Source organism: Dipodomys spectabilis, unplaced genomic scaffold, assembly GCF_019054845.1.
Source record: "Dipodomys spectabilis isolate Male_0828 unplaced genomic scaffold, ASM1905484v1 ptg000230l, whole genome shotgun sequence".
NCBI classification, from domain to species: Eukaryota; Metazoa; Chordata; class Mammalia; order Rodentia; family Heteromyidae; genus Dipodomys; species Dipodomys spectabilis.
In genome coordinates this window covers 2900386-3030694 of record NW_024870907.1, presented here as the reverse complement: position 1 = coordinate 3030694, position 130309 = coordinate 2900386, and the positions used below count along the sequence as shown (strand labels likewise).

Sequence of the window (130309 nt, the reverse complement as noted above, 5' to 3'; positions counted from 1 at the left end):
TTACCTCTGTGAGTCACTGGCACTGGGCTAGAATAGTCCATTCTGCTTGAACTGCATAGTTTTCCTTAGTGAGGACATTTTTGTGATTAAAACTCTCCTGGCTTGTCTTCATCTGGATGTGGCTTTGTTCCTTCCTTTCTCTGGAGAAAAGTGCGGCGCTGGTTCTGTGTCGCCAGCTCCCTCCCACCTCTCTGCTGATCAGGGAGAATTCCATCGTCCTTGGCTTCCATTGACAGTGTGAGGAGTCTGCCTGTCCTCTGACCTCCATTCCCCAGGGACTGTCGGCTGTTTCTCAGCTGAAGCTAGTTTTGGTCCTTTGAGGATGACTTTTTTCTTAGTTATAAGTCTAATTCTTTGGTCCTGTGGGATAACCTTTTCCTCTGATGCTTTTAGCATCTTTTTTCTCTTCTGTTTCGAACGTTACTCTGAGAGGTGCAGAGGTGAGTTTGTTTGCTTGCCAGTGGGCATCCCGGGTCCGAGCCTGAGTAGCCAGCATAGCACTGTGTGCTGCCCACATGCCCGTCCTGTCCCCAGCTGTGAGAACAACGGTGAACAGAGGCACCTTGGGTCTCGCTCTGCCCTCTGGATAATGCCATCTGCCCCCATGGCTTTCCCAGCCCTGATCTCAGCTGCGTCTCACCTTCTGTCAAACCCCTCTGCTGAATCTCAAGTTTCTACTTCTATAGCTTTCATTTCTGTAAGCTTCCTTTGGTTCATTTTCAAGTCTGGATGCTCTTTACAGTTTCTTATTCCTTGCGTAAGTCTTCCAAACTTCCTTCTCTTATATATTTTTTTTTGGGGTCCTGTCGTGGGGCCTGAACTCTGGGCCTGGGCACTGTCCCTCAGCTCTTCAGCTCAAGGCTAGCGCTCTACCACTTGAACCACAGCGCCACTTCTGGCTTTTTTCTTTTTGCTTATGTGGTGCTAAGGAATTGAACCCAGGGCTTCATGCATGCAAGGCAAGCACTCTACCACTGAGCCACCTTCCCAGCCCCTATATTTCTTTGAAAAACACACAAATAGCCATTTTCAATTTGGTTATAGTCTCTGTACGGTCATTTCAAACCTGAAAGCTTTAAAGACCTATTTCTACCATCTCGTTTCTGCAGTCTCTCTCTCTCTCTCTCTTCCTCCTTCCCTCCTTCCTCATGAAGTTTGCTATTGCTGACTTCCCTTGGGGTTTGACAGAGGAGGTGACATTGAAGCTGAGCCCTTGAATTTGGGATTTATTTCCACCACTGGACTTGGGTCACTTGCAAAATTCTCAGCTTGAGATGTTATGGTTTTGTGGGGAGGGGGTTGCCTTTTGTTGTTTAAACATATAGGTAACAGACTTAAATCACATGAAGGACAACCGGTGAGACCAGATTCTCAGAGGAGATAGTTTTCTTTTTTTTCTTTTCTTTTCTTTTTTTTTTTTTTTTTTGTCGGTTGTAGAGCCTGGGCACTGTCCCTCAGCCCTTCAGCTCAAGGCAAGTGCTCTACCTCTTGAGCCACAGAGCCATTTCTGACTTTCTCTGCTTATGTGGTGCTGAGGAATTGAACCCAGGGCCTCATGCATGCAAGGCAAGCACTCTACCACTGAGCCACCTTCCCAGCCCAATAGTTTTTCTCTCAATCCCAAAATGAAGGTCAGGGTGGGTGAGTTTCCACTTTTTTCCCTTCTGTTGGGTGAAATGGACTTTTCTTTTGTGTGCTTTTCGTTTTTCTGGTGTTGAGAATGGAGCCTAGGACCTCCACATGAGCTAGATAAGCATCTGCCACAAAGCTACACCCGAAGCCCTGAGACTTACTCTTCAAATCTTTCAACTCTTCCAACTCTTGGGACATTGGCCTTCAAGGGACTTTGGTACTTTGGACTCCAGCTGTGAGCCCCCCTTGGCAAAGGCCAGGCTTGGGGTCCTGGTCCTGGTGTTCCACTCTGATCTGGAAGCAGCAGCTCAAAGTCAACGTGGTTTCCTGTCTTCCTTTCAGCGGGGAGAGACCTGGTTTTTCTTATTCCCAGGCCAACTCCATAATATGTGAAGGGGGGCGGGGAGATTTTTAAAACAACATTTTCTCCAGCATTTGAGTTATATTCGGGAGAGTGATTAAAGGTATCTACTCTGGTAGCATGCCAGAGACGGCCAGTCTCCCGAGAAACTCTCAGAACTTGTGTTGGCCTGTAGCCTAATCTTCCCTTGGACGCGTACAGCCGATGCTGTGCTTATCTGTGTGCCGTTGTGCTTGTATTCCACACAGGAGATTTCCTGGGGTGCAGGCAGGAGAAAGTGGGGTTCAGCGCTATGCCTCCCTGTGTAGCTAGGATGCAAGGCAGAGTCATAGCGAAAGCTGAATCACGGCACGATGGACGGACAGATCATCATCATAGCCCCGGCCCTCAGGCGGCGCCGTCCACGGATTCCTGTGCCAGCGTCCATGGTGCCCAGCTGCCAGGCACAAGGACAGATTTGTGCAGGACATTAGCCTGAGTCACAGGCGTGGACAAGTGACCGGCCGCAGGAGTGGAAAGGCCACCACATGAAGATGCTTCTCATCGATCGCAGTCACACCCAACCGACTGGAGACCTGCGGCTCTGAGCAGAGCGAAGCACCAGACCCAACCAAGGGGCTTGGCAAGGAAGGAACTGGATTTGTCTACCGGGACACAGACACCTCAACCCCCAACTTTCTTACAATGGAACCGCTCCAGATCCTTAAATATCCCAGAGTCGCTCCGAGCCTTGCGCGCTCCCCCTCCTACCCTCCTGCTTCTGACTCACAGGGACAAGGAACCCAGGGACGGGCCCAGCTCCTCCCCGGGCTGCCGGCACGCTGCTGGGGTTTTTCACAGCTGAGTTATTTCTGATCTTGGTTCTGGCAAGAAGAACTAGAGCAACCAGGGCTGGGAGACATTGGAAGCCACGCCAAGCCAAACAGAGTCCACACGTCTACATCCGAGCCGCCAACCTGGGGGACGTGTGTTTTCACTTACAAAAACACACCTCTGAACACCCAGGCTGGAAAATCAGAAAAACCAAGGTCAGAAAGGAAACTCTCTTCCAACATGAGGCCAGCTCCCAAGGCCAAAGCACACACTTGGTGAGCCTTGGGGGGCGGGGGGAGAAACTACAAGGCATAGAGTTCAGGCTCAGCAGGCCTGGCACCCCCTGGACCCCTGGGAAGCGCAGGCAGGGAGAGGGAGCTACTGAGTGCCGCAGGACATCTCTGGTGAGGCCTTTGGCTGCCCCGCGCAGCTGTGTGGCTGTGAGCAGGGCGGGCAACCTGCCTTCCTCTCTCTGAAGCTAAAGGCAGTCTTGGAGAGCTGGCACAAGGAGAAAGGCCATGTGCGTGCTACACACTACGGCTGCACGCACAAAGCCAGGTCCTCCTGCTTACTGAGCGGTCGTTACATGAATGCTGCTTTGTATTGTATTGACACTCGTGGTGGTGGCGGTGGCGATGATGGTGATGATGACAGTATAGAAGAACTTGATCCAGGTGCCAGTGGCTCACGCCCATCATCCTAGCTACTCAGGAGGCTGAGATCTGAGGCGGTTCAGATCCAGTTCAAAGCTAGCCCGGGCAAGAAAGTCTGTGAGACTCTTATCTCCAATGAACCATCAGAAAACCAGAAATGGCGCTATGGCTCAAGGAGTAGAGTGCTTGTCTTGAGCTGAAGAGCTCAGGGACTGCACCTGGGCCACAAGTTCAAGCCCCACAACTTACAACAAGGAAAAACAAAAAACCAAGCAGGGGCTTGCGGTCGGAAGGTGAGTGTTGTCGGTCGACTGGAGGGTCAGGCAGCCGCAGGGGTGAGCCGCCCGTCCGGTGTGATGGTCCCATGTGAGCGAGCACCCGGTTCCTGTGGACTCCATCAACGTGGTTCGAGTGAGTGGCGGAGCCCCCGCCCCATCCTCAGGCCCTTCGGGGTCACCCCGCGCCCGGTGAGGGCGCCGAGACAGAGGGGAAGACGTGGGGTACAGGTCACAGGCGCGAAGGAGGGGCCAGGCTGCCGGGGTAGAGACCCCTCAGGTCCTAGGCCTGGGACTGGCCGCGGCCTCAGGAATGGGGGTGTCCTGCTGCACCCGCAGTCCTGGAGGGAAAGTTCAAGACTGGATAAGCAGCCGTCGCCCCCCGGTGAGGCCGGCAGAGACCATAGCCTTCGGCCTACTCCTCCTGATGGAGAGTCACGGACACGGCCACCAACCCGGGCTGGGCACCACGGCCAACGGAGGATGGGGAGCCCAGGAAGCTTCTAGACCTTGGGCGGAAGGAGGTGACGCTGAGCTGGTGGGAGAAGTCTGAGGAGGGGGGAGGGGTGTGGTGAGGAGATCCCAGAGCCAGGGAGACCCTCACCTTCCAACACACAGTCAGCCAGCAAGACTCACACATTCAGACGTGAATAACTACATAAGGAAATAAGCCTGGTGCCTGTGGCACATGCCTGTCACCCTGGCTACTCAGGAGGCTGAGAGCTCAGGGTTCTGTTTCAAAGACCAACCCAGGTTAGGAACATCCATGAGACGCTTATCTCCAATTAATCAGCAAAAAGCCACAGCGGAGCTGCAGCTCCAGTGGTAGAACGCCAGCCTTGAGCGGAAAAAGCTGAGACAGCGCCCAGGCCTCTCGCAAAAATAAGAATTAATGACTCCATTCACAGCTAAGTATAAAGAAAAGAAATAAGCAAGGTTCTGGGCGTAAGGCAAACCCTGAAAGCTAGTGTAGGGCCTGGGGTGGCAGCCTTTTCCTGATCCACCTTGAGACACTGCCTTTAACTGCAGACAGATGCCCAGGCCTCCACACCATGCGGGGAGGAAGACACCCGAGGCCTTCTGCACCCAGCCTCTCTGCCTGACTCCCCGTCTTCTCCCCCAGCCTCCTCTCACCCCAGCCTCCCTCCCCCCCCAGCCCCACCTCCTCTAGGTTTCTGGGACTGGCCCGCCCGTGTCACCGCAAGAGAGGGCCTCCTTCCAGACCCCGCTCCCATCCAAGCAGCCGAGACCTCACAGAGTCTGTCACTCACACTGATGACACATGGTCTCTCTGGAGACACCCCAGCACCGGAGATCCAGAGACAAAGGAGAATCCAGAACACTCCCCTGGCCACCCATCCCCCAGGGTGCGCCCTGGCCCTCTCCTGACTCCGCATGGCTGGGTGGCGGTCCCCAGGGACCGACTGCTACCACTGTACCACTGGCCGGCGTCTGCCCTGTGTGGGAGCACACTGCGTGGAGCTGCATTCTGAAAAGAATGGGTGCTTGTCCCCGATCGCTGTGAGAAAAGGCACAGTGTGCAGGCACAGTGCCACCCGGCCGGCCCTCACCCCGCCCTCGGCCTAGGCAGACACCCAGCTAGAGTATTCGAGAACGTTTCTTTCATTCCTCACAGGGCGCTTATGTGGCTGAATGAATCACGACTGTTTTGGGAAATACACGGGTGAGAAATGGAAAAACTATTTTGAGAAACAAGCTAGCAGCACCCTTGGGTGCTAAAATAGATGCCAAGTCCTTGATTCATGAGCGGAGCGCAGGACTGAGCGGGGTGGCCTTGGAGTCACGGCACCGAAACAGTTCTCTGCGGGAGGACAGACTAAGGAAGGTCTCGCGAGACAGTCAGTGTGGCTATATCCTGACAGCAACATGGGCCGGAAAAAGGATCACTATTATTATTATTTATTTTTGTCAGTCCTGGGGCTTGAACTCGGGGCTTGGGCACTGTCCCTGAGCTTCTTTTTTTTTTTTGGGGTCCAGTTGTGGGCCTGAACTCTGGGCCTGGGCGCTGTCCCTCAGCTCTTCAGCTCAAGGCTAGCGCTCTACCACTTGAGCCACAGCGCCACTTCCGGCTTTTTTTCATTTTGCTATGTGGTGCTGAGGAATCGAACCCAGGGCCTCAGGCATGCAAGGCAAGTGCTCTACCATGGAGCCACCTTCCCAGCCACCTCCCTGAGCTTCTTCTTTTTTGCTCAAGGTTAGCACTCTACCACTTGAGCCACAGTGCCACTTCCAGCTTTCTCTGTGTGTGTTGTACAGAGGAATCAAACCAGGGCTTCATGCATGCTAGGCAAGCACTCTACCACTAAGCCACATTCCCAGCTCTGGTATTATTATTATTATTACTATTTTAAAGGTCAATTCAGCCAGGGGCCAGCAGCTCACACCTGTAATTCTAGCTACTCAGAAGGTTGAGCTCTGAGGAACACAGTTCAAAGCCAGCCAGGGAGGGAAGGTCTGAGACACTCTTAGGTCCCAATTAACCAAAGTGGAGCTGTGATTCAAATGGTAGAGTACCAGCCTTAAGTGAAAAAAGCTAAAGGAAAGTACCCTGGGTCTGAGTTCAAGTCCCAGTACTGACTGGTACCAAAAAAAAAAAAAAAAAAAAAAGTCATTGAGGACACTTTTAGAAAGGGAAAGAAGCAAGTGTTTGATCAAAAAAATCTCTTTTCTCTATTTCCTTTTTTTTTTTAACTTGACAAACTGATACCAAATTTCATCTGGAAAAATAAACATGTGAGACCAGCCAGGGAAACGGTAAGGAAAAACACAAGTCATGAAGGAGCACTGGCTCTACCAGATGTTAAAACACCCTAGAAAAGTCCTCCCCCTCCTCCTCCTCTCTCTCTCTCTCTCTCTCTCTCTCTCTCTCTCTCTCTCTCTCTCTCTCTCTCTCTCCTCTCTCTCCAGCTTTGTAGAGCTGGAAACAAACTGGGCAGAAGCACAGGAGGGGATGGGAGCCCTCACGGAAATTAACATGTAAATAAAAGGAGGTATTTCCTATTAGGAGGGAAAGGCAGTGTGCAAAACCTGGCAGAGGTGAGTGGAAGTCAGGCATCTGGAAAGAATAAGATCCCTACCTCACCCCTTCCACCCAAATAAATTCCAGATGGAGCCAAAACTCAAACAACAAATCCTAAAAGAAAATATAGGTGAAGGTACCTCTAACTTCGGAAAGGTAAACCGAGGATGAAGAATACTCTGAGACCACGGAGAAAATTCATTTGGGGATGTAAATGGGTGAGAAATGCAAGGGATCGTTCTTATATGGCGAGGCTGAAGTTCTCTCTGCTACTAGAAGTACTTGATTAATAGAAGGGAGCAGAAAAAGAAGTTTTCCTACATAAAACAATTCAACGCATGACACTTGTGCCTTCCCCATGCAGGAACAGGGGAGGGTGCCAAAGCCATGGAGCTGGGAAAATGAGTTTAAATCCATCTTCACTTACAGTACTGGGTAAGTTGTTTAGACAGGGAAGAAAATGCAGACAGACACCAATGGCTCACGCCTGTAATCCCAGCTACCCAGCAGGCTGAGATCGGGTAGACAGAGGTTTGAAGCCAGCCTGGCTGAGAAATCTATAGAGACATTGTCTTCAAAATCGCCAGCTAAAATGTATAGAGACATTGTCTTCAAAATTGCCAGGCTGGAACTATAGCTTAATTGGAAGAGCATCAGCCAAGTGAGGGTGTGAGGCTCAGAGTTCAAGCCCCAGCACCAGCATATAAATAATGGCCAAGAAAAGAGGCCGTTGGGGAGGAGGAAGTGGTGGCAGTGGGAATGGACGAGAGGTTTCTTTATGGACACACGCGGTTTCTGTATAGTGCTGTGGGTGCCATGCAGCTGCCCAGCTCCGCCACACACCCTCTGCTCTTGGGGTCACGGTTTCCCTGTCTGTAAGGCAAGAGGCCTTTCACAAACCTACTCACCACATGACAGGGGCGAACGAGTCCAAGCCCCAGCAACAGAACGAATAAAGAAGATGCCGGGAAGAAATCCAGCCTCTGTCTCTGAGCCCCTTCGGGATGACGCTTCCCTTGTTGGTTTGCTGGCGAGTTTATGCCGGGAAAATGCTCTGTGCCAGGCCGCACGTTTGAGTTGTTCATTCTCTTTCTTCATTTTTACTCTGATAATTGGGACAATCATTGTTGTGGCTGGGGGCGGGGGTGGTTTTGGTTTTTGTGCTGGTCCTGGGGCTTGAACTCAGGGCCTCAGGCTGTTCCTTAGCTCATTCGCTCAAGGCTGGCATTCTACCACTTGGGCTGGCAGCTCCACTTCCAGCTTTTTGCTGGTTAATTGGAAATAAGAGTCTCATGGACTGCTGAGTAGCTTGGATCACAGGCATGAGCCACAGCACCTGGCTCTTGTTAATGTATTAGAGTTAAATTATGATGGATGGAGAGTTACAGACAAGTTACAGGCAGGTTCTGGACAAAGTCGGAGGTCAGACTCCCCCCCCCCCCACACACACCTTTCAGATGAAGCTCCCAGATGTCTAGATCCCCTCTTTACCTTCCCGTGCCCCCACCCTGCAGTCACCCCGAAACTGAGCCCAACAGCTGCCTGTCAGTGCCCACCTGCCCGGCACCCAGGGTCCCTTCCACCTCCTTGTTAGCTTCTGGAGCTACTTAATGGCCAGGAGAAGCCATGAGCCACGACTGGGAGTCAAACAAGCTCTGGCCACGCTGGGGCCCCTGTGTGAACTCACTACGCTGCGCCTCAGCCTCTCAGCTTGTAGCCAGATAGAAGTCGGTGGAAACAGGAAGGGATGAGCTGCTGGGCCTGGGCACAGCTGGCTCACACCTGTAATCCCAGCTGATCAAGAGGCCGAGCTCCGAAGATTACAATTTGAAGCCAACCCAGGCAGGAAGGTCTGTGAGACTCATACCTCCAATCAGCCAATAAAAAGCCAGAAGTGAAGCTGTGGCTCAAATGGTAGAGTACCAGCCTTGAGCAGAATAGCTCAGAGACTGTGCCCAGACCCTGAGTTCAAGCTCCGTACTGGTACCCAAAGAAGGAGGAGGAGGAGAAGGAGGAGGAGGAGGAAGAGGAAAAGGGAAGTAAGAAAAGGAGGGAGGAAAGAAGGATGGAAAGAGAGAAGAAAAAGAGAAAGAGAAAGAAAGAAAGAAGGAAGGAAGGAAGCAGGCAGGCAGGCAGGCAAGAAAGAAAGAGAAAGGAAGGAAGGAAGGAGAGTGGGAGGGAGGGAGAGGGGGAAGGAAGGAAGGGAGGGAGAAACTAAGAAAAGCACTAAATCCAGGGCCTTGCACACAGGTAGGCAGTGTGTGATGAGATGTGTCGTGGTCTCGTCATCCTTACTATCTGTTATGCATGCATAGGGCATGTGAAAAGTGACAGGCAGATACCCCTAAAATAAGAACTCATGAAGAAGTCCTCTGGACCCAGGCCAGAACCCCAGAATGTTAAAAGGACAAATTAAGAGTCTAGTGGGGCTGCTGGAGGGGCGGGGCTGGGGCAGGGTAAGCCTGGAACAATGGCCGTCCACTGAGCCGCCCGGGCCCACTCTGTTTGAGTCGTGAGAAGAGCTATTTTCTTGTTTAAAGCTTTAAAGAGCTATTAAGTTGGGCAAATCACTGGTAAAACAGCTGGAAAGCTAAGTAGCAATTTAAACAGGCCATTGCCTCTCCCTGAGAGGGAGTGGGGACCCCTGGCAGCCCGGGCTGGGACCTAGCGGCCCTTCCCCAGCCTCTGAACGCAGGCCGGCTTTATTTAGCAGATTCACATTTCCACCCCACCCCCTCCTCTTCTTCTTTTTTTTTTTAAGTGAGCAGACCGAACTCTAATTTTCCCTCTTTTCTCTCCCCAGGCCCCTTGAATCGGCCCATTCTTTCATTCTGTGGAACTAATGAAGGCCTACAGCGGCCTTGCTCAGGCATAGGCCCTTAAATAAAACATGTTTCATTGATCAACTTCAAAAAGACCCGGGAGGGGCTGGAGGGGGGGTGGAGAGGGGGAGGGTCTCCCAGAGCCTGGAAGGAGGAGGGGGTTTGTGCCTGTGCCTGCCTGGCCAGCGGTAGCCCCCCCCACCAGGATAGAGCCCCCCAGTCCCCCAACCCCCAGCCTGAGGCCCAGCCATCCCTCCCTCCACCACCTCCCCCCCCCCCCGCACTTCCCCCCCCCCCCCAGTGGGAAGAAGAAGACCGTTGTCTTGCTTTTTTTTCATTTAAATTTTTTTTCTTAATCTCCTCATAAATTTTTTTTAAATTGTTTTTGGCCAACCAAACAGAGCTCTGGCCGTAGAACAATTCCCACCCAGAGAAATGTGCCACCGGCTTCCAGCTGCCCGAACCCCCATCCCACAGTCTGGGGGGCACACCCCATTCTTCCTGCCAGTGAGCACCCGTGGTGTGCCCAGGACCTCTGCCCATCCACTTCCATTGCAAAAGAACCAAAGGCCAATTGCAAAACAATTCCATGACACACGTTGGAGAAGCAATAAAAAGCCAATGCCCCAGCAGGAACCTCAAAGTCTCCCTGTCAGAGGAAACCACCACGCTAACATTCGATTGTCCCCTTCCTTGAGGGACTGCACACACACACACACACACACACAGCAGAAAATATGTTCACATTTGTTGTGATTTACACACACGGGGTCACAGATGGCCCCTGTTTCATTCATTAGTTTGTTTTTGCAGACTAGGGATTGATCCCAGGGCCTCATGCATGCTAGACTAGCTCGAGACCCTTTGAAACACATGCTCCGCTGAGAACCTTGTTTGAAAATTTGCTTTTGAGGGCTGGGAAGGTGGCTTAGTGGTAGAGTGCTTGCCTTGCATGCATGAGGCCCTGGGTTCAATTCCTCAGCACCACATACACAGAAAAAGCCAGAAGTGGTGCTGTGGCTTGAGTGATAGAGTGCTAGTCTTGAGCTGAAGAGCTGAGGGACAGCACAAAGCACAGAGTTCAAGCCCCATGACCGACAAAAGAAAAAATTGCTTTTGAGCCAGGCAATGGTGGCTCCTGCATGTAATTCTAGGGACTCAGGAGGCTGAGGATGATCGTGGTTCAAAGCCAGCCCAGGCAGGAAAGTCTGTGAGACTCTTCTCTACAAGTAACCACCAAAAGGCTGGAAGTAGAGCTGTGGCTCAAGTGGCAGAATGCTAGTCTTGAGCAATAAAGCTCAGGGACAGTGCCCACGACCTGAGTTCCAGCCCCAGACAAACTTGGTTTTGTCACGCTGTAGAAGGAGCAGCTTGTGATCTTCTGGAATATCTTCATATCCAGAAAGCGTCGTGCTTGTGTCTTAATTAACACGGTTTCTGCTCCAAGCATCTGGGCATCCTCGGGCAGGCAGCCAGGGCATGAGTGTCTCCTTAGACAATCCGGAGCGGAGCGCGTGATGGTTGATTCAAAGGAGATACATTTTAAAAAATGAGTTCTCTTTATTTTTAAGTTGTAGAAAGGGGTTTCGGTCCAACACGTGAGAGTGTACATGACATGTGTCTTGATCAGTGCCACCTGTCCATGGTTCCCCCTCTCTCCCAGCCTCACCCCTCCGAGGCGGATTCACTGTATTTTCATTATTCATGGTGTTTTGGGGTTTTTTTTTTGGCACTGGTTCTATCTGGATGGAATCCACTTCCTGCTGGGCAGGCCCTTGGACTGCGATCCACCTAGCTCAGGCTGCAGGGGTGGCAGACCTGTGCGGCCGTATCCACCTACTTCCGGTGAGATGGAGTTTGGAGGACGATTCTGCTGGAGCTGGAACTCTCAGCCTCCAACACCGCTAAGACCACAGCCCGTGCCACCATGTCCAGCTGTGAGTGGAGAAAGGGTCCTGCGTGTGTGCTGCAGGCCGGCCTCTCACTGTGATCCTCCAGCGACCAAACTCCCAAGCAGCCAAGAGAGCTGAGATTACGATCAGGGCTTTACGGAGGGTCCCCTGGCTGGCTCAGTTGACCCCCTTGGGTGGGGAGAAGCTAAGCTGCCTGTCCCCTACGCCCTTACTGACCCCTTCGGTGGACGCTGGCCGGTGACGTCACACCCGGGAAGTCCTCCATGTGGCCACCTGGAAGCTTGGAAGTGCTGCCAGCCCCTCCCCTCCAGCCCTCCCCTCCCCCCTCCCCCCACCTATGCCTTCTTGCAATGGGGGGGTGGCTGTAGGGGGGGAGAAGACTGTCCCATCCCCTTCCTTTACCTTCTGGGTACCCACCTTCCTGCTAGTTTCACTCGAGAACACCCCCAATAAGTTCCGTCATGTCCCTGAGCCTCAGTTTCCCCACCCCTTTATGGCTCGGAGCATGGGGAGCGGAGGAGGCTGGGAGCGGCCCGCCCCCGTGGAAGGGTGCTTCCCTCGGCCTGTGTGGGTCAACAGTGCGGAGCCCTAGACTTGGATCCTCGTGGCTGAAACGCGAGGGCGGACTGGAGAGAGCCTGGCTGAGGAAATGTTTGCTAAATGGGGGCGGAGTGGCTGTGGCTCCGACCCTGGGTCACCCGGACTGAAGCTGGAGGGTTTGCTAATGGTCGCCATCTTCATTCGGGCTCTGTGGACCAGAAGCTCTGGAGGAGCCTTGGGAGCCCATGGCTCAGCGACGTCTGGGCGGATCCACATTGGACGCACCAGTGGTGGGCGTGGAGGTCGGGGCGTGGAGGTCGGGGTGTGGAGCCTGAAGGAGGAGGCGGGTCGTGGGGGGGGTGGCTGCCCTTGAAGGCTGGCTCTTGTCCCCAGCCCCTTCTTCTGTCCTCTCCGGCCACCCTGGGGTGACAGCTCCTCTGCCACGCCCCAGGCCTCACGGCAGCCCAGAGCCCCAGGCAGAACCGTGAGCCTTCGCCAGCCTTTCTTCCCTTGTCAGTAGCAGGTGTTGTGTGGCAGCCAGGGAGGGCTAAGAGCCGTGGGGCCCAGTCCCCCCTTCCCACCCACTTGCCTTTGGGCGCCCCCTTCCGCCTACCCCCTCCACGGCTCAAGGCCTCGTCACCCCCTCCAGGAAGCTCTCCCAGCCTCTGCCGACCATTCTCCACGCAGACTTCCAGCTTTCCCTTCTGAGCAGGCACCTGCTGGCCTGGGACGTGCCCTCCACGGTCCCTTCAGGCCGCCTCCCCTTAGCCTCCCGTCTCCCGCCGCCTGCAGGGCTGGAGTGGCCGGGAAGGGGCCAGGATTGCCCCGGTGGAGGTGCACTGAGCCTGGAGCCTGGGTGTGTCCTTGAGCCGCATCTTCAGCCCCTTCTTGCATTGGTTTTTGTCATCCAAGCAGGGGCCAGCTGGGGCTGCGCCCTCCCCTCCCCACACCCAGACATCAGCTGGGATGGAGTCTCCTAAGCTGCTTTTGCCTGAGCTGGCCTTGACTCCAATCCCTGCCTCGGCCTCCCAAGGAGCTAGGATTACAGGCAGGAGCCACTGCGCCCAGCTTTAGTTTGTTTTCTAACTGGAACTGAACTCGGGAACTTGCAATCACTCCGCAGACGCTCCGATCAGAGTTGCCCCCCCCCAGCCCTGGACTTCGCTTTCTCCAGTGGGGGGGGTCCCCTGTGCAGAGTTCCGGGACCCCAGCCGGCACCAGCCACCTCCAAGTGCCACACCCCAACTTGTTCTCTGCTGTCACGTGGATTTTGGTGCTTGCTTTAGCCTGTCTAAAGTCTGTATCCACATCTAGTGAGCGCCAGCCCTACGCTGCTGCTCGCCGTGCCGGAACTTTCTCTCATTTCTCCCTCCCTGAGGCTGCATCTTATTCTCATGTTGCATAGGCAGAAGCTGAAGTTCAGAGAGGCTGAGTAATGCCCCTGAAGACACACAGCCAGGTAAGGGGTCGCATGGGCTCAGGTCCAACATCAGGCCCTGTGATGATTTGTGGGAGACTTTCAGTACAGCTGAGGAACAAGGCAGGGGTCGAGGGGCCCCCATGAACGCCAAAGCCGCTGTCCCCATTCCTGTCCCAACTGAGTCACCAACGTCAGCCCTGCCATGGAGTGTAGAGCTGGCCTTGGGGATGGCCAAGCCTCCGGGCTGGACGCCACTTCCCGCATTGCTCAGTTAGGGGTGTTGGGGACAAGAACCACAATCGTCTCCTCCTCCTCCCTCCACCTCTTCCTCTCTCCTCCCCTCCTCTGCCTCCCTCCTCCTCCCTCCTCCTCCTCCCTCCTTCTCCTCCTCCCCCCCCCTTCCTCCTCCTCCTCCTGGCTGAAGACAGCTTTGAAGCTGAACTAGGCAAGGCCAGACAAAGGCTGGTGTATTCTTTCCAAAACGGCAAGCTGAGGTGAGACTGCCGAGAATGGGGGAACGTGGATTAGCTAGGACAGAAATGTAAGAAGGGCAGCGGGGCGCCGGTGGCTCACGCTGCCACCCTCGCTACTCAGGAGGCTGAGAGCTGAGGATCCCGATTCAAAGCCAGCCTGGCAGGAAAGTCCCTGAGATTTTTATCTCCAATGAACCACCCAAAAGCCAAAAGGGGAGCTGTGGCTGGCTCAACAACAGTGCCCAAGCTCTGAGTTCAAACCCTAGGACCAGGAAAAAAAAGAGAAATGAAACGGTGAGGTCCACCCGGGGGGAAAATGGCCCTCCCTTTGTTCTGTCTTGGTGCCCATTGTCCTCCCTAGATGTCCCCAGCCAGCACCCAAGTACCAGGCACAGCGGGGTCAGTGTGCGGCCCCCAGGCTCTGAGCTCACCTCCTCATACACTATGGTCACACCTCCTCGCCACCCTCCCCTACATCGGCTCTCTCTCTGCCGTAAGTTCGCTCTCTGCCATAAGTTCGCTCTCTGCCGTAAGTTCACACTCTGCTGTAAGTTCGCTCTCTCTGCCGTAAGTTCGCTCTCTGCACACCCATATCTGCGCAGCGTTGCACACCTCCATCTGGTGCCTGCTGACAGTTTGGTTTCTCCAGGTAAACTCTCTTCCTCCTGAGCAACTGTGATGAGGGCTTCCTTTCTCCAACCCTCTGCATCTGTTTTCCTTGCCTGCTCCGATAGGTTCTCGCTTGGCACTGATGGACGAGTTCCCAGTCCCCAGCTCATTAGGCCAAATTCAAGGGGCGTCACGGTTTGAATAGGAAATGCTCCCACAGGCCCATGTGTGAAAGGCTTGGTCTCCAGCCCATGGTCCTATTTGGGAAGGTTGTGGAAACTTTAGGAGGTGAGGCCTAGCAGCGGGAAGTAGTCCCCAAGAGCTGGGGCCCTTGGGCTGAATCTTGTCCCAAGCCTCTCATTCACTGACTCTGTCTCTCTCATTCTCTGGCTTGCTCTCATTCTTTCTCTCTCTGCTTCCTGTCCTCCATGAGGTGAGCAGCCTCTACCATGCACTCCCACTACCTCCATGCTCTGCTTACCATAGACTCTGAAGCAAAGGAACCAAGGACCCCAAGAAACAACTCCTCCTTGTAACTTGCTCCTGTTGCTCTTGTTGTAACTTCTTCCTGCTTCCATCCTCAGAACACAGCCTCTCTTTTTTTTTTTTTTTTCCTGTGCCAGTCCTAGGACTTGAACTCAGGGTCTGGGCACTGTCCCTGAGCTTTTGTGCTCAAGGCTAATAATACTCAACCACTTGAGCCACAGCTCTCCTTCCAGTGTTTTGGTGGTTAATTGGAGATAACAGTCTCACAAACTTTCCTGCCTGGGCTGGCTGTGAACCTTGATCCTCAGATTTCAGCCTCCTGAGTAGCTAAGATTACAGGCGTGAGTCACCGGCACCCAGCAAGGTAGCTGATTTTTTAAAATCACATTCTGAAAGATTTCACGCTGGTGATTATGAATGAAATGTGAAAGAATGGGTGAGGAAATGTATGGAGGGAATAAAACTCAAAAGCCCGCTAAACAAAAGAAAGCAGGCAGGAAAAGGAAGCCCATTGTGTGTCATTCATTCAGATAAACCAAGAATGGTAGAATCGGCGCCTAGGCAAGAAAGCCGGCCCAGGAACTGCCTGAGTTGAAGGTTAGGGAAAGCTGACTGCTAAGGACAAGTAGAAATGGTAAGGCCCCTGAAAAGGTTTGTAATTGAAGCAGAAATTGCAGAAGTGTATGTGTTCGTTGTAACTTACTGACTTCCACAGCCACGGTGGGAAACACATTGGCTGCTTCTCCAAAGAAAAACAATTAAATCTGAAATTAGCATATGACCCACCAATTCCACTTCTAGATCCATACCTCAAAGAACTGAATGCAGAGACTAATACTTGCACGCCAAGATTCCCAGCAGCGTTGCCATAGCAACCCAGTCTCCATCCCAGGGTGAATGGATAAGCAATGTGGTATGGCCACACCATGGAATATTATTCAGCCTTGAAAGGGAATCCCCATACATGGTACAACATAGATGCTATGCCAAGGAAGGTAAGTGGGACACACAGGAGCAACATTATGTGGTTCCACCTGTGAAGGTCCCAGGTCCACAGGCTTCTAGAGGTTGGGGGCCAGGTGATGAAGGGTTAGTCTTTAACAGGGACAGAGTTTCCATTTGAAAAGATAGAGAGAAAATTATCCTTTGAAAGGACCCAACACCCTTGAACTGTAGCTTGAAGATGTTTAAAATGACAGTTTAGCTGGCATCAGTGGCTCATTTCTGTAATCCCAGCTACTGGGGGGGGGGGGGGGGGATGATATCAGGTGGCTTGTGGTTCAAGACCAAGCTGGGCATAAACAAGAGATTCCCCACCCCATCTCAATCAACAGGTGGAGGTGACAGCATCCCTCCCTCCTGCTCCCTCTCCCCTCTCTCCCGCCCTGCTTCTCCCTCTCAGCTCTGGTGCCCCCCCCCCATGGTGCAGGCACAAAGTCACAGTGTCTCCTCTGGGAGCCCCGCGACACTGACACTGATGAGGCTTAGTCGAGGGCCACAGGGCGCCCTGCGTGGCCCCGGGGGTCCCCTGCTCCCCTGGGGCCCGGGGTCAAGGGGAGGAGGGGACTGGATGATCCTGTTTCCCAGAGTCCTTAAGGGAGGATGGCACAGTGCCCCCAGGGATTCTGGGTCCACACAGGGACTGGGCTCTGGGGACAGGCCCAGGGGACGGAATGAAGCCAGGGGCAGCATGGAGCAGAGACATGTGGAGTGTATCCAGCAGAGGGCTGAGGGCAGCGAGCCCGTGGCCCTGCCTGGGAGGGTCTCCAGTGGGCTTGGCCCTGGCGGGGATGAGTTCACTCTAGCCACAGCTGCGTGGCTCCACTGACCCAGTGGCCAGAGGACATCAGTGGGTCGCATTAGGGGGTTGGAGGAGCTCAGAGGGGGAAGCTTAAGGTCCATGGAGTGGAGTCTGAGTTGCCTGGAGGGGTGCATGGTCTATGAGGGGGGCAGCTGGTCTGTGAAGCTGGGCCTCAGTTTCCCTACCTGTCCAATGACTAGCATGGGCAGTGCCGTCTGTAGGTTTGGTTTGCAGTGTTTCCATCCACAGGACCGAGGACTAACTTTGCAGCATGAGTCAATTCCATAGTGCACCCTGCAGGAGCTGGTCTCCCTCAAACAGCCAGGGGCTCTGCACCAGAGGTTAGCAGAGGAGAGCAGAGGGCCCTCTCGCAAAGCGCACCCGGAGCCTGAGCCAGCCAGGGGGACTGGCACGGCCGCAAAGTGCAGGACCCTGCTCCACGTGGGAACCTGCACTCTAGTCCACCGCAGCTCTTGCAGGAGCGCTTCCTTCATGGGCCACTCAGATCTGGGTTCAAGTCCCACCATTTGCTCGCTCTGTGGCTCCAACCAGGCCAGAGCTCTGTGCATGCCAGGCCACAGCCCGGGTGTTCTGTCTCAGAGTGTTCATCAGGAGCTGGTGGAGACTCAAGAAAAGAGTCTGGGTAACCCAGGGCAATTAATAATAATAATAACAATAACAATAAAGACTGCTGTGGAAGGTCTACAGAGGCAGGCAGCCACCAGGGGGTGGTAGAAAATTTCACTTTTCATAGGGGTGGAGAGGGGCGAAAGCCTCTAAGGGCATCGGCTGGGAGCCTTCCGCCTGCGGGATGACACTTTATGCCCCTGAGTTCTCTTAGTGCCCAGGCGACTTCTGCCTGAGGAATGTGTTCAAAGGTGAGGAGTCCATGAGCAGCTGGGAATGGCTCCCGCCCACTGCTCGGGCCTCTGTTGGTGGAGCCCAGATAGCAGCAATGACCCTCACGCCCACCGCTGGCAGCCTCTACAAGGCAGGCATGGTTCTGAGGGCTCCGGGTACCTCATTTAGTCCAAGACAGTGGCATCATCCCCTTCTGCTGATGAGACCGGTCAGAGCCGCCCCATGCCACGCCTGCCTGGGTAACTGTCCCACAACTCCAAGAGCCTAGTCACACCAAGAGAAGATGACTGCAGAGGTCACACGGGAGGGAGACAGAGCCAACGGTGTGGGCCAGGGGATGTGGAAAGAAGAAGAGGAGAGGAGGGAGGGAGGGAGGGGGAGGGAAGGAAGGAAGGAAGGAAGGGAGGGAGGAAGGAAGGGAGGGAAGGAGGAAGGGAGGAAGGAAAGGAGGAAGGAAGCAAGGAAGGGAGGGAGGGAGGGAGGGAGGGGGGAGGGAAGGAAGGAAGGGAGGAAGGGAGGGAGGGAGGAAGGAAGGAAGGGAGGGAGGGAGGGAGGAAGGAAAGGAGGAAGGAAACAAGGAAGGGAGGGAGGGAGGGAGGGAAGGAGGAAGTTAGGAAGGAAGAAAGGGAGGGAGGGAGGGAGGAAAGCAGGAAGGGAGGAAGGGAGGAAGGGAGGAAGGAAAGAAGGAAGGGAGGGAGGGAGGGAAGGAGGAAGTTAGGAAGGAAGGAAAAAAGGAAGGAAGTTAGAAAGGAAGGGAAGGAGGGAGGGAGGAAGGAAAAGGGGAAGGGAGAAGGGAGGAAGGAAGGAAGGAAGGAAAGAAAGAAGTAAGTTAGGAAGGAAGGGAGGGAGGGAGAGAGGGAGGGAGGGAGGGGAGGAAGGGAGGAAAGAAAGGAGGAAGGAAGGAAGGAAGAGAGGGAGGGAAGGAGGGGAGGAAGGGAGGAAGGAAAGGAGGAAGGAAGGAAGAAAGGAAGGAAGGAAGGGAGGGAGGGAGGGAGGGGTAAGGGGAGGAAGGGAGGAAGGAAAGGAGGGAGGGAGGAAGGAAGGAAGGAAGGAAGGAAGGAAGGAAGGAAGGAAGGAAGGAAGGAAGGAAGGGACTCACTTCTTCTACTTCCCTTCTTCCTTCCTGGGCGTCAGCAGGGGGAGCCAAAGGGCCCCAGGTCCCAGGTTGCCTACCCAGGGCCTGTGGTCCTGTCTGACCAGCCCAGCTTGCCATGGGATGGGACGCAGGCAGCGCAAAGGTGACATCCTAGTAGGCAGGGGCAGCTGGAGTCAGTCTTCAAGGCTCCATCAACAACGGAACAGCCACAACCCCTGGGGCAACAGGAGCTTTCAGCTTTGCCTGGTCTCCTTCCGTTTGACAGTAACTTCTTCAACCCCGCCTGCCCGCTGTGGCCCCAGACCCAGATCTGTGCAAGCCGGTCCTCTGAGCCTGGGGCCCAAGGGGAGACAGGCGTGGTGCCCTAGCCCTGCTGGGCCTGATGGGGGAAGTCCGGGCGTGATTGGGAGACCCACGGAGGTGTGGGCAGGAGAGGAGGCCCCACCTTGTGAAGAGGGGAACCAAGGGCCACCTGAAGGCATTGTGGCTGGGGGGCGGGGGATGTTATGCCAAGGTCGCAGGACCCCTCTGCAAGAAGACCACCGAGAGTCAGACTCTACAGCTGCTTTATTTAAACAGGCTGCAGCTCGGGCCTCGTCCTACACTCCAACACAGCGGAGCCTAGGAGGAGAGCCCCGAGCTAAGGATTTGCAGGTCTTACATAGGCACACAACCAGGTGTTTTGATTACCACCACGTGTTGCTTTGCTAAGCAGCAGGTGGTGGTCACTGCCTCAAACTTTAACCTTTCAGGGAGAGGGATGTCTGCAGCCGCCACACCCCACACCCTGGGCTGCTTGAGGCTGGGGTCCTGGAAAAATGTCACAGAGGCCTTTGTCACTCCAAGAGCTCATAGGTGGTTTGGAAGGGGTCAGACACCGTGGAGTGTGTGCCTGGCAGAGGTCAGTCAGCGTGAGGGAGTGCAAGTTCCAACACATGCACACAAGCACGCACGCACACACACACACACACCCGCACACACACAGGTAAGAGCTCAGCGGAGCCGCCTCCCAGCACTCCCTTCCTCTCTGGCCCTTCCTGGGGCTGCCCCGTGGGGACCCCTGGCCTGGCCCACGGGGGTGGGGGGGCTGGGGGGACTGGTGCCTCAGGGTGAAGTCTGAGCCGCCCCTAGCCGGGAGGGAGGCCGTGCGGACCGGGAGGGAAGACCGTCCACGCACGGAGCAGGCCGAGTGGACAAGAAGAGCGAAGTCCTGTCTTGGAGTCGCCTGTGGAGTAGAAGCCAGAGGGAGCGGACATCGGGGTTGTCCAGGAGCCGGGGTCTGCTGAGCTTTCTTCCCTGTCCCCCCAAGCGGACAGCGGCCGTTGGGTTGGGGGGCGGCCGGGCCCGAGGCGGAGGCCGGCAGGTGTAGCCCCCCCCCCCGCGCCCGGGCCGCCCCTGGCCGCGGCCCCGCCCCGCCCCACCGCCCTGTCACCCGCGGCCCCGACCCCCGGGCGCGCGGTGGCGAAAAGTTCGCTGGGTTCGGACGCCGGTGTGGAGGATCCGCGGGCGCCGCCGCCCGGACCGCGCCCGGGGCCTCCGGGAGGCGCGGGGAACCGCTGTGTGGACCCCGGGAGCGAGTGGCCCGCGGCGCCGCCACGTCCTTGGGGTGCAGGCCGGGATGGGGTGCGGAGCCGGGATCGGGGTGCAGGGCCCGAGAGAGGGGTGCCGAGCCCAGATGAGGCGCAGATCTGGGACCTGCGTGCAGAGCGGAGATCTGGGTGCAGAGCCAGGAAGGGGTGCCGAGCCTCGATGGGGTGCGGCCACCTTCGACCCCCAGGACCCGCGAAGCGGGGAGGGCAGGGGCAGCGGCGGCCTGGGAGCAGAGCCGTCCGGGACCCCGCACCGCGCGGGCGCCCAAGCGCCCGGGTCTCCGCCCGCCCCACCTGCCGCCCGCCCCGCACCCCCGCCCGCCCCTCCCCCACGTGCCCAAGCCTGGCTCCCATTGGGCGGACGCGCGAGCAGCCCCGCCCCCTGCGGCCGCGGGCCAATGAGCGCGCGGCTGTCAGCTCGTCAGCCGCGCCGGCGGCGGGGTGGCTCGGGAGCCCGGGCGGCCGCGGGGCAGCTGCTGCGCGGAGCGCTCGCGGAGCGGCCGGTCGGTGGGTCCCGCGCCCCGCACGCCCGCACCCGACCCGGCGCGGCCCGGCCCGGCGCGGCCCGCAGCGAGCATGGGCGCGGCGGCCGTGCGCTGGCACTTGTGCGTGCTGCTCGCGCTGGGCGCGCGCGGGCGGCTGGCGGGGGGCAGCGGGCTCCCAGGTAAGCGCGGGGTCCGGGGCGGCGGGCGGCGGGGCGCGGCGGGGGCGCGGCGGCGAGGCCCGACCCCCGCGGGCCCGGTCCCGCGCCGTCGGGGCCGCCGCCCGCCCCGCGCGCGCGCCCCGCCAGTTCTCAAAGTAAGTTGTGCGGCCGGCCGCGCGCCCCCGCCCCGCAGCCCCGGGCCCCGCCGCCGCCGGGCGGCCCCGAGCCCGGACCCGGGGAGCGCGGGCGCGCGGGGAAGAAAGGAAGCGCGACGGCCGGCCGGGGCCTGGGCGCGGCGCACCGGGCAGGCCGGGCGCGGCTCAGAGAGAAAGGACGGACGCGGGGACCGGGACGGGGCGGGAGGGGAGGTGGAGGCACGGGCGGGAGCGGGAGGCCGGGCGGGGGGGGGGGGGAGCAGACAAAAGGCCGCAGGAAGGAGCCCAGGGGAAGACGCAAGGGTCAGGGGGGGGATCAGAACCGCCGGCCACCGTGGGGAGAGGGGACCCGGGAGGGACTGGGCGGCGGTGGACGGCCGGGGAGGGTCGGACCCGGGGAGGGGGAAGTGCGGTCGGACTTCCCGAGGGGGAGGGGGAGGCAGATGGACACGGGGGTGGGAGAGAGAGAAAGAGAGACAGGAGGACCGGAGGGGCGGCGCAGAGGGACAGAGGAAGGATGGAGATGGACAGATGGACAGTCAGACAGGAGGGGGAGCAGACACAGACGCGGAAGAGGAGACCAGACACGGGCCTCCCCGCAACACCACGGCCAGAGGGGACACTGAGACACCCGCCAGCCTGTGGTGGAGAGGTGGCCGGGGCAGCTGGGGGGTGCCCGTGGGCTTGGGGGGGGGGGGCGGGAAATCCCTGCTCTCAGGCCCTGTTGCCTGCCCCTCTCTGGCTGTCTGGGAGGGGGTGCGGAGCGCAGCTGGGGTTCCTGTCACTCTAGCCAGATGAGCACTTTCCCCTGTCCCTCCCTGGGGTGGGGGTGGGGGACTGGGAGGACCCTGCCTGGCCTGCTCCCTCCACTGTCCCCACTGCTGGGTCCCCTGGGGTCCCTTCTTGGAAGCAGAGCCCTATGCAGGGTGAAGGGCGAACGTTGGAGCTGAGCTTCCTTCCATGACCCCTAGAAAAGAATGTGGACCCGACTCCCAGAAGCCCAGCCTTGCTGCCTGCCCCCAGCCCACCCCGCGTCTGTGTGTGTTTCTCCCCAGTTAGGGGTTCTCTGCCTCTGAGCGCCTGTTCTTGCACGCGCCTCTTGTCCAGCTCCTCCTCCTCCCCATGTCTCTCTGCCTCCCCATCTCCCCTCCCTGAGCCCCCCGGGGACCATAAGCCCACAGCAGCTGGTCCCAGCAAAAGCAAACTGAAGTCCAAGTGTTAGTCTGGGAGTGAGGGCCGTGCTGCACAGTCCAGGCTGACAGCCTCTCTCAGGACTCCCCAGTACTCCCATGTGAGTGAGGTATATGCCCACAGCCCCAGTACCCCTTTGCCAACCTCTACCTGTCAACAACCCAAGTGTGTGTGTGGGGGGGGGGTGCAGGGATGGCTTCCTGTCCCTCCGTCCCATGTCCTGACCCTCAGGAGGGGTATTTTCCTCCGGGTCCCCATCCAGAGTTTCCGGGCAGACCTCCCCTCCAAGTATACAGACTGGCTTTCTCTAGCGTCTGGTTTCTTGTTCTTGAGGTAGTTACCCCACATGCACTCCCCACGTAGGGTCCCTCACCCACATCCCCGCTGCCCCCCCAGCCTCTGGCTCCCACACGGCCTGCCCCCCAGCCTTTCCCACCACCCTCAGACAGCTGTCAAGCTGTGCTGCACACTTCAGTAGGTGGTACCAGTGCCCTGGACTGTGGTGCTTTGCACGTGTGTATTCATGCATGCCTGTGCATGTGCATGTATGTGTGTGCATGCGTGTGCACATGTGGTTTTTGATGCCTCTTGCCCCTCAGAGTGTGAGCTGTAGCCACAGGGACTCCCGCCAGACAGGACTCCTGGGAGACCCCCCCCCCATGCATATACAGCTAGAAAGCCCAGCAGCTACCCTCCAGAAGAATCCAAAGTGGGCATTCTTAGGGAGCAGACTACGCCATGTGAGGCCAGCGGTGTAAAGAGGTGGGGGCATCCTGAGCTTTCCTTAGGGCAGCTGCTCAGAGAGCCCCGTGCTGTTTACCTGAGCCCTTTGGTCTGTGTGTCTGTCGTCCATCTGCATGTTTATTCAGCTCAGCTAGAAGAAACATGGCGCCCGGGCAAGCTTGTTCTGTGCTGGTGTCTAGTCTCTGCCCCTACCAGTGAGCTACTGACCTATCTATCACCCTCCTCCTGAGACATTAACCCAGCGATAGCCACGGCTAAGGTTCTTCTACATTAACCCAGCGATGGCCACAGCTAAGGTTCTTCTAGCTGGGCTGTCTTGTGTCCTAAGGTCTCCCTGTCTGTACCATCTCCTTCCCTCCCTCCTTTCCCTCTCTTTCCCCCTCTCCCTCCCCTCCTTTTCAGAAAGGTGTGTGGAGTGTGTACCTAGACGCTCTCTTGCATTATTTCCCAACATGGATAGACCAGTGGGAAGAGTATTGAGAAGAGGAAGTGGGAACCCCCCCAAATGTAGCCCAAATCTCAGTCCAGAAGTGGGGCTCCAAGATTCAGGTTCATGCCTAGGTTTCCTGGGGCCAGGGCTGCAGAAAGCGCTGAGAGCAGCGGGCATCAGTGAGGCAGAGTTAGCCTGGGCTGAAGGGTGGCTTTGCCCCTGGCTGGACTCTCCAGTCTGGGGGGGTGGAGACCAAATGAAGACACCCCCAGTTTCATAGCCTTGGGGCTGGTGCAATTCCATGTTCAGGCCACTTGCATAGCTTTCTAGAGTGGCCTCTGCTCACTGAGCACCCCCGCCCCCCCAACTTCAATGTCCCCATCTTTTTTTTTTTTTTTTGGTTGTGGGGCTTGAACTCTAGGCCTGGGCGCTGTCCCTCAGCTCTTCAGCTCAAGGCGAGCACTCTACCACTTGGGCTACAGTGCTACTTCTAGTTTTCTGGTGGTTTATTGGAGATAAGAGTCTCATGGACTTTCCTGCCTGGGCTGGCTTTGAACCGCGATCCTCAGATCTCAGCCTCCTGAGTAGCTAGGATGACAGGCGTGAGCCACCGGCACCCGGCCACTGTCCCCATCTTAAGCAGGATTTAAACGCCAATGGTGTCCACACTGGGTGTGCAGGGGAGGGGTGTGGTGGTGCTGGTGAGGAGCGTGGGTGGGCAGGGGCTTTCCTTCCACGTGTCCCTCTGAACCTGAGCTTTCCCATCTCTTCAGTGGGACATGGTGAAGGAAATGAGGCCGGCATTCCGGCAGCACCATGCCTGGCACAGAGGAGCTCTGCCCTGGATGCTGCCAGTTGCAGCATTACCTGGCCGCTCTCTACCATGCCACAGCTGGTCTTGTCAGTCTCCCCAGCGGTCAGTGGAGCGTGGAGGCGCCGGCCGCTGGGTGCTCGGTCTCCCCGCAGCCACACTTCACCTGCTGTTCCCCACCTCCTGCAGGAGCAGCGGACGTGGATGAGTGTTCCGAGGGCACGGATGACTGCCACATCGACGCCATCTGCCAGAACACACCCAAATCCTACAAATGCCTCTGCAAGCCAGGCTACAAGGGGGAGGGGAGGCAGTGTGAAGGTGAGTCCCGTCCCCCCCCCCACCCCGTGCGCCCATCCACTGCCACCCAGGCTGAGCCTGCCACCCAGCGCCCTGGGCACACACAGCCCAAACGGCTGGGGGGCTGGAGCTGCCCTGGAGGGGAGCGGTTGGAGACATGGGGTGCCTGGGTGTTACCCACATTTTAGGCTTTTTTTCTCGGAGAAGTTGAGGTCGTGGCATGGAACGTTGTATGTGGGCTTCTGTCCACCACTGGATAGGAGGCGTCTGACTTCCGGTCAGAGCCACCCAGAGGGGCCCTGCTCTCAAGCTCTAGAATGTGGGCAGGGCACATGGGTTCGTGGGTTTGTGACATCCACCCGCTCAGCCTCGGCTCCCAGACACCCCCTCCCCCGCCCCCATGGCTGCATTAAGTATCTGTTATGCCCTGCTTCTTGCACTCGCGCTGAACAGTGAGTTGGGTCACCCTGGCCCTGCTCACGGCGGGGTGCCAAGGCCCCGCCCGAGGCTGCCACGTCCAGGGTGTGCCCTGGACACTCACCGTGGCTCCTTCCTCAGGGAGAAGGTTGTCACTTTGTGTGAGCGTGCACAGAAGGTTCTAGTCTGTGTCAGCCTGAAGTTAGCTCTAGACCATCTGCCTGAAACCAGGCCAGGGGGTGCAGGGAGGGGCCTCTCCCCGCCCCTGTGTCTCCCTGACCCCGTGTCAGAAGAGAGGAGAGCGGGGAGCGGCCTGACCTCTCCAGGGACGCTCTGGGCAGCAGTCCACCTCTGGCATGAACTCGGGTGATGATTTGCCATCCCCAGGCCTCGTTTTTTCCTATGGCATGGCTTCTCCTGGAGGCCCAAGGCCCAGCCCGGGTGCCTGGCTTTCGGCAGACCTTCTGGGTTCCTGTGTGTCGTGGACGGGGGACAAGCATGCCGGCTGCCACCACCGTGCGCTCTCACTACCCTTGGAATGGTCCCAGGCTCAGGCTCTGACCTTAGAAAACAATCCCTCTCCGCCAGTGCTCTCGGTCACGGACCGCAGGCCTTTAACCAACCACAGCTACTTGGGAGGTGGGGACAGGAGGACCATGACTCACAGCCAGCCATGGTGGTGTGCGTCTGTAATCCCAGCTACTCCAGAGGTAGAAGAACGGGGGATCACAGTTTGAGGTTGGCCCAAGCAAAAAAGTGTAAGACTGAAGCTGAAGAACAAACTCAGAGCAAAAAGAAAGTCCCCTGGGGCTGTGTCATCTGCTCCTGCCCTTGGGGAGCTCGTGTGCGGCTGGTGCTGTGTGGCACCAGCCGTTCATAGACGAGCTCATAGCAGCCCAGAGCCCCCTGGAGCCCCCATGATGCATGCTGGCTGGTGCTCCCCAACCCCCTGGGATGCGTGCTGGTGCTCCCCCCGTGATGCCCCCGTGATGCATGCCAGCTGGTGTGGGGCCTGGGATCCTGTCTGCCTCCTCCTCGTCTCATCCCGAGGGATGGACGGGTCCCCTCGGGACTGTGCAGAGACTTCCGGGGTGGACCTCTGCAGGGGCCACCTGACCTTTGATGTAAGGATGGGCACGTGGAGACCGAGCGCACGGGCCACCCACCAGGGTCAGGAGTGTGCCCACTCGTGCACACTGTGCCTCTGCATTGGCTTTTGCTGCTGTCCCTCCCCCAGCAGTCCTTTCTCAGTTGATCAGAGTTCAAATCCTGCCTGTGTGGCTCCTATCCTCCGCTTAGCTGTGAAGGAAACATGGCGCCGGCATCTGCATCACAGAGCGGGAGGGTGAGGAAGTTAAGTGACTTGGAGCATTTTACAGAGGCTGGCCCAGGCTGTGCTACGGGAGCGCGAGCCCCAGGCTTTGCGGTGGCGCTGGTGATGGTGCGGGTAGTGTTACTGGCACTGTTGAGGAAATGGTGATATTGAGGATGGTGAAGATAATGGTGATGGTGATGCTGACCGTGGGGAGAAGAGTATTGGTGACACCATTGTCACTGATGTGAATACTGATGGTAATCGTGGCAAAGGAAGAGGCGAGTGATGATGCTGATGGCGAAATGAGGATAATTAGGAGGAGGAGGCAGAGGATGGTGATGAAGGTAATGGAGAGCATGGCAATTGGGATGGAGTTGATGGTGTTAGCACTCTGGAAGGTTGTGTGTGTGTGCGTGTGCGTGCGTGTGTGCTCTCCTGGGGCTTGAACTCAGGACCAGAGTGCTGTTCCTGAACTTTTTCATTTCATTCAAGACTAGCGCTCTATTACTGCTTGAGCCACAGCTCCACTTCCGACATTTTGGTGGTTCAATGGAGATAAGAGTCTCACGGACTTTGCTGCCCGGGGTTTTGCAGGGCTGGCTTTGAACCTCGATCCTCAGGTCTCAGCCTCCTTTTAGCTTGATCGAAGGCATGAGCTACCAGCGCCTGGCATGCTCATATCACACCGGTGTTGATGCTCATGCAGTGTCGATGGTCATAAGCTAAAGGGGTGATACTTGGTCTTCCCCCCCACCCCGACAATTCCCCAAGATCCGGCATGGTTGGGACATGAGAGGTGCTGGTTCCTAGGTGTCCTATACCCCACAGGCCTCTCCTACCCCGGCGGTGCATGTGGGAAGGTCACAGGTAGCCAGCTACCAAGATCTCACCAGCAGAAATACGTGGGCAGAGCAGGCTGCTGTCCCTCCCCCCACAGCAGACTCCCAGCCCCCCCATCTCCACGGGCTCCTCCGTATATCCGTGGGGCCCCCCATCTCCACGGGCTCCTCCGTATATCCGTGGGGCTCTGCAGCTGATCATTGGGGGGGGGCAAGCATACTGTCCCCACACTGCATGTTACTGTGCAGGACACAGGCTGGAGTTTCAGGAAAGCCCACATGGGGAGCCCCACTTCCCACTACCCCAGTTCTTCCCGGGATCAGCCGTGTCGTGGGAGGCCCGGAGCGGCTGGACGTGTGTGTGTGCCCTTGGCGGGGGCCCGCTGGAGCTTCTGCTGGTTGTGAAACACGCTGACAACCACGCACACCTATGGGGAAGGTTCCTGGCTGCTCTCCGGTCCTTCCTGCTTTCGCCGGCGCCGGGGTGCGGTCTGGGCCAGCCTGGTCAGCTTGGACTGGTGACAGAGCCTTGGGCCCCAGCAGGACTCTGAGCAAGGCAGGGGGTAAATCAAGGCTTTCTCCAGTATTCCTATCCTGTGGAAGCTGAAGTTGCCAGGGGCGAACTTGTGGCCGGTGGGGTTGGAGGGAACTTTCTAGAATATCCATGACCACAGCTGTCCCCAAGACAGAGGCGGGTGAGCCCTCCTCTCTGCTGCCCTCTCTATACCCATAGATGCCTCCAGTTTAATTCCTGCCACAGGGCGTCATGTCTTCCTGGAGTACCTCCAGGAATGTGGGCATGGTCCGTCACCTGCCTGGCTCCTGTGCCCTAAAGTCCCCGGGTTGGGGAGGGGGGTACACCCCAGGGTCACCTCCTCCAGGAAACCTCCCTAGGCTGTGAAGATCTTTGCCACCACACTGAGACGAGGCCCCAAGCCGCTGTGGGAAGACAGCGAAGGGCTCTTGTCAGCCTGGGGTCCCAGCGAGCGCTCCCCGATCCTCTCAGGATCACGGGGGCGGGGGAGGGGGGAGGCGCTGGCTAACGAGGGCCCCGTGGCAGAGCTTGGGAAAATGGAGTCCAGAGTGGGCAGTCTCCAGGTGTCCCAACAGAGAGGCAGCAGGGCCTAGATCCAGCGCACCAGCCCCAGGGCCCCATCTGAGAGCGGGCTTCCTCAGCCGTGGGGGTAGAGGAAGCTGGGGGTTTACATGTGTCCCAGCCGGCACCACCGCAGCTTGTCTGAGGCAGACCCTGCGAATGTGAGCAGCCAGAACGACACTCTCCCTTTCCTCTTCTTTCTTGTGCCTGCCGTGGGGCTTGAACTCAGGGCCTGGGCATTTAGCTTTTTTGCTTAAGATTAGCACTCTACCACTTGAGCCACAACTCCATTTCTAGCTTTAGGGTGGTTACTTAGAGAAGAGTCTCATGGACTTTGTTGCCCAGGTTGACTTTGAACCTCGATCCTCTAATCTCAGCCTCCTGAGTAGCTAGGAATAGAGGCGTGTGCCATCTGTGCCCAGCTGCATCCCCTTTTGATGTCTGGGAGATTCTGCCCTTTGGGCCTGGCATGGCACTTGGCTCCGAGACTCTAAGCTCCTGATATTGCCTGCCCTGCCTTCCTTCCCTCACCACCAGCTCACCTCTTCCCACCCCAGGGCTTTTGCACGTTCTGTTCCTCTTCCTTCAGTGAAGCCTGTGCATTCCCAGCCCATGGAGCCCCTTGGGTGCAGGCGTTGTGGAAGTTGTCAGGGCTAGCCCTGCACTGGCCCCTGCTCTGAATTAGCCAGGCCTGTTTGTACTTGTCCTGCCCAAGGGGCAGACTGGGGCCAGGAGGGGCACTGCAGTCCCTTTAAATGCTTCCACTCATTTGACCTTAATTGCCTTGTTTTCAGACATTTGCTAAGGAAAAGGACTGAATTATAGCTTGAATTGGGTCCTACTAATCTTAATGAGAAGCTCTTGTCTGTAATCTGGTCCAGGCCTCAAATGGGGAGCGAACTGCCCGCAAATGTCTTGTTTAAATAACGGAGACCCTCCTGCTAATCACTGTTTAGTCTGAAGCAGCTGCGCTCAGCCCCGCTCCACACTCACGGAGTTGACCGTTTATTCAAGTGGTTTGTTCCACGCGCAAGTTCCAGCTCCGGCTCCTCCAAAATACTATCATTACCACTCTCAGGGGAGAGGCGTTTTGTTTTGGCCACAGTATATTGATTATATTACTGTTTTCCTGTGTGTGTGTGTGTGTGTGTGTGTGTGTGTGTGTGTGAAAGAGAGAGAGAGAGAGAAAGAAAGAGAAAGAGAGAGAGAGAGAAATAAGGGAAATGACCAGCTATGGTCATCAGAGATCACAAAATGAGCATGTGTACAACGAATGTAAATAGTCCCTTCCTGAATCTCATGCCTCCAGGGTCTATTCATCAGCCGCTGGTGGTAGGTAGATTACAGAGTGTGTTATTCAAGGGTTTTAACACAACTCCTAATAATACACTGTATGAACTATTTACAAAAAAAAGCAACAAAAAACAACTTCTAACCACTTAGCCTTCTTGGGGATAATGGTGGTGACTTGTTAAACGGCTTCCATCGTCCTGATCTCCCTCTAGCCAAACTCAGGACGGGTTCTGCTCTGAGGAGGCCGAGGGGCATGTGGCTGGTGGCGGGAACGCCTCCTGTGTGCGGGTAGACACTCAGCCCGCTCTTGCTCCAGCCCACGCAGCCCACCCCCGGTCCAGCAGGCCCACACACCCCACTGGAGGTCCAGCAGGCCCACGTGGCCCATCCAAGGTCCAGCAGGCCCACCCGGCCCACTCCCAGTCCAGCAGGCCCACACGCTCTGCACGCAACCCACCGAGGTCCAGCAGGCCCACATGCTCTAAGCACATGACACACAGAGAGGTCTGGGAGCCCCCGTTCACCTTCAGAAGGAGAACTGGGCTGGGAGTGTGGCTCCAATGGAAGAGCGCCTGCCTAGCAAGCAGAAGGTGTTTGAGTTCGAGCCTCAGCACTGCCACCACCAAAGGAAAGATGTTTAGAAGGAAAGCTCAAATGACTTGCGCGCTGGGCATGGGGGCACTGGCTGTGTAAGTGTTGGGTGTATAGGTGTTGGGCATGTAGGCGTTGACTACAAGCGTTGGGTGCATAGACGTTGGGTAAGTAAACACAGTGCATAGGCATTGGCTACTTAAGCACTAGGTCCGTAGGCATTGTTGTTGGGTGCGTAAGTGTTGGGCACACAGGCGTTGGGTGCGTAGGCATGGGTATGTAAACGCTGGGGCAAATCCACGTCTTCGAGCCTCCGTTTGGACTACTGTGCCAGACTTGGTGTTGGGGCCAAGGTGTGTTTGCTGCCCTTGACCTCCCTGGTTAGCCAGACACAGGTTGGGAAGGACAGAACAGATACGGTGCGGTGCGGGTACAGGAGCATGTGCGGCTCTCCCTGCCGGAGAAGGGGGAAAGACATCAGGGAAGGCTCCGTGGAGGCAGCAAGATCTTAGCCAGGATGGGAAATCAGAGAAGAAACGGGTCCTGCTTTTCCTTCAGGGCCCTGTGGTCTCAGGTCCTTGCTGACCCTGAAGGCTCTGCAAGTGACTGTCACCTTGCATCCCATGGGGCAGCGGCGCCGGGTGCAGATCTGTCTGTGAGTGTTGACGGTGCCCCCTCCACCCCCAGGATAGCCCTTTGGGCCTTTTCCCCTCCAAGTCCTCCTTTCTCCAGGATTAGGGGTCTTTGTCCCTCTTCCCATGCCTCACCCTCTCGGCCCCTTCCTCCCGGCCCTCCCGCCTCCCCAGGGCTACTTCTTCCTCCAGTGGCTGTATTTGTTTTGCCATCTAAGGAATGCTAACCAGAAAAACCATTATTTCTAAGAAAATAAACTGTGGGCTTGTTGGCCTTTGAATGCTACTGACATGGATACGAGCCTTCCCCCAAAGGCCTCGAGACAAAGAGGGCCAGGGGGCTCATGTGTGCGGGCAAGGTCGGGGGGTCTCGGCGGCCCTGGGCTGGAGCCCTCCAGATGGGTCGGGGCTGCAGCCCCGGGAGGAGTGAGCTCGGGACTCCCGTGGCTTGTGGCTGGGCTGGGCTCAGCTGCTGGGCCTGACCCTCTGGGGGCTCTGAGAGGCAAGGCGGCCCTCTCTCCGCAGCCCCCTGGCTTTCTGCCCCTGTGCTAAGGGGAGGAGAGTTGTGGGTGGGGCCCTGAGTGACCGGCCATGCTGTGTGCTGCCTGCGGAGGTGGGGGAGGGCAGGAGGTGGCAGGCCTCTTAGGCTGCCTTGGGGAGTACCCCCTTCCTCAGGGATGCCCCCAGAGGCTCGTCAAGCCTCCCATGGGGTCCCAGCTGAGCTCAGGCACCTGTCCCTCCCCTGGCCAGTCCCTGGGGTGGGGGTGGGGGGCCTGGGCCTGGCCAGCCCTCCACACACCAGGCTGTGTCAATCTGAGTCTGGTCTCTCTCCCCACCGTGCCCCTCACCCCCCTCCCACCCCCACCCCAGGCCAGCAGCTCCTTGGCCAGAGTCCAGGCTGAGGGCAAGAGGCCAGGCCTGGGAAAAGCATTGGTGCTGAAGGAGTGGAAGGCAGACGGGTACCTCACCTTCTAGGAGACCATGAGCATCCCTGTTTCCCTGACCTGTGGGGCCATTGAAGAGGATGGCATCCCCCCCGCCCCAGACTCAGTTACCCATTTATAAAAGCCAGGGTGTTGGTGGAGGAGCTTTAACACCTTGAGCTCTTGAGTGTTGGCTCCACGTATTTCTGCTTGTCCTGTTGCTGACTGGGGGGTACCCCAAAATCTGGAGCCTGCAGTATGGGGGCCTGGACCGCTCCCCACCTCCACCCCAAAGGGGATGGAGAATTTCCTCAGGGTCGGAGCTGAGCCCTGGAAGCCTTCGATGAGCTTGTGTTAATTGGAAGCCCAGGCAGCCTGGTGGGATTCCTGACTCCCCGCCCCACCGCCCCGGGCAGCTGTGTGGTCTTGAGCAGGGCAGGCAGCCTCTCAGAGTCTCAGTTTACCTGTCAGCGAAATCAAGATGGTGGCCACCTCCTACCTCGTGAGACCTGCTCAGCGGAGGTCGTGGTCGGGCGGCTCTGTCTGGGCCTCGCTCTGCAATTTGTGTCGGAAGCACCGAGGGATGGAGAGGACGCCGGAGGGAATGGCGTCCGCCTCAGGAGGAGAGCATGGTGGAGCTTCGAGGGAGCAATGGGGAAGCGTAGCTCAGCCCTGGGTCGGTGTTGGGGCTGAGGAAGGAGCTCCAGGCAGTGCAAGTGCAGCATAAGCCAAAGCATGGTGGCCCAAAGCCACACCAGGGACGCGGAAGAGGCCACGGAGTGACTGGAATCTATGGTTATCTTGGTCACAGCGTGGCGGGGGAGGGGGCTTCCACTCCGGCTGAGCCATGGTCATTGTGTGCAGTTAGGAATGGAAAAAAGTATATAGATTTGTGTTGGTTTTGCATGACCTTTGGCCTCCCCCGTAATTAACCGCTGGGCCCACTTCTGGCATTGTCCCCGCACAGGGACACCTGATCGATGGACGCCAGGGGTCTCGGAGCGGAGCGCCAGCTCATTACTCAGTCATTACAAACCCCGCTTAACCCCGCACCACCGGAGACAGGGCCTTAATCCTTCCTGCTAGGCGGCTGAGGAGCTAACTGCCTTCCCGAGAGCGTAATTAGCCAACAAACCGGATTAAGATTTATTCCTCAATAAGGACCCGACTTCCTGAGCCATCCATCTCTCCCAGATTGGTTGTCTGATCTAAGGAGCGCATGGTTTTCCCCTAAAGCCGCAGACAAAGGAGGGCCAGGCCGGCAAGCCCCCGGGCGGGGAAGCGGGCTTTGTTAGAGCCCCGGAGGAATGGCGAGAAAAATGCCAATTTGGGGGCACGGAAGAAGACCCCGTCAGTCATGATCTCAAGAGAGAGCTTGGAGTGCTGTGAGGATTTGCCTCTCAGAGGCTTCTGGAAAGGCAGGTCTGATTTTCAAGAAGATACCCAAAACTGAATGAAAACCAAATGGGAAAGTACTCTGATTCTTTACAAAAGAATCTTTTAGAACCTAGACACCACAGCATGTATGTAATATATTATATGTTATGTGTATATTATACAGCAGCGAGAATCAATTGTGAATTCAATGGAAAAAAGATCAACAACCCCAAGCCATGGTCTTGGGGGTGTGCTCCCGTGTTGCTGGCTGTGGGCACCGCCCATTTAACGTAGGAAACAGTGGGATGTATGACCTTTGACAGAGCCGCGGTGAGCCGCTCCTCACGCTGTTTTCTCTGCGGGCATGGGGCACTGTCTCCTCTGAGGAGCTGAGTTTTCCTTTACACACTGTCTCCTCTGAGGAGCTGAGTTTTCCTTTACACACTGTCTACGCTGGGAGAGCCAGGCTGGCTGGGGTGAGCAGGAGGCTCGTTGGATCTTTTGTCCTGCTCACTCTCAGTCCCCCTCCACCCCGTCACCGCCCTGGACTGTCGCCGCCCTCCACCTCCAGGGTTGGTGCAGGCCCTGGCAATAAAATTAAATATACATGACACCTTTCCCACCTTTCACCTTACTAACCTGTGTGTGTGTGTGCGCGCGCGCACACGCGCTCACGTGTGCACCAATACTGAGGCTTGAACTCAGGGTCTGCGTGCTGTCCCTCAGCTCTTTTTGCTCAAAGCTAGAGCTCTACCCCATAAGCCACAGCTCTACCTCTGGCATCTTGCTGGTTACGTGGCGATAAGAGTCTCAGGGACTTATCTACCCAGACTGGCTTCGAACTGCGATTCTCAGATTTGTTTGGTTGTGAGACACGCTCACGGTGTAGCCCAGTCCTCCTTCCTCAGCCCCCTGAGTGCTAGGATTACAGATTCTCCATGCCTGGCTTTCTCACATGGTTCCAAAACTAAACTTGAGAAGTGGAGGCACACAGGGGAAATCAGGGAAGGCCTGGTGTGTGAGCAGACACCTCCATTCTGGGTGCCAGGAGGTCAGCTAGCTGCATGAGACGCTGCAGGCTGCAGCCAGGCTGGGGAGGAGAGGCCACACTCAGACCTGGGGACCTCTGAGCTGAAGGGAAGAGATCCGAGTGGTGGAGCTTCCTGTGTCTTTCAGGCCACTGGTAAAGCACGGTGGGCTGTACCGTGGGGAGTGAAAGCAAAGTCTATAAATGGGCTTGTTGACTCTTGAGTGATCACTTTATTCTGCCATTCTGGGCTTGGTGGCTGGATTACTAATCCTGATAGTGAAAAGGTCACTGCCAGCGATCTCACCCAGACAGTAAGCATAAGTTAGAAGGTTGCCAGGCAACTGAGGCACTCAGTTTCCCTCCTGGGGGGAAGAGGTTGTTCCCTCTTGGGAGGCTTAGGGACCTACAGATCTCCACACCACTGAAGCAGCAGCTGGAATTGCATGGATGGCTATGGTACCTCTGTCTGAATTGGTTCTGTTGCTTGCTTTGCTTTAGCTTCTAAGAAACCCAACCAAAATTGTAGCCTACCTTTTGTCATCATAATGGACTTACCAAATGTGTCCCTATACTGTCACCAGTTTATCACCCACCCTCGTTTATTTTCCTCTGTCCTAACATTTTTTTTGGAAAATATTATTGTGCCTGTATTTTAAGCTGTTTGGCTTGATGATGTTTGAAGGAATGGATGAGTGGGTGAATACGAGTTTGGATCAATAGATGGATGAATGTTTGAATGTGGTATATGTAGGTAAGTAGGCAGGTGTTTGGATCTGTGTGTGTGTATGTCTGTGTGTCTGTGTGTCTGTGTGTGTGTGTGTGTGTGTGTGTGGCATGTAAGATTTAATAGAATGGTGAGAATTTGAATCATTGAATATATGGATGGATGGTTAGGTATTTGGAAGGATGGATGGGTAGATGTGTGGGTGCATTTTTAGATTAATAGAAGAGTGAATATTTAGATGGGTGTATACATGGATGAATACACAGATACTTGCCTGGATAAATTGGTAGCTGCAGAAGTGATTGGATATATGGAAAGATGCCCAGCTGACCAGATGTTTTAGCATAAATAGATGAGTAGATGAGTTGGGTGAGTGCTTGGATGGATGGGCCAGGTAGATGAGTGGATAATGGGGGTAGATGGTTGTCTTGGTAAGTGGATCCGTGGTGGCTGGCTGGTTGTTGGGCAGATGGACAAGCACACATACTTGTGGAAGGATGGAAGAGGAGGGCGTGGAGGGACAGAAGGACAGGCATTCGGATGACTGGACAGGGTTTTCTAAAGATGAAATGACATGGAAAAAGCATTTTCCCAATTGCTGGTATGGGATGGACATTGTAGCTTAGGAGAAAAGACGTGGGCTTCATAGATTGAAAGGCCTTTGTTCTGATCCTTGACCTACCTCTTACTGTACGACCTTGAGCAGTTACAGAACCTCTTTGCACTTTAGTTTGCTCGGTCATAATAGGATTAAAATGCCTATTCAGAGTGGTGAAAGGGCCTGTGTGTATTTCAGGTGTACGTACTAGTGTGCTCCCTCCTGAGGTGAGAGAAAAGAGACAGACAGACAAACACACGGGGAGAGACAGCGCAAGAGCGCTGGAGGCATGTGCTGTTTGGGTTAGGGTTGGGACCAGGCTGGCTTCCTGAGAGCCACTTGCTCTGGAAGGAAAGAGGAAATTGGGGGGGGGGGGGGAGGGAGGGACTGCAAGGCTAACTCAGAAGAGGTGTCCTCATGTGACAGGCCTGGAAATCAGGGACTCCAGGGCCGCCTACAGCCTTGTTACAGTCACCCTGCTGAGCTGGGCAGATGCTGACAGGGTGGGAGGAGAGCAGCATTCACACGCTGGGAAGCCCAGGGAGGTGCTCTGGAGGGACGTAAGGGTGGGCTGCATTGCTTCAGAGAGGCGGTGAAATGGTCGTACCTGACCCTGACGAGAGGTCAGAGCTGCCAGTGGAGACTGGGAAGCAGTCAGTGTCCTTCTGGGTTTTTTTTTTTTTTCCCTTTGAGCTAGTCCTGGGGTTTGAACTCAAGGCCTAGGTGGTGTCGCTGGCTTCTTTTTTACTCAAGTCTAGCACTCTTCCACTTGAGCCATGGCCCTACTTCTGTTTTTTGTTTGTTTGTTTGTTTGGTTGGTTGGTTGTTAATTGGAGACAAGAGTCTCACAGACTTTTCTTCCTGGGTTGGATTCAAACCTCAATCCTCAGATCTCAGCCTCCTGATGTGAGCCATCCGCACCCAGCCCTCAATCTTTATAGACAATACATGCTTTCGATAAACCTAAAGCCTTACAGGCTCCTTTAAGGCGATTTAAAACGACCAATGTAAGAGAGATGATTAGAAGCAGAAATCAAGCCGGCACACACACACATGAAGATGGCCACTACAGGCGGTGTGGCAGAGCCCCTTGTCCCTTGGGCCCTTGGAGCCTCTGTTCTCTCATTGCTGCTGGCTGGGTAAGCCTGGAAAGAGAACCACGCAGCCCAGACCCTGTGCTCTGTCATCATTGCGTCCGCTTTCACGGAAGTTATCCCTGCTGCTCTGGGAGGTCTCCGGCAGGCAGGCATCAGGGCGGTGCTTGGTTACCACCACAGGGAGCAGCTCGGTCAGTACCTCCCGAGACACCGGTGTTTTCCAGGCTGGTCCTAGATTCCCCTCACTGCAGCTAACTCTGCCCCCTGCACCAACATGAGAGCGCACAGCCAGGGGCCTCCCGCAGTAGCACAGCCCGCTGAGCGGGCTCCAGCCCACCTCCGGGCTCTTCTGGCCTTTTGGGGGGCTGGCTGGACACCTGCTTCAGCAGGTTGAACTTGGCCTCAAATCCCTTCCTGCACGAGCTTGCTGGTTCCTTCTGTCATCTCCTGAGAATCACTTCCAGGCCCACACTTCTGGTTCTGCCTTGCAGCATTTCCGGCTCCCTCCTCCCAGCGAGCATCGTGGGGGCCTGTGGAGGTCACCCAAGATCCTGGGGAGTGTTTAGAGCTGGTGTCTCAGGTCATGGCCAAAAGGGTCTCTCTGTGCCCCAAAGCCACCTCGAAGAAGAGGTAATGACTTGCTGTTGAGCCATCGGGTCAGGGACCAAATGTCCAACACGCTGCTCCCAGTCCTGTGCTGCAGTGTTCCTCCTCTTCTCTCTGGAACTTCGGAACTGATAGCCCTTTGACCCCGGCTGGGAAATGCTGAAAAAGACTTAAAACAGCAAAAAAGGACAAAAGAAAAGACTGACCTTTACCAAGGCTATTGGCCATTGTTTGCGAGCCAGAAGCCTGTGCTGTGACAGGAACGCTGGGACAGCTGACGGTCAGGCTGCAGCTCCTGCCGCGAAGGCAACTCTTGTGGGTGGGATGGGTGGGCTTCGCCTTCGCACTACGTCATCACCTTTTGATGATAGGCAGGTTGGGTGCTCTGTCTCTTCAGCTTCAGGAGAGATGATTTTCAGGGGCCATTGACAGGGACCCCACACGTCGGCAGGGTTGAAGCTTTACAGAGAGACAGAGCCAGGTGTGAGCCTTTCATGATAACCCATGTCAGGAATGAGAAGGTAACACACACATGCGTACACACACATACACATACATACGCATACGATGCACTCACGTACACATACATACACACCATGGCCTTGTGCACACATGCATGCACACATACACACATACACCATGGCCCTGTACACATGCACACACACACACACACACACATACACGCACACGCACACACACCATGGCTTTGTTCTGTAGACTGCTGCTAAGAGCCTGGCTGCGGATTCAGGATCTTTGTTTTTATAACCCCTAAGTCCTCACCCCTCAGAAAGATTTCATTAAATGCACATGGGGTCACCCGTCGCCACGGAGGTGCTGGCAGTGTGCAGTGTTGGGGGAGGGGACTCCAGGGCCTCTGTCTGATCACTCTTGTGTCTCACCTTGCAGACATTGATGAGTGTGAGAATGACTACTACAATGGCGGCTGCGTCCACGACTGTATCAACATCCCAGGAAACTACAGGTGCACCTGCTTTGACGGCTTCATGCTGGCACACGATGGACACAACTGCCTGGGTGAGTGTGTGGCCGCGCCCTCCCCCGGACGCCGGCCCTGGGTGCAGCCTGCCCGGTGTTTAGCTCTAGCTGATGCCTCTAGGGCCTGTGGGAAAGCTTACCCTCCTTTGGCTCCTTGTATTAGCTTGCTCAGGCTGTGATAACAAAATACTGTAGACGAGGTGGCATAAACACCGGGGATTTTTATTTCCTCGCTGTTCCGGAGGCTGACAGCCCAGCATCCAGGTATGGCGGTTTGTGCTTCCTCGGAGCTGCTCTTAGCGTGCGGAGGGTGGCCTGCTGGTGGTGTCTTCGTGTCTTCCCTTTGTGTACGCACGTGTCTGGCGCCCTAATCTCTTCTTAGGAGAAAACCAGTCCGATTATTGGAGTAGAGCCCAACCTTGCAATTCTATTTTTAATTTGATTTTCTCTTGAAGGCCTTGTCTCCAAATATAGTCACACTTGGAGGTACCAGGGATTGAATTCCTTCGACATAGGCATTTTGAGGGGACACAGAATAGCCCATAATCTTGTATGCCTCCAAATTCCTGAGGTTCAAGAACAGTTTTAAACCAGTTGTGTAAAATGTGTATCCATAGAGCACTTCTGCCGGATAAAATTGGGAAACCACAGAAGAGTAGAGGAACATTGGAAAACACTGGCGAACTGCTCTTCCGTGTCCTTCTGTGTTCTTTCTGGGTCCAAGTGTTCTCTTATAACAGTGTGCTCAGCTGGCCAGCTGGTTTTGCACTTTTTCTCTTTTATGTTATGTGTATCGCAGGTATTTTTATGTGGCCCCTGTTACCACCTGCTTGACAACCAGCTGATAAGTTGCTAATGACCTTTGTGAGTTTCTTAGGGGTATCATAATAAAGTAACAAACTGGGTATCTTAGGGCTAAGGGTGTGGCTGAGGTGTGGTAGAGCTAGGAAAGCAAGAGATCCTGAGTTCAGGACCTGTGCACACAGCACAGTGGGTGGCTTAAACAAGAAACTAGTTCTGACCTACCTGTGCATTGAGATGGCTGGCTTCTTCTATGGGCTGTGAGCTAAAAATCTATCCCAGGCCCCTCTCCTAGTTCCTGGTCACCTTAGAAATCCCTTGGTTTACAGAGGGTTTGCCCGTGTGTCTGTGCTGCCTCAGCTCTATGTGTGTTGGTTCACGTCCAGGTTTCCCTTGTTATAAGGATACCAGTCATATTGGCTCAGAGCCGCCATAACCATCTCGTCTTAACCAGATCACGTGATGGAGTCATATTTCTTTTTTCCTGCTCTTCTCTCTTTTTAAAATTTTATTGTAAAGGTGCTGTACAGAGGGGTTACAGTTGCATAATTAAGGTAATGAGTACATTTCTTTTTGAACAGTGTTACCCCCCTCCCTCATTTTCTCAGGGTAAGATTTCTAAACAAAGTCACAAGAACTGGGGGAATGGCATGGTTAGACCTTCAGTTTTTGAAGGACATCGTTCAACCTATAAGAGGTGGTTTGAGATCTGTAACAAGAGAATTGATATCACATGGCAGACCGCACATGCCAGTCCTGGGGTTCAAACTCAGGGTCTGAGGGCTGTCCCTGAGCTACTTCACTCAAGGCTAGTGCTCTACCACTTGAACCACAGCTCCATTTCTGGCTTTTAGGGGTAGTTTATTGGAGATAAGAGTCTCATAGATTTTCCTGCCCGGGCTGGCTTTGAACGACAGTCCTCAGATCTCAGCCTCCTGAGTAGGATTCCAGGCATAAGCCACAGCACCTGGATCTTTTTGTTTGTGCCATCAGTATCCAGAGGTGATTCTGGACCTAAAATGTTTTCTTTTCCGGCTTTCTCGAGTGTTCCTTTAAGATTGCTTGCCACAAGTGGAACCAAAGGATCCAGAGATTTCTTTCTTTTTCTTTTTTAATGACTTTCCATGCAGTACTTCCCTCATAAAGGGATCAAGCTGACATTTAGCGCACCAGCTGGCTTGTGGGGTAAGGGCTGCTGGCCCAGCACACTGTGTGCTCTTACCTTTGCCTCCTAGTAGCCTGTGGGACTCAGCTCCTCCTGGTTTTGTTTAATGCACATTGGGTCTCACATGATCTTGTTATGGGAAACAGATCTGTGACCATGTAATTACACTCCAAACGAGTGCCAAAACAGAGGTCTGGACGGCGAGTTACTGAAGCCCAGAAGGGCCTGCGAAAAGCTATATGCCTCGCTGGGGAAGGGTGGGGGAAGACGTGGGGGAGACGTGGGGCCTTCAAAGAGGAGAAAGAAGCCCTGAGCAGACTCACCAGAGGCGGGGGAGGCTGGCTGGGTCAGGTCACAGCCTGTGTGGAGAGGGGCGGGTGGCTTCTCAAGTCTAGGGGGCGGTAAGGGAGGGTGGGAAGGATATGGGGGGAAGAAGCTGGGGGTGGAACTGTGGAACCAGGGACAGGACAACTTTTGCTGTGGCACGCACCAGGTTAAGTATTAACCAAGAGTTATCTCGTATAATCCACCCAGATGCTACACTGCGCCCAGTTGTGGCAAAGAGGGTGTCTTGAGGATTGGGCGTTGGGGGAGGCATAGTTCACTGTCCCTGTGTGACATCCTTGGAGCAGCAGGCAGCGTCACTCTGGCCTGGAGGACAGACCTATGGCCCTGCCATTGGGGCGGGCAGGGGGGGGGGGGGGTTAAATCATGACCCTTCATTTATGAATAGAGCCACTCTAGTCAGGTCTTTTCACCTTGTTGAGCCCACTTCCTCCACTCCAAGATGGAAAGTGTCATCCTTGTTTAAGAGGGCCCTTGTGAGTTTGGTGACATCATACATAGCAGAGGCCAGCACCGAACAGAATGTCTCAGGCGTCTGCAAGGCCAGGGCCAGGTCTGATGCACAGAGCTCTGCAGCCAGCTCTGCTGTTACCCATGCAGGACCGCTTGTCGGGCAACACCCTTGCTTCCGCTACAGCAGAGGCCCCTCCCACACCTCTGGACTCACAGTGGGGTCTGTGTGGGTCTCAGTTTCAGTGGCCTTGTGCCCAGTGAGTTCTTCTAGGCTGATGAATGTCAACCCCCTGTCCTTCCCCATGATCACCTGTCAGGAAGCTCCAGTGTGCTCCTCCCCCAGCCTGAAGAAGGCTCTCCACTGCACCTCTGCTTGCAGCTCAGGGCACATCCTTCCACTGGCTGTAATTTCTTTATTATTTCTATTAGTAAGTAGTTATCCTACTGACTTTTTTGTTGGATCTTTTTCTTTCTCAAGACCAAACTCCAGCTCAGAGAAGTCAGATCTTGGCTCCAGCTGGGGCTTCAACTTAGGCTCACTGTATGACCCCAGGCTGGTCAACTGAGCTTTGAGAGCCCCTTGTCCACCAGTGAGCTGCCATGCACAGTGTCAGGACGTCGGAGTCTGGCCTGGGCCGGCTGGACAAACACCTGAGAACAAGCTGGTCTGGCACCTCAAGAGTCTAGCTCAAGGCCTGGCTGCTGAGGCTCAGAGTGTGTGCCAGCTTCCCTCTTCTCCCCAGCGAGGGGACCCTCAGTGATAGTGGCTGCAGAGGGGCAGAGTGCTGATTAAACTGCAGGAGAAGTGGCGATCTCTCTGTCCTGATGTGGTGGAGGTTCCAGGCTGGCAGCCCCGCCCGCCCATATGCGTGGATCTCTCTTATTACTATCACCATTGGTCAACACTTACAGGTTAGAGGGTGTCACGGGCAAATGGCCCATTCCAGCCTGGCTGCTGCTTGCCCTGGACACTGTGGGGACCAGGGAACAGGGGTGGGGCCCGAGAGGAGCCCGTGCAGCTCTGTGTGCCACAGGAATGGCGACATTTCCTTCTGAGCCTGGAATACACAGAGATTCCTTCCTGCCGACCCGGGCGGGAGGCTAGACTTGAACCCACCATTCCAGTGCTGGTTGCCCTTTTGTGCCACGCCTGCATTGCTCTATAGTGAGCCCCCCTCTCCTTCAACTGAATGGGGAGCTCTGACCGTCCACCCTGGAGCAGCTGCCCTAGCAGCCATGACACCACAAACTCCATACTCCAGAGCGGGGGCTGTGGCAGAGCTGGGACCCCCGAGCGTGAGGTCAAGCCCGGCCTGACCATATCCCAGGGCAGTGCTAGAGGGTGCTGCACTGGGCCGTCTGCCATGATCCCCACCATTCCCCATGGCTCATTGCCAGGGGCCTTGGCCAGAGGACTACTGGCCACTGATGAAGCATCCAGCATGGAACCCTCCAGGAGGTGTGTGTTGGGTGGCTGTGAAGGAAGGCTGAATGAGCTGCTGAATGTCCTCTCACCGCCCCCTCCCCTTGGAAGTCCCAGAGGCCACTGCCTGTGCGGTGGGGAGGCGAGGCGGGAAGGCCTGGATGTCGTTTGGTCTTCAGACCTTTGAGTCAAGAGTTTTGGCCTCTCGGAGCCACTGTTGGATTCCTCAGGGACGGAGGCCAAGGCAAAAGCCCTATCACCCGGCAGAAGTAGTTTGGGAAAGCTTCGAGTCTGCTGCAAACCGTGAGGCTGAGGTCCAGAGGCTCGTTTCCTCGCCTGGGTGTTCACAGTTGAACTCTTTCTGGTCTAAGTCAGTGAGGCTACTTTCTTGTGGGAATGTCCTGGAGGGCGGCCAGGTCCGTCCTCTGGGGAGTGAAACCTTCTCTCTATTTGACATCTTTATTGAGGAATTCCTCAAATGTAACAGAAAATGACACCAGAGGGAATTGAGAGAAATCAAACCATGATGCGATCTCGCTCGACCCCAAATGGCTGCTTTTAGCTGTGTAATTACTTGAAATAGCAGTAGTTCTGTTTGAAAAATATTATTCCAAACTCCACGCAATCGGACCACAGAGCACTATCTGAGCTAATAGAATAAGATTTTTTTTTTCTGTCTTAAATTAAAACCAGCAGCGGGTAATTTTCCCCATCTCCACAGGGTACGGCTCCTCTTACCCCAGAGCCATTAGTTCACTCAGCCAGATGTCTTCGCCCGCCTCCGTCTTTACCTTGACTTACTGAAAAATGTGTTTCTCAAGTTGCTCACAGTTTGAATCCCGGGCTTGCCTCCCTCCTTAGCCAGGTTCAGCAGAAGAAATGATGGATTAACCAGACACCCTCTTCTCATGAGCGTGTCTTGAATACTTACCGTTTGCCTGGGCCTTGTGCTTGGAAAGTCCATGAAGGGGGAGTCTGTGTGTTGTCAGATCCCCCCATCTTTTTTTTTTTTTTTTTTTTTTTTGGTAAGTAAGGAAACTGAGGCTGAGGGAAGAAAAATGATTGGTCACGGCCACTAAGTAGAACCAAATCCCAGTAGCCAGCAAGAAGTAGAACTAGGATGGGACCCCAGGCCTGTGATTTTGCTGTTCAAGTGTTTGAGTCTGCTCCCCTCTTCCCCTCATCCCTCCTCATCCTGTGCCTAGGACAGCACCAGCTCTAGGGGGCGGGGGGTGGCTGTGGATTCGGGGAGGAGCTCCTGTCTGAGACTGTTAGGCCCACACCCTGTCCCTGTGCATTCAGAAATCCCAGCGTCGGCCAGGTCAGGCTGACGGAGGCCTGCTCCAAGATGAGGGGCCGCTACACTGTCCCAGTTCACCTCAAGGCTGCCTGCCACCTCCCGGCCAGTGTGGACGTGAGTCCTGCTAATTGTTCAAGACACAGCGCAAGCCTCCCATTGCTTGGGGGTCTTCTGGGGCCACACTGTGTGGTTCATTCTCTGTGGCCCTCTAGAGTCTCAGGCAGTATCAGTAGGTCCTGGGTGTTTAAGTCAGTATTTGTAGACTGAGCAAATTAAAGGATTTGTCACCTGAGAAGAACTCCCAGCCCGAAGGCTGGGGAAGAGAAAAAGATGAATTAGAGAGGAGCCCTCAGGAATTGTCACCACCCTAAGGGGAGGTAGGAAGCGCTCTCTTAGCACCCTCTACTTAGTAATCCACCATTTGTTTACCCAGAGATTGTGTGCTTGAGCTTTGCAGAGTAGGGAAGCTCAGCGCGTCCATGCGCGCATCCGTGTGCGTGAACTTGCGTGGTGAGGGCAGGCAGACGATGAACACGCGGCACGGAATTCAGCCAAGGGAGTTCAGTCCCCTGAGCAGCGCAAGTGCCCTGACAGGGATGGCTGCGGTGTGTTCCAAGGTGTCTGCCCTCAGCTAGACGGCATGAAACTGGAGACGACCTGAGGCCTGGGAGCCAAAGCCATCTGGAAGCTTCCTGGCTCATAGCTAGTGGTTGCTGTTGGCTGGTGGCCAGAATACTTGTGGATGGCTTTTCTGTTTGGTCTTTCTACACGGGCCCGTGGGAGCCTCCTCACCGCATGGGGACGGGGGCCGACAGAGCAAGCTCAAGTGTGTGAAAGTTTTACAGTCTAGCTTCAGTGGGCACATTCCCCAGGCACACAGGGCGGCGGGGCCTGGCACCAGACGAGCAGGAGAATGGCACATCTGAAGCCAGTCCAGGCCAAGCTAGAAAGTTGTCTCAAAACAAAAGGGCTGAAGGTGTAGGTTAAATGCTTGCGTAGCATTCTGAGTTCAACCCCCAGTAATGTGCATACACACACACACACACACACACACACACAGAGGTGCCTGTGACCTTCCCCGTCAGCTGGCCCTTTGGGGAAAAGGCAAAGGAATCGGCCTCAGCGAAGAGGCTGAGTGCCATTTGAAGATGTAGTGGAAATCCCCTGTCCAGGAAGAAAGAGATATGCGTGTGGCCATGAGGGGAGCAAGCGGGGGAGGGGGGGCAGGGGACAGATCTCGGGTGGGGGTGATGGAGAGGGACGGGGTGGGCCACAGAAGCAGGCTGTGGAGCGCCTTCAAACTTCTAGAAGCCATGGGACATTTTAACCAGGAATCCATGTTGTTTTGATTGACATTTTGATCAAGAATTCCTGCTGCCAGAAGGGCTCAAGCAGGGAGCAGGACTGTGGTCTGGGCCAGGGTGTAGACGGCTCGGTGTGGGGTGGCATCGGTGGAGGTGATGGAGACAGCAGCAGGAGTCCTCCATGGCCTTCAGCATGAGGACCAGGCTGATGGCCAGGGCTCTGCCTGAAGAGTCTGCGCGGCTCTGCAGGAGTGGTGATTGGCGGGGGCGGGGGAGGGGGGCACGTGGCAGGAGGCCCACATGTGTGGAAGTTTGTGGAGATGCAGGACTCGAGTGATCTTGGCTGAGCTCCGTTGAGATGGGGAATGGCTGTCCAAATGGGGATGACAGATAAGTTCAGCGGACAGCTTCCAGCTGGCTTTGAAAGCCAGAGACCTGGACAGCCATTGGTTTCATGAGAGATCTCATGAGCTCCCGCCCTGTGCCTTGCTTTGGGTGTCCACAACTGGACGTGAACAGCGGTGCGTGGCATTGTTTCTCTGGGCTTATGCGGCCAGGTGGGGCGACGGCAGCCCTGGTTTTCCAGGGATGAGATGAGCTTCCATAAAGCACACACACAGTGCCGGCTCCACAGCTAGGATTATCTAATTACCAGTTCTTCCTTGCACACAAGTCTGAGCATGTCTTAAAGAAAGTGGGTGAGACTCAGAGGAGGAGCCGAGCCCTGGGTGAACTCGAGGCCCATGCCAGAAGCGCTTGCTCCTCGTGGGCCCAGGTGAACCGCCGCCCACCGACCTCGGGGCAGACTGGCGTGGCGTCACATGACTGCAGAGTTCCCAGCCCCATCTGTGACCTGGGACACATGGCGTCCCATATCTGTGTCTGCAGTGGGGACAGCCCGCCTGTCAGGACCCAGTGGGGGATGGTGTGCAGGTGACGCTTGAGGCTTCCAGGTGGGAAGGAGGAGGAGGAGGGTGAGGAAGGCAGCTGGGGGTTCCTGCTGTTCCTGGACAGGACGTTGTCCGGGACGCCAGATGCTCCTGGTGGGCACCGCGGAGGCCGGGGCGGGTGTGATGAAAGAGCTGGCCCGTCCCCGCGGGAGGACAGCTGGAGATCACGTGGTGCTCCCTTGAACCCGTCCCGAGGGCTCCAGTTGCCTCTGTTTATTTGTCTTCATACTTCCACAGCTCCAGTGCATTTCTTCGTTCAGAGAAAAATGCTGACCATTTTAATGTAAAACTAAACAGCTTTGGACAGTCATAGCCCCACTCTGTAAACACCAGTGTTTCTAAGGTAAACTGAGGAGAGTTCCGCCTCCTCCCTCGCTCGTACTCACCTCCCGCCCACCCTTCTCCCCACCGCGGTCCATAGTCAGGTGACCTAGACACGCTAGCTGCAGGATCTGCCGTCAGGCCTTCTTCAACTGCTGATGGGATGGTATTTGTTGGCCTGAGAAAAGGAAACTCGTTGGGCAATACTGTGTCTTTGAAAATAAGCTTCCTTCTTGCCCCTACATAGCTGACAGCGCGGCAAGGCCCTCCGCAGAGTGTGGAGAGGGGGCCGGTTCGCACCCCAGATTCTTGCTACTTGTGGGAAGCTGGTGGTTTTCCACACTTCCAGCCCAGGGCCAGCTGACGGTGGGTTCTTGGGGCCACTAACTTGCTGGGGAACTTTCTGCTGCTTCAGACCTCCCTCTCCACGTCATGCACCATCAAGGGAGTGAGATTCTGCTAGAGGTTCGCAGATGTTGTGAGGTTCTGCCCGGATGGCAGCAGAACGCTTTTCCTTCAAGCCCAGACAGAGGCACACAGCTCAGTGCCCCCAGGGTGGCTGCTGCTCCCACGGCATCCTGGGCCTTGGAAGCCTGGGGTCCATTTGATCTGGCCTCAGGAACAGTGACGGAGCTCACTTCTGTGTCCTCACCCACCGAAGCAGCGACCCTGGCCACCTCTCCCCTCATCTTTCTGGGCTCTAGTCACCAGCATTAGAAACAGCTTGGGTGCCCTAGCCATCGCCTCTTGCTCTCCACTCCCCTGTGCCCACCCTGGAGTCACCTCCCCCCCAGCCTATTTGGATGACCCCTAGGCCGTGGCTGAGGGTCAGCCCTGATCCCTTTCTGGGCTTCCCTCTGGCTGGGGCTGCAAGAGGACCTGCCTATTTCCTTGGGAATGCCTATTGGGCTGAGCTCCGAGCTTACTTAGCTCTTGATCCTGCAACCTACAGAGGTGCAGGTATGGCGGAGAGATGCCAGGTGGCTAGGTAAGGGGCAGAAGACTAGATTCTGACCATCAGGAGGACCACGATCAACCGTGGTGAGTGCACACGCCACAGCAGGGCAGGGCTGGTGCGTGCCACACTGAGTGGCTCTATCTCCTAGCAGCCCCCTGAGCTGGCTGTGAACCCCAGCTCTGGCTCTTCCAGTCTCTGCTCTAGACAAGGAGAACATGGCCTTGAGGAATCAGGCGTCTGGGCCTTGACTCTCGGCTCCCTTCCTAGCTGGGCATTTGTGCCAGCCCTCTACTCTCCTTCACCTTGCCAAGGGACCGGAAGGAGGTCCTGGAATGCCATGGGCGGTCTGTTTGGAGGCCCAGCGGTCCGTGGGAGGCACCAGGAGTCTGCCCCCTCTGCCTGCCTCCCCCCTTGGCTGGACGCTTGCGTCTGAGGGGAAGGTTCGTTAATGGTCTCAGCTGCCTCCTGCCCCCTGGGGTGAAATCTCCCATCGCCTGGCCAGAGCCAGCCCCACCTTTGGAAAGCTCTTGACTGGGTGGCTTCGGGAAGAAGTCCCGCTCTGTCCCGGGGCAGAGAACACAAACCCATAAACAGCATCTCGCCCTTCTCCCTGGCCGTGCCTGTGCCAAGGGCTGGGTTAGACTCTGAGGAAGAAACAAGAAGTAAGTGTCCTGTGAGTCCTCTTTAAAAATACCTCACCACCAAAACATATGACCATACCAGAGACCACGCCGCGCACCTAAAAACGGGCATTGGCAGCACATGAGGCGCCCCAGCAGCTCCAGCTGTGTCTCTCTGCCCAGCACTGCTGCGGGTCCCAGTGGCATAGGAGCTCAGCCGGGACAATCGCAGGGCTCGCCTGCCCGGCCCAGCTGGACGGGTCCCTGCTGTTTCTAGTGGCTGTGAGCCAAGCCCATCGTTGGCCTGGTCCAGCACCCGTCCTCATCACCCACCTCGTGCCAACCCCGGGCGGCAGAAATAGACAGCTGGCAGGGCCGAGCTGCTCCTGGGTGACCCCTTGGGTGTGGAAAGCCAGCGGTTAGATGGCTGTGGGTCCAAGGTCTTTCATAACCTTCCAGGTACTGCCTTGACTGTGAATACCCTGCTCCACAGGCCGGTTTACCCTCATACCCCCCCCCCCACACCGAGAGCTCATCTGCTGGCTACCAAGGTCTCAGGCTGGGGGGGGAGGGCTCTTGAGTGGGGTCTCCGGGGCTGTGGTCAGTTGGGGAGTCTAGCTTCCTCACCCCAGGGCCCGCCTGTGATAGGTCCCCTGCCACACCAGATTGACCTTTCCTTCTGCTTGCTCCCGGCCTCTCCTCCCCATCCGAGCTCTGCTGGAAGCCCTCTCCCTGGCAGGCCTGGGCAGCCGTGTGCGAGGCCACCCTGCAGATGACAGTTTCTGCATCCGCGTGTCCTGGCAGTATCGTCTGCGCATAGACATAACTGTGGTTATTATGATGGCCGTGGTGTTTGGATGCTTCCCCCATAGTCCATCAGAACTCGGTTCAGCATTGCCACACAATTGTGTGGTGGAGACAACAGATTGTAATCAAAGTCCAGGATGTTGGGAAGTGGGGACCTGGTGGGAGCCACCACTGCCACGATTCTGTGCCTGGCACAGCTGAGATGCCCAGGGGGAACTAACTGTACCACGGCGGTAGCACAGGCCCCGGCACGCCCATGTGTGTGTGGAGGGGGGAGCACCCTGGGCTCCACAGCCCATCAGGAGTCAGGTGGGCCAGATGCTGCTTGGCCAGGGCCTGGACGGAGGCCTGTCTCTGCCCTGGGTGCCACCCATGCTTGGGGAGGAGATGAATACACAGCATGGCATGTCTCTGGAGAAGGGCAGGTGAGAAAAGGGCCTCTAGGCCTGCGTGGACGGACACTGGGTGTGAGGGTCAGCGCAGCTCCGCAGTGAGCGGAGAAGTGGGCATTCAGTCACCCCTCAGAATCTCCCTTCTGGCTATCTGCATCCCCCATGGAAAGGGTCACTACCACCCAACGTGTCCCTGGACTCTCCACACAGAGTGCAGCTGTCCTGCACCCGGGATGCACGGGCGGCGGGTGGGCAGTGAGGGGTCTGATGAGGGACTGACACAGGCCTGGATGTGGGCCTCACTCATAGGGTGACAGCGCCCACCCCAGAGGGCAGTGCAAGGGAGGGGGCAGGAGGGAAGGAGGGCTCTACCAGTGCAGGTCAGCCCAGTAAGGGAGGGGCCCCACCCTGCCCTCCACAGCCGGGGAAGGTGGGAGAAAATGTACCCCGTCTCCCTGAGCAGAATTGAGGCCAGACAGAGCAGAGGGAACTCCGCCGGCCCACTTGACTGAGGTCAGGCCGGACCAGCCAGCTAGAGGACCTGTGTCAGCCCGTGTCAACACGGGGGTCACTGCAGCGCCTGGGCCCTGCGCGGTTCCGGAGCCTTTCTTAAGAGGCTGCCCTGGAGGTAATCACAGCCAGCTGGGCCTCCGCTGCTCCCTCTCCCTGCAGCAGCTCTGCTTCCACGGCCTGTTTGTTTGCTTTGCCTCTTCCCCGCTGCCCCCTCCAGCCCTCCATTCCGATCCTCATCAAAAGAAAGTTTTAAATACTCCAGTGCCTCCCACAGATGTCCGGCCAGGATCACAGTCGCAGCTGTACCGTCGGCCGTGGGGTGGAGCCCGGCCGTCTCCATCCTGCCCGGCAGCCACGTTCAAGTGGGGACGTGGGCAGGCGGCTGGCAGCGTGAGGGCTGCCAGGTGGAAGGGACAGCCCACACAAGGCCCCCACCGATCCGAGACCCTTCCCTACTCCAGCCACTCCTGAAACGCTGTCCTGTCAACAAGGGCTCCCCCCCCCCACACCCACCACGGGCTACTGCTCACCACATGAGTGTGAACCTGCTCGTCCACTGAGCACCCAGCACCACGGCCACAGAGCTGCAGGATAGCAGCGACTCTCTTATCATCCTGCCTTCTATCTTCTCCTCTCCACCGGCTGGCCCCCACGGGTCAGCCATGGGCACGCTATGTCCAGGCTCCCTCCTAGCCAAAGCTACAGGCTGGGTCAGGTGGGCATAGCTTTTCTCTGCCAGGTGTGATAACCTCAGGTCTTCCCTCTGGGCCCCAGGGCTGCTTCAGGCAGCACACTTGCTCAGCTGTGGAGGAAGAGCTGCTTCCCTGGCTGGCGCCTGGGGCTGTGCCCCCCCCCCCCCGCCCCTGCAGCCGATCCCTGTCCAGATCCATGTGCAGCCTGGGACCTGGCTCGTCAGGCCAGGTGTGCCACCCCATGCAGGCTCTGGGCCCACAGACACAATCAGGTGCCCCAGGCACTGTCTCCCTGGGGTCCAGGATGCTCAAGACACACACAGCCCCTGCTCTCAAAGACTCTGAGAAGCAATCACAGAGAACACCGGGGGCTGGAATGCGCTCTGAAGAAGGCAGGGCAGGTGGATTGGTGGCCAGGGAAGCATCCCCGGGGAAGTGACCGTTCAGCGGAGGGCGGGTGCGAGGGGACAACATTGCAGGCTGGGGAACAAGCGTAAGGCCCCGAAAAGGAGATGGGGCCATTGTCTCGGGAGCAGAGGGGCACAGCTGGACTGGAGTGGGCAAGTGCAAGTGAGGCTGGCCAGCACACAGCCAGAGCTGTTCCCAGTGGCCTGGACGGCCAGAAACACGCGTGCTTGTTTATGGTCCCGTTCTGAGGCTCCACGTGGAGAAGCGTGACCTGGAATGGCAGTGCTAAGGGAGATGCAGAGAGGCTGGTGGAGAGGTGGGAGCAGGGATGGAGGCCTGGGCAAATGGGGGTTGGCCAGCCATCCAGGAGAGGTGGCCTTGAACTTGGGGCTTAAGGAACAGGTAGAGCTGGCAAGGGGCACTGCTGCAGGGGTGGAGCTGTCCTGAGACAACTTCCTGGTGCCCAGGCTGAGCGACTGAAGCTGGGTTTTGTTCTGCCCTTCCGTGGTGGGGGGGGGGGGGTCAAGTGAGGGGTCAGCCTGGGCCTGGTAGATGGGCCTGTCTGTTGAATATGCAGGTGTACGCACGGCTCTGGCATTGTCCGGGTTGAGGTTGGTGGAGAAGGGGGCTGGAGGTTTGGGCACACTGGCACCTAAGCGGCCGGTGAGGCCGCGGGAGCGCAGCGTCTCCCGGAGTGGCATGTGGAAGAAAATGGAGCTCAACAGGAACCTGGCCTACTGCCTTCGCCCCACCCCTACACACCGCTTGTTTCTGTCAGTGTTTGCAGTGTGGCCCGAGAAGGGTGGGTCTAGTAGCTGGAATTCTTCATCTAGGCAGATGGAGAATGGGCAAAGGATGTGAACACATGGTTCTGTAAGGAAACTGCCAGAAGGGTCATTAACCATGTGAGAAGATGCTGCGTGTTATTAGCAGCTGGGGCCATGCACGTGAAAGCCGTGATGAGAGATTTCTTCACGACTTCATGGTTGGCCAGCGAGACAGCGCAGGAATCAGCAGTGTAGGTAAAGATGGGTATGGAGGCGGGGAGCTGGGAACTCAGGCTTGGCTGGCGGGAGGGCTCAGGGGGTGTGGCCTGTGGAGAAGAGTGGGGTCGCCCCTTTAAGAGGTAGATGTACAGTTACAGTATTACGTAACAATGCCACTCCTGTACATAGTCGCAGCACTATCCTAAATAGCACCTACATAGAAACAACCAGAGTGTGTGTTGGCTGGTGAATGGCTAATAAAACGTGGCGTGTGCACTGTGGAATGCTGTGCCTAGCACAACACAGAGGACTGGTGCAGGTATCACGCCCTGGGGAAGCCAAGTGGCTGGCCACACAGGCCAAAGATGCTGTACTTCTAGCTCTGTGAAGCGTTCAGAGTAAGCAGATCTGCCGAGCTGTGTGCCCCTTGTAACGTAGTTTGTGTCACTGTTCCACGCCCGAGCATCCCGGGCGCTCCCAGCAGCGTCTGGCCTGGCTCAGAGCTGTTGGGGGCTGGCATGTGCTGGGCACTGTGCTAATCTCTTTGACCCCCCTCTCCAAAGAAAAAAACACCTCTGTGTTGTTACAGAGAAGCAAACCCAGGCCGCAGGCTGTGCAGTTGCCTACCCAAGGTCATGCATCCTGTACCCCATTTGGTGTGGCTTGTAGAAGCCTGCCAGGTCCCACAGGTGGTGGTTACGGGGTGACACCCCCCTAGACTGTCTGCCGGAGGTGTGGCTAACAGGCTGAGCTTATCAGCAACTCCCCCCTCCCACTGCCCATCCTTGGAGATGTAGCAGTGGGGAACTGGAGAGCAGAGCTGGGGTCAGAAGGCTCCTGAGGGGTGGAAAGTCCTGCCTGCTAGGGCAGGGCCCAGCCCCCTCCTGGGCCAGCTCAGGAGTCCACATGGGAAAACTGACCCCACCTGTACCTTTCCTCCCATCACTGGGCTTAGACCGAGATCTACCAGAGAATCAAGATCCCCAGCGCAGGGCTCAACTGATGTCCGGAGCAGGAAGCAGACCAGTCCTCAGAGACCCGTGCAGAGTTCCTGCCTGCCATGCCAGGGCTCTTGACAGCTCTGGAGAGTTCTGGATCTGGCCGAGCTCAGGCCCCAGGCTCTAAGACCCGTGTGTATTTTACCCTAAATCAAATCCATCTGGTTCTTATTTATTTACACTTAACTCATCAAATGCAATTTTGCCAGAGCCACTCGATAGCCAAGAGGCTTTTCTGCCTCAGCCGCCCTTCAGAGGGGAGCACGGGAGGCCGGGCCCCAGTGTTGGGACCAGGTGTCAGCTCTCAGTGGCGGAGGTCAGGCTGAGCCTCCACCTCTGCTCCCACCCCTGCTGGGAGCTGAGACGCGGAGCAGCGTGAGGCCTGACACCCAGTGAGTTCCCTTCAGCCACGGAAGTACGGGTGGGGTCCGAGCAGAACACCACATCTCTGTTTCAAATCATGGAATGTTCATGGGAAACAAAGCAACCAAAGCTGGATCCAGAAGCTTTTTTTTTTTTATGTTATAAATAACTGCAAACCTGGATTCTCAGCCCAAAGGAGAACAAACTGCCAGCTATTAATAAAAACAAACATTAGCACCTTGGGCCAAACAGCAGACCTCAGGAACAAACCACAGCCGTGCCTGCAGGGGCCCGGCCTTCCCTGGGTTCGTCGGCCTCCAGTCCACCGGTGGGGGCCTCCAGAGACACCCCTGCAAGGAGAGCCGCGTCTACCGCAGTCCGTAGGGCCAGGCCCAGCACCATCCCCGGGGGCTGGGCGGGCGTGCAGTGGCTCCTGCCCATGAGGAGGGAAGGGAGCCCACGAGGCAGAGATGGGCCGGAGCTGCTGCTGAGGGCTGCCTGCCCTGACCCAGTACCAGGCCTGTGTGCCGGGGGCAGCTGCACACAGGCCTCCAGGGTACTGATAGTACTCAAGTGCTATGTCCTGTTGGAACTAGAGTCCTCCATGACCTCTGCCCTTTGCAGAGGGGCTCTGGAGAGGCTAGAAGAAGGGACAATACTCAGGTCCAAGCCGGGGCTATGTTGGAAGAACTGGGGAGATAAAAGAATGAGGTGGTAAGGAAAAGGCAATGGCCTGGGTGACTGGGTGGGAGAGAGACAGAGGACAGGAGTTCGGGGACAAGATGCTCCTGGGGGGCCGGGAATAGGGCTCTCCTTTGCCCTCGGTGTTTAGGCCTTCCATGGCACTGGCTTCTGCCTGCCCCCATCCCTCCCACGCCAGCAACCATTGGCTGGTGCAGACTCCAGGAAGAGCAGGCCACTTTGTCCCTCCCAGACCTCACACCCCTGTCTGTCTCCCGCTGAGGGGTCTCTAACCCCGCAAGCTAACGGTACATCTGTGCATGAGAGGAGGGGGCCTCCCCGCCTGGCACCCTGTGGGCCTTGGGGTCTGCGCTGCACCGTTCCCTGCAGCTCTGGGCCGGCTGTGAGGCCATCCTCTAGAGTCGGCCCTGGAGCTCCATCGCGTTTTGGCCATGGCCACACAGAAAGATGGACCAGCGGCTGGGTCCCCCATGCGCCCTCCCCCCCCCCCAGCTCCTGGGGGAGTCTGGACTGTCTAGCGTGGAAGCGACCCCTGGGCCCTCCCTGGCCTTGGCTCGGTGGTGCCCTCCCCGGTGACTGCTGCCCTGCTAGCTAGACTGGTGGGTGGCCAGGCAGGGCCCATGTTTTCAGGAGTCCTGTGGGATCACAGGCCACAGAGCTGCGCTGGAACCTCGCTCCGCTCACCACCTCCCCAGGCCCACTCCCCCAACAGCCACGTTCCCCAGAGGTTTTCAGAGCCCTTCTCCTGCTAGAAGAGCCCGTGGTGCTGAGCCTCTGCCCCACCCTGCCCTGCCTCCCTGCCTTCTGAGCTGCTGCTGTTCCTCCTCCTCCTCCTTCCCTCTCCTCTTCTACCCTTGGGTTGCCAATCTCCTAGCAGCCCCCCTGCCCCCATCTCCTCCAGAAAGCCTCCCATGCCTGTGTGCTGGTGTGAAGCTTTAGCCAGTGGCCTGGGCAGGGACTGAACCGGCTGTGTTCACTTGAGTGGGCTTTGGGTGTTTGTGGTCTGCTCCAGAAGTGGACAGGGGTGAGCACTGGGCTGTGCTCAGAATAGCAGAAGTGGGGCCGCTGGTGAGTGGCAGAGGAGGTGAGCAGTTGGTAGGGCCCTGGCCGGGGCCTCTCTGGGGGCATCTACCCATGCTGGGACACCCTACGCAGCCACTCCTCGACTGGGGTCAGCCGTGAGGAGAGGCAGGCCTAACCACACGTAGAGCAGACATGACAGTCAGGCCCTGTGGTCCAGACAGAGGAAGAAAGGGGGAACAAACACGTCCTGGCCTAGGGACTGGGGGTCTGGGTGCTGGGACTGGGTGCTGCTAGCCCTGGGAGGAGACACAAAAGAGGGCAAAGCCCTGGGTTTGGGAGAGCAAACGCGCAGCCAGGGTGGGTGTGTGAGCCTTTTCTGCGTCTGACATCTTCAGAAAGATGTGGGGCTCTGAACCAAGGAGCCCTATCCCAAGGCGTGCCATGTGCAGTTAGTAAGTGCGTGTGAACCCAAGCCACGGCCTGATGGGCGTGAACGGAGATGTGAGTCGTGTGCCCCGCCGCTCTGCGCTCACCTCGGGGTGTCGGAGCGTGCTGTGGGTCCACGAGTGGGCAGTAAGGAGCCTGCTTATCTCCCAGTGCTCCAGAACCACTTCCCGGTGGACCGCCTGCAGTCCCTGACCTCCCAGGCTCTTCCTGGATGTGGGCCTAGCGCCGCTCATGAGCCCCCGGGCAGGGCAGAACTTGAGGGGCCTGGCCCTGGGTGCTGTGGAGGTACTGCTCAGGACGGGGTGTACGTGGTGGGGGCTCCGCCCTCTTACCAGGGACCACCGTGCCCTGCTAGGCAAGCCCGTCTCCCCCTGCTGTGGGGGCAGTCACCCCTCCAAGCCCGCCGTCCAGCTGCCTGCTCTGCAGCCTGTTTGGGAGCAGAAGGTATACGTGGGCCCCGGCTTCCCATGAAGGGCACGAGCGAGGCTTGTGTTTGGACCCCGTGGAGAAAGGGTGACGAGGGACACCCCCCCCTCCCGCCGGCTTAATCTGGGGCTTTATCACTGGGGAGTGAGGGAAAGAAATGTTTACACGGCCTTGCATTTGTTTCAAATTATTCATCAGTGTTGGAGAGCCATTGTTCCCCTCTAGTGTAAACAGCTCTGTCCCACAGGCCCAGCCACCCGGCCAGGCCTCAGCGTCTGGCAGCTGCCCTTCCCTTCCTCGCCCTCCCTCCGCGAGGTAAGAGCTGGGCCAGGCCCCTGCTTGGTCACACATGGGTGGCATTGGGTGAAAGCATTTCTGCCCTGTGATGCCAGCATGGCGGGGTCTGTCTGTCCTGTCTGTCCTACAATTGAGCCTTCACTCCGGCTGGAGAGGCCCAGGCCCAGAGCAGAGTGTCGGCCATGGAAGAGAGATCATAACTGACCGCAGGGCCTCGGACCTGCCGTGTGGTCAGGTGTGTGCCAGGACCTGGGCACAGGTGCCTCTCAGATCTTGCTGGGCCAGAGATGAGACTAATCCTAGTAGAGAAACTAAGTCACTCTCCAGGCTCTCAGGAACAGCCACGCCTGGGACTTGATAGACAGGAGCACAAGTTGACTCCCAGATTCAAGTTCACAGACAGACAGGGCTGTTCATGACGTTAGTTTGAACTTCCTTGTGGCACGGTCAGCTTAGAAGGAGGCTGCAGGCCGAAGCACTGGAGCCAGGCCTAGGGACTCAGTCCTGCCTTACTGTGACTTTGCTCAGGCTACCTCCCCTCCCCACTCCCCTTCTTCCGAGTCGGGGTCTTGGATGGCACCAGTCAGTAGACCCGTGTGCCATATAAGCTGTGGCCTGCGGTGAGCTCCCGGGGATGCTGGCTTTGTGGTGCTGAGGATGGGGACACAGGAAACCTAGCAGCCCAAGCTGGAGGAGTATGTGGGGGAGGGGGGGTGCGGCCACTTGCTGAACCTTGGGGTCGCTCCACAGAGGTGACCGCAGGGAGCCACAAGCAAGGCTGGGGAGGAAGGCTGCCCTCTCCCTGAGCTCCTGTCAGCAAGAGTCACCTTTCCATTGGAACTGTCACCACTGGTGGCTTTTGGAGTTCAGAGCCCTACCTCCCTGCTCCAACTGCCACACGGCTGACATTTGAGCCTGCCAGAGAATAAGGCCGCGCCGCGCTGTGGGCCTCAAAGGCAGCCGCAATCTCCTGGGTGGTAAAGCAGTCTGCTGGCCCTGAGCCTAAATAGGGCCCAGCTGACAGCACTGCTGGCCAGTAAGCATGGGTCGCTGTGCTCACCTCCACCTCTTCTCATCCTTTTAGTCCCAAGAATAAAAGATGTCTGTGTTCAAAAGAACCGGATGGAATTTCTCAGCAGCAAAGTGTGTGTGTGCCCGCGCGCGTGTGCGTGTGCGAACATGGAGAGGCGGGCACTGGCTCGAGGCAGCCAGTAGCTCGCATTGCCTTTGTGGTTTTATATATTTGCCTATTAAAATGACAATACAGCCATGGAACATTAAGGTTTAAGAAGCCCTTCTTTCATTAAACAAACCGACGGAGTAGGGGGTTATGACTTCAGTAATTGAAACATGCTGTTCCGTTCAGGACCAGAACTCCATAAAGACTCTTTTCAGCCAGCCACTCGCCTTTGTGCCAGCAGCCTCTGGTCAGAAGTGAGTGTCCGCCCCGAGGCCCGTCCCTCCCAGGGAGTGGGAAAGACCTCCTGGCAGTGATCCCCGGCTGTCCTGGAAGCCAGAGGTCAGGGCCTTTTCAAACCCTCCCACCCTCTGGGCTTTTGAAATCAATCTGCGGGGCCTAGGGCCTTGGGGTGGCACAGCCTGCTCGGGCGTCCAGCCTCCCCCTGGGTCTCACATGGCTCGCTGTAAACTTGAGAAAGGAGGGAATGGCGGATTGTGGTTGGCAAGGCTGCTTGGGGAGAAGGGGAGGTAAGGGAGGGAGGGCGGGCTGCACTGTGCTTCTGGGGGAAGGGGCTCAAGTGTGGGAGTCAGTCTTCTAGGTTTGATTTCTGCATCTGATGCTTAATGCATGTGGGACGTTGGGCGAGTGGCCTTGTGTCCCTGTCCCTCAGATCCTCATCTAAAGACGGGCCAGTTCCTGGCTCTGGTGAGTTGAGGCAAGGACTAAAGGAGTTAAGATAAGTAGCATGCTTAGACCGCTGCTGGGCACCTTGCGAGCAACCACTGTCACTGGCCATGTCTCTGGACTGCTCTGTAGAAGGGCCACTGAGTACCACAGAGTACCTCTGAGGTGTGGCTGTAGAGTATGGCCGTGGATTGCCACTGCAAAGCACCTTCCTAGCACAGCACCCAGAAGTGGCACTTCGCAGCACCTCCATGAAATACTGCCTTGAGTACACTGCACAATACCACTGTACAGTACAACATAGCATGGGCTGGAGGCATTGCCGGAGTACCACTGTGCAGTATCACCAGACAATAAACCATGGGTACCGCCACAGAGTACCACTGTGAGGTACCACCATAACATAGGCGTGGGTACTGCCGCAGAGTACCACCGTGAGGTACCACTGTGACATAGGCGGGGGTACTGCCACAGAGTACCACCGTGAGGTACCACTGTGACATAAGTGTGGGTACTGCCGCAGAGTACCACCGTGAGGCACCACTGTTACATAAGTGCAGGTACTGCTGCAGAGTCCCACTGTGAGTTACCACTGTGGTATAGGTGTGGGTACTGCCACAGAGTACCACCGTGAGGCACCACTGTGACATAGGCGTGGGTACTGCCGCAGAGTACCACTGTGAGATACCACTGTAACAGGCGTGGGTACTGCCACAAAATACCACCATGATGTACCACTGTGGTATAGGCGTGGGTACTGCCACAGAGTACCACCGTGAGGTACCACTGTGACATAGGCGGGGGTACTGCCACAGAGTACCACTGTGAGGTACCACTGTGACATAAGTGTGGGTACTGCCGCAGAGTACCACCGTGAGGCACCACTGTTACATAAGTGCAGGTACTGCTGCAGAGTCCCACTGTGAGTTACCACTGTGGTATAGGTGTGGGTACTGCCACAGAGTACCACCGTGAGGCACCACTGTGACATAGGCGTGGGTACTGCCGCAGAGTACCACTGTGAGATACCACTGTGACATAGGCGTGGGTACTGCCGCAGAGTACCACCGTGAGGCACCACTGTAACATAGGCGTGGGTACTGCCGCAGAGTACCACCGTGAGGCACCACTGTGACATAAGTGTGGGTACTGCCACAGAGTCCCACCGTGAGGCACCACTGTGGTATAGGTATGGGTACTGCCGCAGAGTACCACTGTGAGGTACCTCCATAACATAGGTGTGGGTACTGCCGCAGAGTACCACTGTGAGGTACCTCCATAACATAGGTGGGGGTACTGCCGCAGAGTACCACCGTGAGGCACCACTGTGGCATAGGCGGGGGTACTGCCACAGAGTACCACCGTGAGGTACCACTGTGGTATAGGCATGGGTACTGCCGCAGAGTACCACTGTGAGGCACCACTGTGACATAGGCGTGGGTACTGCCGCAGAGTACCACTATGAGGCACCACTGTGACATAGGTGTGGGTACTGCTGCAGAGTACCACCGTGAGGCACCACTGTGACATAGGCGTGGGTACTGCCGCAGAGTACCACCGTGAGGTACCACTGTGACATAGGCGTGGGTACTGCCGCAGAGTACCACTGTGAGGTACCTCCATAACATAGGCGGGGGTACTGCCGCAGAGTACCACCGTGAGGCACCACTGTGGCATAGGCGTGGGTACTGCCGCAGAGTACCACCGTGAGGCACCACTGTGGCATAGGCGTGGGTACTGCCGCAGAGTACCACCGTGAGGCACCACTGTGACATAGGTGTGGGTACTGCTGCAGAGTACCACCGTGAGGCACCACTGTGACATAGGCGTGGGTACTGCCGCAGAGTACCACCGTGAGGTACCACTGTGACATAGGCGTGGGTACTGCCGCAGAGTACCACTATGAGGCACCACTGTGACATAGGTGTGGGTACTGCTGCAGAGTACCACCGTGAGGCACCACTGTGACATAGGCGTGGGTACTGCCGCAGAGTACCACCGTGAGGTACCACTGTGACATAGGCGTGGGTACTGCCGCAGAGTACCACTGTGAGGTACCTCCATAACATAGGCGGGGGTACTGCCGCAGAGTACCACCGTGAGGCACCACTGTGGCATAGGCGTGGGTACTGCCGCAGAGTACCACCGTGAGGCACCACTGTGGCATAGGCGTGGGTACTGCCGCAGAGTACCACCGTGAGGCACCACTGTGACATAAGTGTGGGTACTGCCGCAGAGTACCACCGTGAGGCACCACTGTGACATAGGCGTGGGTACTGCCGCAGAGTACCACTGTGAGGTACCTCCATAACATAGGCGTGGGTACTGCCGCAGAGTACCACCGTGAGGCACCACTGTGGCATAGGCGGGGGTACTGCCGCAGAGTACCACCGTGAGGTACCACCGTAGCATAGACCATGGGCACTGCCATGGAGTACTATTGCACAGCACCACTCTAGCATAGACCATAGGGACTAACAGTACCACTGCACAGTACCCCTCTAGCCAAGGCTCTGGGCACTGCCAGACCATGAGTGCTGCCACGTTGTGCCCCCGCTGAGGCCTCTGGCGCAGCCTGGAGAGAGTGTGGGCTCCAAGTGCGACTTGCCTGCTCTTTTCTCCTCTTCCCGCAGATGTGGACGAGTGTCAGGACAACAATGGCGGCTGCCAGCAGATCTGTGTGAACGCCATGGGCAGCTATGAGTGCCAGTGCCACAGCGGCTTTTTCCTCAGTGACAATCAGCACACCTGCATTCATCGCTCCAACGGTGAGTGCTGCCCGGGCTCGCGCTCCGTCTCCACGCGTGTGGGTGTTGGGGCCGGGGATTCAGGGTGACCTGAGAGGCTGCTTTGTGCTTCTGGCATTGGTCGGCATGGAAATCCTTCTAGTTCCTTCCTTCTGCCAGCTGCCTGGGGCTGTGTTGTTTCTCCCGTGACTATGTGGAGAAGAGGCGAGGTGACTTGGGGCCTGGCTGTGGCCAGGAAAGGTGGGCTCTTGCCAGCCCAGAGTGCTTTGGTTGGGAGCCTGCTGCCCTCTGGAGGCCAGGTAGGATTGCCTCCGCGGAGAGGAGAAGAGGGTGAGGAAGGCTCCTGCCTAGCTGCAGAACTGCAGCTGGGTGAACTGGGGCAGACCCAGGCCCTATGGCGCCTGGCAGCCCGGTGGGTGAGGGCATTGGTGTTGGGGCATGACACCCAGATCCTGAGGCCTGGGCTGATGGAAGCAGGGCCAGCCCCTTGCTCTGTGGGACACGAGGGCTGAGCGCGTGCTCCTGGGCACGCACTCGCTCGGGGCAGAGCACCCAGACGCCCGCCACCTCACACAAGCGGCCCAGGCAGGCAGGAACTCACTTTGCTCCTTACAAGCCTCCCAGTTATGGTGCCCTTGAATAGAGCTGCCCAGGGTGGAGGCAGATGGCCTGAAGGAGGACCGGGAGCCCTGGGCGTATCCTGCAGAGCGTGGAGCGGAGGCTGCTCCTGCCGGGGGACCCTCGCTTCTCACGGGGAGAAGGGTTTGCAGGCCTGGGGATCACAGGCTGCACTGCAAGCCGCTTCCCCAGCCCAGGCATGAGCACGGTTTCCCTGCAGCAGGCTCTGCAGAGCGGCAGCCTTGGCTGAAAGGAGGCTGTGCAGGAGAGAGGTCAGAAGAGGATGAGGGCCACTTGTCGGCGTGTGTGTGTGTGTGTGTGTGTGTGTGTGTGTGTGTGTGTGTGTGTGTGTGTGTGGTGGTTTGGCCTCTCGGTGCTGGCAGGGTGAGGAGGTTGCAGACCTTGTCATTGGCCACGAGAGCCGGGGGGGGGGGGGGGGGGGGGGGAGGGCAGTGTGGCGAGGGTGACAAGCTCCCACCAGGGCACCGGCCTGAGCAACCAGCACAGACCGCTCCCCCGAATCTGGAGCCCCACAGGTTAGGGGAGCAGTGCCAGGCTGGGGCCCATTGCGGGGCGTCCTCTCCACAGGTGCTCAGGCACGCGAGGAACAGCGCTGTGGCGAAAGGCTTCTACAGGGAAGCCGTGTGCGCGCCCTTACTGAGTTATGAGAAAGAGCCGTCTGAAAGTGTGGAAGTATGGAGGCAGTGCAGGGGAGGAATGCGTGCAAAGGCCAGGAAGGAGGGGCAGGGTCCGGGAGGGAAAAGGGGAGGCTCTCCAGAGACACCTGGGAACTTCCAGGGGCTGGGCGTGGAAGCATTGTACGCTGCTGGTATTTGGTAGGACACCAGGCCTGTGGTTCTCCCTTCCCAAAGACCTCCGATGAGCAGATTCTGATTTTTCAGTGAAACCAAGAATCTAGATTTCACCCAAAGGCAGATGTTAGAGCCGCAACTCGCTCTGTGCTCACCACTGAAATTCCCTTCTCCTGTGAGGACTTATGAGTGGGTGGGTCTCTCTCTTTGTGAATCTTGTCAGCAGAGCCAACCTAAGAACAAACAGACCTTGCTGGACCTCTCTCTCGGGGTAAGCAGCAGTCCTGCCAGGATTTATGAAGGCTGTAAGGAAAATCCAGAGAGAGTGGGATGAGCGTGCAGGGCACGGCCAGCGGCTGGCAGTGCCCAGGAAGGACAGGGCCTGGGGCCTGGAAGGTTGCCTTCCTCGTTGCGCCTCCTCCCGTGGTTGTGACAATTGCTCACTCTGACTGTCCACCATGATGTTGACTGTTTATGGCTGAACTCGAGAGCCTGCCTATGGTACTAGAACTGAATGTTTTTGCACCCAGTGACCTCTGATTATGTGGTTCCTGGACGCTCCTGTGGGTGGACCCAGAATCCTTTGGCAAGTTGGTCTCTCTTCTGAATGGAAGGAAACACCCAGAGTACATGGGAGGAGTCAGCTAGGGTCGGTCTGGGCTCCTGGCTGAGAAACAAGGCCCCGCAGGCTGGGCCCTCGTGTCCTGGCTTCCAAAGTGCCAGCCCAAACCCTGGCCCCAGATGTGTGCATCTGGGGCCAGGCGGGGGTTGGGAGAGCTGGACTCTTGGCCCCAGCTCTCCCTGTAGCCTCCACAGTTACTCCTGCCATGTCAGAGGGACCAGGTCACCCTGCCTGGGCCACGGGAGGTCAGCCAAGTGCAGTCCCTGCCCCGCAGGGAGCCTCAGAGGTAGGTAGCTTCTTCAGATCTTTGGAAATTACGTTTGATGTGGAGACGCGCCCAGGCTGCTCCCATCCGTAATGGGGTGGGTGGGGACCCGCAGCCGTAGAGCTCTGGCCAGGCCCTCTGCAAAGCGCTTCCTCGCGTGACCTCAGGGCCGTCACAGCCCGCTCTTGCCTCGTGCTCAGCCCCTGGCCCAGCAGGTTCCGAGAGCCCCTCCTCTGGCACTCAGCCCCTGGAGCCAGTCCTGGCCAAGCCCCAGCACCAGCCCCTGCTGCACAGCCCGCCTGGCCACAAGCCTGGCCACCCAGAGGCCAGCAGCCCCTTCAGGGCTCGCTCCCTCTGCCATATCTGCTCCTTCTGTCTTTTTTTTTTTTTTTTTGTCGGTTGTGGGGCTTGAACTCTGGGCCTGGGCGCTGTCCCTCATCTCTTCAGCTCAAGGCCAGCGCTCTACCACTTGAGCTACAGCGCCACTTCCGGTTTTCTGGTGGTTTATTGGAGATAGGAGTCTCACAGTCTCTCCTGCCCAGGCTGGCTTTGAACCACGATCCTCAGATCTCAGCCTCCTGAGTCGCTAGGATTACAGGCGTGAGCCACCAGCGCCCGGCTCTCCTTCTGTCTTTAACTTAGGGAAAGTTTGTACTCCAAGAAGTTCCAGGCTTGAGGTGAACTTCCTCTCAGTGAAGAGTCTGACCCACCTGGGTCAGATGTGAGAAGGTCTCTGAAGGCCTGGGTCTGCCCGTGGTGGGGTCCAGGCGTGTTCCCTGTGAAACTTTCCATCTAGAAAGAGACAAAGCTCTAAGCAAGGACTTAGATTCGTGTTCCCGGGGCATCTGAAAGGTGACCAGCAGGGCCACCAGGGCCACCTCGTCGGTGGTGGCCTGCTGTCGGCAGCACAGGTCCTGGTACAAGGGGCTGTGGGCATGAAGTGCCCCTGCCCATGCAGGGCCACGCTTGGAAGCCGTGCCACATGGTTGTGTAAGCCTGCTGCAGCCGTGGCAGAAAGTACTAGAGAGAAAACATCTTGTTCCCACAATTGTGGAAGCAACACAGGCTTTACAAGGGCTTTGAGAGCTACCTGTGGCCAAGCCCAGCCTCGGGACTCTCTTGTTTCATGAGGTGCATTTGAGATGGGGTCTTGCTATGGTACCCAAGCTGGTCCAAGATCACAGGGATCCCTCCAATTCAGCCTCTGAGTAGCCGGGACTACAGATGTGCACTGCGTGTCTGGCTGCCTTGGCACACAGTTTGTGGAGGCAATCTGGCCTGTCTCTGATGGGCAGCTTGTGCAGCTGCCAAGGCTCACACTCTGTGGGCTCTGCCCAATTGGAGGTAGCCGTGCCACACAGGGGCCTGCACTTAAACGGAGGGACCATGCCGCCGAGGGGCCTGCTGGCACCACACACCAGAGCCTCCTGTTGGCCCAGCCAAGGGCATCAAGGGCTGATCCCCGAGCATTTCACCGTCTGGCGAACCTTCTGAATGTGTAAGAAGCTGCAGAAACCTTCAAGTGAGGCCCTGAGTGCCCTCCACCCAGTTTCCCCCAGGGGTGATGTCTTACGTCTCCAGACTGTGACATCAGTCAAGGATACCCATGGGTCTGTGGCACTTCATAACCCATAGAGCCACTTACCGGTCACCACAATTAAGACTTTGTGTCTGAATAATAACTGAATGCTCTGCCGAGCCCGTCATGATCACTCTAGCAAGAGCGCTGTCAAACCGCTAGACTTTGAAGAGTGAAAGAAGACTCTGTGGTCATGCCCGGGCATTGGGTATAAACTGGGCCATCCCTGGAAAACAGACCCTGAAAGGATTGCTTCTCAGCTCTCTTGCACCGTGAGGGGCACTAAGGTCACTCGTGTCCATTCTTTGCCTCCCATGAAGTGGGTGCTAAGCACTGAGGCTATGGTGCACAGATCTATACTGGCCTAGGAGGCCAGGAAGCCAGCCCAGCCCTGATGAAGGGGGCCAGGGGTTCCCAAGAGGAGGGTTCAAGAGCAGGTGGCCAAACTCATGACTTGAGGCAGCCAGTCTTGAAGAATAATTCCAAGTAAGGCTGGGAGGATGAGCCTTGGAAGGCCAGGTTAGGAGGATTGCGCCGTCTCTGGTCACTTTTCTGGAAAAGTGTCAGGAATAGGGCTGTGCTTGGAGAGTACCCAGCCTCTAGCACCATCTGATGGGGGGCGTTACTCCAAGACTGCTGCAGGGCCCAGCGTGCAAGGATAGCTGTGTGTACCCTAACGGCCGCTCATTCTGTCCACACGTGGTCTCATGCCTGTTCATCCTGACTGTTCATTCTGATCTCACGTGGTCTCATGCCTGTGTCATCCTAACAGTCATTCACTCTGTCCACACCTGGTCCCACACCTATACTTTGCTCACGTGGTTGCTTTGGATGTGGGTCCACCCTGGGCCAGCGAGTGAGTCTGTGGCCTCCCCCAGAACCTTCTCCCCTTCGCACCCTGTTGGTCTGGGTCAAAGCTCCTTCAGCCAGCCAGCCTGGTGTCTCAGTGTGGCCAGCAATTCTTCAACATTTCAGATTTCTGATTGGTCAGAAGAGTTTTCCGGTGGCCTGTTGGGAAGGGTCCCAAGAATATTAATCCCAAAGCAGGCAGAATAGCAAAGCTCACAAAACTGCTTAGGAATTTGTACTTTGAAAGTGAAGGGGCAGCCAGGTGCCAGTAGCTCATGCCTATATTCCCAGATACTCAGGAGGCTGAGATGTGAGGATCATGGTTGGAAGCTGGCTCAGATGCAGGAAAGCCCATGAGATTCTTAGCTCCAATTAACACCCCCCCCCCAAACTGGTAGTGGCGCAGTGGCTCAAAGTGGTGAGTGTTAGCCTTGAGCAAAAAGTGCTCAGGGATAGCACCCAGGCCCTCACCATCAGGAAGAAAAGGAAGGAAAGAAGGAAGGAAGGAAGGAAGGAAGGAAGGAAGGAAGGAAGGAAGGAAGGAAGGAAGGAAGGAAGGAAGGAAGGAAGGAAGGGAAGGAGGGAAGGAGGGATGGGAGGAAAGAAAGAAGGGTAATGGGTGGGAGAAGAGGAAGGGGGAGAGAACGGAAAGGAAGGGAAGGGAAGAAAAGAGAGCAAGTGCACTGATCAATCATGAGTGGGAGTGGGCCCATTCTGAGACCCCACTAGCCCTGGGCAGCACAGGGAGATGAGGCGGGGCTGGGCGTGGGCACTGGCAGCCATGCGGTCTAGAATGCACACAGGCAGGGCAGGAGTGCACAGCAGGATGGCTGGGGGGTGACAGGAGATGGAAGGGAAGGACACAGAGATGGCTGAGGAACTGTGACAAGGTGAGGTAGCGTGGCGGCGGCGGCAATGGCTTGAAGGGGAGGTGACGAGGGCGGCCGAGGTGACAGGGGTCGGGGGGATCTGAAGGGAACATGAGGGGACGTGTGAGGGGAAAGCCATGGGAGGACAGCCAGGGGAAGGCGTTAGGAAGAGGCTGAGTGCCAGGACAGCTGAGGAGAAGGCGACAAGTGACCACGGAGAGGGAGAGGTCACAGGCCGGCTGGAAGGTGACACAGAGCTGGGCTGGGGAAGGTGGCACAGAGCTGGACCAGGGAAGGTGACACAGAGCTGGATCAGGGAAGGTGACACAGAGCTGGGCCTGGGAAGGTGACACAGAGCTGGGCCGGGGAAGGTGGCACAGAGCTGGGCCTGGGAAGATGACACAGAGCTGGACCAGGGAAGGTGACACAGAGCTGGACCAGGGAAGATGACACAGAGCTGGACCAGGGAAGGTGACACAGAGCTGGGCCTGGGAAGGTGACACAGAGCTGGGCCGGGGAAGGTGGCACAGAGCTGGGCCTGGGAAGATGACACAGAGCTGGGCCAGGGAAGGTGACGCAGAGCTGGACCAGGGAAGGTGACGCAGAGCTGGACCAGGGAAGGTGACGCAGAGCTGGACCAGGGAAGGTGACACGGAGCTGGGCCAGGGAAGGTGACACAGAGCTGGACCAGGGAAGGTGACACAGAGCTGGACCAGGGAAGGTGACACAGAGCTGGACCAGGGAAGGTGACACAGAGCTGGGCCGGGGAAGGTGACACAGAGCTGGACCAGGGAAGATGACACAGAGCTGGACCAGGGAAGGTGACACAGAGCTGGGCCGGGGAAGGTGACACAGAGCTGGGCCTGGGAAGGTGACACAGAGCTGGACCAGGGAAGGTGACACAGAGCTGGGCCAGGGAAGGTGACGCAGAGCTGGACCAGGGAAGGTGACACAGAGCTGGACCAGGGAAGGTGACACAGAGCTGGGCCGGGGAAGGTGACACAGAGCTGGACCAGGGAAGGTGACACAGAGCTGGACCAGGGAAGGTGACACAGAGCTGGGCCTGGGAAGGTGACACAGAGCTGGACCAGGGAAAGTGACACAGAGCTGGGCCAGGGAAGGTGACGCAGAGCTGGACCAGGGAAGGTGGCACAGAGCTGGGCCTGGGAAGGTGACACAGAGCTGGGCCAGGGAAGGTGGCACAGAGCTGGGCCAGGGAAGGTGACACAGAGCTGGACCAGGGAAGGTGACACAGAGCTGGACCAGGGAAGGTGACACAGAGCTGGACCAGGGAAGGTGACACAGAGCTGGGCCAGGGAAGGTGGCACAGAGCTGGGCCAGGGAAGGTGACACAGAGCTGGGCCAGGGAAGGTGACGCAGAGCTGGACCAGGGAAGGTGACACAGAGCTGGACCAGGGAAGGTGACACAGAGTTGGGCCAGGGAAGGTGACACAGAGCTGGGCCAGGGAAGGTGACACAGAGCTGGACCGGGGAAGGTGACACAGAGCTGGACCAGGGAAGGTGGCACAGAGCTGGGCCGGGGAGGTGACACAGAGCTGGACCAGGGAAGGTGGCACAGAGCTGGATCAGGGAAGGTGACACAGATCTGGGCCAGGGAAGGTGACACGGAGCTGGACCAGGGAAGATGACACAGAGCTGGACCAGGGAAGGTGGCACAGAGCTGGGCCGGGGAAGGTGGCACAGAGCTGGGCCTGGGAAGGTGACACAGAGCTGGACCAGGGAAGGTGACACAGAGCTGGACCAGGGAAGGTGACACAGAGCTGGGCCTGGGAAGGTGACACAGAGCTGGACCAGGGAAGGTGACACAGAGCTGGGCCGGGGAAGGTGACACAGAGCTGGGCCGGGGAAGGTGACACTGAGCTGGGCCGGGGAAGGTGGCACAGAGCTGGGCCTGGGAAGGTGACACAGAGCTGGACCAGGGAAGGTGACACAGAGCTGGACCAGGGAAGGTGGCACAGTGCTGGACCAGGGAAGGTGACACAGATCTGGGCCAGGGAAGGTGACACGGAGCTGGACCAGGGAAGGTGACACAGAGCTGGACCAGGGAAGGTGACACAGAGCTGGGCCTGGGAAGGTGACACAGAGCTGGGCCGGGGAAGGTGACACAGAGCTGGGCCGGGGAAGGTGGCACAGAGCTGGGCCTGGGAAGGTGACACAGAGCTGGGCCTGGGAAGATGACACAGAGCTGGACCAGGGAAGGTGGCACAGAGCTGGGCTGGGGAAGGTGACACAGAGCTGGGCTGGGGAAGGTGACACAGAGCTGGGCCTGGGAAGATGACACAGAGCTGGACCAGGGAAGGTGGCACAGAGCTGGGCCGGGGGAAGGTGACACAGAGCTGGACCAGGGAAAGTGACACAGCTGGACCAGGGAAGGTGACACAGAGCTGGGCCGGGGGAAGGTGACACAGAGCTGGACCAGGGAAGGTGGCACAGAGCTGGACCAGGGAAGGTGGCACAGAGCTGGGCCGGGGAAGGTGACACAGAGCTGGACCAGGGAAGGTGGCACAGAGCTGGACCAGGGAAGGTGGCACAGAGCTGGGCCGGGGAAGGTGACACAGAGCTGGGCCGGGAGCTGGGCTGGGGAAGGTGACACAGAGCTGGGCCGGGAGCTGGGCTGGGGAAGGTGGCACAGAGCTGGGCCGGGAGCTGGGCTGGGGAAGGTGGCACAGAGCTGGGCCGGGGAAGGTGGCTGGAGGGTGTTGGAGAGAAGGCGATCGGGCAGCTAGGTGGCAGGGATGACGGGTGGCAATGCTGGCTGAGGGGAAGGAGACAGAGGAGACAGAATGACAGGGAATGTCTAAGGGACGGTGGGAGGAAGATGACTGAGGAGAGGTGGCGGAGAGGGGATGAGAGAAGATGGCAGCGTCCGAGGAGGAAGAGGAGGACGTCTGAGGCAAGGTGACCGAAGAGGCCGGAGGGCGTGGTGACCGGATGACTGAGGCAGAGGGGACGTGGTGGCTGAGAGGTGACCGCAAGTTGATGCAAAGGTGACAGAGTGACAGGGACGTGGCAGGAGAATGGCAGAGAGAGGAAGGTGAGGGGAAGTCTGAGGAGAAAGCAGAGAGACCCATAGACGCACTGGACACGCAGATGGACGTGTTCAATTGTCGCCGCCTCGTACAACCTTTTGAAGCAGTGAGGGGAGGTGATGGGCGGGGTCTGGGGAAGAGGAAGGGGCGGGACCGGGAGGGCTGGCCAATGAGAATGCCCCACCCACCCCAGCTTCACACTTCAGACTGCACTGCTACCCCGCCAGGTAGGTGCAGAATATTCCAGGGTGTTGCTGGACAAGGCCAAGCCTTGTTCTCTTTACAGCATGAAAACCCGGGGGTCCGAGAGGCCCGAGGGGTTGGCTTCCATTTCTCCCCAGCCCCTTTGTTGTGCTGGGGATTGAACCTAGGACCTGGTCCAAAGCAGGTGCCCACCAGAGGGTGCGGGGAGGGTGCAGGTGGGTACGTGCTGAGGACTCTGGGAGCTGACAGAGAGCTCGCTGTCTGTCTGTCTGTCTGTCTGTCTGTCAGTCAGGGAGAAAAGACTTCATGCTGTCTTTGTCCCTTCCTGCCATTAAGACAAAATGAGCAAAAAAGCAGAGCTGTATTTCCCACGGCACTAGAGGCCGCCAAGTCCACGAAGGAGGAGGCGGCCAGCCGGGGCTGGAGCAAGGACTGCGCTCCGCTTCATGCTGCCCCTTCTGCCCTCTTTTAAAGGTGCTGAGGGCCGAGCCCCCCTCTTTCTTCTGCTGCCTGGGGGTCCTGTTTCAGCGGAGTGTGGAGGGGACTGGCTCACGCTGCAGTGCATACTGACCATGCACTGCCTGCCCCCCAGCACTGGGCTCCCAAGGGCTTGGGTGTCAGTCCTGCAGGATGTCTACCTTGATACCAGAGTGGTACAGAAGGCCAAGGCCACCCTGCCTGTGGGATATGCCCTCTGGCTGAGGTCAGGTTCTGTGGGTCTAAGTCAGGACGAGGTCCAGTGTGTAGGGCCAGCTAGAATGCTGACCCTTGCCCTCGCCTCCCTCTGCCCTCTCCTTACTTTGTCTTCCTGCTCTGCCTCTCCCAACCTTGGCTGCAGGATGGGAGGACACGCCTCCCTCTCCATCTCTGCCAGGCCGAGCCCCACCACCGCAGCCTGCCCTGCTTTCTACCCACACCCCTGCGATGCACCCCATTCCCCTCAAGGAGGGAAGATGGCCTCCACCGCCAGGGCCCAAGGTGATACTTCCAGAGCAGGCCTTTCATGTTTCTGACAACAAAGCTAGCTCTTTCTTCTGTTCCATCCCCTTCCAGACCCTGGTAAGCAGCCCAGAGACCTTCGGTACCTCATGAGTCACCCTGTCGGCAAGACTCTGGCCTCCGGGGGGGGGGCGAGGCTAGGCCTGGGCTCCAGGAGCACCATGTGGTCCCAGACAGGTCCCTCACTCCCGGCCCGGCACAGCCCAAGGCCGGCTCTGGCACTTAGCGGGGAGATTTATGGTGCTACTGGAGCAGGCTGGGCCTGGCCCTGTGCGGTCCGGAACGGCCCTCAAGGCAGGGACAATAAATCCTGCCTATTATTTTTTATGAGCCTCCCACCCCATAAACAACTCCTTTTGCTGGTAAGCCAGCTTCACGCACTTCTGGCCTGGCCTCCAACCGGCGCCAGCGGCATCCCACGGCTGACTTCCCCGTGTTAGCAGCCGAATTTCCTCCAGGTCACGGGCACGTCGCCTCCTCGGGCTCGGAGAGTAGAGTAGAAACGTGGCTTTAGCTCTGAAGAGACAGCAGCCCCGACCCCTGAATCTCTTCCTGTCCCTGGAGCACAATGTAAAATGGTGCACAAATCAATCCTTCTTTACAGAATTGGTAGAGAGGATGCAAATGAGCCTTGGCAGGCTTGGAACCATGGTGGACTACTCCCTTGGGTCCCTTAGCGCCCGGCCCTAGGTCAGTAGGACTGTGCCCAAAGCCTCACACATGTCACACACCCATGGGGCGAGCTCTGCTGGGCCCAGTTGGAATGGTGCCTGGACTTGGGCACACGGGAGCCATCGTATCCAGAGTCTAATCTGTGTGGTGTAGCTCTTACCTCATTTGGAGGCTGAAAGAGAAGAAAAACAGAGGCTGAGAGGCAGAGATTTCTGTCTACAGAAAGTAGCAGAGGCGAGCTTCGAACCCAGGTCTGATTGCTTCCTAAGGGCACAGACCAGGAATGCACAGCACGGTAACCAGGCAGGAGTGGGCCCAGACCCCCTGGGGCCCAGTGGGCCCCACCTTCCCATGCTACCCTTGGCCTGGGCAGCACTGCTGGCCTCGGGCTGAGTGAGTGCAGCCACCACTGCCCAGCCCTGCAGGGCCTCTCTTCCACTCAGTCCTGGGCTGTGATAGTCCCCACCTGTCCCTCCAAGTGTCCCAGTCTTCCCTGTCCAGTCCCAGCAAACTCTGGGTCAGAATCCCATTCACACTGTGCCCTCTGGGACACCCTGTCTGCCCTGGCCAGTGCTCACTCCAGAACCTTCCACCTAGACAGCCCTTCTCTAGGCACCCCTCCTGATTTCCCCACTGGAGCCCTTCTGTCTCCTGCACCCCCACACCACCTCCCAGCACTGCCCCCCTGTCTCTGCTCCAGGACCTTCTTCCTCATGTAAGCGTCGGCTCTGGGGTGACCCCGCTCCTCCACCCCTTCTTGCCTCCAGGGTACAGCCGAGGCTGTGGGGGGGAGCAGGTGTCAGGAGATGTTGACTGGAAAGTTCTTCTCTAGGCAGGCAGAAGCTGGCCCATGTGCCTGTTCTAGGGGAAGCGGAGGCCTGCCTGTGGCCACCAGCACGCTGGCTGGGCCCAAACAGTCGTCTGGGTCACCTGAGGTCCGGTCCTGCCCAACCTCCCGGGGCTGGCCGCGGAGGCCTCATCTGACCTGGCAGGACAGGAGGTGTCCACCGCTAGGCCAGGCACCCACCACAGCCCCATCCTCAGTCAAGGCTGGCCAGGCAGAGTCCCAGCCTCCAGTCCGGAGAACCGGGGGTCACCTCACACAACTCTTCCTGTTTTCTTGGGTTCCTTCTCAGCCCCAGCCCAGCTCCTGCTTGGCTCCAGCCCTCTCCTCACCATCTTTAGTCCTGCTGACTGTCCGTGGCCACGTTTGCAGCTCTAGCCCTGACCCTAGAGCAGCTGACTCCTGGGCAGAGCGAGCCGGCGTAGTGCTCTGCCACCTGCTCAAATCCAAGCACGCTCTCTTTCCAGCCCACACCTGCTCTTCAAGGCCGCATGCACGTGTCCACACTAGGGCCCTGCCCTCGACCGCCCCTTCCTGTGCTGCACACACACACACGCGCACACGCACACACACACACACACACACACACACACACACATACACCTCCCCGCAGCCCTGCTCCTCCCCAGCTGCCTGCAGTACCCTCAAATGAACCTTGGTAGGTGCTGGTTCCCACGCCTTGAGCACTGCTCCCTACTTTTACTCATCCTTCCACGTCCAGCTCCCTCTCACCGCCTGTGTCCAGCTAGCTGACCCTCGTGAGGCCTCCTCCTTTTGAATTGAACTCAGGTTTAGAATAGCTCCGGCCTCTGAATTTGGATGACTCCTCAACACCAGAGCAAGGTGGGAGCTGCTGTGTCTCTCATAGAACGCAGGGCCCTGTGAGAAAACCTGCTAAGCAGAGGGGAGGCTCCCCTCCTGCAGAAGCTGATGTCAGAGCTGGGGGCAGCTTGCGACAGAGTGCTTCCGGGGCGTGGGGCTGCAAGGGGCACCCGCTCTTCATTTCCCAGAGTCTGAGATTCAGCTAGAGTGGCCTGGACCTGCAGCCTGGGCCATAGCTAGCCAGTCTGCCAGGCTCTGTCTGCCCTCAGCCTCTCCCACCTGGCCTTCCTCGAGCTCCTGACCCTAGGATAGCAAGCAGCTTTCTCCGCCTCCCCACCTTCCCAGACTCCTGTCCCCAGCAAATGACAGCAGCGTGCACACAGGGATCTACTGTGCAGGGCCGGACAAGGCTTGGCCTGCGTTTGCGAAGGGAGTTGGGGGTCATTGATGTAAGTTCTTGGGAGAGAGAAAGGTCTTCCGTGTTTGGAAGGGCTCAGGAGACCACAGGTGTCTTGTGGCATGGGTGGCAAGCTGCGGCTGTGGCTCTGAGTGGCGCATGGGTGGCAGGCTGCGGCTGTGGTTCTGAGTGGCACAGCTCATGTTTTCTGTGGCACTGGGGGATGATGGTGTGTGGGCACTGGGAACCCTCACGTCCGGAGAGAATCTCCTCCCAGACTCCAGGGCTGTCACCTGTCTGGAAGGAGATGCAGACTTGCTCCCGGGGCAGGGCAGAGCAGGACCCAGAGTCAGGGGAGCTGTCTAGGGCGGGCTGAGGGCGGCCCTGGACAGCCCGTCCCCCGTGCCTTCGTTTAAGCTGGGCTTTCTGATAAACAGCACTGTTCCGTGCATGGCTCCTACAGCACTTGGGACATACATATGGAAAGGGTCTGCTGTTTATCTGAAGTCCAGACCTAACTGGACACACTGGGCAGTTGTGGGCTAACTGGCTCCTGGGCAGGCAGGAAGTTCAGGAGGTGTGTCCACCTCCCTTGCCTTCTCTGGAGTGGCCTGTTCCTCAGAGGCTTGCACGCAATTGTGGTGACACCTAGTGACCAACCTGGGAAGCTGGGGAGGGGAGGGGAGAGGAGGGGAGGGGAGGGGAGGGGAGGGGAGCAGGGCATGAAGGCAGGTGGGACAGGCTCTAGGGACCACAGGCCTCCATCCCGGAGACCACGGGGCTCCAGGCCTGGGATGCAGGCCAGCCTTTGTTAGATACCACCTGTGTGCCAGTGGCTGTCACTCACTCAGCCCTGTTCGTAATTCAGCCTCATGGCAGCAGGAGGCAAGAGAACAAGAACAACATTTTTGTCCGTCACGGGGCCTGAACTCTGGGCCTGGGCGCTGTCCCTCAGCTCTTCAGCTCAAGGCAAGTGCTCTACCTCTTGAGCCACAGCGCCACTTCCGGTTTTCTGGTGGCTCTATTCCAGGCACACTGACGGCTCCCCAGGAAGCAGGTGGGTCGGGGAGACTAACCTGCTCACCTGCAAGGGAAGGGGTGTGGGGACCTGGCTCTGGGCCAGGCCTGGGGCATGGCACAGGCCTCGGGTTCTGGGGAGCCCCACTGCATCACCCCGATTGCAATGAGACGGAGTCAAAGCCCAGGAACCCTGGAGAAGCTGGTACTGGAGATGGGCTCAGCTACCCTGCCCTCTCCCCACGCCCAGCCCAGCCCCTGCAGCTGCCCCTGTGCGCGTCTCCCCTAGCAAGGCCTTTCTGGCATTTTCATCCATCCTTCTCTAAGCCCACATGAGCTGCGCATGCTTTTCCCGTCCCAGCTTGCATAGCCGGCAGGGTCTGAGCTACCCAAGGTAGAACCTCATCCTGCTCCACAGGCTCAAACCCAGGGCGCTGCCTCCAGACTCATTTTTGCTCAAGACGAGTGTTCTGCCACTTTGAGTCACAGCTCCACTTCTGATTTCCTGGTGGTTCATTGGACATAAGAGTCTCATGGACTTTCCTGCCCCAGCTGGCTTCGAGCCGTGATCCTCAGATCTCAGCCTCTTGAGTGAGTAGCTAAAGCTTGAGCCTTTTACCCAGCTTTCTAGTATTTCATTGAGGAGGAAAAAGAGGGGAGGGAGGGAGCAGAACACCTGTTCTCTGCTCATGTTCTGTCTTCCTGGCCCGCATCCCTTCCTGTCCCTTTCTGCGTGTGAGGGACTTGGAATGTGACATATCGGTGAAGTTGTCATAGCAACAGCCCTAAGGAGGCACACCCGGCTGTCCTGCTGGCCACCGTGCGAGGGGGACTGGGCCCACCGGTGGGCAGAGGAAGTACAATGAAGGGGGTCATTTGAGGAAACAGAAGTGAGCTACAGGGCCTGTCCCCAAGAGGAGATGGGGCCTGGGCCAGGGCTGTGGAGGGAGACAGCCTGGGGAGAGCGCAGGGCCCAGGCCAGGCCAGCCTGGCTGGCAGCCGGGCTTGACTGTGCCGCTCCTCCGGCGTGTGGTTAGCGTAGATAGGAGTGCAGTCAGGCCGGGCCCACACAGCACCATCCAGGGAAGAGGAAGGGGAAGAGGCTCTGACAGGAAGTCCAACCCAGCCACCGGCACTCAAGCCTGTCCTCCCACCTGCTCCCCTGGGGTCACGTGACATGACTGGTCAGTCTCTAGCCCCCTGCCTCTCTAGGACACCCTCAAAGGGCACTCCCACCCCTCTGTGCCTCCTCCTACTGGGGTGAAGTCCCACCCTGCCCTGTTTTCTCCTTCCCCCTCCCCGGGAAGAGGCTGTGTGTGGCTGTGCCATGCAGAGGCAGACTGAGGCCATCCACTTGTACCCAGGTGGACGCAGGGCTCAGAAGTAACATGAGCTGCCCCAGTCACACAGCACGTGGCAGAGCTGGTGGTTACAGCGGCCAGTGCCAACTCCTGTGCTCAGCCCGGCCCTGAGGAGACGCTCAGGTCCAGTGTGCAGAACGTAAGTGGATTTGCAGCGATCGGATGGGATTAGATTCCACCGGGCAGGCTGCCCAGCCTGGCCGGCACCAGACTGGAGAGCGGGACTTGTCGGGGAACAACTGTGCCATCTCGATGCCCCTCCGGGAAGGAAGACAGGTGGGCTTTCTCGGCATTCATGGCTCACCACATCCTCCCGAGTGAGGAAGACGTGGACTGTCCGAACAGGGAGCCGGGAGCTGGACATGAGCAGGCTCATCACTGCTCACACACGTTGAGACGGGGCTGGAGCCCTAGGACAGGTGGAACAGCTCCAGTCTGGAGCCCAGGCCACTCCAGGACAGAGGTGATTGGCACCTAGCACCTCGCTCTCCTCACAGCTAAAGCAGTGGGGGTTCGAGGACCCAGCGGGCACCAGTGGGGCTTCCTCTGAGCCTGGGGGCAGAGTGGGGCTGCCCGGGGGGCAGGTTGCTAAGAGCAGGAAGTCAGCTTGTCCTTTCTAGAAGGTGGGATTTCTGAGGTAGCTACAAGGGCCCCAGGACCTCCTGGAGGTCTGAACCCCAAGGCGGATGAGATGCTCAGATGCTCTAGGGACTCTTGGAGTCTTTGATTGGTGGAGGGAGCAGCTCGTCCACCATGTGTGTGTAATACGTGATTTCTCAGAGCCTTCAACAAGTGTGTCATGAATTGTCCACACCAGACATCGCAGTACTACACAGGGCCAGGAAGCCATGGGGAGGCTTCCAAACTTCCTACCATGCTCCTGAAAGTACAGACAGCACCGCTTGTAGGATTGACTATATTCCCTCTTTCCTTCCCTTCCCTCCCCTCTTTTCTGACTGTTTTCTCCACTGATTCCTCTTTTCTTTCCCTCAGCTGCCGTTTGCTGAGCCCCCACCCTGTGCCTGGCCCTGTGCTGGGAACTTGCAATATAAAGCAAAGCCCAGGTCTCTCCTACACAATGAAGATAAAGCTCAGCTCTTGGCTCACAGGCCCAGGCCTACCCAGCCTGGCTCCCAGCAGGCATTCCTTCTTCTTGGTCTAGAAAATCATTTCTGGTTCAAAATAATATATATACATATTTATATTTATGTTCACATATAATACTTTTTGTTGTTGTTGTTGTCGGTTGTGTTGAACTCTGGGCCTGGGCGCTGTCTCCCTCAGCTCAAGGCAAGCGCTCTACCACTTGAAGTACAATGCCACTTCCGGTTTTCTAGTGGTTCACTGGAGATAAGAGTCGCACGGACTTTCCTGCCTGGGCTGGCTTTGAACCGTGATCCTTAGATCTCAGCCTCCTGAGCAGCTAGGATGACAGGTGTGAGCCACGGGCTCCTAGCTGTAATACATTTTTAATTGTTAAATTACTTTCTAGTACAACAGATGTCAGTAGCTATAACTGAATACATCAGAGCTTGAAAATGATCAGAGACGCCCCATAGCTGGCCCTGCCCACCTCCAGTACCATACCTGCCCTCTGTGCGAGACAGCCGGGAGGCAGATGAAGGGGCCAGGGGAGCCTGGATTAGAACTCATGAGCAGAGGACACAAGGGCTGAGAGCCTGAGTGAAGAGGCTGGGCCCAGGCCCTCAGCACCACCTTGGGTGGAAGGAGGGCGGGGAAGTGGGGGTCCTTCTCTCCCCTTGGTGCTAAGAGGACAGGGCTAGGCACCTTCAGGACCAGCTGATGGCAGACCAGCTCTGGGCTCACCCTTCCCGGCTGCGCCACATGGCTGCTGAGTGTCACATAGACGTTGATGGTCTTGATTACCCCCAAATTATCCTCTGCCCACAAAAACCCCAGGTGACCTCTTGGCTCACAGTTAAAGTCTAGATGCTTAAAGGAAAGATCACTAGACAGCAAGTCCACAACAAGGGTAAAGATGGGGTGATTGTTAAACCTGGTGCTCTGTAGTCCAAGGCCCGGGGTCCCAGGGCCCGTCTGGAACAAGCTGATGGGTAATGCTGGTTAGCAGGGCTTCTCAGAAATGGTGAGGTGTGGGACTGGAAATGGAAACTCAATCTCCAGTCTTCAGTTCTCGCAAGGCTGAGCTACACAGAGCCTGCGGGCTCTAGCCAACGGGGGAAGGAAGCACAGATCTGCTTACTGCATCGATCTGGGCCGGCCTGGGGACATTAACACAGCTCAGGAGATGCCAGGGGCTGGGCGGAACTGAGACAGACCATGAGTTCATTTACAGGAAGCCAGAGAGGGCGTCCCAGGAAGGCGATGCTGGGGTGCGGGGGATCCCGTGAGCCCCCCCCATGTGTGTGCTCACCACCCACAGGTTCCCTGCCCTCTCCAGGGGTGATCTACCCTCTCCTGAGGGGTTCCAGAGCTGCTGTGGCAGACAGCGGCTCTTCCCTTTCATCTGCTTGTGGCCTCTTGATGGACTCATGACCTACCACCTCTCACTTGACCCTTGACCTCATAAATTCTGGAAACTCCTCACAAATCACCAGGAAGATAAACATCAACAGGGTCACCGGAAGGAGGTCTGGGCCACTGGCTGGGCGGTGGAGGAGGGAAGTGCCCTGGAGCCTTGGTGATGGATGAAGACAGGGCCAGGTGACCCTGGCTGAGGGCAGCTCCACAGACCTGGGCGGTAACCCTGCCCCAGGCAGGCACCTGGCCTCTGTGGGCCCCTGTCATGTCTGGCGCAGCTCATGGCGGGGAGGGGGCGCAGACCTGTTCCCCAGTGGCCTGGATCTGCACGCAGGAGCACGTTGTGGGGGAAGGAGGGGGTGTGCACCACCTGAGTGGTTTACCATGGTGCTGGCTCACCAGCTAGCCCTTCACAGCCCAACGCGCTCTGACCTCCTCCTGTCTGTCTCTCTTCCCAGAGGGGATGAACTGCATGAACAAAGATCATGGCTGTGCCCACATCTGCCGTGAGACGCCCAAAGGTGGAGTGGCCTGCGACTGTAGGCCCGGCTTTGACCTTGCCCCAAACCAGAAGGACTGCACACGTAGGTAGATGGAGGTGCATGGGCCAGACACTCCCATGCGCCTCCCACCATTGCTGTGTGGATGGGGGGACCTGGGCCAGGCTGGGGGATGGGGGCTTGAGGCAGACACAGACCCCTGGTTCACCTGGAAGCCCTCAGTAATGGGAAAGAAGCAAAGGAGGGCAGTCCCATCCTGGGCGGTGGCTGGTCCTGTTTCCAGGATCAAGGATCAGAACCAGTGCCCCCCCCCACACACACACACACTCAGGGGGCTGAGAACAGTGAGCCTCAGGAAACCCCTGGCCAGAGGAGCCATTTCAGACCCCACTGGAGGCCTCCCCGGGGCCTGATGCAACCCCAGCCTCCTAATATGGGGCAGGAGCTGAACCAGGAAATGGAGGACAGGCTGGACACCCCAAGCTCTGAACATGGCGCACAGCTGCCTGGGGAAGCTGTGGCATGTGAAGTCCTCAGGGGAGAAGGGACACACAGGCCCACACGTTCCAGGGGACGGCAGGCTTGCCCTGGGTCTGCCGCGAACACTTTCCATATGATGCAGAAAAAAAATAGGACCAAGGAGCCTGGTCTGATGCTCCCTAGAGAAGCTCTCTCCTGTGGAGAGAGACGGGCTGCCTGCAGGGCAGACGTGACCTCTGCTCCTCCCTCATCCTGTCGGGAGGGCAGGGCCCCGCTGGCCCGCCATCCCGACCCTGCCACACGGTCACCAGGTCTCTGGGCATGGAGGGAGGGCCTTGCTACACTTTTCCCAACCCAGGCTTGTTTGAAAGTCTACGGGCCTGGGCACCCACCCACACGGGCCTCACACTCTCTGCCTCCATTAACTCCAGCTCTAGCCCTCGGTGTGATCAATTTGTTCCCCAAGGTGGAGGGCCTTCCTTCTACCCTCCCCGTTTACTCCTGGCTCTTTTCCGTGGGCCAGCAAGAGCGAGCATAGGTGCATCATCAAAGCAAAACCAACAGGGCCAGACTGGGCGTCCAGCCTGGCTCCGCCTCCAGCCACCATCAAAGCAGAAGACCTAGCTCCTGCTCTGTCAGGCCTCCTGCAGGGTGACCTAGCTGTCCCCATGAGAAAACCCAGGGCAAGAGCACACACAGCAAGCAGGCCAGCAGGCCCTTCATTGGAAGGGTAAAGCCAGGAGTGGTGGTGCGTACCTGTCATCCTAGCGACTTGACAGGCTGAGATCAGAAGGATCTCATTTCGAAGCCAGCTGAACAAAAAGGGTGTAAGACTCCTTCATCTCAACCAGTAAAGCACTGAGTGTGGTGGCATACTCCTGTCATCCCAGCTATGGTGGGAAGCACAAATGTGGGAACATGGGGGGGAGGGGGATCACAGCCAGGCTGGCCTAGGCAAAAAGTGAGATCCTATCACAAACATAACCGGAGCATGGGTCAAGTGGTAGAGTGCCTGCCTATCGCAAGGCTCTGAATTCAAATACTACAGGTACTACAAAAAAAGAAAAGGACGCAAGAATGAAAGGAAGGGAGAGAATGAGTGCGAGGGGAAAGGAAAGGAAGGGAAGAAGGGAAAGGAGGGAGGGAGGGAGGGAGGGATGACACTGAGCCGCTTGATCCTGAACTGGGCTCAGGAGAGAGGACAGACGTCCCGACTGGGACAGGTACCACGAAGGGAACAGTTTTCCCAGCGACCCTCTCCTGAAGAGCTGTTCGGGGGCATCAGGGATGGGACAGAGGCTGTGAGCAGCTAAGACTTCCATCTTCAGATCTAGGAACATTTGCTGGTTCAGGGATTCACAGGATTCACTCTGATTGCCAGGGTGCGGCATGCTCGATGTGATTTCCAGGCCTGAGGAGTGGGTGACCGCACTGTGGCTCCACGGGCAGAGGCTGCCCAGCCCACCCGGCTCTGGCTCCTCCTGTGTGGTTTATGAAGGCAGCTTGGGGGCCTTCACCGAAGCCTGTGAGGTGACCTGAGGGCTAGGAGCTGCTGGCTCTTGAGTTGAGCTCAGGCTGAGGCAGCCTGGGACAGACCAGGCAGGGAGCGGGCGGGCGAGGCTCTGCACCAGACTCCCCTAGCCCTTCAGAGCCAAGGAGCCACTCCAGAGGCAAGGCTAGAGCTCCATCCTTGCAGGTCTTTCCGGAGCTGGGGGTGTAAGCTGGAGGCTCAACCTCTGGGGGTCTGAGATGTTCACACTCCTGTGTGGAAGGGTCTGCCCTGGTCATGTCACGCTGTTTCTCCAGGGCCTCACACTGCTGCACCTGTGCCCACCCTGAAGGGGACGCCCAGGCCCAGAATAGCACGTGGTACCCAGCTCAGGGCGGGCTCTGCCTGGGACACACACACACACACACACACACACACACACACACACACACACACACACACACACACACACACACACACACACACACACACACACCTCTGCAGGCCTGTGGCTCCTGAACCCTTGGCTTCCCAAGATCTCTTCCTACCAAAGACAGAAACTGTCTCAGAGAGAAGCCAGATCAGAAGTACCCACACACACCCAGGGCTGAGAGAGAGAGGGTCACTCCTGCAGAGGAGGGACGGGCCCTGAGCTGGGGCCACTGTTCAGGCTCCGGACTCATGTGGAAGGAGGGCCCTGAACTTGGTGCTGGAAGCTGAGTCTTAAGGCTGCCCAGGAAAGCCCCCGGGACCCCAGAGATCCCTGTCCCTGACAAGCAACATCTTTCTCGGATCCACTTTTGTGGAAACTGCATGTATCTGAGACCTAGGGGCCACCCACTCCAAGGCCAGGAGAGCCCATGGGGCTCTTGTGAAAGGCAGAGCTCATGACACTTGCGCTGCAGGAGTCATTCTGGAACATTCAGAGCCCTTCCCAGGGAGTGGCCACCCACAGCTTCCCTCTGCCGTTCATCAGCCATGCCTGTGGGTCAGCCCAGTAGGATGTGATTCATCCAAACCCCGGGAGTTGGGTATTTGGGGGCCCTCTGATCAGGGTTGGTCTGATGCTTTTGCATATTGGGTTGTCATGATCAGGAACAGGAGGAAACACACAGCCAAGGCTTCCCAGGCAGCAGGCTTCCTCCCAGGTGGCAGATGTCAAAAATCAGGGGTTCCCAAGGCCCCTCCCAGAGAGCTCCTGCATCTCCTGCTTCTCCTGTAGCCGTTTCTGTCACCCTGCGAAGTGATAACGAAGCTTCCTTTAAATACGTTTCCCACTGGGCACTGGCTAAAGCTCCACTTCCTTCAGCAGGCCTGGACTTCTGTCAGTATGGAACATCTGAGCTGGGTGGTTCTGGGCCGAAGGGCACCAGATCGTCTGGGCACGGGGCGACACCAAAGGCCTTTTGCAAGCAGTGCACTGCACATTAACTTGTCTGTCTGAACACCCTCAGCTCTGGGGAGAGGATCAGTCTTAAGATGGCCCGTCCCTGGGGCCCACGGAGGATGAACAGCCATAGACAGCCCTCCACGTGCCCTGAGACGCAGGCGGAGGACAGAACTCTGCGGGAACTAAGTGATCCCTTGGCCATGGTCGCCAATCTCCCGTAACTTGTCCAGAACTCCATACCTGGTGTCAGCAGACATTTGCCTATTGAGACAGACAGTAGTGTAGTGTCTTGCAAGGTGAGAAGGGCAAAACTGTTCTCCACCATCCAGGGGAGTCAGCTGCGTGAGGCTCTGTGGAAAGGCAGGGGTCCCTGAGCCCATTCGCGGCCTCTAGGGATAAGGGATTCCATCAGACTCTGGGGGGATGGAGGGCAGGAAGTGTGTCTACTGTTGAGAAGCCTCGGCAAGCCATTCGCTGGCTACCTCAGACCCCTGCCTTCCTCCTCCAGCCCCCAAAGAAACAACCGGTGCTGGCACACTAACCCTCTCTGTTGTTATTCTGTTTATACACACGCTGTGTGCCTCGGACCTAACTAGTAACCTGTAACTATGGGAACGGAGGCTGCCAGCACAGCTGTGAAGACACAGACACGGGTCCCGTGTGCGGCTGCCACCAGAAGTACGCCCTCCATGCCGACGGTCGGACGTGCATTGGTAAGTCGGTGCCGCTGTCTACCACCTTTCACCGTCCCCATGGGTGCCCTGTGTCCCCATGTTCTAGAGGAAGCGGAAGGGAAACAGAAGCCACCCAGTGGTGATGGGCAGGTGGCTTTTGTGGAGAGTTCATCCTGGGTCCTGCGGCCCTTTGGGGCCATGTGTCCAGGAGCACCTGACTCAGACCTTCCTAGTGGGGTGTCTGTCTGGCATTCTCGTCCACGCAGGCTGCTGTGGTGGGGGGGGGGGGGTGTCCCTGTATCTCGGAGGGGCAGCAGCAGTGCCTGGAGCACAGGTATTTCTGTGTGACTATCCTTAATTGTGTGTGCTGCTCACTTCAGTCTGGAGTTCCAGAGCTTTCCTCTGTGCAGGGGGCAGGGGGTGCATCTCATGCGGGGTGTGGGTGCTTTTGACTTGATTTCATGCCAGACCCACCTGGCTCTCAAGGGACTCCACCCTGCCCCCTCCCTACCTCGCCGAGTCCCCGCTTGAGCCTCAGCCCCCTCCCTCTTCCGGGCCCATGCTCCCAAGGAGAAGTTGAATTTTTGCTTATTATTTCATGCCATTATCATTAGTAGTGGGTTTTTTTTTTCCTCCAACTAAAAAAATAACAGATTTTACTTTTTAACTGAGAAAAAGAGGACTTTCAGAGCTGGCCCCGGCGGCAGGCTGCTGCTTCCACCCTCTGCCACTTTGGACCACATGAGGTTGCTCTTTTCTGTAAAGACCCCACTTCTTACTGTCAACTGGGGAGGTGAAGCGGGGCGGGGGGGGGCAGGAGGGCTGAGCACGCAGAAGCCGGTGAGGCCCAGAGCCGCTGTGACACTCACCCCCTGTGAGTGTTCCCCTGCGTCTCAGAGCTGGGTGCAGGGCGCGGAGGGGCCCCCGGGCCGTCCCCTCGGTCGGCAGAGCTGCCGTCCCGACGCGGCGGTCTGCACTGGGTCTCCCTTCCTCGGTGTGGCCTCTTCTCAGACAGCCTTTTTTTTTTTTTTAATTTCATTTATATCTCATTTCTCCTGCTTTTCTGGTGATGGTCCCTGATTGCCTGTCTTGTCTGATAACTGATGTACATCAACCATTTTCAGAGCCAAAAGCCAAAACCAAACCAACCAATCAGGAAAAAAAAATTAAAGTAATTAAACGCCAAACCAGGTCTGAGACCAGTGTCTCTATTGCAGCCTGATCCCATCTAGAACCTCCTGTCCTCCAGCCTGTCCCTCCACTGTCCTGCGTGGGTCCTCCTGGGTGACCTGGCTCCCTCCTGTCTATCTTGGGGGATTGGCTGCTGCTGCTGGACCAGTGCACCGCTGGGCAGAAGCACCCCAGCCTGCGGCTAACACCGCTCGTCTGCGTCTTCTCACTCATTGTAGTAGTAGTATTTCATTTAATGTCTGCTGCATGTGACCGGCCCTGCTTAGATCTAACTTCCTGACCTTTCCCTCCTTTCCCATTAGAAGCTATTTTCCTGCCTTTGCTCCCACCACTGTGGCTTCCACTCCCAGCCAGGATGAAAAATCTTTCATCTGCTGTCATCGATCACCCCCCTCCCCCTCCCCTGCCAGCAACAGTGTCTCCGCACAAGAAACTCCAGCCAGCCTTCCTGCACCCCAGGGGAGACCTGGCACAGCGGCCCGCTGGGCTGCCAGACCCGCCCCCCCCCCGGCTGGAGGGGCCCCCATCTCTTTCCCTGCACACTCCTAAAACCACTGACTCCTCTCTGGTCCTCTAGACAACAGGCAACCAGCGCTGCCCAATCCATCCCCTGGCCTCTCTCATCTGTCCGTCCGGTGGGATCCATTGTTCCGTCTGTGCGCGTGTCTGTGTTCCCCTGTGTGTTTAATTTTGCATGAGTGACACTCTCTTTTCACGCCCCTTTGTGCGGGGCCTCTGGTGCCCCGGGTTCCTCCATCACCTGACCCCAGCCCTGTCTCCTTGTGCTGTGCCTTGTCCTGTGCCTGCCTGTGCAGTGGGGTCTGTAGCCGCTTGTCTCCCTGTGGTGTGCTGTCTGCCTCTCCAGCCTCCACCTGAGGCCTCCCCTGTGTGTCCACGTGGGCCTGTGTCCCTCTGTGTGGGTGTCATGGCCACCGCTCCTTGTCTGCACGCCGCCTCCCGCCCTTGCTGGCCTCCTCACCGCCCCGAGCGAGCGAGCGAGCGAGCAAGCAAGCGAGCAAGCAAGCGGGTGCACCTACCTGGAGGTTCCTGGGACTAGCCCTTGGCCGGGACGCCCAACGTGCTGGCCTGGCATGCGTGTTAGCTGTGTGTGCGCCACGCCGAGAGGCTGACTGTCTTGGGCCGCGGGAAGTGGGCTCTCATTAACCACTGGCTCCGTGTTTGTCCCTTACTTGTGTTCTAGACAAGGATGAGGCTGCAATTGAGCGCTCGCAGTTCAATGCCACGTCAGTAGCTGATGTGGACAAGCGGGTGAAACGGCGGCTCCTCATGGGTAACACTTTTCTTCCACTTCCTTTGTCCTCCTTGCCCGTGTGTGTGTGTGTGTGTGTGTGTGTGTGTGTGTGTACGCGCGCGCGTGTGTGTGTGAATGCGCACACGTGTGTGCATAGGGGATGCTAGTGTTTGCTGCGTGGGTGTGGCGTGGGCACTGTATGAATGCTCAGCCAAGTGTGGGTTGTGTGCGCGCAGGAGGTTCCACCACAGACGGGAGCTCACTGTTTCCTTGAAATTTGTAGTCCATCGAACACGTTTGTTTCTTTGTGTGTTTGTAGCAGAGACCCCCAACACCCATGTCGAATGGGCTGAGCGTGTCAGGAGCCTCCTGCACCCACAGTAAACACCATGTGCGTGGTTAGGGCAGCCCTGGGAGCCACAACGCCACACCAAGCCGCCGCAGGATGTGGCCAAGCAGGCCGCAGGGTAGAAACGGCTCCGAGCAGCTTGGTGCTTATTCTCACGGGAAAGGCCCCAAGATCTCAGGGCTTGGGGGGCGGGGTGGGGGCTGTGGCAGGCTGAGCTGCATATGGGCCAGTGGGAAGAGGAAGAGGGGACCGTGTCCACCCTCGACAGTGTAGCAGGGTGGCTGAGGGTCTGCACCCCTCATTACTTCCAGCCCTCCTCTGTCTGCTGCTGTCTGCCCCACAGTTCTGGGGCACTGACCTCAGGCAGTCACCGTCAGCTTGGTGACATTATATTGGCTTGCCAAAGTCACCCAGAGGCCCTGGCCCTTAGACTGTCCCCAGGGTGCAAGCCAGTGTCCTGAGGTCAGAGCTTAAAGATCACGGAGAAGCCACTTAGCTCTGAAGCCCTGGTGTGGAGCCACCACTCCAGTGTTCCCCGGTACTTGGCAGTTGTCTTGGCGTGTGGTAAAGCAGGGTGCTGCGGGACTTGAGGCCCCAACTGGCAGGCCGGCCTCCCTCAACTCTGAGCATGGCAGTTACCAGGTTAGATCAGTAGATGCAGGGTATGGGGGTTACCTGTCCAGCCTGTCAAGGCTCATAACATGGAAGCCAGGCTCCACACAGAGAGCAGCCAAGACTGCAGGGGGTCAGAATGGGGTCAGCCTTCCTGGTTCACACTGCCAGCATTGGCTCTGAGAGGAAGTACCAGCCTACTTCCTAGAGATTGGGGGGAAGGGGGGCCGTAGGCAGTGTCTGGAGCCCTCCAGGTTACATCCTGGAATGGGAGGAGGGACAGGACCGGCAGAGGGCACAACCCAGCCCCAGCTGAGACACAGGACCAGCTCCCCAGCACAGGGTTGAGATGAGGGCCCAGTGTGGGAGAAGACAGGGAGCCCAGGGCTCCTCCTGTGCCGCAGCTGCGTAGCGGCCAAGACGGCTTTGCAGGGCCCTTCCAGCCCCCCGAAGCCATTTGTCAGTGGAGTTTTAGTTTCAGAGTGAAAGGGAAAGATGGAGGCAGAGGCCCACAGTCTTCTGGGAAGTGGGTGGGCGGGGCCTCTGTGAAACCCACGGGGAAGCGGGTGGGCGGGGCCTCTGTGAAACCCACAGGGAAGTGGGTGGGCGGGGCCTCTGTGAAACCAACGGGGAAGCGGGTGGGCGGGGCCTCTGTGAAACCCACAGGGAAGTGGGTGGGCGGGGCCTCTGTGGTACCCGCTGGGAAGTGGGTGGGCGGGGCCTCTGTAGCACCCACTGGGAAGTGGGTGGGCGGGGCCTCTGTAGTACCCACGGGGAAGTGGGTGGGCGGGGCCTCTGTGGTACCCACGGGGAAGTGGGTGGGCGGGGCCTCTGTGGTACCCACGGGGAAGTGGGTGGGCGGGGCCTCTGTGGTACCCACGGGGAAGTGGGTGGGTGGGGCCTCTGTGGCACCCACGGGGAAGTGGGTGGGCGGGGCCTCTGTGGTACCCACGGGGATGTGGGTGGGCGGGGCCTCTGTGGCACCCACGGGGAAGTGGGTGGGCGGGGCCTCTGTGGTACCTGCTGGGAAGTGGGTGGGCGGGGCCTCTGTGGTACCCACGGGGAAGTGGGTGGGCGGGGCCTCTGTGGTACCCACGGGGAAGTGGGTGGGCGGGGCCTCTGTGGTACCCGCTGGGAAGTGGGTGGGCGGGGCCTCTGTGGCACCCACGGGGAAGTGGGTGGGCGGGGCCTCTGTGAAACCCACAGGGAAGTGGGTGGGCGGGGCCTCTGTGGTACCCACGGGGATGTGGGTGGGCGGGGCCTCTGTGGCACCCACGGGGAAGTGGGTGGGCGGGGCCTCTGTGGCACCCACGGGGAAGTGGGTGGGCGGGGCCTCTGTGGTACCTGCTGGGAAGTGGGTGGGCGGGGCCTCTGTGGTACCCGCTGGGAAGTGGGTGGGCGGGGCCTCTGTAGTACCCGCTGGGAAGTGGGTGGGCGGGGCCTCTGTGGTACCTGCTGGGAAGTGGGTGGGCGGGGCCTCTGTGGTACCCACGGGGAAGTGGGTGGGCGGGGCCTCTGTGGTACCCACGGGGAAGTGGGTGGGCGGGGCCTCTGTGGTACCCACGGGGAAGTGGGTGGGTGGGGCCTCTGTGGCACCCACGGGGAAGCGGGTGGGCGGGGCCTCTGTAGCACCCACGGGGAAGCGGGTGGGCGGGGCCTCTGTGGTACCTGCTGGGAAGTGGGTGGGCGGGGCCTCTGTAGTACCCACTGGGAAGCGGGTGGGCGGGGCCTCTGTGGGACCCACTGGGAAGTGGGTGGGCGGGGCCTCTGTAGCACCCACTGGGAAGTGGGTGGGCGGGACCTCTGTGGTACCTGCTGGGAAGTGGGTGGGCGGGGCCTCTGTGGTACCTGCTGGGAAGCGGGTGGGCGGGGCCTCTGTGGTACCTGCTGGGAAGTGGGTGGGCGGGGCCTCTGTAGTACCCACTGGGAAGCGGGTGGGCGGGGCCTCTGTGGTACCCACGGGGAAGTGGGTGGGCGGGGCCTCTGTAGTACCCGCTGGGAAGTGGGTGGGCGGGGCCTCTGTGGTACCTGCTGGGAAGTGGGTGGGCGGGGCCTCTGTGGTACCTGCTGGGAAGTGGGTGGGCGGGGCCTCTGTGGTACCTGCTGGGAAGTGGGTGGGCGGGGCCTCTGTGGTACCTGCTGGGAAGTGGGTGGGCGGGGCCTCTGTAGCACCCACTGGGAAGTGGGTGGGCGGGGCCTCTGTGGTACCCACTGGGAAGTGGGTGGGCGGGGCCTCTGTGGTACCTGCTGGGAAGTGGGTGGGCGGGGCCTCTGTGGTACCTGCTGGGAAGTGGGTGGGCGGGGCCTCTATGGTACCTGCTGGGAAGTGGGTGGGCGGGGCCTCTGTGGTACCTGCTGGGAAGTGGGTGGGCGGGGCCTCTGTGGTACCTGCTGGGAAGTGGGTGGGCGGGGCCTCTGTGGTACCCACGGGGAAGTGGGTGGGCGGGGCCTCTGTGGTACCCACTGGGAAGTGGGTGGGCGGGGCCTCTGTGGTACCCACTGGGAAGTGGGTGGGCGGGGCCTCTGTGGTACCTGCTGGGAAGCGGGTGGAGTACTTTCTGTGGTGACCACAGGTCAGGAGCCGGCATATCCTGCAGGCTCAGGTGCAGCCTCTTTTCTGAGTGCCCAGCCCTCAGGCCCCACTCTGCCTGCCAAGAGGGCCAGGGCAGAGCCAGGCTCTGCAGGCAACCCCCCCACACACACACCCCTTACCCCCACAGTGAAAGCCGGCTGAACCTCCTCGCGTTCTCCCAGCTCTTTGCCTTCGAACCCTTCTGGAGATTGTGCCCAGATGACAGAGGTCATATCCTGCAGCTATCCTATAAATCATTGATTAGCTATCTCATCTCTTGCCCTGGCCAAGAGCCAGGACTGAAGCTGAGGACCCCACATGCAGACGGCCTGCCTTCAAGCCTCTGCTTCCATGTAGAGAAGAGAACCTGTCTACAACGGGGTCTGGGGGGTCAGGTGGCCCTGCCCACTTTGGTCCTCAGAGGCGCCAGCCACCACTACTCTCAATAGCCACCCGGTCCCGGCACACAGGCGAGCATGAACAAATAACAGATTCACATGAGAACCAGAATCCTGACAGCTAAGATGAAAGGGATACGTGCTGTTCTCTGAAACTTCCCCTGGGAGATGGCAGTGCCCAGCTAAGAGTGCAGAACTGTCCCCACAGGCCAGAGACCCCCTCCAGCAGGACCGATGACATGCAGAGCCAGGCCTGGCCTCCTGGAGCCCCAAACCTGTCCCACAGAGGCCCTGGGCTGGGTGTAAATCGGCTCCCTGTGGCTGCCATCCCACCACCTCCATCAGCCAGGGGCTGAGGCTGGTGCCTGGAGCAGCATTGACCTCGTACCTGCTCTTTCCTTCTTCTAGAGGCCACTTTGCCACTTGGCTCCTCTTCAGACCACCCTCCTGTGTCCTCTCCCTCCTCCCTTCTCTCCTGCCTCTCCCTCTTCTCTTAGGGCCATCCATCTCTTGGGTCCATACAGTTAATCCAAAGTGATCTTTAGCCCAAGGCCCTCCACTGAATTATATCCACCATGTCCTCTGTGCTATGTAGGTCCTGGGGATTGCAGAGCCCTTATTCAGCTAAGACAGCTGGCTCGCCTTGGGCCAGCAGGGCCCTCTCTTAAGGTAGTACCCCTGGACCCTCTTCACTTGCTCAGCCCAGTCCCACAAGTCTCCCAGCCCACAGTAGAGGCTCCAAAGCCAGCCCTGAATACATTGCTATGTGGGTTGAAGTGGGCTCCCCTGACCCTTTGGGTGGTCCCCTCAACCCTTCCTAGCCGCTCGGCCGAGCTCTCCCTCCTCACCAGCGCCTCTCCATCCCTCTATCGTTGGCCCAGAGTTTTACAGTCAGTGCTCCAGGCAGTACCCAGAGCCGTCCCTGCTTCACACGTGTGAAACCCCAAGCCCTTGGCAGAGGCCAAGCCAAGGGCAGGGCCCTCTGTGATGAGCAGAGCTGGCCCGAGGGCCGCGGCTCCACAGGCTCAGCAGCTGTGGCAGCAATTATTTATCCTCCTGAAGGCACCAAATAGCAGACCCCAGAGTCATGGAGCTCTGGCCTAGCCAGCACCAGCCAGTGCCAGTGGTTGTCGTAGATGGGCTCTAGGGCACTGACACAGGAAGGGAAGGCAGTGAGGAGTTTGGTTTCAGACAAATGGGCAGAGGAAGGGTGGTGCCCAGATCTGCCCCAAACATCTGGCCACCTCTGTGCTGCTTCCGCCCCCAGGGCCTGTGGCATGTGAGGAAAGATGCAGGAAGCAGCTGCGTGGCTGTCCTGGGAGTCAAATTCCGCTGGGAGGAACGGCCTCAGGCTCCCCGGCTATCAGGCGGCCCAAGGGGGCACAACGTGCCCTGACCCCCACCAGACTCACAGGAGGTAGAGGTGAAGGAGGTGCCAGGCAGGCAAGATGGTGCCTGTAGGGTCTGCTTCGTCCTGACAGGCCGGGGCGAGGGCTACAGAGCCGGGAGCCAGGGGTAATGAGGGTGGCTTGTACGTTGTCCCCAGGCTCGTGCAATGGCCCAGTCACCCACCTTTCCCGGGCCACATAGCCACTCACCCCTGGACGCCCCTCCACCTGTCCCGGATTTCCTGCCTCAGTGCCACGTGACCGTCACTCTCCCAGTGCTACCTTGGTGGCTCTGCCTGGCAAAGGCTTTTATCCACAGGCCCTGGCCCAGAGCAGGAGTGAGAGGAGCTCAGCACGTGAATGCTGGCTTCCTGGAAGAGGTGCCAGGGTGCCTGGAAGAGGCATTGAGAAGGGTTCCGGGGTAGCATGGGGGCCTTTCTTAGACTCAGGGGTGCCCAGCAGAAGATCCCTCCCCCCAGGTGTGGCCTCACTGCCCACAGGGGTTAAGAGAGGAGCGTCAGATGGTCGCGCTAAATCCCACCAGTAGCTGGCCAGTGAGTGGGGCCGGAGCCCTTCCCTCCATTCAGCAGTTCAGCGTCTTCTCCCTCCCCACTCACCGGGACTGATGAAGGAGGCAGGTCACGGTGCTCCAGCTGGGGTGCAGGGTAGACTGTGGGTGGAAACATGGTGCTAGCAGGACTTAACCAAGAAAGGGGGCAAAACCAGAGGCAGGGCCCTGGCAGCCTACAGCGAGGTGGCTGAGAGAGGAGAACCCACAGATGCTACCCGGCCTCTCTGCCCCTCTGCACCCATCCCAGTGTGAAGTGGGCCGCAGCACTCACCCAGCACCCAGCCCCTGTCTCACTTCCCACGTGGTGGCGATGAAATGGCAGCTGGAGACACATTTCTTAGACACAACCCTCGGTGTGCGCCGGCCCTGCCTGCTGTCAGTACCAAAGCCCTTTCCAACCCCATCCCCAATGCAGGCAGTAACTGAGTCCCAGACCAGCTCTGCCAGCATGCAGGTGGGCCCTGTGACCATTAGCCACCAACGGAAAGTGCTGGAAGAGCAACGCAGCCTTGCCTTTCTTAATCTGAGGAGCCCAGCTGCAGAAAGATACCTTCCTCCTCTCTCGCCTTCCTAAGAGGCCTGGCCTGCCCCTGCCACCCCCAGCCCACCCTTCTCCTTCCAGCTGGGCTCGCCCTGGGGGGGAGGGGAGCAACAGGATTAACCAGCCCTGTCCAGAGGCTGGCCAGGTGATTGGTCATCCTGACCAATGGAGGCCCCGCCACTGTGGTGAGGGGCATGGGTGGGCCACTGCTGAAGTGCTCTGGGAAAAACTCAGGCACTGCGCACTGCCTCCTCCACCCCACAGGTCTGCCATTTACTAAGCCAAGTTCCCGGGCAGCCATCCGGAGTCTGAGACGAAGCCTCAGGCAGGCTCCCGCCAGGGCAGGCAGACTTGGTCCTGTCCCCCTGTGTGCCAGGTGGCTGAGGCACACTCGGGGCACGTTAGCTGCTGTTGAAGGTCGAGGGAAGGATCTGACTGCCCCGCCCCTTGGTTACACTGATCCGCGGGGCCTGTGTAGCTGAATGCTGGGAGCATGGGCCCAGCTGTACCCAGCTGTGTGACCTTGTCCAGTCCCTTCTAGAGAACAGGTGTGCTGATCCAATTCCACCGTTCTCCCAAGAGCCAGTGAGAGAGGCTGTGTGTGAGCCCCTGGGCCTGCCCCAACCCCCCTCCGTCTCATAGCCCCAGCAAAGCCAAGCATCGGAGGTCAGGAGCAGCCGCGCTGCCCTGGGCCTGTCACCTGTGTTCATGTAAACCCTCTGCGTCCTTCAGAACAGAGCTGGCGTTCAAAGTCTCACAAACCCTCACACCTTGTGAGGAGCCTGCCCCAGTTCGGCCTCCATAGCTCTCTGCTCCTGACGCCTCTCCCCCATGGCCCCGAAGACCCTGCAGGCTGCAGCACCTCGTCCTTCAGATCCACGTGGCTTCTGCCTTCCTGTCACCCCTCCCGCGGGCGCCCGAGGCTCTTCCTTGGTGCTCACTGTGCAGCCCGAGCCCTGAGGCCCTGGGGACCTGGAAAACAGTTCCACCAAGGGGAATCGCTCCTCAGGGCCAAGGCCTCACAGGATGGAGGCCGTGCCGTCGGGCCAGAACTGGCAAAGAGTACCCTCACTGGACCCTCAGCCACCCCCGGCCCTGGGCTAGAAAGACAGGCCTGGACACCAGGGCACTGCACAGTCCCAGGTGGGCCATGAGCCCTGAATCCAGGTCTGTCAGCCTCAGCCCTGAGCAGAGCTGGCTCCTCCAGGACCTCTTCTCCCGAGGGCCCCCTGAGGATCTTCCACCTCACCAGGGCCACAGTCCTGGCCTCCGCAGCCTCCCTGCCTCAGCTGCCCTGGGCTCATCCCCCACCTTGTGCCAGCATGTTCCCCGGGGCCCAGCTCCACTCTGAGGCACAGTCTTGGGGGGGCCGGTCCTCCCCTGCCATGCAGAAAGCGCTCAGGACATATCTACCCAGCTGGAGGCAGAGCAGGGCCTTCTGGGTATCGGTGAAGAGGCTGGCCACTGTAGTGCCCAGCACGGTACCAGTGCCAGCCTGCCACAGGTGACAGCCATGAGGCAGACAGGGCCGCGAACTTAAAAGCCAGGCCAGAGAGAGTGACCTGCCCCAAAGTCAGGCAAGGGTCCACAGTCCGCTGAGGGGAGAGGTGGTGAGAACCCAGCGCTCCCAGCAGAGGGGAAACGTCCAGGCTTTGATGGCTGCCCTGGGACGGGTGAGGGTGGAGTCAATGGTGAGCCCTGTGGCTGGGACCATCCAGCTGCTTCAGCTACTTCTAGAGGCAAGAAAGCAGGTGCACCGGCCCTGGCTGAGGCCAGCGTGATGCCCCCTGCCGGGGCCTTGGGCTGCTTCTCTATCAGGGTCAGGCCTTCCAGGGAGAGACAGGGAAGATGTAGGGATCAGAGCCTCTGGAAGAGCTGTAGGCACAGCACAGGTCAGAGCCCAAAGTCTGGAGGGAGCAAAGCCCAGCACACTGGCCCAGGGTCCTCAGCCTCTTGTTGTGGGCCCTGGAAGAGCTCTCTGCTCCTGCAGCACTGCCACTCTCGGCCAGCTGAGCCCTCGCCCTACAGCTCACCCTGGGATCCTGCCCTTCGCTCACCAGGCCTGACTCAGGACGGGGGGCATGGTGCCCTTGCTCTCTGCCACTTCTCACTAAGACCAGTCGTTGAATTGCTAGCTTCGTTGTGCTGGGGCTGTGCTGAATTCTAGACACAAGAGCCATCCTCCCACAACCCTGCCCAGCGAGCAGAGGGTGGGTGAGGGGACCACCTTGTGGATAGACAGTGCCCTCCCAGGGGTCAGCTGCCCTGGGCAGGCTCGGGAAAGCATGGACAGGGCTAGGCCAGCGGTGGGAGTGGGAGTGGGGGGATGGCAGCCATGCAGAGGTCAGTCACTGGAACCCTGCTTTGAGAAAGGTGGGCCTGTACTCCTGTAGAAAGGCTAGATCTCTCCCCAGACTCTGAGTCAGCTCCATGGCTTCTCTTGTAGCCACAGCAGGGCGGCATAAACCCCTCTGCTGCCCGCTAGATTGTGGTTGCCCTCTGCCCAGCACCGAGCTGCTCCAAAAAGGATGAAGCCGGGTACCAGTGGCTCACTCCTGTAATCCTAGCTATTCAGGAGGCTGAGATCTGAGGATCACAGTTTGAAGCCAGCCTGGGCAGGGAAAGTCTGTGAGATGCTTTTTTCTACTTAATCATCAAAAAAGTCAGAAATGGAGCTTTGGCTCAAGTGGTAGAGCTTTAGCTTTGAGCAAAAAAAAAAAAATCTCAGGGACAGCGTCCAGGCCCAGAACCAGCACACACACACCACAGTGAAGTCTGGGTGAGGAAACTCTTTGCAGAAGTGGTACCTGGGTGAGCCTGTATCTACACAGAGCCGCTTACAGAGCATCTGTGCCTGTGCTGGTGTGTCTGGGTCCCGCAAGAGATAGGTGGTAAACACTCATCATCGTCAGGAAGCAGAGTCCCATCACAGGGGCCTGCCCATCAGAGGTCATCACTCATAGATCCACCACACGGCGGTCAACGCTGCCCTGTCCTTTGCCCCTGTGTCCTCTGGCTGGGATGCACAGAGGGCCTGGTGGGACATCTCCCCTCCCTGTAGGGCTCCTCCATGAGAAACACCACTTCCTCTCTCCTCCCCCCCCCCCCCCCCGCCCCACCAGGAAAGTCAGGGCCCGGCCTTCTAACTTGTCTAGGATCTCCCCTTCACCCTTTAGAGCCCAGCCAACCCTGGGCTGCCTTCCTGCCCCTGGCCAGCAGGGCAGGCAGCGAGGCCACAGGCAGGGCACAGATCAGGCCTGTCTGCACCGGTTCCCCCTCTGATTCTTGCTGTGTGCCTACTGCATGCTGGCTGCCTGTCATGGGGCTGCTGGCTGAGGTCACCAGAGCTGGGCCTCTGCCGCAGAAGCCCCAGTTCCTGATGAGTTTCTGGGAAGAGTAGGGAGCCCTTTAGAAAGAAGCCGGGTAGCTCTACCTAGAGATGGGACGGAGCGAGCTCTTGGAGAAGGCACTCTGAAGTTGAGCTTTGCCCTGCCCCCTTTTAAGACCCAGCACTCAGGTTCAGATGGCTTGAGCCAAGCTCGGCTGGTGTAGCCTCACAGCCCAGCCTGCAGAACCCCAAGAAGGAATGTGGAGGGTGGATGGAATCCAGAAGGCCTCCAGGGTAAGGAGCAAGAAGGCCCCGGGGCCTGGGAGACACAGGGCTCTGTAGGATGCTTGCAGTCAGGTGATCCAAAGTTAGGCAAGGTCTGGGGCCCCTTTTCTGCATTTCTCCAAGGCAAAGGAGACTTCTGGTTTGAGAAGACAGAAATGCAAGACTGCCTTTGCAGCCTGCTTTGAGAGATGGCCTGGGTAGGACCCTAGGCTGTTAACAGCAGAAGCATCTCCTTTAGTAGCACCCAGGACCTTCTGCTAGGAAATTTCCAAGGCCAAGGGGCCTGTCCTGCCCGGCCAGCCTGTTCTGTGAGCGTAGACCTTGGGTCCATATGTTGGATGACGGTGTACATCTGTGAATCTCAGAGCCCCCACCCCGTGCCCTGTGACCTGCCCAGGGCCCTAGGGAGGCAGGAGTGGAGGACAGACCGAGTGCATGCTCCCTCCCCTGGCCCAGAATCCCTTAGGGGAATTCTGTTACCCAGAATGAGACAGTGGGCTGGAGGACGGACCACTGAGAGTCGTGACATCGAGGAGAGTAGTGGCCTGGGCCAGAACAGCAGCTAGAAGAACCGGGTCTGGAGTGAGGGCAGGAGCATCTGGGGAGGAGGGGGGCAAGGAGGCATCGTGGAGGAGGAGTCCCAGAGCAGGGAGGGGGGAAGGATGTGGGGGAGGCTATTAGGCAGGCCCCTGCCCTCAGCGAGCTGTGGATCGGTTAGCCAGAGCAGAGCCTGGCAGTACTGGACACTGAGGCATAAGAAGTAGAGACCACCGTGTGCTCGCCACAGGGGGGTGGAGGGTAGCACCAGGACCCTGGGGTGCTCACAGCTGCAGTGTGTGTACCAGCCTTGGGTTGGGGCAGCAGCAGGCAGAGTGAGCAGTGGCCGTCCATGCTGCAGCCCAGTCCTGCTAGCTTCTTCCCCGTGGGCAGGAGGGGTCAGCCAACCCGCAGCCCCCCGACTCTGGAGGGCCAGAATCCACGGCTCATAGAAGAGGAACACATACAAACTGCTTGATTCACCCCCCCCCCACCAGAGACGCAGCCCCTAATGCCTGCACTCCAGTCCACCACCATGGCTGCGCCCCAGCCCCTGCTCTCCCCCCCGCCCCCCCCGCATCTCCCTGGCTGTCCCCATTTCCCTCCTGCTCTGAGCCTTAATTTACCCAATCAGGAAGACACACTGCCCCTCCAGAACAGGGCTTCTCACACAGAAGTCCTACAGGCACTTGGGCTGGGAGGCAGGACCCCCTCTATTTGAACCCCAGGACAGGAAACACTTGTTCCACGCAGGGGGTTCCTGTGGTCTCTGCCCCGGTCCCAGGAAGGAAGGCCGATGTCCTCGAGCCCCGCATGGGGCCCCTCTTCTGTCTTGGTGCATGATGGGAGGGGACAGGCAGCAGCCCGTCAGAACTGGTCTGTGCTGGTGTAGGACCCGTGTGCCCCAGGGGGAGGAGACGCTGGGCCTTGTCTCTGCGTCTGAACTTCAGGAAGGGTCCTGTGGAGGAGATCACCAAGCTATAGCCCAGCACCCTGCAGGGGCGGGAGGGGGCAGCAGAGGCCTGTGCCCATCCCCAACTGGAGGCCGTAGCCATGAGGGACAGGCCGGGAAGGGTGTCAGGAAAGGGGCCCAGCCTTTCAGAGAAGGAAGAGTGACATGTGTGGGCATGTGCACAGGGAGGGGTTCCCCCTCCCCCTCCAAAGAGGAGCACTGTGACGGGGTCCAGCGAGCCCTGGGGACCGCTGGCCCCAAGGCTGTCCTGATCCCTTGCTTCCAAACTCCTCGTGGGGAGGACCCGTTGGCAGCTTAGAGAGCTGAGCACCAGTCCTGGGGAGAGAAAGGGGGGCCAGGCTCCCTGAGAAGCAAGGTGGAGGCCGGTAGGGTAACTTGGGCTGTGAAAGGTAGGCGCCTGGCTTCTATCTACTTCCTAGCAGCAAAGAGAAGAGGGAAGCCCACTGGGGCACCTTTTCCACAAGTTGCAAGCCCGCCAGATGCTCAGGAAGAAACCCAGGTGCAAGGATCAGAGTCCAGAAGAGTGCACCCTGCCCCGGGTGCCCCCACCCTGGGCCAGCCCATCTGCGGCCTGCCAAGGATCTCTCTCACCACACCGCGGCCCGGGTGACCCCAGCTACGCCCTCAGCCTCTCCGGCCCCTTTGAATTTTGCAGAAGGGGGAAAAAAAGCACTAGACAGGCGTCAAGTGGATAAAAACCAGACGCCTCCGGCAGACGGTTCAGTGAGAACAGATGTGGGGCAGGGAGCCTTGCGGCGGATGAACAGCGTGCGTGCGGCCCTGGGGACCCCAGCTCCGCGGCGCAGCGCCACACACCGTTCCGCCCGGCTTGGCCTTGGAGACTGACTGCAGCCAGGGCAAAAGTTTAGGAACTTGGCTTGCGCAGTTCAATAGCAGCCAGCCCAGTCTCAACCCCCTCGTCCGTCCCGTCTCCCCAGGCAGAGTCCTTTCCGTGTGGAGTGAACTTCTCCTGGCATCGGGGCCTCCACGGTCACCCACGGTCACCCCGTGGGGGCCTGAGCCTCAGCCCGGCGCCCTCAGGGCCCACAGCTGGGTACCGGCCAGAGCTTGAGCCCAGCTCTCCTGCCTCCTAGGAGGTCCCCCCACCGTGAATAGGGAAGATGACAGCTTCGGCCCCAGGAGACTGAGCATCTGTCTCTCCTCCTCCTCCTCCCCCCCAGAGACATGCGCGGTGAACAACGGAGGCTGCGACCGGACCTGCAAGGACACGGCCACTGGGGTGCGTTGCAGCTGCCCGGTCGGATTCACGCTGCAGCCGGATGGGAAAACGTGCAAAGGTCAGCACAGGGCATGCTCCCCCAGCACCCCACCCCTGTGCCCGGAAGCCCTTCACATGGCTGAGGGGACCCCCATCAGGGCTCCAGAGAACAGCTGTCCGAGGAGCACGTTCCTGTAGCAGCGTGTTCGGCTGTGCTGTGGAGCAGTCAGATCAGGCAGAACTTCCCAGCCTTTGGCTCCCCAGGGCGTGGGGGGAACGGGGGAGCGGGGGATTTACTGTGGTGGGAAGAGCCTGCCGCGGGGATGTGTGGGACACGGGCACGCTGTGTGTGCCATCGTCACAAACCTGTGAGGAGCCCGTAACAGAAGAGCAGCCAGTGCAGGGAGTGAGGGAAAGATAGAAGGGAAGGCACATGGGCTGGGAAGGTGGCTCAGTGGTAGAGCGCTTGCCTTGCATGCGTGAGGCCCTGGGTTCGATTCCTCAGCACCACATATGCAAAAGGAGAAAAGCCGGAAGTGGTGCTGTGGCTCAAAGTGGTAGAGCGCTAGCCTTGAGCTAAAGAGCTGAGGGACAGTGCCCAGGCCCAGAGATCAGGCCCCACGACCGGAACCAAAAAAAGAAGGGAAGGCACAGCCCCCCCCCCCATTGGTCCCCAGACCCATCCCACGGACTTGGCTCTAGGATAGTGTGACCCCAGGAATGGCAAGAGGAGACCCCCAGGAAGCAGAGAGTCAGGCCTGAACACTGAGCCCCCTGCACTCGAGTGGGAACACAGCTGCCCAGCACTGAGGGGGACGGGAGGGGGGAGGGATGCCTAAACAAGGCCAGGATGGGCTGTGTTGAACATAGACATCGGCTGTCTCCGTCCTCACCAGCCACTGGAAAAGCAGTGCGCTGGTGGAAGGAACAGCTCTTCTGCATGTTTATTTGAAAACGAAGCCCTTCTGTAGCCACTGCAGCCTGGATTGGCCTGGTCAGGGCCTGGGTGTGTCCCGGCAGACACGAGGACAAATAGCCCCTGAGTGCCGACCCTGGACTCCACGCCCCGAGCAGAGGAGGACAGAGGTCCGCACAGGTGTGGTGATGTCACAGGGGGCTGACCTCTCTCCGCAGGCCTCCCGGCTGGCACAGAGGCAGTCGGGGCCTTGCCTTCCCACCCACCCTGCAGGTGCAGGGTGACCCGGGTCAGGAAGGCAGCACAAGGCTCCATTCCTGAGGTGACACCAGGACAGCCAGGAACAGGGAGCCGGAAGCCAGCAGCTCACCGCCAGCTGCCAATCCAGCTGGGCTGAAGGGGCCTGGCAGAGTGTGACCCAGAAGGGACCAGCTCCTACTGCTGCCCCACGCCACCCCTGGGTGGCCTGAGGGGCACTTATGCCCCCCCCTATTTCTGGCAGAGGGGAGGGGTGCAGGAGACTAAGCAAAGGCTCTCTGCCCCACGTCCCTGACTCCATTTCCCAAAGCCCTGGAGCCAGGCTGCCCCTGCCTGGCCCTTTGGCTACACACACTCTGTGGACACAAAGCCCAGGGTGGCCACCGTCGGTCCTTGGGGCTCTGGCTTCTTCCTGACTTCAGAGCATAGCTCTTCAACTAACAGGTTCTCAGCTCCTGCCGTATGTAATGTTTGGGAGCGTATGAACACAGCAGGCACCCCGGCCCGCTTGCCCTGAGATCAGGAGACAGATGTTTGTCAGGTCTGCACTAGATACAGGGCAGAAGCAGGCAGCCCGGGCTGCAGGAGGGAAGATGAGGGGCAGCAGGCACCTCCAGCAATGGCTGCCAGCCAGGCTTCCATCAGTGTGGGCAGGGGAGGCTCAGGTCCAGGGACTCACCACCTGACCTGCCACCTCCGGGCAGGACCTAAGAGCGGCAAGGCAGCCATCATGAGGCTCGAGAAAACCCCGCACAGGCCAGTGACCTGGAGGGGGACAGAGCAGAGGGTTGATTTCTGCACAGGTTGCCGAAGGATTCAGCCTCCTCTGAATCTGCTGATAGAAGCGTCACAAACCCCGAGTCAGGGATCCAGGGCAAACAGGGCTCCAAGACTTGGCCAGGGTGAGCCCAGAAGTGGACCCATGGCACCCATCCTGGGGTTTGGGCCTTACCAGTCCACGTGCACACCCAGATCTTGGTGAGGGCCCAGGGAAGACAGCAGTGGAGTGAGCTCAAAGATCTGATGTTTTCTGGAAGCCAAGAGCCTCTGTGAAGCAAGTTGGGTGAGGGGAAGGGCATTCACAGAGGGTTTGGAAAAGCCAAGGCTGGAAGTCCAGGGCCCGCAGGTGGAGCAGGGGTGGAGAATGGGGTGCTTTGCCTCAACATGGTGACTGTGCGTCTGAAGGGATTGCACGTTCTCTAGCTTTGTTTCAAGAGTGTGGGCTGAGCCTGGTACCCGTGGCTCACGCCTGTCATCCTAGCTATTCAGGAGGCTGAGATCTGAGGATCACCGTTCAAAGCCAGCCTGGGCAGGAAAGTCCGTGAGACTCTTTTTTTTTTTTTTTTGTCGGTCGTGGGGCTTGAACTGTGGGCCTGGGCGCTGTCCCTCAGCTCTTCAGCTCAAGGCGAGCGCTCTACCACTTGAGCTACAGCGCCACTTCCGGTTTTCTGGTGGTTTATTGGAGATAGGAGTCTCATGGTCTCTCCTGCCCGGGCTGGCTTTGAACCACGATCCTCAGATCTCAGCCTCCTGAGTAGCTAGGATTACAGGCGTGAGCCACCAGCGCCCGGCTATGATAGTCGTGAGACTCTTATCTCCAATAAACCACCAGAAAACCAGAAGTGGTGCTGTGGCTCAAGTGGTAGCGCGCGCGCCTTCAGCTGAAGAGCTGAGGGACTTCAAGCCCCACGGCTGACAAAAAGAAAAGTGTGGTGCGGTGAGAATGGGTCCCCTCAGTGCCCGCTCATTGTTGGGCCGAGCTATTTCTAAGAAGGGAAGCCCTCCGGGGTCTCCCTCGGCACAGCACCCTCTGCTCCCAACCCCTCCCAGAACAATCTGGGAGGACCCTTGCCCCTGCCTACCCTCCCACCTCATCTCTGCTGCCTGTGCCAGGCCAGCGACCTGCCAGGCCTTCTATCTGAGTGGAAGCCAAGGTGCGCTCACCTGCCCTCCCTCTGCCCCTGCACACAGGGGCCCCACACACGGCCAGCCCGAAGGGAGCGAAGACGTTTCCCTGTGCCCTTGTGCCTCTCACCCCACCCTGCACCCCTACGTAGTCACAACCCCACCCAGCTGGGGCGGTGCGCAGGGATCCACCTTCCTTGGCCCTGAAGTCCTTCCTGCTCTCTGGGATGCCGGGATCACCTTCTCATTTGCCCTTTTTTTTTGGGGGGGGGGGGGATTGGTCATGGGGCTTGATCTCTGGGCCTGGGCGCTGTCCCTCAGATCTTCAGCTCAAGGCTAGTGCTATACCACTGGAGCCACAGCGCCACTTCCGGCTTTTTCTGCTTATGTGCTGCTGAGAATCAAACCCAGGGCCTCGTGCATGCAAGGCAAGCACTCTACCACTGAGCCACGTTCCCAGCCCCTGTCCCTCAGATCTTCAGCTCAAGGCTAGCACTCTACCAGTTGAGCCATAGTGCCACTTCTGGTTTTCTGGTGGTTCATTGGAGATAAGAGTCTCACGGACTTTCCTGCCTGGGCTGGCTTTGAACCAGGATCCTCAGATCTCAGCCTGGTGAATAGCTAGGGTGACAGGCAGTGTTGGAACTTCAGGCTGGTGTCCAGGCCAGCCTATTTGGTTTGGGGAAAAGCAATGAGCAGCACGGCAAAAGGCGTGGCCAAGGTCTGGGCAAGCAGCCTGCGTAGCACCCAGGCCCTGTCTACCAGGAGGCTCACTCTCCTCACGGGCGGGCAGGGTGTGGGGACACTTAGCTGGCACCCATTCTCCGGTGGACTTGGCAGGTCCTGGCTCTGGGCCTGGCAGGGATGTGGCCAGTGCCAGCAGGGAGTCTCCATCTTCCTCACTGGCACACGTTTTTCTCTCCCCCCTGGAGGTCACCCCTTTCCCTGATACTGCCCATGGAGTGGAGAGCAGGCGCAAGGGGAGTTGGAGCGGTTTGGCTGGAGCTCCTAATCAGGCACTGGAGACAGAGCTCCTGATAGCATGGAGAGCCCAGCCAGCCAGCCGAGGGCCCCGAGTCTAGGGAGGACAGGGGTGGGGGGGAGCTCAGGGAGGGCACACAGGATTCAGGCAGCGTTCTCGGGGGGAGGGCAGTGTCTGGGGCCCAGCGACTGGCCCTCTGATATCACACTCAGTGATTGCTGATGGACAGGGCAGCTCAAGCAAGCAGGCAGGCATGGGGGGGTGTGCAGGGGCACAGCGCAGAGTTGCGGGCAACTCCCTGCCCCGTGGAGGGAACCTCTTGCACCCATAACGTACTTTCCAAGCCTGGAAAGTAGTCCAGGGGGCAGTGAGAGATGCTTCTCCGCTGGGTGCTGAGGACCGCCAACCTGTGCTGGCCTGCGCTGACCTGTGCTGGCCTGCGCGTGCCCATCCGACCCTGAGACGTGACATGCTCGGGGGCAGGGTGCCGCGCTGTCCCGTCTCGGGGGGGGGGGGGGGCCTGTTCTTCACCGGGCAGCGTGGTGTCAGCCCCGCCCCTCCCCCGCAGACATCAACGAGTGCCTGGTGAACAATGGCGGCTGTGACCACTTCTGCCGAAACACCGTGGGCAGCTTTGAGTGCGGCTGCCGCAAGGGCCACAAGCTGCTGACTGACGAGCGGACGTGCCAGGGTGAGCGCCCACCGGGCCCTGGACTCCTGGGAGGGACGCCCGTGGGGGGGGGGGAGAGGGGCGCTGAGGGGTGCCACTCCCCAGCCCCTGCCCACCCTGCCCACTTTGCCTCCCGTGGGGCTGGGCGTGGGTCTCACCTGTCCCCTGCACTGTGGGAAAGCAGCCAGGCCTGGAGGCTCGCACTGTGATCTCACCACTGAGGGCTGTGAGTTTGAATCCAGTCTGGGTTACATAGACTCTGTCTCAAAAGAATCCCTATGGGAAACGAAGGCGAGGGATCGTCCCCACCCTACGTGTGTGTGTGTGTGTGTGTGTGTGTGTGTGTGTGTGTGTGTGTGCGCGCGTGTGTGTGTGTGTGTGTGTGTGTGTGTGCGCGTGTGTGTGTGTGTGTGTGTGTGTGTGTGTGTGTGTGTGTGTAGTGTGTAGGGTGCTGGTGGCAGTGTGAGCTGCTGCCACCTGGTGGAAGACACCCCACACCACAGGCGCTCAGCAGCAGACCCGGGGCCTGGACAGGGATCACAGGCTCCTGGGGTGGCAGCCAGAGTCCAGCGGGTGGCCTGGGGAGAGAGTGGTCAGGGAAGGCCTCCTGAGGAGGCCACAGTGAAACTGATGGACTGGTGGGTGGGCAGCGGAACGCATAGGAAGGGTGGAGAATGGGGAGGGAGGCCATTGGGAAAGGGACCAGTGGCTGCGGGCCAGGCTTTGGGAGAAGGTGAAGGAGAAAAGGCCCGGAGGAGGGCCTTGGTTTCCTCACCCATTACTCTGCTTCCCTCATTTGTTCTGTGGCGCCCCTAGGTGTCTGGCTGTGGGTGTCACAGCCTGGGAGTGCAGCCCAGAGCCTGGGCAGCACGAGGTCTAGGAAACCATTTGGTACACGATGTGACAGACTCTCCCTGAGGCTGTCCACAGCCGTGTGCCTGTGTGAGCCTTGAATGATGTTACACATGTCCAAACAGCCCTTAGCAGAAAAAGCAAAGGTTTCCCACCCCTGCAAGGCTGGCTGGGGGGGGGGGGGGGGGGAGGGGTGTGCTTGTCACCCCAGCGCAAGATGACAGGCCAGGCCTGCTGGGCTGTACAGTGAGACCTGATCTCGTAAATAACCAATGCAAAAAGAAACCGGCAGAATGGTTCAAGAGGTAAAGCTCCTGCTTAGCAAGCATAAGACCTTGAGTTCACTTCTCAGACCTGCAAAAGAAAGGGATTCATATGATCCCTCCCACTCAAAGCATTTCTCTCCAGCTTACCTCCAGAAAAGATGGAAGGCGGCTTCCAATGGGGTCCGAGTGGGAACTGGGCGGGACTGTGGCAGGCTCTGTGCCGAGCCTCGGGGCCCACGGTGAACACTGGTGGCCAAGTGACAGGCGCGCCTCCTCCCTGCAGACATCGACGAGTGCTCCTTCGAGCGGACCTGCGACCACATCTGCATCAACTCCCCGGGCAGCTTCCAGTGTCTGTGTCAGAGCGGCTACGTCCTCTACGGAGCCACCCACTGCGGAGGTCTGCAGCCCGCCCGCCAGGGCCGCCTTCCCCTCGAGGCACGCGCCTGGCCGCACGGCCACCTACACTGCACCCCCACACCCCAACCTGATCGTGGGCCAGGCTGGGACTGCCCGCGGAGGGCTCCGTGGAGGGCAAGGCAAGGGGAGGAGTCGGATGTGGGAAGCCTGCCCGGGAGGAGGGCCAGCGAGTGTCTGCCGAGTGTCAGTCCAAGGCCCAACTGGGACATAGGCCTAGAAACCTCATCTGCTAAAGGACCTTTGTCTGAGGTGGGAGGAGCCGATGGACTGAAAACTCCACAGACGGTTCCAGTGGGAGAGAGAGGGTCATGACAGAGAAGGAGTGTTGAGACAGTGGGGGATGCCAAAGGAAAAGTTGGGTGGCGGGGAGCGAGACGCTGGGAGAGGGAATGCATGGGGAGCTGGAGACTGGCCGTATGGCAGAAGCCAATAAGCAGAGAGGGCCTTCTGAGCCCAAAAGGCACTTGGGTCTTACCACTTACAACATAGAGACCAGGAGGGAGCCTAAGCAAGGGTGTAGCATGGCCCCGCTAGTAGTGCTGTGGCTGCCATGGGGAAGGATCTAGAGCACTGTCCTTTCAAAAGCACCTGCAAGCCTGGGCCTTAAGCTTCCGGGCTGGAGCAGGGAGCAGGGCAAAGCCAGCCACGCCAGCCAAGAGTCGGCGATGATGCTCTCTCTCTTTTCTGGAACCTGGGGGCAGCATGAAGATTGGGGTGAGCACCAGGCAGTGGAGCAATAGGCACGGAGGTGCTGGGTGACACCTCTGGAGGGACGCTCAAGGCCCCAGGGCCTGCCACAGGCCGGGGACAGCTGCCTGGGTGTCACAGCAGGATGGCGGAGCTTGCTGCCCAGCTGCAGCAGTAGCTGTGTCCAGAGGAGGACCGGCCACCTTCCACCCTAGTGCCTCCTGCACAGGAGGATCTGGAGAGGCTGGGATGGAGTCTGAGGCGGGGCAGGCCTGTGAGCCTGGGCCTGGTTGGGCCCCGCCCCAGGAGGCAGATCTGGACGGGAGCTTTGCCTGCTGCCTCTTAGCTCTCAGAAAACAAGGGAGGCTCCCAGGGAAGGGTTGTACTTTGGCATCTGTGAGGAGCCTGTGTGTGCTTGTGTGTGTGTGTGTGTGTGTGTGTGTGTACTTGTGTGAACAAGTACACCTGAGGCTGAGCTGGGTCAGGAGCTTCTGAGCACTCAGGTCCTGCCATTCCCCATGGGCGTGGCCTAGACTGGTGGCCACACCCTATAGGCGTGGTCTGTGTCGGCAGTCCTATCTCAGTGGGTGTGGCCTGGGCTGTTGGTCACGCCCCCTCACTTCTACCTGTGCTTCTAGACGCGGATGAGTGCAGCATGGACCATGGTGGCTGCGACGAAGGCTGCGTCAACACCAAGGGCAGCTACGAGTGTGTCTGCCCGCCAGGGAGGCGGCTGCACTGGAACCGGAAGGACTGCGTGGGTGAGTGGGGGGCCCTGTCCCTCCCCCAGGGAGTCGGGACAGGTGGAGTACAGATGCCCAGGTAGTCTTGAGGAAACAGAAATGGAGACCTCATACTGTGAGCCCTGGATCCTGGGGAGGGCTCTTCTGCCTTGGGGCTTGGCTCATGGGAAGGAAAGCTGGCAGCTGACAGGGATGGGGGCAGCCAGGCAAGCGATGTTGCCCAAGAGCTGGCACTCCTGGGATGGAGAGTGGGTAGAGACAGGGAGGCCAGTGTACAGCCAGAGCGATGGGCTCTTCTGCTGGCTCAGGGGCTGAAGCTGGAGTGAGACCCAAGTCCCCTCAGCTCCCTTGTCTGCTGTGGGATACACTGTGCTCTAGGCACTGAGTTCTGAACAGCCACACCTTCAGTGGTCTCTGTAGGCCCTGTTCTGAGTGGGGAGCCATGTGCCAGCCCTCTTGGCACTCTCTCTTAGGGTCCCTGCCCTGCCACGCTCTGATGCCTCCAGGCACCCGAGGGTGCCTTACAGATCCAAGCAGGGCCACCTGTGTGCCCAGAGCCCTCCACATCCCCCAAGGATCAAGGCCAAGTGTTTAGAATGGCCAGAAGACCATCAGAGCCTCCACACACACCCATGCTCACCAGCCCAGCTTGCAGCAAATCTCCCACCCTGGCCCAGTAGGCTCTTCACTTGGCCCTTGCTCCCCCAACTTGCAGTGAGGCCTGCCTGACACCCCCTGGAATATCAGCCTCTGTACCCCTCCCCAGCCCCTGCCTCTGCTCCTCAAAATCCCAACATCCTTCCTCAATAAGATAGAGAAAGCAATCAGAAAAGTCATATGGAACCATAAAAGATCCTGAATTGCAAAAGTGATCCTTAGTGGGGAAAGTGGAACTAGAGGTATAACAATAACCAAACTTCAAACTCTACTACAGAGTTGTAGTAACATAAACAGCTTGGTACCAGCATAAAAACGGGCCTGGGGACCAAAGGAACAGAATAGAAAGTCCAAAAATAAACCCACAGACCTATAGCCAGCTGATATTCCAGAAGGGAGCCAAAACATAGACAGGAAGAAAGACAGCCTCTTCAACCAATGATGTTGGCAAAACTGGATATCCACATGCAGAAAACTGAAACTAGCTCGTCATCCGCTAGATCTTTACACCAACATCAGTCCAAAATGGACCAAAGACCTCAATGTAGCCCTGAAACTTTGGAACTGCCTTCCATGTCACATAGGCTCAGTCTAGCTTGATCCCAATCCTGCTATATTTTAGCACCCAGAACAGAGCCTGGCAGTCACAGACACCAAGCTGATATTTGTTGAGTAAAAGAGTGGGTAGACCTATGGAAGAATGGAGACCATCGATGGCTGTCTGATCGAAAGGCTGAGTTGATTGCTCTCTGTTCAGGCAGTCTTACCGAGCAAAGCAAACCACATGGTGTGGGGGTGTTGGGTGTGGGGCACAAGTAGGTAAGGTTGATCTGAGATGCATGGCTTGTGCTGCTCACAAGGACAAGAGTTGGGTGATGCTGTCTGAAGGCTGGTTACCTGGGTGCATCTACCCCAGTGGCTGACATGCAAAGCCAAGGCTGAGTGCCAGCCGCCCCTCAGGCCTCTGCTGTGTCAGTGTTTGCTTGGCACTGTGGCTTTGGCACTGGAGTCTTTCTCAGTGATGTAGGGAGTGGTTCTTCTGTTGTTTTCCTCTCTCCTCCCTCTGCTCCCCTACTTTATCAGAGCTTTGCGGCAGCCACCAAGGCTTGTCCAAATCTCTCCAACATACCTACCTGAGCCCACCTCTCTGTGGTGTCATTTCTAGAGAGCTGACTGGCAGGTCATGTGGCTTTATTCCACTTTCATCTCTCACTCATCTGCTACATTTAATATTTCGACAATGGCATGGCTGAGATAAATATGAATGGAGGTAGAAGGTACTGGAAGGCTTCTTAAGCCTGACCAAAAAACAAATCCAGTGACTCCGTAAGTCTGCCTTAGATGTCACTGCTGTTGATCCTTCAGCCTTGGATGTGGGGATAGGAGGTAGGAAATAGGGGCTCATCCTGCTCTGCTTTCCTCTGCTGAGAGTCGGGGTCCAGTGTAAAGGAAGTCCAGGAGAAGCTCAGATCACCCCTCCTGACCTGCTATCCAGGACTAGTGTGCTACCAGCCATTCAGGGGCCTCTTCCTCTGCCTGCCCCCTTCTGTGACAGTTTTTACTGCCCCCAACCCCCCGCAAAGGGAGGGGCCCTTTTTGGTTTGTTTCATGGTGCTGGAAGTGAACCCAAGGCTTCGCACCTCAGCCAGGGTAAGCTGGGTTTTGCTAGTTGGTTTTGGGTTTGGTTTGGCAGAGGTAGGGTTTGATTTCAGAGCCTCATACTTATTAGGCAGATGCTCTACCACAGATGCTCTTTCCAGCTTTTATTTTGAAATGTCACACATTTTTGCCCAGGCTGGCCCAGACCACAGTCCTTATACTTGTGCCTACTGTGTATTGTAGCTGCCAGGGGAGGGGTGTGTGTGTGTGTTTGTGTGTGTGCGTGTGTTATGTGTGTGTGTGTGTGCGTGCATGTGTGTGTGTGTGCGCGTGCATGTGTGTGTGTGTGTGTGCACACGCATGCCAGTCCTGGGGCTTGAACTCAAGAGCCTGGGCACTCCCTGAGCTTTTTCACTCAAGGCTGGTCTCTACCACTTGAGCTACAGCTCTACTTCTGGCTTTTTGCTGGTTAATCAGAGATAAGAGTCTCATGGACTTGCCTACCTGGTCTGGCTTCAAACCAAGAGCATCACATCTCAGCCTCCTGAGTAGCTAGGATTGTAGGTGTAAGCCACTGGTGCCCAGTTTTTCTTTTTTAAGGAACTGTTTTCCAAAATGGCCGTTGTTCTATTTTTCATTATCACCTGGAGTGCATAAGATCCCCGTGTCTCTCCATCTTCACCAGCTCCTGTCATTATTTCACGTTCCCTTGCTGTAGGCAGTGACTGAAGCACACCGTGGTTTGGTTTACATTTCCCTGAGACTGCATATGTTTTCCTGCATTTGCCATCCATTTGTGTATTTACATACTCATGTATTTACCTTCCACTTGTGTATGTTCTTTGGAGAACTATTTAGAACCTACGCCTCTGTGTGTGCGTGTGAGCGCACGCTAATCCTGGGGCTTGAACTCGAGGCCTGGGCTCTGTCTCTTAGCTTCTTTTGCTCAAGACTATTGCTCTACCGACTGAGCCACAGCTCCACTTCCAGCTTGTTGCTGGTTTGTTGGAGCTAGGAGTCTCACACACTTTCCTACCCAGACTGGCTTTAAATAACAATCCTCAGATCTCAGCCTCCTGGGTAGCTAAGATTACAGATGTGAGCCACTGGTACCTGGCAATTTTTAGCTAGTTTTAAATATATCTATATACATATATACATATATATATATATATATATATATACATGGTAAGAGTAAGATGAGTCTGACTTATGTTTTTTTATACACAGTTAACCAATTGTCACTGAAAAGATTGTTCTTTGCCTCAATATTGTTATCAACATTAGTTGGATGTAAACGTGTGGGCTTACGTTGGCACTGCAGACTCTCTCCCATTGGTCTCTTAGAGCCCTGACTCATCCTCACTGTTGGAATTATTATAGCTTTGCAGTAAGTTGTTAAACCAGGAAATGTGTATTCCCCGGCTTCATGTTTCACATTCAAGATCAGTTGGTCTGTTGCTGAGTCCCCTGGAATTTCTGTGTGAATTTTAGGTTCTGTTTGTTTCCATCGCGAATCCCATTCACTACATAGCACCCACCGAGGGATAGATTCTGGAGAGGAGATGTGAGGGCTGGCCTCTGGCTGAGCCTTGTCTTGGGAAGAGGGTAGGAGATGTGTTCAGTGTGGGGACCAGGAGAAAATAACCAGACACCACGCTCCCTTAAGGATGAGCAGAAAGCAGTTGGGTCAGCCTGAAAGGAAAACCCTCCAGATCTGAAGGGAGCTTGGCTGGCTGCAAGGCCTGGGGTGGGCAGGGACAGGGAGCCGAGGCTGTGGGCTGGGCGCCGGAGGGCTGGGCGCGGGAGGGCCGGGGATCTGGGAACACTCAGCCTGGACTCTTCCTGGGCTCCCGGCCAGGTGTTCTGCCAATGCTGGGGAAGTTTGGCCCTGGGGATTCTCTCCCTGAATCCTGCATAGTGGAGGTATGCTAAGGCTCTATCAGCTGTAATCGGAATCATGTGGAAAGAGAAGTCTGTAGGAATTCTAAAAATAACCGTCCTGAGTGTGGTGTTCTGGCAGCTTCTTTGGAGTGGATGGCTCTGCACTGCACATGGGGGCCCTCGGCCCCAGAGAAGTGGGGGCCCAGAGGAGCCAGGCATGGTGACCCACACCTGTGATCCCAGAGGGGCCCCAGCTCACCATGCCCACTCCTTGCAGTGACCACAACACACCCTCGCCCCTGACCCCTCTCGCATGCTTGTGCACACATGCCTTCACACATGCTAACACACAACTCCCCTCATCCACAGCTGACCCAGCCCCTCACACGCATGCATAATAGCCAGACTCCCTTCCTCTCCTTCCCGCGTGCATCTGTGGCCCCTGTGAGCCTCCCCTGGGGTCCTGGCGTGGATGCTGACCGACGGCGCTCTGGTCTGAGCTTCCCTCGCTGGCCAGCTAAGGCTGTGGCGGGGAGACGGGGCACACTGGCTGGGGGACAGAGGACTCGCACAGCACTAGAGCAGTGCGTGCACTCCCTCTGGTCCCACGGGGGTCGCTCGGAGGAGTCCGGGCGCTGCCTGCTATCCAGGAGGAAGAAATCTGGATATTTGCTGGTGGCAGCAGTGGTGGTGTGTGTAATTAGTTACGCTTACTAGACAGGCATTCTGCCACATGGGAGTCACTCCCTTGGTACTTTCACTTCAGTTATTCTTTCAGATAGAGTCTCCTGCTTCCCTCAGGAACCAGTCTTGGACTGCAGTCCGCCGATCTTCACCTCCCAAGTAGCTGGGATTATTGGCATGTGCCACACACCCAGCCCTCTCCCCCCACCCCACCTCATTGTTTCTTAGAGTGGATAGAGGCCAGCCTGCTCTTTAAGAGGTAGGATGACACATTCTGGCCACCAACACAGCCTGACTGACGGCCTGGGAAAGGGGCCGTGAGGGCTCAGCATCCTCAGAGCCCCTGGTGGATTGGACAGGCACCCTCCAGGAAGCCCCCTGTGAGCAAGGCTGTGTGGTGGCCCATCTCATGCTGAGACAGGCCTGCAAGGGCCCAGGGCAGGATGGGAGCCAGTCATTCCATTCTCTGAGGGTGCTGGGTCCCAGGCTGTGGGTTTTATATGTCGGGGCCAGATGTTTCCATCTGGAGCACCAGGATGATGTTTGTCTGCTTGTTTCTAGATTATTTGCTTGCTCAGTCTCATGTCAAAGGTGATGCAAGTTGGCAATTTCCCATTATAATTTATCTTTTCTATTAAATCCTCAATCTCAAGGTTCTTGTCAGAAAGGACTCAACTTCCTATATTTTGGCTTTGGGGCTACTCAGAAATATTGTTTGCAGGCATAAATTCTATGTTTGAAGTCAACGGTGAAGTCATATTTACTTTGTTTTCAATCTTTAAACCTTTATCTGTTTTTTTTTTTTTCTTAAAGGAAAGTCTTCTAGATGCAACTTTCCCTATTTTTAGAGTTCTCTTGAGGCTATTTTTGATGAGAATTATGTTTGGCTAGGTATTTAAATCTTTTCCTGCTTGTCACCTGCTGCTTTTGTTCTTTTGTCCTCCAATCCAAGCCCTTGGCAGTGAAGCGACATCATCAGTAGAGACCCCACCACACAGGACGCTGGGGAACGCGAGCGAGCTCATGAGTAGAGGTGCTAGGGAATTTGAGTGTTCTGAAAGGACCTGGGGCAGATTCCCATCCATACCTAAGACCAGAAAGCTGTGTGCACTGCTTAGAAAGCAGGGCAGGCCCCCGCCTGCCCGTGGACAAAGCCAAGCTCTGGTGGTCTTCGGCGGCAGTTTGGGATGACCGTTTGTGGGGATGTGGTTGGGTCTGGGGGTGTGCTGGCTGTCTGGTGGCTGACCGCCTCAGAGTGCAAGCTGTTCTGTCAGCTGGCTTTCAGAGCCAGTCCCTCACCAGTCAGACATCTGCCAGTGAGTTCTGATGTTCACCATGGCCGGGGACAGCCAGACTTCTCCTACAAGAAGGAGGCTTTCACCGTCCTCTAAAGATACACCAGAGCTGCTTCAGGCATCTTTACAACTTACTGATAGTCAGGCTGCTCCCTCCCTTCCTCCCACTCTTTCCTACCCTTTTCCCCCTCCCACAGGAGTCCTGGAAGGACTTCCCTTCCTCAGGTGCCCATGGCCACCTGCTATGAGGATCAGGCCCTGCCCTCTGGGCACAGCTGTGACCTTACAGATGGCTGGGGCAGGGTCCAAGGAGAAGAGGGAAAGCCAGCTGTCTGGCCCAGTATTCCACGTGGACAGATGGGCGTGGATTCTGCCCTCGCTGAGTCCCCTGCCCCAGGACGGCTTGGTCTTAGGAGGGCGGGCGGGCGGGTGGGGTCCCAGGCTCAGGCTCAGAGTCCTGCACTCCAGCCTCTCTCAGGCCTGTCTGTGTTCTCCCCAGAGATGGGCAAGTGCCTCTCTCGGGCCCTGGCCTCTGCCCAGGCCCAGCTGGCGTGCAGCAAGATGGGAGGCGTGGAGAGCTGTTTCCTGTCCTGCCCAGCCCATACCCTGTTTGTGCCAGGTAACTCCAGACTGTGGGGCAGGACGGGGTGGGGAGGGGGTCTTCCCTGGGGCTGCTCTGGGGGAGAGCCCAGACCAAGCGGAGGGTGGGCTCACTGAGCATGCGTGGTCTGCTGCGGGGACCCGGCGGGCTCACGAGCACCCTGATGCTGTCTGGCTCTCTGGGATCCTCGGCACCCTTTACAATCAGATCCAAGGGTCTGTCCTGACCTTCGCCTCACTCAGCGAGCCCCCGGAGCCCTCAGGAATCTGGGAGCTCTGGAAGGGAGTATCCCCAGGCCAATCTCCCCCACTGGCCTCTTGACAGATGCAGAAAACAGCTATGTCCTGAGCTGCGGTGTTCCAGGTCCCCAGGGCAAGACGCCACCAAAACGCAATGGCACCATCTCTAGTGCTGGGCCCGGCTGCTCAGGTACCAGGGGGCCCATTGGGGGGTTGGCACGAGCTGCCTGGCTTGGTCCTGGAGACCAGGCAGGGCCAAGGCCTCGCAGCACATGGAGGGCAAGCCCCGGCCCAGGGACAGAGAGCCGCAGCAGGGCCACTCTGGCTCTGTCACGTAGCAGTGGCTCAGTGACCCCGCACGCTGGAACTCCATTGCTCTCAGTCTCTGCTTCAGCAGAGTGTCACATCTGCATGGCACAGCTGCCCTTGAGCCATGCCCAGGCGGGCACAGTTCCCCCCCCTTTCCAGACAGACCCTTCCCGTGAGGGCTGGGCACCTCTGTGCGCTCATGTGTGCATGGGCTCTATGGCGGCAGGCTGGGCTGTGCAGGAATCGTGATTCTGTACATCTCTGGGGTTTCAACCCCCTCTCTGCCCACAGAGACCCCTGCTGGGCTGCGCTGGCCTTGCATCTGACCCTCTGACCGTGGGTGCACATTTTTCAGGCCTTGCCTGGAAAGAAAGAAATGGGGCAGAGATGTTTGCCCGCCCTGGGAGGGCTGTCCAGACAGAAGTAGCCATGCCAACCCGCAGCCCCAGCCTCCCTGGCAGCCCCTGCCCCCCACCACCTCACTACCCACAGGACAGGCTGCCATGGGGGGGATTTTGGCTTTCCCCAGATGCCCCCAGTGCTCCCATCAAGCAGAAGGCCCGCTTCAAGATCAGAGATGCCAGGTGCCAGCTCCGGCCCCACAGCCGGGAGCGAGCCAAGGAGGCTCAGAGTCAGAGTCAGCCGCTGCTGGGTGAGTGCACAGCCCGGCCGGCCGGGGCCCAGGCTGCCGGGTGAGCGGGCCACGGTCTCCCACCTGCCGGGACAGAGGGGGACAGGGTGAGTCCACAGGCCTGGCAGGCAGGAGCCTGGGTTCCAGCACAGATGGGTTTCTAAGCATAGTGGTCTTCCTGTGCCCCGCCACCATGGCCCTTTAGCCCAGGGACCCCTCACCTGGGCACTGCTGATGGTGGCCTGAGTCCTGGGAAGAAGGCCGGCCTTTGAGCGAGAAACCAGGTTCCTAGCGTCCCCAGGAGCCATGGTCTCTGCAGCACCCAGAGTTAAAGGGAACCCCTCAACCAGCAAGGACTTTCTGCGTGGCCTGGAGTCCTGATGGGAGCATTACAGGCGGGGGGGGGGGGAGAGGTGGCGCGCAGGGGGATGGCCCAGGACAAGCTTGGTGAGCAGGCCCACGCGGGGAGCATCCAACGGTGACTTGGTGTGCTCCCTCAAAGCCGGCAAACCTCCCACACTCTGCAGGCTTAGCCAGGAGTGTGGGCCCTGAACGCCACACATGGCCCCCCGAAGTGGTCAGGTATAAGGTCCTCCACAGGCAGAGGCATGCGGCTCAGAGGGCAGGGCCTGAGGCCCCACCCAGCCCTGTCCCTGTGAGCCAGCCCTGGCCCTCCCGGCCTCCATTACCCCAGCCAGCCCTGGTTGAATCAACCTCCACGTCCCCTTGTGCTCTGTGAATGACTGGTCGTGGAGGGCTTTTCTCATCACTGCAAAAAAACACCTGACATACACAACCTAAGGGCACGGAGGGGGTCCACAGTTTCTCCATCCTCCTCTGGCCTGTAGTGAGGAAGACTGTCGTGGGGGTGGGGAGGGAGAGGCCGGTCAGCTTGTGGCAGACAGGAAGCAGAGGGAAGGAAGGGACTGGGAACCAGGTATATAGGCTGTCAAGGGCACACACCCCCAGCAACCAACTTCCTTCATCTAGGCCTCTCCTCCTGAAGTTTCCAGAACCTCCCAGGAACTGAGCATGCACCACGGGCGCCCGGGGCGGGCAGCCTCCGTGCGGGGTGGGTGGTCCACGCCCCACCCAGGCTGCCTTTGCAGTGTTCCCTTCCTCGTCCAGACAGCTGCCAGGTGACTTTGGTGACACTCAAGTGTGACTCCTCCAGGAAGAGGCGACGAGGCCGTCAGTCGCCATCCAAGGAGGTGTCCCACATCACCGCAGAGTTTGAGGTGGAGGTGAAGTCGGGTGAGGCCTCAGGTAGGTGACCGCTTTGCTTGTGGGACACTGGGTGGGGGTGGCCACCAGAGGCAGAGCCCAGCCAGCTAGGCAGGGGGTACTGGCAGGCCAAGGCTTGCAGCCCACGATGGAGGAAGGAGGCAGCCAAAGGGCAATCAGAGGGGATCAGAGCCCCAGGGCATGGCTAGGGCCTGTGCCCTGCGCCCTCCTCTGCCTTTCTGCAGCTAGAGGGGAAATGTGCGCAGCCCCCAGAGTGGCCATCCAGGGGCTTCTGCCCGACTTCCGGAAGGGACTTGTGATGCTAGCTTGTTCATGCCTGCTGTCTCCTCAGCGGTCAGTGAGACTGGCAAGGAGGTACTGCCAGCTCTCTGCCAGCATATTCATCTGTGGGCCCCAGCAGGGACTCCGGGAACAGAGAGCCCGAGCCCTGGCTCCGGCCCTGGTGGCCCTCTCGCCACAGGACCCAGACACCAACCCCCACCTCCCCACCCCCAGCCAGCCAGTGAGACTGGGGGAGGGGCAGGACAAGCACAGGCCTCCCCCAGGAGGAGAAGGGTGAGAGCTGCCCCCCACTCCTGCAGACACCTGCGAGGCGGACTGCATGCGGAAGCGGGCGGAGCAGAGCCTACAGGCCGCCATCAAGACCTTGCGCAAGTCCATCAGCCGGCAGCAGTTCTATGTCCAGATCTCGGGCACTGAGTACGAGGTGGCCCAGCGACCAGCCAAAGCTCTGGAGGGGCCGGCGACATGTGGGCCCGGTCAGGTGCTCCGGGACGGCAAGTGTGGTGAGTTCGTGCAGACTTGCCCTGGCCTTCCTGACTCCTGCAGCCAGGGCAAGTGCAGTGTGTCCCAGGGGAGACAGACCCCCGAGGGACAGAGGGACAGAGGCCTGCAGGGAAAGCCTGCCATGGTGACTGGGTTTTTTAAAAGTCCAAAAGGTCAAGCAGGAGGGCACAAGGTGGAGCAGAGAGAAAGAGGAAAGCCAGGAACCCAGGCAGGGCTCGGGGCTCTGCAGAGCACACTGAGAAGTCAGGGGACACGAAACCGGGATGAGGCCTCACAGACGGCTGCCCCTGTCCCCGTGGCTGGGGCCGGGCCACTGGGCCCTGACACCTGCTGGGGGCGAGCCTGGTGGGGCTCCCAGGGAATGCCCCCCCGGCCTGTGTCACTTGCTGTCTCTCCACTTTGCCTCCCAGTGCCCTGTGGGCCGGGCACCTCCTTCAGCGGGGAGCCGAGCCAGTGCGTGCCGTGCCCACCCGGGACCTACCAGGACATGGAAGGCCAGCTTGGCTGCACACCGTGCCCCAGCAGCGATGGGCTCGGTCTGGCTGGTGCCCGCAACGTATCTGAATGTGGAGGTAAGGGAGGCCCACCCAGGGAGGGATCAGGAAGGGAACGGGCACAGATCGGGGCTCCCCTACCCCAAAGCCCCCAAGCAAAGGCAGAGGCTATATGGGGTCACAAAACAAGGTCTTATCGGAAGCTCTGCCATTTCCAAAGCCACCCTTCCCCCCCCCCCCCAGGGCACTGGGGCCTGTGCTGCCCTGCGCATGCTCAGCATGCAGCCAGCAGCTCGGAAAGGCCAGTCCTGTACCCACCCAGGTATGGCCCACATGGAGGGCTTTGTGGCGGACCAGACCAGCTCTCCTTGGAAGTGCCTAGCCTTGGTGGGCCTCACTGGAGGGGGGCTCTGCTCTAGCCCCGCCCTTCACCTCCGCCCTAGCTGCTCCTGTGCCATTCTCCAGGGACAATTTGGCTACCCAAGAGCTTTCCCATTGACTTTCCCACGGCCCCGTCTGCAGCGTGGTCAGTCTCCCCGACAGCCTGCCCTCCCGAGTTAGAACACTCGGCACCTGGGGGGGGGGGGTCTCTGAACCCCGTCGCTGCAGGCTGCCAGCTGCTCCTCCGCTCCTCCTCCAGCAGCGGGGGTCTCTCCCCGCCCCCCAACAGCGGACTGCTGGAGGGCACCACAGTCACAGGCGGGAGAAGCTAGACTCTCAGAGTCTGCCAGGACCCTACGTCCACTCCTCGAGTCATGCTGGAATGCTAGAACTCACGTGGAGCTGAAGCTGGGTTCCTGTGGGCCTCTCTCTACGTCCTGTCAGAGCCCTTGGGTCCTGGAAGACCCATTCTGGGGCATTTCCTTCACCCCACGACAGAAAACAGCACCAGCCTGTTCACACGAGGCCCCCATGTTGCAGCTCAACGGCAAAGTCACTTGCCTTCCTGGCCTCTCCTCACCCAGGCTGCCATGTTCATCCCACCTCAACCAACTTTCCAGTACAGGGCAAGAGCGGGGGGCGGGGCCTGGACATGTTCCTGCCCCCCCCACCCCCACAGCCTGAGCCGTGATCCCTTCCTTGCAGGCCAGTGCTCACCAGGCTTCTTCTCAGCCAATGGCTTCAAGGCCTGCCAGGCCTGCCCCGTGGGCACGTACCAGCCCGAGCCAGGACGCACCCGCTGCTTCCCCTGCGGAGGGGGGCTGCTCACCAAGCACGCCGGCAGCACCTCCTTCCAGGACTGTGAAGCCAAAGGTGAGGAACCCTCCCCCCTCTCCCCCACCCCCCACGCCTCCACCCGAGGGCTGGCTTCCCCGAAACCCACCATCCACGCCTCACCCGCCAGCTCAGGCAGGACACGTGGGGCACAGCGCTGCTCCACACACAGGCAGAGACAGCAGCTTGCTGCACCTCAAGGGACGAGGAGCGCTGCCACTTCTCAAGGCACTGGTCTGGGGGAGGGAAAGAGGGACCGGGGAGTGGAAAAGCGGGAAGGGGAGCGCTAGCACACTCCAGCCCCACGCAGGTCCCCCTACCCGTCCAGCTTGAAGGGAGAGTCTGGCCTCGCCACTCTCTCCACTTCCTGTACAAGCGCCTCCAGTCACACTGCCGCCCCCACTGCTTCCCTCAAATGGTCTGGTCCCAACCAGCTACCAGTGGCTCACGCCTGGCATCCTAGCTACACAGGGGGGCTGAGATCTGAGGATCACAGTTCAAAGTCAGCCTGGGCAGGAAAATCTATGAGACTCTTAACTCCAACTAACCACCAGAAAACTGGAAGTGACGCTGTGGCTCAAGTGGTAGAGAGCTTACCTTCAGTTGAAGAGTTCAGGGACAGTGCCCAGGCCCAGAGTTCAAGCCCCACAACCGACTAAAGCCAAAAAATTGTCTAGTCCCTACGTGGGCCTGTGTTGCTGGAGCCATGTCCCGGCTGAGCACTTCCGGTGCCCTCCCCATCCTCTGCATGAACCTTTGTCCTTCCACTGACAGGTGCTGCCCGCTACCCCTAGTGGGAGAGCATGGGCCGGGAGGGTTACTGGGTGGGAGATGCTGTACACTTGAGCTGGGATCGGCCTGGAGAGCAGGGGCCGCTCCTGGCCCTTGCCTACCAGTGTCTCCTGCCCACAGTGCACTGCTCCCCCGGCCACCACTACAACATTACCACTCACCGCTGCATCCGCTGCCCTGTGGGCACCTACCAGCCTGAGTTTGGCCAGAACCATTGCCTCACCTGTCCGGGCAACACCAGCACCGACTTTGATGGCTCCACCAACGTCACACACTGCAAAAGTAGGTGTCCTCTCACTCGGGTGAGAAGCTGGGACGCGGTGGGTGGTGTCGGGCTTGAGAACAACGTTGAACCTGACCTCATGTGCTGAGAGGGGCCCCTGGCCCTCACTGGTCACCTCTGCCCAATGGATCCTACGTCCACCTTGAGCCCAGGGAAGGAAGCGCAGCCTTGTACACTGTGAGTGATGTGACTGTACATGCTCCCTTCATCCCTGTGCACTGTGAATGGTGTGATTACACACAGTCCCTCATCCCTGTGCACTGTGAGTGGTGTGATTACACACGGTCCCTCATCCCTATGCACTGTGAGCGGTGTGATTGCACACGGTCCCTCATCCCTGGCACTGTGAGTGGTGTGATTACACACAGTCCTTCATCCCTATGCACTGTGAGCGGTGTGATTGCACACGGTCCCTCATCCCTGTGCACTGTGAGCGGTGTGATTACACACGGTCCTTCATCCCTGTGCACTGTGAGCGGTGTGATTACACACAGTCCCTCATCCCTGGCACTGTGAATGGTGTGATTACACACAGTCCTTCATCCCTATGCACTGTGAGCGGTGTGATTGCACACGGTCCCTCATCCCTGTGCACTGTGAGCGGTGTGATTACACACGGTCCTTCATCCCTGTGCACTGTGAGCGGTGTGATTACACACGGTCCTTCATCCCTGGCACTGTGAATGGTGTGATTACACACAGTCCCTCATCCCTGTGCACTGTGAGCGGTGTGATTACACACAGTTCTTCATCCCTGTGCACTGTGAGCGGTGTGATTACACACAGTCCCTCATCCCTGTGCACTGTGAGTGGTGTGATTACACACAATCCTTCATCCCTGTGCACTGTGAGCGGTATGATTACACACAGTCCCTCATCCCTGTGCACTGTGAATGGTGTGATTACACACGGTCCCTTCATCCCTGTGCACTGTGAATGGTGTGATTACACACGGTCCCTCATCCCTGTGCACTGTGAGCGGTGTGACTGCACACAGTTCTTCATCCCTGTGCACTGTGAGCGGTGTGATTGCACACGGTTCTTCATCCCTGGCACTGTGAGTGGTGTGGTTGCACACAGTCCCTAATTCCCTTGCTACATAGATAAACCCCATAGACAGGGCCAAGGCTAGGCCCTGCTGTAATTTCTGAGTCCCAGGGAGAGAAGCCAGGCCCTGTGTCATGGAGGCTGGCCAGCCATGGGACAGCCAGCAGGTGCCAGCCCCGAAGCTCCACAGACAGGAGACTCCTAGGCTACCTCGTGGGCACCATGCTGCAGACCCTGAAACAAAAGGAAGCAGGATCCAGGCATAGTGGTGCAGAGGGGCCAGGGGCAGCCTTAGGGCAGGCTGCAGGGGTGGCCAGGGCTCCGCCCTCGGACCTGACAGGCAGACACGGGAGAACCGGCAGGTGTGGACCTAGCAGCTCAGCAGCATGGTGCAGGTTTGGGCTGGCTGCCAGGGCACACTGGTGGAGGCTGGGCAGAGGAGGACCGGAGCACCTGCCAGTCCCTTCTGTGTCCTGCGGGCCAGCTAGCCAGAACACCCATCCAGCCGAGTCTGACCAGACCCTGGGGCCCTGCTGCCCACAGACCGGCACTGCGGCGGTGAGCTGGGAGACTACACGGGCTACATCGAGTCCCCCAACTACCCCGGAGACTACCCGGCCAATGCTGAGTGCGTGTGGCACATCGCGCCTCCTCCCAAGCGCAGGATCCTCATCGTGGTCCCCGAGATCTTCCTGCCCGTTGAGGACGAGTGTGGTGACGTCCTGGTCATGAGGAAGAGCGGTATGTACCGGCCTCAGAGGTCCCCGGGAGACAGAAAGATCCAGAAAGCTCAGCATTACCCTAACCCTGGGAGTCAGACCTTGCCAGGCCTCAGCCCTGGCACAAGCCAGCTCCCTCCCACGACTGCCGTGCTGTGCCTGACCTTTGGCTGTGACCCAGGGCTGCCTCCCAGTCCTCTCTCCTTCTGGGGCTTTGGGGAGAGAAGGGTCACGCGGCACACACACAGACCATCTCTCCCCGCCTCCAACCCCAGACTCCTGGCTTGTGAGCCCCATCAGGTGGTGAAGGCTGTAGAGAATGAGCCAAGGGCCAGCAGCACTGCAGACCAGCCTGTGCCCAAATGGCCAGCCAGCGAAACAACCTGCACTGCACCTGAGCACCCACAACAAGTCCAGGGCTGAGCCAGGGCTGTCTTTGCTGTTACAGGCAGTACACACACATTGGAGCAAGCCCCAAGTCCAAAAGCTAGGGGGATGGCCAGGAGTCCAGACAAAACCAAAAACACACCTTGAAGCCAGGCATTTGTGGCTGACACCTGTAATCCTAACTACTCAGGAGGCTGAGATCTGATGATCACAGTTTGAAACCACCCTGGGCAGGAAAGTCTGTAAGAGTCCTATTTAAAAAAACAAGCCAGGGCTGGGAAGGTGGCTCAGTGGTAGAGCACTTGCCTTGCATGCATGAGGCCCTGGGTTTGATTCCTTAGCACCACATAAGCAAAAAGCAAAAAGCTGGAAGTGGCGCTGTGGCTCAATTGGTAGAGCGCTAGCCTTGAGCTGAAGAGCTGAGGGACAGCACCCAGGCCCAGAGTTCAGGCCCCATGACCAAAAAAAAAAGCTGGAAATGGAGCTGTGGCTGAAGTGGTAGAGAACTATCCTTGAGAGGGAAACAAAAAACAAAAAACAGGTCCTGGGTTTAAGCCCCAGGACCAGCACAAAAAAATAAACACCCCCAGTCTGAACCTTGTCTATTCATGAATACAGACGGAGCAGGGGAGGGACAGGAGCCCAGTGCTTCCTCTGTGTCACGTGTGCCATGCTGTGTGTGTTGTGTTGTCCTGAACAGCGTGATCACTCAGAGCATGGAGCATCTGTTCCTCCCAGAAGCCATAGGGAGGCAGGTACTCAGGGTCAGAGATTCATCCTGACATCCAATCACGGGGCAAAAGGACCAACGAGAGGACTTTCCTGGAGGGAGGGACCTGGGAATGAGCTGCCAGGACGGGTAGAGCTGGGCTAAGCGCAGGGAAGGACAGGGAGGAAGGGAGCAGCCCAGAGAGCTGCCTGCGCTGGGGCCAGGCGTTGCAGATGCTGGCAGCTGGGGGGCAGGAGAGGGCAGTGAGGAGCGGCGGGCCTGGGGCACTATGGCATCTCCCTCACAGCCTCACCTACGTCTGTCACCACCTACGAGACCTGCCAGACCTACGAGAGGCCCATCGCCTTCACCTCTCGCTCACGCAAGCTCTGGATCCAGTTCAAGTCCAACGAAGGCAACAGCGGCAAAGGGTTCCAAGTTCCGTACGTCACCTACGATGGTAAGGCGCCACGGGCTCGCCACAGCCCACCATGCACCCACCCGGGCTGTGCGAAGACAAGTCACCCATCACTGCCCCCTTCTGGGACACGGGTGCAGGAGGAGGAACCCGAGGAGCTAGAGGCAGGTCCAAAGAGCGTGGGGCTGCCAATGCGGGGGGATCTGGGGCCTGTGGTCACCATTGGCTTTGGCATCGGCTCCGGTGGGAGATCCTGCCCAGGCAGAGTGACATGGGCAGCTAAGCCACCAGGAGGGCAGAGGGGCAGAGGGAACCCCAGGAGCAAAGGCCCAGGGGCAGAGTTGCATCCAGCCAGGGGAGGTTGCTGGGGAGGACAGAGGCTGGAGCAGGGAGGTCTCCAGCCCCTGGCCTTCCTCTCCCTGCTCTCCGGCCTCCAGAGGACTACCAGCAGCTGATAGAGGACATCGTCCGCGACGGGCGTCTGTACGCCTCAGAGAATCACCAGGAAATCTTGAAGGTGAGTTTACGGGCAGGGGCTTCCTAGGACAGAGCATAGCCTGGGTCCTCCCACCCCCACTCTGGCCCTGAGCCCTGGAGGAGGCTGGGGGAGCCCAGGGCAGGGACCGGGCCCAGGAGCTATCCCCCAGAGCTGGTGGCCTCGGGCAGGCTGGCTGCTGCGGAGCTGGTGGCCAGAGCCTGGCAACTGGCCCCTGGCACTCTCGTTGCCCGAAGCAGTTTGACAGGGCGACATCTTAGAGTCCAGCCACCACTACTGCCACCTGCCACCAGCCCTCTGCATCCTGTGAGGCAGCTCTTAGACACCCAGGACACCCTGGTTCTCTGCACGAGAGCCCTGTACTGGGATCTGCTTAGAACGGACAGACCGGGCTCAGCCTCTGGCCCAGGGGACAAAAGCCAGCCTGGGGCTAGGCTGTCACAGTGTCTGGAAAACAAGTCTTCCACTCCATCCCTGTAGTACACAGGCATGGTGGACAGGTTGATGTGGCTTCACCCACATCTTGGCCCCCACCGCAGGCTCCCTCCCTCCCCCTCCCTCCCCCCTCAGCTCTGCCTGTCCTGAGGACACAAAGCCAGCCAGACCGACCCTGCCCTGCTCTCACTCAAAGGTCCCTAGAGAACCTTCTCCTCACCTCCTGTCCCCAGGGAACCACCACCCATCCCTCCAGCCTCCCTGGGGCACAGACAGCCTGGCCCACCCAGGGCCTTGAAGCTACACACTGCAGAGCCTATGTTCCTTGCTGCCTGTTCTCTGGCTTTCAAAGGGTTGTGTGTGTGTGTGTGTGTGTGTGTGTGTGTGTGTGTGTGTGTGTAAACTATTGTTGGAGGCTGGGAAGGTGGCTCAGTGGTAGAGTGCTTGCCTTGCATGCATGAGGCCCTGGGTTCAATGCCTCAGCACCACATCAGCAGAAAAGGCTGGAAGTGGCGCTGTGGCTCAAGTGGTAGAGTGCTTACCTTGAGCTGAAGAGCTGAGGGACAGTGCCCAGACCCAGAGTTCAAGCCCCATGACCAACAAAAATAAATAAATAAATATATAGTTGGATCCCCAAGAGTTGAAGCTAATAAACCATGGAAAACCAGCCTCTTGGGGCTGGGATGTAGCTCAGTGAAAGAATGCTTGCCTAGCGCAAGTATCTGGGTTTGATCCCCAGCAGTACAGAAAAGACCAATTATACCATTAACACCAAAGGATTATTTGTGGCCAAGAGGAGACTGGGTTCCAGAACCCTCCGCCGGCCCAAGCTCTTCCCACACAGACCCCGCCCACCCGTTTTGGTCCCTGGGCATTTGACAGGGCCCAGGCCTCACCCTGCCCCTGGCTTACAGGACAAGAAGCTGATCAAGGCCCTCTTTGACGTGCTGGCGCACCCCCAGAACTACTTCAAGTACACAGCCCAGGAGTCGAAGGAGATGTTCCCTCGCTCCTTCATCAAACTGCTGCGCTCCAAAGTGTCCCGGTTCCTGCGGCCGTACAAATAGCCTCTGAGCTGCCCTGCGAGGGACGGTGGGACCCAGGGGGAGCGGAGACCTCAGCACCCACAGGCCGTGCGGGGACAGCTCACCGCCTGCCAGCTGGGGAAGGCCCCCCCAGGTCACCACCTCAGTGGGAGACGTTGCTTCCCACAGCCTTTGTCCCTCCTTCACCTCTGTGTCCAGCGGCACCAAGAGCGCCCCCTCCTGGGCATCTGTAGCAGGATGGGACAGGCCATGGGTGCCCACTATGTGGGCAGCAGGCTCTGACCTGAGGTTTCTGGAGAGGGGGCCTGGCCAACATAGTGCTATTCCCTGGAGGCATGGCCACTGTCACCCACACAGGAAGCCAGACCAGATGTCAGGGTACCTGGAGACACCATCTGAGGGCTTTAAGGACAGAGTTGCCAGGGGAGGAAACTGTGGGCTTGTGCTTTTCCTTGATAGAACATTAATTTCTATATATATATATAAATATATATATATAATATATATATACTTCTATTTGTGGGTGGTACTTTAGGAGATTTCCCGTTAGCAACTGTAAATCACTGCTGCAGCCCCCTCAATGAGTAGACTGCTCCCCCTCCTGTATATGGGAGGCAGGCGCCCAGAGCTGAGGCGCACAGGACCCCCCCTGGACATGCCGCGTGTGGAGTGGATCTTGTCATCTGGGATGTTGTTCTGGAGCCTGGTCTGTCTCAGTCACCCCAGAACCATCACTAAGCCTCGACAGGACTCAGCACGAGCGAGCAGCCTTCCCTGCCCCGTCCTGTGGAGGCTGTGGCCCAGCCGTGCACCGTGGAAGAGGCCCTGGTCCCCAGGCTGCGGGGATGACCTCGGGTCTGCACCAGGAAAGGCCACCTCGCAGGACACACCAAGGCCTTCCTCGCAGAAACACCAGCGGGGTCTCCTCCATCAGGGAGAGCAGACCACCCAAGGCAGGGATGGCAGCATTGTCCTGGGGCCTGGCTCCCTTCGAAACCTCTGAGTCTCTCTTTAAAGAAGAGAAGTAGGGAGGTGGGGCGGCCAGGCCTCATAGCCTCTCGCTTGGCCAGGGAGGCAGCCGAGAGCCAGGGCTTGCAAGGCCAAGATGCGCCTAGGAAATGCTCTGTACCTGTCAGGTTGACAGACAGTCTGAATTCCAGGGAACACTGGAGAATGGGAAGTGAACTTGTCTTTGACTCCAGGCTAGCTGATCCCCAACGGCCTGGCTGCCAGGAAGAGAACACTGAGAGGAACACGCGTGAGGACTGAAGACAGGAGGGCTGGTGACAGGGCCAGCACGACAGACCCATAGGCCGCCAAGCTGGAGCCCAGGAGCTACTCCCTGCCATCATGCCCGAGAGCGCCCTGTACCCCATTCTCCCAACTGGAGACTTGTGGAGGGTGGCAGGAGGAGCCTCTGGAGCGAGCCCTGCATAGCTCCTGTCCCAGCGTCCCCCAGAACCAGCTCCCGCAAGAGCACAACGGCGGCCCTGGGGGACCTCAGAGGGCCTGCCGTCATCAGCGTTCTCCAGGGAGAAGAGCCCAGGGAGGGCCGGGGGGGGGGAGGGGTAGCTGTGGCTTATGACAAGAGACTTGTGGGACATGGACACAGAATTGTGGGGGCAGGAAGTCCCACAGGATGCCAGCTGGAGAACCAGGCAAGCTGACCTGTGATCCGAGCTGACCGCTGACCCAGGAAGCTGGCACAGGGGGCGGTGCCAGAGTCCAGGGGCCTGAGAACTGGAAACACCAACATCAGCCAGACGAAGAAGCCACCGCTGGACCCCAGAGAACAAACATGCCTGCCCCCCTCCTCCCCAGTGCTGAGCCGCTCTCCACCTGGACGACGCCCCCTCTCACCTGCAAGTCTCCATGCACCTTCCAGTGGCTTCCAGAAACATCCCGACAGATACTGCTTACAGGATTTTTTTTAAGCCTTTCAAAACCAAAGAGGACCAGAAAGCTCTCCATGACTCCTGCATGGCTCCCAGCCCTAGATACCTGGTGTCCACAATTCCCAGAGGCCACACCATGTGTGCAGGGCGTGGGACGGGACCAAGCAGGCCAGGAGGAAGCAATGGCCCTCCTCTCAGTATGCAGCCCTGATGCAGCTTGGGGAGCCTGCCACCCAGGTTCCCCAGCCCGCATCCCAACCACCAGCCCCTCTACCCCTGCCAGCAGTGCAACCACTCCCCGGGTCAGGGGGATGAGAAGCCTGCACGCCAGCCCCCCCACGGGGCGCTCCGGACCCCAGCCATTCCCGGGGCTGGTGGTGCTCAGATGGCCCTTGGCAGTAAATCGTGTTTCAGCCCAAAAGTCGCTGGGGCCAGTGGCAGCTTGAGGAACGCCAGAATGCCACGCCGCCACCTCCCAGAGGGCCGTGAAGACCCGGAGCAGAAACCAAACGCAGGCAGGGAGCCTGTGCGCTTACAACCAAAGAAGGGCAGGTGCTGAGGACGGAGGAGCGGCATGGAGCGGCAGAGCGAGAAACCACGGGCCCATTCCAGCCCATTCCAGCCGCACACCACCCCTGCACCCCCAGCATGCCATCCCCCGCCGGAGCGCGGCCTCGGCAGCCAGCAAGCCCCAAAAGGGCCTGCGGTCCCCAGCTTCCTCTGAGCTGGGTTCCCCTCTTGCCCGCAGAGCTTGGAAAACCAAGGCGCCCTCTGCCCGGCCCCCCAAGAGAAGACATGGGGGCCAGGTACGAGCACCCCCCCGCCCCCGCAGTGGGGCCAGGACAGCCTTTCTGCCCCACGCTCCCGGCACCCCCTGGCACAGGGCTTCGTGGAATCACTCAGAGGAATCTCACAGCTTTCTGTGTCTCCACATAGCCCAGGCCAGCGGACACATCAACTTGGGGCTGCCCGGCAGGGAGGGGCGGGCTCGGTCCCCAGCAGTGGGGTTCGGGGTGCCCTGCAGAAAGAGAGGAAACTGAAGAGTTGGGTGACTTAGCAAAGCTTTCCTGAGCACCTACTTTGCATTAGGTTCCTTGAAAGAACGAGGGGTATTCAAAGACACGGACAAGTCTCACCTCTGACCTCCAACCCCGCACTCTCCTCAGTGCTGGAAGGTGAGTGTGCCCTTCTGCCTCACCAAAGATACACGCTGTGACAGCTTGGCCCTTCCGGGCAGGGGACAGTGCCCGGCTGATGTTGCCAGGATGAAGGACTTGCAGTGAGACCGAACACACACCTCCTCCTCCCCGGGCCAGGCCGTCCGTGGCATCGACAGACGGCACGTGGGGAAGGTCACCCCAGGTCCTGGTGCACCCCACCCCCACCCCCAGAGCCCTGCCCAGCCCGGGTGGAGGCCTCTGGATGGACTTACTGAAATTGTCAGCCCCCCTCCCACCCCACCCCCCCCCCCGGTCTCAACAGGAAGAAACACAGGCAGGGGAAGCTGGCATTGACTCCGTCCAGGTGCCTGCCAGGCAGCGTGTGCCAGGCACTGAGCTCAACCCTTTCCAGGCAGGCAGCAGTGGCCCTGTGAGGTTGGTGGGCCTGGGGAGGGCGTGTGGCCTGTGGGGGCAGAGCCCAGCCCCCAGTCCCTGGGCTGGCAGGGTGGGTCTCTAAAGCATCGGCCCATCTGCAGTTGAATGGAACCTCAGCGGGGCCTACCTGCAGCCTGGCCACCTTGAAGGGTGGAGAGAGAGCGCTGAGAGGCACCGGGTGGACTGGATGGACCTCAGCCCGCGCCCGGTGCACTCAACCTTCAGAAAAATCGCTGGTGCCAAGGGGTTTGGTTCTCAACCCAGAGGCCCAGTTGCTCTGCAGGGAAATTGCTCTATAGGGTCAGCCACGGGCCACGGAGAGCCACTGCCTCCCCTGACCTCTGCAGCAGGCCTTCTGTCCAGGCACGTGGTGACAGTCCGCCAGCCGGAGTGGGGGGGAGACAGTATCAGCATAGCCAAGTGTGCGCAAATATTCTAAGCTTTGTTTTGTCCACCATGCTGCTCCACGTGCATGTCATTAAATATGTGAAAACTGTGTTGATAATAAACAAGAGTTGAACCTAAACCCTGCTCTTCGCTCTTCTTGAGAGGTCATTGTTGGCGGAGAGGGAAGGCAACTTGATCCAGAAAAAGAAAAAGACTCCTTCCTGTCCAGGGCTAAGAACGAAGGGGTCACTGAAGGACCCCTCCCAGGGGGAAAGATGATTAAAGGCTTATTAGAGGAGCCATATTTGCCCCAGAGAGAGAGCTCCTGGCACCTGTTCCTGGGGGCGGGAAGTAAGGTAGGTGGGTCTGGGCGGAGAGAGGGAAGGGCCGGAACTCCCGGGCTGGGAGGAGCTCAGGTCTGGGTGGAGCTGAGGGTAATGCTAACAGTCAGGCACCGGCGCTAGGGAGTGAGCATGTTTCCAAGCTACCCAAAGGTCACGCCTCATCCAGCTCCTCCTCCTGACTGAGACACACAGGTTAGAGACTCAGAGACCCCAGAATGACACCCAATGTCATTTCCAGGTAACAAACAGGAGACTAAGGGTTTGGCATCTTTTGTTGTTGCTCTGTGTGTGTGTGTGTGTGTGTGTGTGTGTGTGTGTGTGTGTGTGTGTGTGTGTGTGTGTGTGTGTGTGTGTGTGTGTGTGTGTGTGTGGAACTCAACCCCAGGACTTCATGCCTACTAAGCAAACACTTTACCACTAAAGTACATCCCCGCCTGAGGTTTAGGCTTGACTAGCAGGAGAGAGTTGGGGTCTGGGGTATGCATAGTTACGCAGTCCCAGTCCAAGTGTGACCCAGCTGATTATTAACTCAGGTTCTGCAGCACTGTTCCTGCTGTCCCCACTTCAGGGGGACAGTGTGATGTCCCCAGAGGTGACGGCTCCTGCCCTGCTGCAGCCTAGCCGCATAGGCCGTTGTCCTCGTGGGGCCGGTCTGTCCTGCACACTCTGCTGCTCCTTTGCTTGGGTAGTTTCACTCCCTCTTGGTAAAGGTGTTGTCTACCACTTCAGACCTTCCTGAAACCCGACAGAGGCTTAGCGTAAAGGAGACAGATGGAAAACGGAGGCTGCAAGGCCGACCTTCTTCTCTCTCTCTCTCTTTTTTTTTTTTTTGGTTGGTCCTGGGACTTGCTCTACCACTTGAGCCACAGCGCCACTTCCAACTTTTTCTGCTTATGTGGTACTGAGGAATAGAGCTTAGGGCTTCATGCCTGCAAGACAAGCTCTCTACCACTGAGCCGCCTTTCCAGCCCATCTCCTGCTTTTAGTGAACTCTTGGGCCCAAGGAAAGAGTCTGTGCTTTTCAGTAAAAGCACCTTCTGCAACCTGCTTTGTAATACTGTCCAAAGCCACCCACCCACAGAGTCAGTGCAGTTTCTATCTGAATTCTGCATGGCTTTTCAACATCCATGAGTTGATTGTGGAGGAATAAGACACACAGATCCTACAGGTCAAGGAACTCATAAGAGTCAAAACGATTTAATCTTTAAAACAGAAAAATGTTGGGAGACTCACTCTTAGTCACTTACAAAACTCACTACAAACCTGGAGTGATCAAGGTGTAGAGCAGTGGCTGTGCAGCGTAAGGACAGACTTACATGACAGTAGAATGGAATCAGAGCCAATTTACCACCAGTGCATTACCAAAAGGACTTCAGGACAACCCAGTGGGCAGGCAGAGACTAACCTTTTCAAAGGTTAGTTAGTGCTCTGGGATAAAAGAAGGAAATTGTACATCACCTTTATAATAATAGTAAAATAGTTAATAATTTAAAAAAGAATGAAATTGGGCCACAGAGACATACACGCAAAAAATTAAAAGTGATCAAGTGTTGAAATGGAAGAACTGAAACTATAAAACTTAGAAGTGCAGCACACGCCTGTCATCCTAGCTATTTAGGAGGCTGAGATATGAGGACTGTGGTTCAAAGCCAGCCCAGGCAGGAAAGTCTGTGAGACTCATCTCCAATTAACTGCCAAAAAAGCCAGAAGTAGAGCTGTGGTTCAAGTGGCAGAGCTCTGGGAGAGCCCCTTAGTTCAAACCCCAGTATTAACACACACACACACACACTTCAAAGAACTATCAAGAAAGTGAAAAAGATAACTAACTCATAGACTGGGGAGAAAACCTTGACAGGCCTCTGGAGGGCAGAGGCAGCCCAGAAAAGCCACTTCCTTATACACCACTTGTCCCAATCATACACCACCTGTGCCAATCGTTCTGCGTGCTTCCAGGGCACTAGCCTGAAACTGCTCAAACTCGCAAAACAAGTTACATGCTAAAAGTTCCTGCTGACCCCAGCCATATAAACCCTGCTACAATCAAACTCTGAGACCTCTCTGATCCGACCAGGGAGTTCACCCGGGAGCATACCCCAATAAACTTTCTTTTCTTCACCTTTACCTCCTCTTGCATGTTCTTTCCTTTTCTAAAACCTTACATAACTCTTTGCAAACCAGAGAGTAAGTACTGATAAACAAAACAAAAACACCCGCATAGGGCTGGGAAGGTGGCTCAGTGGTAGAGCGTTTGCCTTGCATGCATGAGGCCCTGGGTTCGATTCCTCAGCACCACATAAGCAAAAAGAAAAAAGCTGGAAGTGGCGCTGTGGCTCAAGTGGTAGAGCACTAGCTTTGAGCTGAAGAGCTGAGGGACAGAGCCCAGGCCCAGAGTTCAGGACCCACAACTGGACCCAAAAAAAAAAAAAAAAAAAAACACCCGCATACACTCACTGGTGATGGTGCAGACACTTTGGAAAGTAATTTAGCCATTCCTCAAAAACTCAGAGTTAGCATATGACCCACCAATTCCAATACTAGGTGTACACCCCAGAAAACTGAAAGTACATTGCACAGAAACTTATATACATTTATCTTCACAACATCATTGCTCATAATAACCAAAAAAAAAAAAAAACAAAAACCTGCCAGGTACCAGTAAGTCACACCTGTAATACCTAGCTACTCAGGAA

The 130309-nt window shown here is 58.0% G+C and overlaps 1 protein-coding gene across 2 annotated transcripts; it reads left to right on the top strand.

Moving 5' to 3' along the window:
- Positions 1-20960: 20960 nt before the first annotated feature.
- On the top strand, positions 20961-123763 carry Scube1 (signal peptide, CUB domain and EGF like domain containing 1). Of its 2 annotated transcripts, XM_042697955.1 has the most exons (23): positions 20961-21048; positions 24548-24679; positions 38103-38231; positions 60384-60518; positions 78438-78563; positions 82435-82551; positions 84905-84994; positions 97691-97807; positions 102358-102480; positions 103861-103977; positions 105323-105445; positions 112046-112165; positions 112472-112576; positions 113225-113347; positions 114455-114592; positions 115153-115356; positions 115768-115929; positions 116938-117105; positions 117979-118140; positions 119732-119929; positions 121311-121463; positions 121859-121938; positions 123267-123763. In XM_042697955.1, the coding sequence occupies exons 1-23, from the start codon at positions 20961-20963 to the stop codon at positions 123417-123419; spliced, it is 3063 nt and encodes a 1020-aa protein (XP_042553889.1). In that variant the 3' UTR covers positions 123420-123763. The 2 variants fall into 2 exon arrangements, with proteins under 2 accessions (XP_042553889.1, XP_042553890.1); XM_042697956.1 differs by lacking the exon at positions 84905-84994.
- The last annotated feature ends 6546 nt before the right edge of the window (positions 123764-130309 follow it).

Excerpts from the sequence above, each read along its gene's own strand:
- Scube1 (XM_042697955.1), top strand. The coding sequence starts at position 20,961 with ATGGGCGCGGCGGCCGTGCGCTGGCACTTGTGCGTGCTGCTCGCGCTG. Across the intron at positions 112,577-113,224 it reads TGCTGGGCCCGGCTGCTCAG|ATGCCCCCAGTGCTCCCATC; the intron begins GTACCAGGGGGC and ends GGCTTTCCCCAG. Across the intron at positions 115,357-115,767 it reads GCTCCGGGACGGCAAGTGTG|TGCCCTGTGGGCCGGGCACC; the intron begins GTGAGTTCGTGC and ends TTTGCCTCCCAG.